At 40.0% G+C, this 121,896-nt stretch overlaps 7 protein-coding genes and 2 long non-coding RNA genes across 13 annotated transcripts; 5 read left to right on the forward strand and 4 right to left on the reverse strand.

Moving 5' to 3' along the window:
* Positions 1 to 14,841: 14,841 nt before the first annotated feature.
* LOC308383409 (protein translocase subunit SecA-like) lies at positions 14,842 to 17,176 on the reverse strand (the record flags this gene model as incomplete). The annotated part of the gene is given in 2 exon segments (XM_080861333.1): positions 14,842 to 14,928; positions 14,930 to 17,176. Coding segments are annotated over 2 exon segments (2,334 nt in total).
* Positions 17,177 to 20,665: 3,489 nt separating this feature from the next.
* LOC308383407 lies at positions 20,666 to 26,304 on the forward strand. Its single transcript, XR_013969134.1, has 3 exons — positions 20,666 to 20,794; positions 25,566 to 25,674; positions 26,122 to 26,304. It is a non-coding gene; the product is annotated as an uncharacterized lncRNA (long non-coding RNA).
* A 2,878-nt stretch (positions 26,305 to 29,182) lies between these two features.
* Positions 29,183 to 35,095, forward strand: LOC308412558 (tumor necrosis factor receptor superfamily member 5-like). The gene is made up of 6 exons (XM_080907011.1): positions 29,183 to 30,723; positions 30,845 to 30,937; positions 32,259 to 32,384; positions 32,466 to 32,624; positions 32,697 to 32,781; positions 34,546 to 35,095. Exons 1-6 carry the CDS (start codon positions 30,681 to 30,683, stop codon positions 34,682 to 34,684), a joined length of 645 nt encoding a protein of 214 aa, XP_080763137.1. The 5' UTR covers positions 29,183 to 30,680; the 3' UTR covers positions 34,685 to 35,095.
* A 1,443-nt stretch (positions 35,096 to 36,538) lies between these two features.
* On the reverse strand, positions 36,539 to 39,434 carry LOC308413097. Of its 4 annotated transcripts, XR_013974665.1 has the most exons (6): positions 39,233 to 39,267; positions 38,980 to 39,111; positions 38,502 to 38,565; positions 37,991 to 38,143; positions 37,532 to 37,617; positions 36,539 to 36,923 (listed from the first exon to the last, which is right to left on the reverse strand). It is a non-coding gene; the product is annotated as an uncharacterized lncRNA (long non-coding RNA). The 4 variants fall into 4 exon arrangements; XR_013974663.1 differs by having other exon boundaries at positions 38,502 to 38,537; positions 38,980 to 39,434; XR_013974664.1 differs by having other exon boundaries at positions 38,980 to 39,433.
* A 2,574-nt stretch (positions 39,435 to 42,008) lies between these two features.
* Positions 42,009 to 46,573, forward strand: LOC308412559 (tumor necrosis factor receptor superfamily member 14-like). Its single transcript, XM_080907012.1, has 6 exons — positions 42,009 to 42,592; positions 42,720 to 42,812; positions 43,251 to 43,376; positions 43,502 to 43,660; positions 43,751 to 43,835; positions 46,023 to 46,573. The coding sequence occupies exons 1-6, from the start codon at positions 42,568 to 42,570 to the stop codon at positions 46,159 to 46,161; spliced, it is 627 nt and encodes a 208-aa protein (XP_080763138.1). The 5' UTR covers positions 42,009 to 42,567; the 3' UTR covers positions 46,162 to 46,573.
* Positions 46,574 to 51,191: 4,618 nt separating this feature from the next.
* On the forward strand, positions 51,192 to 79,615 carry LOC308413013 (uncharacterized protein). The gene is made up of 16 exons (XM_080907794.1): positions 51,192 to 51,383; positions 51,511 to 51,603; positions 55,696 to 55,821; positions 55,938 to 56,096; positions 56,208 to 56,292; positions 57,057 to 57,212; positions 59,468 to 59,474; positions 60,179 to 60,354; positions 61,101 to 61,164; positions 63,487 to 63,535; positions 65,217 to 65,309; positions 67,290 to 67,415; positions 67,535 to 67,693; positions 67,805 to 67,889; positions 68,654 to 68,809; positions 68,895 to 79,615. Exons 1-16 carry the CDS (start codon positions 51,359 to 51,361, stop codon positions 68,917 to 68,919), a joined length of 1,584 nt encoding a protein of 527 aa, XP_080763920.1. The 5' UTR covers positions 51,192 to 51,358; the 3' UTR covers positions 68,920 to 79,615.
* Positions 57,219 to 62,224, reverse strand: LOC308412557 (uncharacterized protein). Its single transcript, XM_080907010.1, has 6 exons — positions 61,472 to 62,224; positions 61,270 to 61,311; positions 60,918 to 61,187; positions 60,578 to 60,817; positions 60,162 to 60,389; positions 57,219 to 60,078 (listed from the first exon to the last, which is right to left on the reverse strand). The coding sequence occupies exons 1-5, from the start codon at positions 61,518 to 61,520 to the stop codon at positions 60,163 to 60,165; spliced, it is 828 nt and encodes a 275-aa protein (XP_080763136.1). The 5' UTR covers positions 61,521 to 62,224; the 3' UTR covers positions 57,219 to 60,078; position 60,162.
* A 143-nt stretch (positions 79,616 to 79,758) lies between the features above and the next one.
* LOC308412556 (uncharacterized protein) lies at positions 79,759 to 84,344 on the reverse strand. Of its 2 annotated transcripts, none has more exons than XM_080907009.1 (6): positions 83,919 to 84,344; positions 81,181 to 81,222; positions 80,829 to 81,098; positions 80,489 to 80,728; positions 80,073 to 80,300; positions 79,759 to 79,989 (listed from the first exon to the last, which is right to left on the reverse strand). In XM_080907009.1, the coding sequence occupies exons 1-5, from the start codon at positions 83,947 to 83,949 to the stop codon at positions 80,074 to 80,076; spliced, it is 810 nt and encodes a 269-aa protein (XP_080763135.1). In that variant the 5' UTR covers positions 83,950 to 84,344; the 3' UTR covers positions 79,759 to 79,989; position 80,073. The 2 variants fall into 2 exon arrangements, with proteins under 2 accessions (XP_080763135.1, XP_080763134.1); XM_080907008.1 differs by lacking the exon at positions 83,919 to 84,344 and adding an exon at positions 81,383 to 81,505.
* A 9,262-nt stretch (positions 84,345 to 93,606) lies between these two features.
* On the forward strand, positions 93,607 to 100,705 carry LOC308383818 (uncharacterized protein). The gene is made up of 5 exons (XM_080861955.1): positions 93,607 to 93,755; positions 95,727 to 96,065; positions 97,052 to 97,177; positions 99,150 to 99,482; positions 100,135 to 100,705. Exons 1-5 carry the CDS (start codon positions 93,719 to 93,721, stop codon positions 100,203 to 100,205), a joined length of 906 nt encoding a protein of 301 aa, XP_080718081.1. The 5' UTR covers positions 93,607 to 93,718; the 3' UTR covers positions 100,206 to 100,705.
* Positions 100,706 to 121,896: the final 21,191 nt, after the last annotated feature.

The raw sequence follows: 121,896 nt of genomic DNA on the forward strand, positions 1-121,896 counted from the left end.
ATATAGCACTTTTCAAGAACCTCAAAGCGCTTTACAATACCACTATTCATTCACTCTCACATTCCCACACTGGTGGAGGGAAGCTACAGTTGTAGCTACAGCTGCCCTGGGGCAGACTGAGAGAAGCGAGGCTGCCATATCGCACCATCTCTGGCCAACACCAGTAGGCGGTAGGTGAAGTGTCTTGCCCAAGGACACAACGACCGAGACTGTCCAAGCCGGGGCTTGAACCGGCAACCATACAATCATATGAGTATGAGTGTGGTCTGGGAGAGAGTCTGTAACTCTCTGTCTGCAAAATACAGTATATAATGACCAATGTTGGGCAATTAATTATATAGTTACTTCTTCAAAAAGTAACTCAGTTTGGCAAACAACAAAGTTTTTTGCAGCTTCTTAACAACAAGATGCCATGTTGCCATATCATTTTTTGATTGGTCGACATGGTACTTTTTTGGACCAATGGGAAAGGTGGGGGGTGGGGTTTGTTTTTGCTCACAGGCTTTCGAGCCTTTTTTCTTATAAAACGCTGTTTTTACCGTTTCTTACAGCAGTAAATATAACAACGACAGTATTCAGGAAGAAAACCAAACATTGCATATTTTTATCACAACTCTGGTTTTACGTGGCCTATCAACACAATTTAAAAACTGGTATAAAGTCAACACTTTTTCCGTCAATTGTTCCGTCTGTCCTGCTCACATCTCCAATGGTTGTACACGTTGAAATTAACGTGGCTTCACTCCACATCAGCCACGCCGCTTTGCTAGCTAAAACACCGGTGTCGGCACATAAGGACGCTGTCATAGCCTGTCAATGACGTTGATTGATTGCGTATACGCATCGGCTGAACTATAAGGTGGCATCGTTCTAATTCCATATGGGAGCAGCCAGTAGGGTTGCCAACCGTCCCTTAAAATACGGAATCGTCCCGTATTTAGAAACAAAAGTACACGTCCCGTATTGAGCTAATAAGGGACGCACTTTGTCCCGTAATACAGTGAGAATCAAAAGTAGTCTATAAATGTTAATGGAATTAACGCTTTGTTTGAAAACATAATTCCCAGCCCCTCTCCTGCTTTGTGACCAATGAGCTGACAGCACACTTACGAGTATGACAATTCAGATTACCACTCATCTCATTGGTCGAGGAAAGGTCGCTTACGGAGAAAATACCGGAAGACAACAAATGACCACAACAAGAAGCATGGCCAACAGGGAAACAAACGCAGACACTGCGGTGCAAGTCTCGGACGACAGTAAACCTAAAGCTGGGCAGACACTGTGCAATTTTTTTCAGTCACGTTATTCAGCTCCTGCTCAAACTGCACGATTGACTCGCAGGGGTTAGAAGTTGGTAGGTCACGATGCAGGGTCTCACACTATACGGCCCGATGCTCTGATGCGACCTGAGTGCTCACACTGTGCCTCCATAACATGAAGGTTATAACAGAAAATCTGTCGCTCTCTCTCTCTCTCTGTCTTTCACTCACACAGACACACCACCACCATCAACTTTGCTAAATTGCTAATGAAAAACATTGATCGGGCAGCTGTGATTGAGCAGCAATGTAAATCCAACTGTTTTCACGGTTGTTGTGGTCATGATAATTTTGTGATGCCACATCGAAAAGGCTCGGATGAGCTTTCCAAAGTTCTCCAAGTTGTGCCTCCGTCGCTTGTGTCCAGATCACACGCTGCACAGCCGTGCTGCTCCGTCTTTTTCACGGCGTTTACGTGTTTGCGCGCGAGCAGTGTGAGCGGCTCACGAGCGATTGATGATCGGGAGCTGGTCGTGAGGTGTTACAGTTTTTTTCAATCGCTAACAAGCGCCTACCCATACTTCAGATACTTTTTCTAAACTCTTAACACAGACTCACACCTACAAAACACAATTGGCCAACTGGATAATTTTCTTCTCAAAAATACATTTTGTTAAATATATACTAACTCTTCATTTCAAAATAGAACACATCTTTCTCTGCACACACTAACTGTACAAAAACACTATAAATCTGACTCAAAATGAAATTAGTCTGTCAAAGAATAACACTTGTTTTCACTTCACAAGGTACATGCAGTCAATCAAAGTACACCAGGTTTCAAAATACTGGCTATTATTGACATTACAAAAACTGCATAGACTTTTATGTTTCAGTTTTACAGGTATTTGCATGCGAAACATGCAATCCACCATTTTGACACCAGAAATGTCTTGGTTAGTAACTGTATGTCCACATGTACAGTAATGTTCACATTCAAAAGCATTCCAGTAAAAAGCAAACAAGTTTTTGTTTCTTTACTGTTTACCACGGGAGGTACAGTAGAAACACAGTATGATAGGACAGAGAAAGTTTTACAGTATTGCTTACAGTGAACAAAATATCCATGAAACACACAAGAGCATTCTGAACAAAAAAACAACAGCAAAAAGCCAAGATCAAAAGGGGGGGAGGGGGGCTAAAAAAAGGCAAAAACTTTGCATCTAATCTCTGCGATCTTCAGGGTTAGGACACATGTTTTCATCAACATCACATCTGATGTTATCCAAGTCGATGCACCTGGGATAGAATCGCCTGGTATGTCGGATCCACCCTTGGCAATCGTCAACTGTGATGTCCCTGGAGCCAGCATCCATGGCTTCGAGGAGGGACATCTGGTCATGTGGCTGATGGTCATAAACCTTCCACCTCCATGCAGAAAAGAACTCCTCTATGGGGTTGAGGAAAGGTGAATAGGGTGGAAGGAAGAGACTTACCAGTCTTGGGTGGACTTCAAACCATGTTGTTATTGCTTGCGAGTGATGGAAAGCCACATTGTCCCAGGTAATTACAAAGGTCCTCATGTTTTCACCCTCCTGACCCTGCTCTGGAACCAGGCGCTGGTGGAGATCATTGAGAAAGGCAAGCAAGCGCTCTGTATTATAGGGTCCAACCTGACATCTGTGAAGGAGTAATCCTGCATTTGCAATTGCTGCACACATGGTAATGTTTGCCCCTCTCTGTCCTGGCACATCAACTGTGGCCCTTTTTCCAATTACATTTCGTCCACGTCGACGCCTTTTGGCCAGATTGAATCCTGCCTCATCGATGTATATGAATTTATGAGGGGCGTGGTTGGCCTCCAATTCCATAACTCTCTGAAACAAAGTTTATGTAAGTCATGTTATTACTGTATACCATACTGTACTGTAACCTAGTATTGTGTAGGTTACCTACTTGCAAAGTGCAAAGCTTATAGAACTGGACATTGGATTGAATATACACTATACCTGGACATATTGTCGTCGTAGCTCCTTGACCCTCTCACTGTTCCTCTCAAAGGGAACAGCGTAGAGCTGCTTCATCCGCACTCTGTGTTTGGACAATGTCCGCGTAATGGTTGTGAGGCTGATTCTATCGATATTGTCAAATATCTCATGGTCCGCCACAATTCTAGTTTGAATTTCACGCAGTTTTATTGCATTATTTGCAGTAACCATTTCTACAATGGCAAGCTCCTGATCATTACTGAGGAGCTTTCCTCTTCCCCCAGAGGGTGGAAGATGTTGCATTCTTTAGAAAGACAAAAAATTCAACATATGCATTACTGTATGACCATATTGACATGTCAAGTGAGAATAGAAACAATCCATGTAAAATGCAATACTTACCTGTTGGTTTGTTGAAAGATGCGTATAATGGAGGCAACTGTTGACCGCCTCAAATTGGGCTGCACTCTTTCACCAGCCTCTCTTAGTGAAAGACCATGGTTGATTACATGGTCAATGATAGTGGCACGAATTTCATCACTGACTACTGTTCTTGCAGCCCTTGGAATGCCACCACCACGCATTCTTACACCTCTACCTTGCCCTCTCCTTGGGCCTGCTCTTCTCCCTGGGCCCCTTGCTCTTACTCTTCCTCGACCAGACATTACAGTGTTTGTCTTTTTTTTGTTTCCAAAAACATCACTCCTCAAGGTCTTGCCTTATAAACCCCACTGAGTCTAAGCCAGAATGGAAGAAGCTGTCGTTGGCCCAATTTACCCAACATAAATCAGCTGTGTGTCAATTATTCAATTGTTTGTTTATTATCAGCTGAGATATATTTTTGATATTGATATTGTTTTTGTACTGATATCATTGCAGAAGCAGAGGTTTTTATACTGTATCTACGGTTTGGAATATTGTTTTTGCTATTGTGGGATGTTGTGTGTTAACATTCGTAAATACTACAAAAACAGTCCATAATTTTGTTGGGAGGTATAGCTTGTCTGTTAAGAAAATGTAAGCATTGTGGAAATGTGTTCACTGACTGCATATTGGGTGAACACGACATGAAATGTAAGAATGGTATGGCCACAACAGACCGATGCTGTGCTAATTGTGTTTAGAGTTTTGCAAATGTGACAACTGTTTGGACAAACGCTTGTTAGCGACTGGAAAAAACTGTAATCGCTTCTCGTTACCCCACGTATACTACACGACGCACGATGAAGGCCAAAATCGGTCCGATCACTCAAAAATCGGCTCAAAATGGGCCTAAAACCGCACAGTGTGAGCCCAGCATTAGAGCAGCAATGTTTGTTCCCCTCAGAGAAAGGGAAGAATGGGAAAAGGAAAACACCTGGCTGGAAAAAGTTAATATGGGCATGTGCAGTGAATATCAGCGCTATGTGGCCAGAAGTGTGATAATATAATTTATTTTGTGTAATAAACAACTGCAAGAATAGATGATTACAACAAATAGATGACTAATACATAAAAGTAATACATAGATGAACAATGATGATGAGTTATGATGCGTAATCATGGGAACAAGCGGGTTTACAAACAGGAGCAGCTGATTAGCATTAGAAAAGCTGAAATAATACCTCAACTGAAGCCAATTGTACTAAATGCACTAAATGTGCACTGTTACAAGAATGTTTTTCTTTCTATTGTTTTCTATTATTTTAAGTTAAGCAGGACAGAGTTCTTTTAAAGAAAGATTTACTTATATTCTCAAAAGTTAAGCATGACAGGCTTCTGTTTAAGAAAGAGACCTGTTTTATTGTGTTAATGTTGTCATTTTGAGCTAAAAATAAATGGCTAAATGATCATTTGTTTCACATGTGTTCATATCACAAAGAATAGAATATGCATCTACTTAAATCAAATTCAAGTCAAATGGTTAAAAAAATAATTTCACACACAAAAAAAGAGCTAGAAAATTCACCACACTGGGAAGGGTGAAGACAATTGGGTCGCCCGGCCCTGGCCACGAGGTGTCCCTTGTTTATTTTTCAGGGAGTTGGCAACCCTAGCAGCCAGTCACTTACTGACTAACACTGCAAAACATGATTGTTGGAAGTATTAATTTTAATTTCAATTCAGGTTACTTTTTTTGTGCGCAACGCAGATTTTCTGTGCGCAGAGACCGTGCCAACAGTGCGCAACTGCGCACGTGCGCAGCTTAGAGGGAACATTGCTCTGGAGAGGCAGATGTCTCTTCACAAAACTGCAACTTTGGACCTAATGGCTGACGGTTCAAACCGTGACCTGGAACGCCTCCCTGAATATCAATTAAGTCATTTCAGCATAGAGGTTGCCCTACCTTTTAGCAATGAGCAAACTTATGACCAATATAGTAATTAAAAGAGAGGAAGGCCCTAACATCAGGCAATGAGAGAGTGGGGGAGGCCAGCTTTAACCTTTTTTTTTTTTTTTTTTTCAGTGACAACGTTTATTTTCTCAGCAAGTGCACACAGTCAGAAAACTGAAACGTGAGTTTAACAAGTACTCGAAGCAACACCTAAACCTAAGGGGTTTATGCAGCCTGAGCTAAGTAAACAATCTGGTCGCTCGTCAGTGAAACTGCTGTTCCAAGGATTGGGCTGAAGGGAGAGTCAAACTGGTTGGCTGGGTCCGGGGAAAGGGTCAGAGTCATTGCTGTGGGTGGTCAGTAGTGGCGTGGAGGGGTGAGTGGTCTGGGTGAGTGGTCCGAAATCTGAAATCCCTGGCGTTGAGGCAGGGAGGCAGGCAGGTGCATGGGGCGAGAAACCCGTGAGACTGTCAGGAGGTCCAGATGGGTGTTCTACAGCGGAGATTCGTGTCTGGCAACTTGGTGCGTGGACTTTGTGAGTCAGGTCTCTCCATCAGCTGCTCAGGTGGGGTCAGTGTACTTGGAACGACAGATGTCCAACAGCAATGTCCACACATCACTGATGTCCTTGGAAGTTTTCTCTCTGCCCCCCTCTCTCAGACATTTTTAAAGTCGCTCATGGTAATGTCCAAGAATCTGATTAAATTTTTGGATGTCCTTCCTCTGTGTCCATGCTAGTTCTGACCCACAATGCAACGGTTCTGCCTTCAGCTAAATTCTGGTCATGTGACCGTTACACTGTACCTCAAACAAACTTTACAGCAAGGTGTATAGCTCATTTACACAGCCTTTAAAAAATTATAATTATATTTATTGTATATAATTATAAAATATTATATAACAATATTTTATAATCACATATTTTAGACAATTTAAAAAAAATCTCATTAAAATAATTTTTAATCAATTTCAGCAAATAAATTAAATACACACAAATCTATGACAGAAACATATAAAATAAACCCCTTTTTAAACTGTCTCTGGCACACTTACAGCTCCCAGTCAACATTTAGCTTGATTCTTACTGGAGTGACAACTGGGGTGTTCAAAGCTTTCATTACCAAACTGTATGAATTCATTTGAATTACAGGTGTAAAGGTATGTAGATGGCATTAGACTGAAGGGGAACAGTGACCTTTCTGGAGGGGCCTGGAACCCAAAGGCCCACAAATATCACTGCGAAGAACACAAAATGCATATAATACACCACCAACAACTTCTTCTGTATTCATGTATTTTTTCCACTGGAGGGAGAAGCTGCACTGCTAAAGATCCACAAGTGCTGTGGAGGCACACAGATGGTTATTGTAGACATGAACTGTAGTTTCTGTGAGTGAAAGATGGGTTAAATTTTTCTCTTGAACGACCTGTGTTTTAGGTCCGTATCCCTACTTCACCATGATCTTTAAGGAGCTGAAGATGGAGGGATTCTTGCAAAGTAGGTGGGAGCACAAGCACCCTGAGACCCTCAAGAGACTGTTAGCGTGGGTGAAAGAGGTTAGTGTGAGCCTTTTCTTTTAAATAAAGATATAAACATGCTTCCCCATGTTTCTGTTGTGATGTATTGTATTTGTGATCTGTGTATTGTGCGTCCACAGGGCAAACTGCAGTGTCGGGAGCGCGTCACAAAAGGCTTTGATAACATGCCGGCTGCTTTTATGGGGATGCTGCAGGGAGAAAACACCGGCAAGGCCGTCGTCGCAGTCTGAAGAGTTCAATGCAAGAGAGCCAGCATTACTAATAACTGCCATTATTACTCAATCTATGAATTAATGAAGCAATAAACATAGAACAAAATAATTTCACATTAACATTTCAGCTCTTTGAGTAGTTTTGTAATCACAGAGTTTTGCCTGTGATTGATAGTTGTGTCTTTTGTCATGTTGACAACTTGACATCTGGCAACATCAGCATCAGTTTGCTTAAGTTGTACGTTTTGGTGACTTACTTAACAACACGACCACCAATGAATAAAAGAAGAGATGATAATTCCAGACTCAGGGTTCTTATCCTGTCATTCCAGCGAGTATCTGTGTGTGCAGTGCAGATCTGTTCTGCTGTATTAATGCCCTGTTCACAGTGACATGATCAAAGTTCTTTGTATGCACAGGGAGCGAATAATAAAACATTTTAATTTCGATTGAATCAACATGGTGTGTGGTGGGCTTCATCTTTGAGACTGCGGTTAGCTGTAAATCTGAGGTGAATGGAATAATTATATGTGCTGCTTTTAAGGGCCTGCCTGGTCGACGGGATTCAAGTTGTGCATCAGATATAATAGCACTAACACTTAACATCTGCTACCAATTTTAGCCTTTTGTCAAGGCTTCGGTGAAGTTTAGCTCCATCTCTTTCATCCATTTAATCTCCAGGAGAGTCTATGTTCCTACACTCTGCTTCTATGAAACTCCCTAATGAGGGTATGAAAATGTGTGTGACCGGCTGAACGAAGCCTGTAGAAAGCGCTTGGAGTGCTCAGCTAAGTAGAAAGCTCTATATACTTTTTTTTTTTTTTTTTTTTTTCGCCTGTCCCGTTTGGCTCTTTTGCCATCAGAATTGTTGTCTAAAGGCAAAGAAAGATGCCCAACGGATTTACTTTACCAAATTGACCATCCCAGCCTTGCCGTAATGGTCCATTTGATTCACCTTTTATTGTTTATTTTATTTTCACTTACTGAATACGGGACAGACTTGACTGGGGGAAAGAAGGGGAGAAAGAAAGAGGGAAAGAGAAACAGCTGAGAAGAGGGACGGGGGAGAAGGGCAAAAGACAAAAACCAACAGAATGAGCAGAAAAAAAAAAGAAAAAAATGCATATATCGATCACCTGGATCACCTGCTGAGAAAGAAAAAAGAAAACAAGCAGAAGAGAACAAGAGTAATAGAATAAACAACATCACAATGATATATGGGAATATGACAGTAAATACTAAATATTAAACATTATTGTGCAGCACATAAGATCAACATAACACAGTGTGCTTTGAGGTAGGAGCCAAAAAGGGTGTAGTTTGTGGGTGTGATCACCCGTGTGTACACCTGTGAGCATGGACGCGCTTGTTTTTTCAAAAGGTTCCTTCATGTAATGATCTGCTAGAGGGTGTGGGGGGGCCGCAGCCCCGTCCTCCAGGGCATGAAGCAGGTATGGAGGAGATCAAAACTCCAGACATCCAGAGGCCCCCAGAACACAAGAGACCAAGGAAGACCAACAGAGGGGCAGCCGCGCCACTGTCCCAGAAAGAGCTGAGGAGAGTCCCAGATGAGGGGTCACTCAGCAGCCGCGGAGCAGAAGCCAGGGGGAGTTGCAGTGACGCGCCCGTGAGCTCCGCCGGCAGCCAGCCATGCCTGAGTGACCGAGCCCCAGGCCGAGAGGCTGGGGGCACCCCACCTCCGAAGTGGCCCGAGCGAGCCCCAGGCTCCAGGCCCCGATAAGCGGCCGCCAAGGAGTGAGCCGGTGTGTACCTGGACACCCATCCCCGGACACAAAGAACCACCAACGCACCGATGTCTGAGGGAGTCCGCCACTGGCAGGGGAAGTGGTGGTAGGGGGAGATAAGTCTCCAAACCTTGGAGGGCCTGAGATGTCCCCAGAGAGGTGGCGCCTGATACCCAACCTGACATATAGACACAGACATACAGGCACACACAGACACAAACATCCATTCCCACCCTCATGCTCTCATATGCACTTACTCCACACTCAACCAACGTGGAGACAGACATAAAGAGACGCTGTACACACGATCACACTCCCCAAGCGTACTCTACAAACCGGGTCTAGGTACCCTTGCCCCTGGAGGGGGGAACTGCACCCAGACCCAGGTGGTGTTACCCTTTTCCCTGCGGTGGGGGGAGGCAGACCGCCCCGACTCCGCAGCAGCAGGGAGGCCCCACACTCCAGACCGCAGTCGGACGGCCAACTCCTCCTCCTAGCCCCCCCGCTCCAGCAGGTCGCAGAGAATGGGGGTGAGAGAAGACTCCAAACCTCCCTCCACCCGCTCATTGTAATGTTGATGCATGTGTGTTCTAAGGTGCATTTAAAACCCAGGAGGGCATGGAGCTACCTGCCAGAGAGCAGCAGGTGAGCGCATGGTCCCTCCTGCTAGCCCTCAATGTCTACGTGTATTTAACATTGAGAGGTGGGCAACGACGCCAGCGGTGGGGTGTACACCCTGATGGTACTTTGGATTCCGTGTATCATGCCCACCCCCAAGATCCTATATGTATGTGTAATGAGAGTGTGAGTAATGTGAATGTCTAAGTTGTGGGATAAAATTGAGGCAGAGGCAGCCAGAAGGGGACAGGGGGGGTGGTAGCCTCCTCTGAGGAGAGGAAAGCTCCTGCGAGATATGACAATCTTCCCCACCAGTTGAAGAGCCCCCCAGGTGGCTCGATGCACCGGCGGCACCCTGCTCCAGGGCTGGGCCCCCATGCACCCACCCGCCCACAACCAACACACCAACCAGGACCCAAGCCCCCGAGGCCCGGCCCGGGCCCCAGCCCAGAGACGGAGCGCCCCCAGAACCTCACGCCCATCCCGGACCCACCCAGGGGCAGCCAGGCTACCAGGTCAGTAACCCACGTCCGTCAGCACAGACCCTCCCCTAGCCCCGCTGCACGCAGCCGCGAGGAAACAGTCACCTGAGAGCCAACAGAGCCCCTAACCGGACATGACCGCTACCCCGGGTTGGGCCAGCTTTAACCTGACGGATGAGAAACAACTATTTGGGAACTGCGACACTGCCTCACTCCACCCCGGCTGAAGCTAGAGATCAGAGAGAGACTGGTACCACTAGCATGCCATGAATTTCAACTACAGGAAGAGGCCCCTTAATCCCACCCACAGCCGCGATCTGGATATTGCACAAATAAATAATGAAATAAAATAGACTGAAAGTTTAACTTAGTAATTAGGAAGTCCTGTGTTTGGGTTCAATTTTCCGTAAACCTGACATTTTGTCTCTGTTTTTTTTTTCTTATAACTGTTGCTTCACACTAACGGTGCCTATTCCATCTAAAAACAGCAGCATGGTTTCCATATGACACAGAGTGATAACTTTGATTGAACCTGGTTGATTGAATCTTGATTAAATTTGTATTGTTGTTCTGACCACTTTGCAAAGACAAATTAAAAACTCACAAAGACAACCAGCTTGTGTGTAATTCAATTTAATCCAGAATTTCATAACAGTGGCCAATTATGTTTATAGGCCATATTTTCACCAATATGTTTTAAATATATTTAAATAAACTTTTAAAATATGTAATATCATATTGGTACATTTCCCTGCAGTTTTATTGTCCAGTATTGTGTAAAAACATTTCCATAGTAGTAAGGGAAATTACTACAGTTTACAGTAATCTGCACCACTGGAAGAAAACAGGAAATCACTGCAATTATTACTACTAACTCACTTTTATTTTGACAGAAATATTTTAGAGATATGGATATATGGTTTTCAGGTGAATACAGATAATATGTATTATAATTTCATTGTTAACCTCCCTCGCCACCACCATCATAGTTACACTGAATTAAACAGATAACGAATGGGATGCTGCTTACAGAGAACTACATGCAGGTTTTTTTCTGTAGCTTCTGTGATTCATTGCAAGCAGTTTCTTTATCTCCAGAGCTTCTTTCACAGTCAGGCTCTTGCAGAATCAGCAGTCACCTTGTGCTCCAACCAACAGAAAAGAAAATCAAGCTGCTAGATCTTAATATAACACATGTGTAGTTTATCTCTTGAACACTGGAGGACCCTCAGGCACTCTGGAGTTAATGATTTAGAAGCCTTTGAGAGTGATTATTAATGTACTTTAAGACACACTTTGTTGCTGCATTTTTGTGTCCTCTTTGTGCACTGGCTAAGGAGTCAGAACATGTGTGACCAATTTCAGCTGTTCATATATTTGAACATTGAGTTAAAAGGTGACAAATGTCAACAGGTCTCAGGTTTTAAAATCTTCCCTTTTTGTTATTGTCAACATTGGTATTGAAAGATTAAAACTATCACATCTAATATCACCACACTAATTTGCTGGACACAGTGTAATTATTGCTTTGCTACAAAGTCTAAGCAAGTTAACAAATTAATTTACAATCTATACTGAGCTAAAAATGGCTAAACAAACAGTTTTTTTCTGTGATAAGCACACTGAATACAAAAATTAAGTTAAAATTAAACCAAGGCACAGAGATATCTGATAATGATGATTAGGCAGGTGGAAGATCTCCAGGTTTTCACTGTACTTCATTTGCTTGTAAGAGTCACATTCTCCTCTCTCGCAAACTGAAAAGAAAACAGAAATCCACTCTGGTCAGATGCTTACCACAATGCATGCTACTCCAGGTACCTCCCATCCCTTTCATTATGAATCACATATAATATGATGTAAAATTTGATGTTACCTTTTCATCAGAGGAGGTTGGCAACTTCTTTCCTGTGTGGATCGTTTTGATCTTTGTAGCCCTGGTTAGCGATCCAATTATTAATAGTAGTTAGATGGTCATCTGTCATAACACCTTTGTTTTTAAGCTGGTCAGACCATTCCTTTACCATCTTTTCACTGTGGTGTGGAAAACTTTTTTCAAAATCTTTAAGTCTGCTTTTGCTTATATTTGTATTCTGGAAGTTTTTGAAGTTCCTGCTACTATCCAACCAGAATCTTGGCATTGAACCAAGGATTGTCAGCTTGAAAGTACCCACAACATCATTACTACTTATGGCTGCAGCCAAGAGGTCTCTGAAGGCTGGTGATTTTGTACTGGGAAATTCACGATGTACTTCTGCAGGCACATAAACTGTTGGAAGTTCACGGCCATGATATTTATGTACATCAGAAATGTTCCCAGTAGATGAGTTTGTTGCCACTTCAAGCATGGCTTCTGCTAATCTGCTATTCTGGTTCAATTTTCTGGCCTTCAATATGCTACTGACTGGTGGCTGGTGATCTGCATTGATGAACTTTCCAATTCCTTTATTTCCTTTTGCATGTGTTTGCCAGTTTTTGTATTTTTCTACTTGGCCAACTAATTTCTGACGTAACTCTTTGCTTTCTTTTATGGCTTGTTTGGGTGCAGTTCCCTCTAACATGTACCAGTCCCCTCCCCTGATTGTTTCAGTTAATTCTTTCCGCTTGATGAAAGGCTCCCATTGGCCTGGGTAACTGAGGAGAGCATCAGCCTCCACAGATCGAAGACGATTTGCTTCCACAGTGATCTCTTCTTCACTGGCTTGTGGTTTCATTCCACGTGCCCAAGCAGAAAACAGACAGCTCTTGCCTTTGTTGTCTATGCTCACTGTCTGGTTATTGATGTGCACATCATAATGGCCATCGGGGTATTGGTCACTCTTTGGTCTGTAGATCAGGGTCACAGTTTGATTGGCATGTTGAGTGTCTGGGCTCAGCTCCTGCATTTTGGTAAGTCTTCCATTGCTGTCCTCTGTTAGGATGACAACTTTAGTGCCAGTGGCTTCTGACAGGACTCTGATATCAAGGATGGTGCCTGCAGTCGTGGAGTTCTTGATCTTTTCAGCATGTGATCGTGAGCGCTGACCTGCCTCTCCTTCAACTTTTAGGTTAGAATTTGGGTGTTTTGGCATGTATGCAATGTATCTGTTTTCCTGTCCTGCTCTGAGCTTTTCCTCTGTTCTTTCACTCTTTAAACCCTTTCTCACATATTTACCAATAACACCATTTGCCTTGTCTTTAACAATAGAAACAATGTGACTGGAGAACTTCTGGTGGAAAACTTCCACCAAAGCATCAGCCAATAACGTACTGATGGTGCTGCCTAAATCCTGCTTGAAATCTTTCAGCAGTTTAATGTCTTCTGCAGACAGATCACTTACATTCACAGTCTCTGATTTTCGTTGCTTTTCTTTAAATATTTTCAGCTGTTCGTGAAAATTTGAAAAAAAGTTGTCTGACAGGCTGAGCACTGCACTGATGGCTTCTCCTGCCAGTGTGACCATGTGGACACCTTGTATAAATGTCAGAATTGTTTTTGCTGTTCCTCCAGTGTGTGATTTAGCTTTTTCAATCACTTTGTAGAGGGATGAATTCAGTTTGTTCTGCCAGCTGAGGTCTTCATGGAATGGCTGTATTGCAGTTTTGCTTAAGTCTGTGAAAACAGACTTTCTTCTCTCGTCATTCAGGAGATCATGAAGTTGTTTTTTGTCCTCAAGGTGTGAAAGAATAATGAGGTCTACTAATGAAGATGACGGCTCTTTTTCTATTTTTAATTTCACTTCGTGATCAGTTCTCTCTTTCACCTTGCTTTTGATTTCTTCTAATATTGTTTTAATTATTTCATCTTCTGCCTTTCCCAGTCCAAAGGTGATGAGTTCTTCTGCAATTTGTTTACCTGTGTGTTTTACTGCATTCTTCATATTTGTCTTTAAAACAACACTGAAGCCATCTTTAGCTTGTCTAGAGAGAAATTTTGGCATTGACTTAAGCTGTTTGCCAAATTTAACTAAGGATTTAAAACATTTGAAGCCCTTTGAAATCAGCTTTCCAACTCCGAACCCAATGAGAGAGACACCAATAGAAATGGCTTTTTCTATAGCCCATGACTTCCAGCTGAATTCTCCTGTCACCATGGCCTCAATGCCAGTGATGCAGTCTGATATTCCCTCAATAATCAGTCCCATTCCAACTTGAGCAAATGTTCCAAATGTAAATGCAATGAGCAGTGCTCCTCCAACAATCTGTAAAACTCCAAGAAAGAACACCAGCAGACCTTCCCATGAGAAACGAGGCCTTTCTTCCACAGAAAATACATATTTCAGACCTCGTCTGTAGAGATTGTAAGCTTCATCTTGGAGATCTTTATCAGCATCTGAAAATAGTGAGAACATTGGGGATTTTGGGGCTATTGCATCCCTCCCTTTCTCTCTTATTTCTCGTAACTTTTGGATGGCCTCAGTAATGTTTTTTTCAAAGTAACTATACATTGTGGACCTGGTTGATAACTGTTTTTCCAGGCTGGTTGTGTTGCTGTTGGCTGAGTCTGCAGAGGACATTTTTACAAACTGAAGACAGACTATTAGTTCCTCATTAAGAAACCTCAAAGATTCCTGTGCCTTTGTTAGATCATCTATGGCCTTAGGGAGATAATCTGATTTCTTTTGTTGTATAGTACAGTATGCATGATTGTAAAATGCTACAGCTGCCCAGCTTTTATCCTGTTTCATGGCTTTTTCAAACATTATGGCTGCAGCATCCCACTTTTTTTCATCCAGTGCAATATTTCCAAACTTGATGTAGTGATAAATGCTGGAACATGGTGAAGTCTGACTTTCAGACTGACTTTTTGCCTTTGACAAATCAGCTTTCAGACTCTCTTGCAGTTCATTTCTCTTCAACTGATCAATTTCTTCTGATTTAGTTTGCAGCCAAATCCCCCAGAACTCATTCATGATGGCAACAACAGCTCTTTCCTCGTCTCCATCAGTGGTGTCATAAATATCTTGAAGTGTTTCACAGTATTCTGAAAACAGGTCCTCCCGCAGTTTCATCTCAGCAACATCGTTCATCATGTAACTTATCTTTTCTGCTGCAAGTCTGTCTCTTGTGCTCTTGGCTTCCTCCAGAGAGGACACTGTGCTGAAAGATGGCTGCAGGTGTTCAGTGGAAATGATTATCTGAGCAGATCCAGGTTTACCTTTGCGTGCAGTTCTTCCAAAAGCCTGGAGTTCCACTCTTGTGTTCTCAGCAAGGAAAGAGAGGATCACAAATAACCCTCCATTATTGTTCACCTCTGTGGACACTTTAATGTCTGTGCCACGGCCGGCAAGGTTTGTGGCAACAATGACATCACCAGGAAGCAGCTCCTTGTCTATTTTACTCAAACTGTCTCTGTCACTGCGGCAGTAGAGAATCAATTTTTTATTTGGGATGCTGCTCTTCAGCTCTTCGTAGATCTCTTTGGCTTTGTTGATAGTTTCACAGATCACCAACGCTGCTCTTCCTTCTCTGTATGAATTTGGGGAAATCTGAGCCGTGACCACATCTTTTATTTCAGATTCCCATTCTTCAGCTGTTTTTTTCAGAGTACCTTTGACCTCAAATAACTTTTTCCTGTTGAATGTTGGTATTTTGCACACAGAGAGATTTGGATACAGGTCCTGCAAAAACTGAATGTCTGCTTTGCTCCCCAGTGTTCCTGTTGTTCCGTATATTTTCCCCTGGTATTTCTCAAAAAAAGAAACGTTGGAAATGTAGTTTGTCACTGTTGAAATTGTGCTCAGTTTGACTTGGTGTTTAATCTCCACAAACTGCTGCAGACCATCACCCCATTTCTTATTCAGTTCAACAATACCAGTGGATCTGAAGTCCACTGGACAGACGTTGTCATTTTCTACGACATATTCTTGTCCTTGTTTCAGTAACATTGCCAGAAAGGCATTCTGAACCCACACTGAGACTTTCTTCTCCACCAGAGTCTTCAAGAATCCAGGAATGCTGATTTTGTCTTTATTGTTTTCACATGGGGTGTACTGAATACTCTCAGAGATCAATTCTGCAATGGGCTTGACAAGAACTTCTTCTGACTTATAGAGAGGACAACACAATCCTTCCTCCAAGACAAGAAATGAAAGCTCTGGGATGTCCAGGTCATTGTATGGACTGCACTTTTGAAGACAGAGCAGTCCCTTGTCATCTAGCGTGTAAACAGTAAAGCCGTAAGGCACATAGTCCTCAATTTCTTTGAAAAAGTCAACCATAGCATCCTGACTCACTGTTTTCAGTTTAATGAGAAGTTCATGGTTTTCACTCTTGTAGATATCTTCTGAAAATCCTTTTGGCACAATGTTGGATTCTTCAGCAATAGTTAAAATGTCCATTGGATCACTAATTTCAGTGTCTTCTGTGTTCATTGAGTCATAGATGGCCTTGAAGAATGAAGCAGGAGGACCTCGTACAAATGTCTGATGTCCTGTAGATAGGAAGCCATACTGACTGACGTGGCTCCAGATCATGGTGAGAATAATGTTCAGGTGCTGCATGGAGACCATGGGGCTGGACAGGTATGTCAGCTGCACTCCCTGATCCAGCAGCAGTGAGTCCACTTCATCGATAATGATGCACTGAAAGTTACGATCAGGCCTCACATCCTTCATCTCAAATATTTGGCGAAGGTGATCAGCAGCAAAGGCTTCAATGGTTCCATAGACCACGTCCTTCTGATAGCATTCTTTCCGATCTTTATCCTCATTTTTATTTGTGTTTGTGTCGACTGTAATGCCAAAGTATTTGTAAAATTCTGCCCATTCTTTAGCATCTCTTTGACATAACACAGAGGAGCTGGACACCACATCCACCTTTTCACCTCTAAGCACACGCAGCACTGCAAACATCGCTATGACACAAGACTTCCCTTCTCCAGTTCCCATCTCCAGGAGCTTCCCAGTGTCAGACAAGGCCAACAGGCACCAGCTTATCATCTGAGTTGCCCTGGGAAACCACTTCCTTTCATCTTTGTGGAGGTGTACAGCATTGCATAAGACTGCAAGAACTTCCTGAAGGTCCTCTGTCTCCATGCTGTGACTCAGAGTCCTAGCTCGCCGTATATCTCTCTGTTTTTTAATTTCACCAGTTTCGATGAGGTTTGTTACATGAGTTACTATGTTGTATGATTTACTCAGTGTTTGTTCGTCAATTTCTTTCATCTGCCGTATTTCATAAAAAAGGTTGTCAATGCTTTCAGTTTTCTCATCTTTAAGGCTCTTTTCTAGATGCTGGATCAGATTCTTAGTTGTGCATGAATCTATGAGCTCAAGGAGAGATTTATTGTTTTCATCTTTCCACTTGGAAGAAACCTGATATGTTTCCACCAAATGTAAAATCTTCATGATGGAAATACAGCTTTTATCATGATGGTGTATAGTTAATGCTTCAAGAACGTTTAAGGCCTCTACTGGTGACCAAAGTCTTTGTTCCCCAAGATTTGAAACCATCTCAAAAACTCCTTTGGTTTTTTTTTTTTTTGAGTCTTGAAATTGTTCCACACAGGCAAATAAAATCTCCAAACACCACTTGCCTGCAGGATCTGTCATGTTTTTAACAGCTTCTGTTTCACTAACAAAACTTTTCATCAGATTCTCCAGAAAGGTCAAAATGAAGATCTCATTAAAAAGCAGTTCCTTTCTGGTGATTTTCTTTGAGATTGTGATGATTTTATTGTCAGTGATTGTGTCTTTGTTTAGGGTACTGTGAAGGACCTGAAAAAGGGCCTTAATAAACATGTGTATCAGTCCCACATCTTCACTGTGAAATTTACTCATGAGGTTCTGCAGGACCTCCGCAGCAAACACCAGGGAGTCATCGTCTTTGAGTCTTGAAAGTTCCAGAGCATGCAGAGCACTGAGACTTTGTTTTTCAATAATAAATCCACGACTAAACGGTGTATGCCCTGTTTCCATTGCCTGTATGCCATGTTGAACATAATCTGACACAAAATCATCCATTGTACCATAAACAATGTCTGCTTCATAGACATCCTGGAATGATAGGTCAGTCTTCTTCACGTTTGTGTTAAGTGAAATGTTAAGGTGCTTGTAGAAGTCAGACCACTCCTTTGTTTGCTCCTCTGAGTGAAGATCAGAGCTCAGCACAATGTCCAATTTGTTTCCCATGCAGACTTGCATGGCTGCAAACATGGCTGTAACACATGGGTCTTCTTCCACACCAACCAGTTGTACCACTCCACTTTTATGAGTCAGCACCAGTCCACACCACCGCACCACCTGCCTCACTGTGGGCCACCGGCCTCTTATGTTGAACACTGCTTTGCAGAGCTGACACAGACATTTCTGTATGTTGTCTGCATTCAAAGATTCACATTTAAATGAATCTTTCATAAAAGTTTCTTCTTTTGGTACATTTTCTGTATATTTCAGGACACCAGTGTTAATGTTTTTTATCATATCAATGACAGAGTCATCCAAATTCCACAACATCTTTACTTCTGCTAGAACTGCAGTTACACTGTTCTCATCGTTTCCTCTTAGAGTCTTTTGTAAATCCTGACAAAATCTCTCAGCAGCAGCAGATTCAAGGAGCTGGATTAGAGAGTGCCCACAGTCATCTATCCAGTCTGGTGGTATGTCATACACTCGTACCAAGGTAAGGATTTGAGTTATGGAATCATCATCTGCATATTTCTGTGACAGTGCTTTAAGCAGAGTGACTGCTTCCATTGGAGTCCATTGGTTTCTTTGTACAAGTTTGAGGAGCATTTCAGTGGATTTTGAGTGGGCTTCTTTTCCATTTAGATCTGTGAGTGTGAATAAGAGAAGCTTTAAACACTGGATTTCCATCTTTAAAGTGAACACAGAGGCTCTTCCAACTGCACTCTGCAGTGATGATGTGAGGGTGCTCAGGAATTCAATTATAAAGAGGTTCTCAGTGGAAATCTCATATTCTGCCCATTGTTTGGCTATGAGGACAGCATCATTATCAGATCTGTCACGGTCATTGAAAACATGCATCAGGTTCAGATACAGGGCTTGAGACAAGAGGAAACTCTCAAAAACACCACATGCTGATTGGCTGATGGATACCAAAAGGGACTGCATATGATTGGAGATGGTTTGTAGGGAAACTCCTTCAGATATTTCCAGAGACAGAGCACAGAGCTCTGTGATGAACACCTGAGTGTGCTGCAGAGTGCTAATGGATGGAGGAGCACGAATCCACTCATCAAACAGAAGTTTGTCCAGGACTGAAAGGATCTCACTGAGCTGATTCAGATTGAGATTTGAAACTGGGAGACTGCATTTCACTGAGAGGATTTCAAGAAGGTCATCACTGTCACTACTTGATTCACAGTAAGCTGCAAATTCATCCAGACACCCTATTAGAACATCTCGCTTGGACTCACATTCATCTAAGATGTAGCTGCTCAATTGTTTCTCAAGCTGCTCTTTAGCTTGTTGGTGAGATTCCTTTAGTCTTTGACTCAGTTTTTCTTTCTGTTGCTCCTCTCCTCTCCTCTTCTCCTCCTCTCTTCTCCTCTCCTCTTCTCCTCTCCTCTCCTCTTCCCTTCTCCACTCCTCCTCTCTTCTCTTCCTTTCCTCTTCCCTTCTCCACTCCTCCTCTCTTCTCTTCCTTTCCTCTTCTCTTCTCCTCTCCTCCTCTCTTCTCCTCTCCTCTTCCCTTCTCCTCTCCTGCTCTCTTCTCTTTCTTTCCTCTTCTTTTTTCCTCTCCTCCTCCTCCCTTCTCCTCTCCTCTTCTCTTCTCCACTCCTCCTCCCTTCTGTTCCTTTCCTCCTCTCTTCTTCTCTCCTCTTCTCTTCTCCTCTCCTCTTCTCTTCTCCTCTCCTCCTCTCTTCTTCTCTCCTCTTCTCTTCTCCACTCTTCCTCTCTTCTCTGTCTTTCCTCTTCTCTTCTCCTTTCCTCCTCTCTTCTTCTCTCCTCTTCTCTTCTCCTTTCCTCCTCTCTTCTTCTCTCCTCTTCTCTTCTCCTCTCCTCCTCTCTTCTCTTCCTCTCCTCTTCTCTTCTCATTTCCTCTTGATCTCTGATTGGCTTATTAAAGCAATAATCACACTCATATGCATCATCGTAACCAACTGGTCTGTAGTATTCACCTCCATTGAACACATATACGTATCGCCCATGAATAGTACTTTTGTAGAAGTCATCAAATGATTTGCATGGAGGCAAGACTTTAAAACATTTGCAGCATCTCAGGGAGCTTCCCATGTTACTCTCCTTTGGTAATTCATTACCCATTTTTGATGTTTTGGTGTCTAGAAGAAAGGTTTCTAGAAGAAAAAAAAAAGAAAGAACAACTTAATGATCACAGACTACCCCAAGGCAGTGCCAGAGCATTTAGGCAAAAAGTATCACTCAAGCGCTGGTTTAGGTCATCTCCCAAGACAGGATCCTGGGATCAATTGGGATAGAAGGCAGAGGCAGTGATACAGGAAACAAAAATGAGCCTGCCAAGCTGGTGAGTGAGAAAGGGTAAAGAAAACACTGCACAAACCTACGCTGCCCAGCCTTTTCCTCACAAACCACGATTATTAACAAAGGGGATGAGCTGAGGCTACAGCTGGAAGATAATAGACTCACTGGGGACTGCTGCAGAGGATTTACCCAGCAAAACCCAATGCACTTGTCAATACAGAAACCAGAACTCAAAGAAACAACAGCAAGGTGGGGGTCTTTCCCTTTATATTAATGAAAAATGAGCAAATAATACTAAGACTGTGGACAATCACTGCTCTCCAGACTTAGAGTTTGTGAGATTTTTCTTCCTCGTGAGATTCAAGCTATTCTGACCACGGCACTAGATATAGCTTCCAATGCTAAATCTAACTCAGCCCTTAGCCTTCTACATAATGCCATTCACACCCACCTGAATAAGAAAGATGAATAAGAAGCAGCACACATTAAAGCTGACGTCTTTAATCATGTGGACTTAAAAGTAGTGTTCCCCAAATTTCACCTGCATGTAAACTGTGCTACATCTGCGAAAAGGATAAAGTCTGCTCCAACATTAAACAGAGCTACTACAAAGCCTCACCATCACCCGCCTGGGCCAGTTGGACCACATATCCCTGTTTATGTTGCCAGCTTACATCCCCCTCGGGAAAGGTTTTATTAGAGACAGAGCTAAGCATTTTGCAATTTGGCATAATTTGTAAAAGTTTCAATTTCTCTGGTATTGAACAGCAGAAATTAGGCTTTCTTGTCAGAGGTCATTTTTGAAAAAGTAAATAAATAAATAATAGTGGGCGACAGTGCTGTAAAGAACAGTAGACTGGTGAAAAAGCTTGCACACAATTGCAGCCAGTGACATATTTACTAAAAGAATCTTTGAAAAAAGTGGGATACAGTAATATTGTTTTCCAATGGAAACTAAAAAACAGGTCACTGCCTATTCAAATACACTCAGCACTGAAGTCATTAGACTTAACCGAGTAATAAAACAGATTTGCTCCTGGGATACACTGCATTGGCCGTTGGAGTCTGGGGCTCAAGCTCATATATGTGTGGAAGTAACAAAATAATTTCAGAGTATTTAATCAAATAAATGTTCAGTTTATTCCAAAATAGAAAAGGCTTTTACTTTGAATTACATCTCTGCTCTCCTTGTAATATATGCATTCAAATAAAATAATTTGAATGCAGCTAAACAGAAACAACATAAAAAGACATTACATTTTCAACTTCGTTTAACCCGATTTAAGCCTAGAAGTCTTTTACCACATGTTGTGGGCATCTGTTGAATTAACAGCAGCCTTTTTCTTCTTTTAAAGAAAGACATAAACTCATCATTTCAAATCCTGTTTGTAAATTGCTTCCATTTTACATTTTAAGCACCCCCAAAACAAAAGCTTCCCTGTCAACTTGTGGCATCACGGCAGCATCTTAGTACCATCTAAGTATGTTTCTCTAAGTAAAAAGGTGAATGGTGATACTGTCATGTTTGGAGTTGGTTCAAGTGTGGACCCAAAAGCAGACAGAGGAGGAGGCAGATTGCAAAGTGAAGCAAAACTAAATATAACATACATGAGACAAGAGTTTCCAAAATAAACCAGGAAATAACTAAAGCATGAGAACACCTTACACAGAGATGGGTGGTATATACTGAAACAGTGACTAAAAGCAAACTATAACCAAGAACTAAGCTAGATAGCAAAACTGTAAATAAGAATAGCCCAAGGATGAAAACAAAGAAACTAACCATGAATATTTGTAATAGAAAACTCCAAAAACTCAAAGCACCATAACACAGGACACCCCAAAATAAACATAAAAGCAAATGACAAGATTTTAACTAGCTGTCTCTCCAGCAATATGTTATATTGTGGACTGTATTGTGGATGCTGTCCCCAAATCTTAAATGAATAAATAAGATGTCATTAACACAGCAGTAGGCTCAGGCTATAACTAAACAATGGACACTCCATGCAGTTATGTCTTACATACTTGGCTTTGAAATGACGACTCTGGTTCAGTTTTGTTGAATTCCTATTTCCCGACTCAAGCAAAGGAGTGCGGAGTCGGGAAATAGGAAAAAAGGCCACACTTCAAATTCTTGCCAACTAATATTTTTACCAGAGGTGTGGACTCGAGTCACATGACTTGGACTCGAGTCAGACTCGAGTCATTAATTTTATGACTTTAGACTTGACTTGAAAAAATGTTCTAAGACTTGTGACTTGACTTGGACTTTTACACCAATGACTTGGGACTTGAATTGGACTTGAACCGGTTTACTTGAAAAGACTTGATATTTTACCCCAAATATAAAATTTAACACGCATATTATATAGAGATTGAAAATGTGACGTCATTCACGGGTAGAACCGCAAAGGATTCTGGGAACTCGTGGCAAGCGGTACTAGCGCACGCAGGCTTTCAATTAAAATCAGTTATACAGCGATAAAAAGAAACACAAAAATGTCAAGAAGCTGTTGTATTATTAACTGCAATAGCCGGTCGCATGACAGCCACGGGAAGCCGACGGGTAAAGAGATCGGTTGTTATCGGATTACGTCGTTGAAGAGAAATTGTTCGAGCCATGTTTCCGAAGTGACAAAGACGCGACTGGATTGCAGCCATTCAAAGATCAAATATAACGTCCCAGAACACTCCAGCTCACAGGTTAGTCTGCTCCAAGCATTTACACGAAGGTCAGAGTTTTGTAGTAGTTAATACGTCATTTTTCTTAACATAATTGGTGATATAGGTTACAAGCAAGTCTGGCGCTGAACAGAAATTGTCGCGCTATGCTTCTTTGTTTATTGTGTTTATTGTGCATAAATAGTAAATTATCCTGACACAATATTGTGTTTCGCTTCTGTTATTATGGTACATTGACAAAAACACATACTTTTATTCACAGGATAAAACAGGTTTTTTGTATCACTAATTGCCCAGTACGATTACAGCATACAGTATTATTGTCACTGCTACATTTCTGTGATGGGTACCAGAAATTATTTCCACTACTAATTAATTACCGTTGAGCTCAAAGGTCCTATTAATAAACGGTTAACGAATGTGTATTTATGATGACGATTTGTGAGACTGGTAAACTTATGATACGTACGATGGTCTTTACTTTCTACACGGTGCATTTCAAGGTCCTGTACCCATCCGTCGGTAAACTGTACCTGGGCTTGTTGCAGTGACCGGAAGTTACTAAACTTCATGAGTGTATGCACTCACTCCAAGAACCGTATAATTATAAATATGCATATAAATATGCTACGATGAGATAGCTGACTTCATCCAACTAGCAAATGTTGTCCAGGCTACGTTGGTGATACAGTTTTTTTTTAATGTGTATGATATTTTTGTCATGCGATTTTAAAGCTGGTCCTACAACCGCATCCAAGAATAACATGCAGCTTATCTCAGAACTGTCCGTGAAAATTATTCTTGGAGCTAGGTTTAATTGAGCTGCATTTTATAGAGGTGCAATTTCACAATTTGTGTATATTTTCTAAGTTCACTATTTTGTCATGTGTTGAGAAAAACACAGATTTTAAAATTACATGGTCTAATATTTACATTTAGCATAACTGCAACATTTTTTTTTTCATTTTTTTTTTTTTAAAGACTCGAAAGGACTTGAAATTCAAAGTTTCAGACTTGTGACTTGACTCGGACTTTTACACCAGTGACTTGAGACTCGACTCTGACTTGCCTGACATTACTTGAGACTTGACTTGAGACTTGAGGATAAAGACTTGAGACTTACTTGAGACTTGCAAAACAATGACTTGGTCCCACCTCTGATTTTTACGTCCAGTAGATGTCCTACTAGAGCAAATGAAGCTTCAAGAAGCTTTGCGCTGGGGTGAACCAATTGGATGAAAAGCTTCAATGCTTCATGAAGCTTCATCTGCCCATCAGTTATCATGTTACTTGTTTTAATATCAATCTAAAACTTAATATTTGACCGAATAAAACTTACCGCAGCAGCAAGAAAAAATGGCGACCGAAGATTCTGAAATGCGAAGCTCCACAGGAAATGAAGGCGTGGTCTAATTTAACACCCACAGTGTTAAAATGCAGTAACGACTAAAGTCCACACTTACACTTTTCAGGAATCAACTCCCGATGTGTTATTTTAACTCGATTAAGTGTTGAACTAACTCGGAACTCTGTTGAAATCTACTAACACTGAAAAATCAACACTGGCATTTTTGCTGTGTATATGTGAGGATGTAGAAACTGTGAAGAGAGAATGGGGGACTGAGAAACAACAAGGGAAAAGCAGAAGTGCAAAATGCTAACCGGTGTCTTATTTTACGAGTAATATCTTTGACAGCCCATGTTGCTCATATGCAGAGGAATTTGGCTGAAAGTCTTTTCTCCTCAGTGCATCTCTCCATCAGTATTTTCTAACTGTATCTTTGGGAAATATAAACATGCAAAACAAGTCCATCTAAACAACACCATGCAGCTCTGTGTGTCTTCATAGCTCCAAATTAGGTTAACTTAGTGTGTGCACAGTAACCTTATTGCCATCTGTCAAACAGATTATTTAATAGCCAAATCTAGAAATGAACACACACACACACAACACACAAAATACAGCACTTACTTTCTTGCTATGTCAAAATAAAAGCAATACAAAAACAACTTCTCATCATTAAGTTTTTTTTATGCTTTATGTGTAATAATGGCCATAACTCCTAGTAGTTAATAGCCCTACTTTATGATAACCTCTTGAAGTTAAGCTAAAAGTCTGCGCATAAATCACATTTTGACTAAAGAAATATGCATTAAAATCAGTCATTTAATCAAATCAAATTTGATTATTGATCACATATAAACAGATATGAAAGAAACTCCTTAGCTCACTCTGGATGTGCATGAAGTGTTCTGAAGTCTGCCACATATAAAATAACACATTTATGCTTTTCACCTGTCTCTTGGTGTGATTTCCTGCTGCCTCGACGTAAAGACAAAGGTACACGTCTTTGCTTCAGAGGATGTCCAACACCATCTGGGTTTACAGCTGTGTCATCCAGAAAACCACAGTTTGTGTCCCCATCGGAGCTTTTATTCTGCCCGTGAGTTTCGTTTTGAGTCGTTGTAACGGGACATGTTATGCTTTGTACGTTTTTTAAACTTTCTGTTTTGGGGTTGTTTCACCAGCTATTTACTTTTGCTTTCAGAGTTAGTCATTTGAGCTGTTTGCAAAGGTCAAGGCATGTAAGGGCTTAGAAACGTGACACTGAAAACAAATGTTGACTTTTCAGATTAAAGATATTTTCACTTGGACTATTCCACCAGGCTCCTCTCACAGTGGTACATCCCATCTTCCCAATATAGAAAAGTCACGTGTTTTCTGAGAAATTTTGTTGAAATGTCCTTAATTTATGGTTGACCATAAAACGACAACGATGCATATTAAGTAGAAAACCTTGAATCAATAAATAAGTGAGTATAAAAGTTTGTTATGGTTTTTTTTCTCATTAGATTTACTCAGTTATTGCTTTTGGTTTTTTCTTTTGTAGATGGAGTGACTGAGCAAATGGGCTGGGTGGGACTCTCCTTTACAGATATGATCCAGACCAGTTGGAGGCAGAATATCATACAATTAAAACAACAACAACAACACCAACAAAACAAACAAAAACAAAAAAAATTCTAAATTTTTAATATTGATTTAATGAAATGAATAAACCTGTGATTTTAATGCAAAGCTGCCTCTTGTTATTTACATGTTAGAATCCTAATGTTTAATGGTAAGGTTAAAAAGGTTAAAAATATTTAAAACAGCATCATCACAACATTCATCCTGCCCATACATAAAGAAGCACAATAGTTTAAAGTGTTATTAGTAATTTGCTGTGTATCAGCAGAAATACCATTGAAGTCTTACTGCACTTTAGCAGTGACCTCGCTGCTGTTTCAGTATTGTGTTAGGGTACAAATATGATCAAGGATCAATGTCAGACTTCAACATATATATTCAGTTAAATTCAGTGATGGGAATAACAGCTTTATAAGTAACGGTGTTACTAATGGTGTTACTTTTTTCAGTAACAAGTAATCTAACTAATTACTATCATTACAATGCCATTACCGTTACTAACAAGAAACTTGATCACTTCAAGATGACAAAGCAACAAGGTGTTATATACCAGTTTTTAAATTGTGTTGATAGGCCACGTAAAACCAGAGTCATGATAAACAGTATATACGCGGCGTTTTTTCCTAAATACTTTCATAACGTTTACTTTCTAAGGACAGCGCTACACTCAGAAAAATTATGGTTCTTAAATGGTTCTTCAGATGTCTTCATGGTTCTTTAAAGACCCATCATACGTCAAAGAACCTTTTTATTTTGTGGATGGTTCTTCAGCTATTACAAATGGTTCTTTAAAGAACAAAAGGTTCTTCATCCTTAGCAATCTAAGTTTGATGGTGTAAATGGCATAAATATTTATGCACTATAACGAGGCTGTGAATTATACTGTGTGTTTTCTTTGTGTGCATGTGTGTGCGAAGGGGGAGGGCGGATTACCTGGCAATTACCCTTTAAGAGAAGATGGTAGGAAACTGAATATTCAAATAAAAGTTAGAAATATTTGCTTAAAAATATACTGGTGGCAGGGGTGGGGGGACCTAAAGACCCTAACCCCCCCCCCCCCCACACACACACACACACACACACACACCCCTAACCCCACAAACCCATTATGAATATGGTGAGTTAACAAACAGTAGACACAATACACACATTCAAATACTGTACTTTAGTTTTAAATTTTAATAAAGCATTACTATTTTCTACTCCAAGGCATTACTTTTGAGATTATTATATATTTTTGAAAATATAGTATAATGATAATACTAGTTATTGTAAACTTTACAAACCACCCAGCAGTATGTAAAGTCAAATTATAAAATACAAGTAAATAACAATTGCAGAACAGAATGTCAGTGTAATGAACACACACTTCGTTTTGACAAAGCACAGCTTAGGTAAATGATCTGAGTAGTTGTTCATCACTGAGCAATTTGTTAATATGTGTTTCGAGCCAAATAAATGACAGGGAGAGAGAGTGACGTCAGAACACGTCATACTATAACCTCCCGGGAGTGGATGGAGGGGGTCAGTCGTTGCGATGCGCATGCGCAGACAGAGTGCGCGAGCGGCGGGCCTTGACCTTTCGGGAAAAAAACCACTTTCTCACGGCCGGTGTTCCAGATCTACTGGCGTTTAGATCAACTGGCGTTGGTCGAACAGATGTGTGTCAGTCTTGCGTTTCAGGAGCTGCTACCGACAAACCAGCAAAAAAACGCCAAATTTGTCATCTGTGACATTTGTGAGGTTGTCTCAAACACACTCCGTCAGTCTTGATGCTGTTGAACAACAAAATGCTTAAAAATGTGGCGAGTTTACCTGGTGATATCCTCATGCGCGACGCGATCGCGAAAACAGCAAACAATTAACACCACGCCGTTGTTGTTCACAGGACACAAAGAGTAAACGATCGGGAGACTCTTGTCGTCGTTATCGTTCCCCTCGCACGGTTTATTTCTCCGAATTCAGCGTTTTTGCTTCACAACTACAGCGTGCTGTTTACTTTGTGCACTAACATGGAGTCGAGTCAACCAGCGCCACCTCTGGCCAAGTGCCACAGCCTACAGCCAGATCAACCTGTGACACACATCTGCACCACGTTTGAATTCGTGTCATGCACATTTGTACCTTTCAATTGTGTCTGTTTGTGCGTCATGCAAATAAACCTTTGGAAAGAATGAAATGATATCATATATTTATTATCAGCCTACATTTGTACAAAATTCCAAATTATATACACAAAGTCATAGAAATCACCACTCCAATTGGTCATCATGATTTTAATATTCTCTTTTTCCATAACAATGAAATACGCCTTGGACAAATATGACACATCAATATTTCATTAGTGTTGTAACATCACATGTCGCTAGCATAGTCTGTCTGTGTCTTTTCCCTGAAAATGAATATTTCAAGCCAATATAGGCAATTCATCAACATGGCTGGAGTTATATACAGTCTGTATAAGTGTGGTTAATCTAATGAAGATTTGTAAGGAGACGGCAGTTACTGTGAATTCACAGCAGTTACACAGTGATTAGTAATAAACAGCCAGTGAGAGTGAGTGGATATGACTGTTCCCACCACTAACACATGACCATAGCCCACTACTAGATTAACTTGTGACACATCTGCACCTGCTGCTATGATCACAGTGAGTAGAGGCTGAGTGGCTGCACTTACCCCTGGTACATCCAAATCTGCCCACAAACATGTTGAAAGATGCAATGCCAGCAATGTGGATTGTCAACACTAAAAACAATCAGTAAGCAAAGACAACAGGGATCACTTTTTTCTGTTTATTTAGCACCCACAACATTTGTAGTCGCCTTCTGCACAAGGGAAGTCCACACACCGTGTGGTACCACTTTCCACAGAAGGTGCAATCTGCAAGATTGAATGAGATTGTCAGAGTCATTGTCTGGCTGTTTATTACTAATCACCTGCTGTACATTCACAGTAACTGCCATCTCCTTACAAATGTTTATTAGATTGACCACACTTATGCAGACTGTATATCACAACCAACTCTAACATGTTTGTTTGCAGAGGGCAGACACAGACAGACTACGCTAACGACATGTGATGTTACAACACTGGTGAAATATTAGTGTGTTCACGACATTTTTCGTATGGGCAAAAGTATTGATATCAGGATGGTGATTCTTATGTGTATGTCATTTGGCATTTTGTACAAATGTAGGCTGATAATAAATATATGATATCATTTCATTCATTTCAAAGGTTTATTTGCATGACGCACAAACAGACACAATTGAAAGGTACAAATGTGCATGACACGAATTCAAACGTGGTGCAGATGTGTGTCACAGGTTGATCTGGCTGTAGGCTGTGGCACTTGGCCAGAGGTGGCGCTGGTTGACTCGACTCCATGTTAGTGCACAAAGTAAACAGCACGCTGTAGTTGTGAAGCAAAAACGCTGAATTCGGAGGAATAAACCGTGCGAGGGGAACGATAACGACGACAAGAGTCTCCCGATCGTTTATTCTTTGTGTCCTGTGAACAACAACGGCGTGGTGTTACTTGTTTGCTGTTTTCGCGATCGCGTCGCGCATGAGGATATCACCAGGTGAACTCGCCACATTTTTAAACATTTTGTTGTTCAACAGCATCAAGACTGACGGAGTGTGTTTGAGACAACCTCACAAGTGTCACGGGTGACACATTTGGCGTTTTTTTGCTGGTTTGTCGGTAGCAGCTCCTGAAACGCAAGACTGACACACATCTGTTCGACCAACGCCAGTTGATCTAAACGCCAGTAGATCTGGAACACCGGTCCAAGCCCGGGTAAAGGAGCAGGGTTGGAATTGTGACATTAAAAAAAACAATAATTGCTAAAAGAAATTTAATTTGTAGTTCTAAATAAACTCTAAATGCATTTAGGACGTTTTTTACTCACTTTAAGTCTCTTCCACGATGTTATTTCGCTCTCCAACAACATAGGTTACAATTAGATTAGCATGACCAATTATGCAAATTAGGCGATGACGTCAGTTAGCGACTTCTAGCGACTTTTAGGACAACCAATAGCGATTTTCCTTACTGAGGAGTTGGCAACACTGCCCCCACCACACTTCCATCCCATCATCGGTTTCTCCGTCTTTCTGGCCCTGTCCCACTACATCCCGGAAATCGGAATACGCCCTAGTTCAATAATTCTGATTTAATCAAAAAACGCACCATGAATTCACGTCGTCGTGCTCCAGATTAAGTTTAAAGTCGGATTCCAGTTTTTCCCTCTCGGAATTTTAATTTGAAATGGTCCCTCCATAGAGATTTGCACCTCGCAAACGTCGGAGCAGCTTCACAATCCCAGAGTTAACCATTCAGAACACTGATAGCTTTTCAGCATGAACGCCCACACTAAACGAAGAGCAACGTTTAAGCTAACTTTCACTACAGAATTTTAAAGGGTTACTGTTATTTAAAAAATAATTGCTTCAGCCGCTATATAAGGCAGCATGTTAGCCTGTGATATCATGGTTTCTGTGTTCCTCGTATTTGGTAAGTCAAACAGCAGCCCCATGTTTGCAACACGTCTTTTATGTAAAGCTAACCTTAGCTTAGCTTGTAGCCTGTGTGGAGGATGCTTATCACTGCGTCCTAATCCTGTGCTTGCCTGCAGCATGTCGCGCTGCCTCCGTGGTTTCTGCGGTGTCTTGTCACACAAAGGAGTATGCAACAAGGGATGGGCAGTGCTGTCCGATGTGCCAAGAAGGTACGATAAGAAAACATTTCTAGAAGTAAACCCGCCCACATTATGTGAGTTCCCACTGTGAGAACAAAGAGTAAATAAAGAGCCGTCTATCTTATTTCATGTTACAGCTGCTTCTTTTATCTCACAATTCTTTAAGTTAATAAACCAGAAAATCTGCTGACTCTTTTTTTTTTTTTAATCATTTTTTCCCCTGAAACTGTCAATTAACCTTCATTAATAGTTAGAATTGACACAGTTCAGATAATAGCTTTCAGGAAACATCACAAGTATTGTAAATAAATTGTAACTGTTTGTCTGAGGGGGCAGCACACAAACAAGTTATTAAGTTGCATATTCAGATGAGATAAACCTTTTTTTCATACCTTCCGTCCACCTCGACTCAGTTCATCTTACACATACTGAAACGTCATTTCATATGATCAGATGTGTTGAGCATGTGCCTCTACAGCACTGCTGGCACAGGGTGAAGTAATGCAAGGCTTTGTGGCACACTATAACCATTTCAAATGTACCAGAGCTGTAGAGGTTTAAAAACAACTTGATCCCCATATTCACAGTTCAATTCACATGTTATTTATATAGCGCCAAATCACAACTACAGTCGCCTCAAGGCAGTTTATACTGTAAGGTAGACCCTACAGTAATACATACAAGAGACACCCAATGACCTCTTTTGGTATTGTCACATCTTGAAACTGCTACTGTGTGAAAAATAATGATGCACACAAGGATTGTACAGTTCTAAACAAGGCAATTTCTTATACCCATCTATTAGTACCTGAAAAAAGTTGATTCTTTTCATCTGCACGTACATTTGAATCAGTGATATAACATTTCTCTATCTATCAACAATTAGTTCTTCATAATGCCCAAAAGATGACTAGGTAAGCTACTAGTCTGTGTTATCTTGTTGTTGTAATAATTATGTGAAATATGCAGATGGTTCACAGAGCAGAGGCTCCTCCACTATCAGAAAAAGTTGTAAGTGGTGCATACTATTATCTGCTCCACAGCACTCATCCACACAGGCTTGTATTTTGCAATAATTGCGCACACCAATTGTTCTTGAAATATAAAAAATTTAGTAATATATAGTAGGAGTACAGAGGAAACTATTATATTCTGGCAGTTATTTTGCCAGTACCAGCTGGTGGTTGCTTAGTAACTTTACACAGTCTATTGTGGTGTTTAAAGTTTTCTAAAATGTGTGTCTAAAAAGATTCACCCCAGATTTAATACACTGTGCATTCACTGTGCGTTTGTGTTCTTGACCTTTAATGTGGCTTTAATGTTCACATAAATGTTGTGCTGTGTTGAACAGGTACAGTTGTTCAGAGAGACTGCACAGCATATTCAGGAACTCGGTGCCGTTCCTGTGACCTGGGGACTTTCATGAACCAACTCAATGGTCTATCTAACTGTTTCCCCTGCACTACCTGTGATACAGGTACAGATGGAAACTTCTTAGTCAAATTTTAATTTAAAAAATAAAAAGGTTTTCAAATTGCACCGATATTTTTTTTTTTAGGTCATGGTCTCTTTGTCAAGCGGAACTGTACAGCAAAAACTGACACAGTGTGTGACGTTTTAAATGGATATTACTGCAAAGGTTTGATTGACAGTAATGGATGTAGTTTGGCAGATAAACATTCACAGTGTGAAGCTGGTCAGAGGATAAAAGAATCTGGTAAGAAAAGTTTTTTTAGATGAGCTGATAAATTGTGATGTTTTTGTGTAACAACGAATGTGTTTCTTTCAGGAACCAGCAGAAGTGACACAGTGTGTGAAGACTGTCAGCCAGGCTTCTTTTCCAAAGACGGTGTGAAGTGCACTGCTTGGAAAACGTAGGTCATAATTTATAACAAAATCACTCTAAGTTTATTTTATTTTCAGTTATTGATCATCAATGTCTTAATGGAATCTCTCATATACTTGGGACTAGGGCTGTGCCACATCATATCATCTGCAATAATATCGGTATTACACTATACACTGTGTGTCGCTATAGCAAGAATATGTGTTTGTATCCTAGTGTTTATGACAAGGAGTCAAAACCATGCATGTCTGAATGTAAGAGCAGTGTGCAACTAAAAATGGAGCTACTTCAGCAGCTTCCAGTGAACACAGGACGAAAACATGCAGGAAAACTGTTTGGAAAAAAGGGAAAACAACAAACTGGTAGAAGAGGGTAAAAACACACCTTTGAGTAGAACGAGACACATGGGACATGAGCAGTCACTCGCTGCACTCGCTAGTTATCCTCTATATAACAGGAGGAGCAAACAGTGGATGGAAATTAGTGATGCAGTTACATGATGGAAAAGCAGGACTTTAAGCATAGACTGACCAAGGCAGAAAATATTTTTTATGTTTATATTTTTTTAATATTAATATATGACAATATTGTGCAGCTCCTAACATTTTACAAGAGTAAGGTCATTTAGTTATTGTCAAACTCAAGTTTTAAAATTTATTTTATACTTTGACTTGAAAATTCCAGGGAAAATACTACCTAGGCTACTTTTGTGCTTACATTTTCTTTCATTAGATTCACATTTCAGTTTAAGTAGTCTGACATTGGTGAGACTAGCTCTCTGGAAAAGAAGGATGCTTCATCTACTTACAGTTATTAATGCTGCTGCCTGTGAGCATTTAAAAAACATACAGTATTTTTTTCTATATCTTCATATCTCAGTTGTCATATATTACTCACCTCCACACAGGACTTTGGGAATTGCCCTCCTTTAGCAACCTGAGGACCAGTGATTCAGCTGATTGAACAGAAAATTAGCCAACTTTTATTTTAAAAATGTTGTAATGGTACAAGAAAAACTTTGAATTTGTTTAAAATAAAGTTTTGAATAGTTTAAACTACAGTCATAGATTATTAGAGATTCATTAATAATAACATGGTGGTGTCTCAGTTACTGTGTATTGAAGATAAACACGAGTACTTCTGGAAACCTCTGCATGTGTCTCGTTCTGTCTGTAAACATGATAGCTTGAAAGGTTTTGAATGAATTCTGATAAAACCTTGTTGGAGTGTAGAACTGACAAAAATCCTCATGACTTAAGAGTGTATAATTCTTACAAACATTGTGTGTACTATCAACACATAGAAAGCACCATATAAAAATGTAAAACAGCATGTCACATTTGACCTCTGACCTCTCCTTCAATAGATCGAGACAGATGACAGCACAGTTGAGGCATCAGTTAGTCCTGATGGCCACATTAGGACACATAAACATGAGCTCTGCTTTATCACAAACATCTTGTTTTTAGAGTGAAAACACAAGATGCTTGTCAGCAGGAATACTAACTGTAGTCCATGTACTTGTACAATGCGCTTTACAGATTTCAGTACACTGTTACATTTGATGTCAGGCTCATAAAATATAATAATTAACTTAGAGCATAAAAGTTAGAACTACTGATGTAATATTCAGACTTGCAAAATTACTTCAGTTTTTCATCAACATTTGACAGGATATCAAAATATTATAACAATTTACATAAAATTATTATCTTGAAGATTCTCTGTGGTCCTGCTCCTTCACGTGGATTAATTTGGATTTTCTTTCTCTTTCACCTCTCCTTTCCAACAGTTGCTCAAACACACAGATAAAGGTCAAAGGAAGCTCGACCAGTGACGTTGTCTGTGGGAGAACATCAAGTCAACATTACTTTGTGTTTTTACCTTTTTTGCTTTGCTCAGTAGCATTTGCTAGCCTTGTGACAGGTTAGTGCATCGTCTGCATTGTGTTGATTTTTCAGTTTAAAGCCTTAACAACACAGTGTTGCCTTTTTGTTATTGCTTAGGGTTTTTTTCCTGCTGTAACACTAATTTTCTTTGTGTACCAATAAAGCAAAGAAGAAGAAGGAAGGGAAAAAATGCCCTTTTAAAAAGAAAATTGAACTCACTAACCATGAGCAGTTTATTTATATCATTAATAGACTTTTAGCTGGGAAGGCCAGAAGACCCAGCATTGACAACTAAATAGGTGCAGTTGGATCATGGTGTTGTTCCGAAAGGCGATTTCTGGTGTTTGTGTATGTATGTGTAATGTCTTTGTTTATATTGGAAGGTAGATTGCAGTCAAAACGGTTTATGAAGGAGTTGTATATAAAATAAAGAAATTACCTGTTTTGCAAATATCTTTATGACTGCATTATTGTACCCAAATTCTAATCAGTCTGGTTGTTGGTCACTTAAAATGTCTAAAAAACTATTATGTTATATTTGTTGCAATTTCTATTAGCCTCTTGACCCAACATCTCTTTAAAAAGACATTTTTAATGTCTATGAGGTTTTGTAACTGGATCCATGAAGCACATATAAAAGTCACTTTGTCAGAAACTGATTGCAGCTTCTACCTTGTGGAAAAAATGTTGTTTATGGTTCAAAATGACTCGATATCATTCATGATGGAAATATTTGACATTTTTTTACACATTATAGGCCAACGGGTCATTAATGACAGTTTAAATGGGGGCAATCACTTTTTTGGAAAATACTGAAAATCACTTTTTTGGCATCACAACTATCCATAGAAAACAGATGTGTCCAAAGTCAGAGGCTGCATTTAGTCACAAAGGACTGAGATGTAGAGTATCACATTAAACAGTGCAGAAATGTAGTTTATCCTCTGTACTGTGTGTGCTGATGGGCTTTGGTCTGAAGGAAAAGAGTTCATGTACAGCAACATCAGATAAAGTCTCAAACTAACAGATTTGATGGCTGTTATGATGTATTTGGTTGATGCTGAAACTGTGGAACATACCTTAATTAATGTTTCATAAACTCTGAATATGGTGTTAATTTGAAGTAAAATGGTAACTAACTAGTGACCTGCTGGTTCACTTTTCATTCACGGCTCTTTAAGTCACAGCTTACAGGCAAACAGCTCAAAGCAAACCTGATGAAAAGAAGCAAAGACTGTGGGAGAAGCAGTTAGAAAAAAGAACTGCAATAAGAGTAAAAGTTACAGTGAAAATAAGCTGGATGAAATAATCTGTTGGTTAAGTTCAGTGTTCTGTCCAATACAGGGAGTGCAGAATTATTAGGCAAATGAGTATTTTGTCCACATCATCCTCTTCATGCATGTTGTCTTACTCCAAGCTGTATAGGCTCGAAAGCCTACTACCAATTAAGCATATTAGGTGATGTGCATCTGGCAAACACCTTCCTATTAACACTACCCATTTTACCCCAATAACTAAAGAAATTAGCACTTGCAGGTCAAAACCTTTATTCAAGAGACGCAAAAATAACATTGATACAGTGACTGTCAAAAAATACAGCACTGATCATACTGTGACATCTTGGTTCAAAACAGCACACTTAGAAATATTCAACGTTCCTTACTTCAACTGAATGAAACTGAAAATACCATTTCACACGACCCATATGGGATATTTAGACTGTATAACTGTTCACGCTACATCTCTTCACTAGTAAAAGAAAGAAAAAATACAAAGAGAAATTTAAAAATGCTGCCAAACAGACAAACAGAACTTGTACAGAGCAAAAGGAAAAACAAACAACAACAAAAAACAGCTCGTCCTCATGGCAGTGGCAGAGTATATAAATATGAACCCTGCGATCCGTTCCTGGAATTGAGCTTCAAAAATGCAGCAGAACAAGTGTGAGATTTAAATGTCCTCTCACCTAGAGCTGGTCACCTCACATGCATAACAGTGAGCTTCGTTGCAGGAGCAGTTTTGTCTTAGTTGTGAGCTTTTCTTGAGAGCTGAGTTGCATCCAACTCCATTACCACCCTTTGAATCACCTCAAAAGTGTAGCAGAGTTGTGATGGGTAACTCATGTTGAAGGAATAAAAAAGGTCCAAACAGCATGGCTACTGCAAAGGTCACGTTATCCAGATCTTGAAGAACAACATCAGAAAAGTCATTGCCTGGCGCATCTCTGGAGACAGATGTTCATTGTGGTTTTCTCAATCTGTGCAGTGGCCTCAGGCAAGTCCTGGTTAAACACAAAACATTTCTTTAAGATTCCTTTTTAAACTCATCTCTTTTGAATCTACCAGTTCTAATGTTAGAGTAATTTAAACCAATGCAAGCAACATAGTAAATAGCTATAGCCAAAGAGTGGCCTGCCATGCTGCCATTCATGGTCTAACAGAGTTTCTAAGAGAGGGTGAAAAACATAATAATTTCAAATGCTTTACATTAGTTTTTGTTAGAAAGACACCGGCCCATCAGAAATCCAGGTTATGTCACTCAGAAGATGTTAGAATTTAGACTTTCAGCCCCACAATTTGGTTAGCTGTTGGTCAGTTGGTCTTTTTTTTTTTTTTTTTTTTCAAACAAAAGCTAATGTAAATACTGGTGGGATTTTCCTTTGTTCATTAGAATGACAAATTTAAAGTTTTTTCCACACTGATGTGACCCCTAATACAGGGGTGGGGGTGGGGCCTCAAGGGCCGGCGGCCGAGTTCACTACCAGGCCTCATGTGAACTTCAAATTATTAAAGAGGACTACTGGTCCTAACCAGTCCAATGAGGATCAAGTGGATAACTAAATGCATTTTTAAATGTTGCAAATCCACAATCTACTCATAAAACACTCACCATGAACTCCTGCACCAAGATGTTGCAATTGTCTTTCACACAGATGCGGAGCACTTTGATGAGGGACTTCAAGCATTAATGTCATCCTTGAGTATTATAACAAAGAAAACAAAGATTTGTGAACTTTTCAGTAGCACAGAAGAAAATGATCCCAGACAAAAACTCTTGACTTTTTAAACCAGTCAACATGCAACACCAGCATCTACAAAGCAATAGCAAAAGTTCCTGTTTGACATCAACTTTATGGATATATAGTTTCCAGAACATTTATTTTTAAAAAAAAAGATAAATTTTTCTCAGTGGGCCAGTAAATGCATGACGAAAATTATGGCATCCTTTCGGTGGAATCAGTACTCACAGGTAATAGTTGACTGTTTCAATGGATGTAGCATAAAAATCTTTTACTGACCTAATGCAATACATATACACTTTGTAGTTAAAGAATTTTAAAGTTCTTACTGTCATAATGGCAGCTACATCCTTTAGCTTTGTGCCCTGTTCCCCCGATCACTTTGCAAACACTTTCAGCAGACTGTCAGAGAGAAACTCAGCTCCGTCAGAAACCTTGACTGTAAAGGCATGGTTGGGATGCACTGGAATGCTGCATTTTATCTGAAATGACATAAAATTATTTTGAAATAACAGCAGGCACTGTGCTTGGTTAATCAGTAATGTTTTGTTGAATAAAAACTGTGTTTCCAGATCTTATGGGATTAAAAAAAATCCAAAGATGTTTGTTTCTGATTTGCAACCCAACAACCCACAAGTTACAACCTCATTTCAGTTCAAGTGTGCATTAATGTGAGTCCAGTAATCACCTTTCTGGCAATACATACAGGTATAAGTTAAACCTATGGCAGATTTTGGATTTCTCAGTTGTATTAATAGGGTGAGTATGCATGCACCTAATAATTATAAAAAACCTATTATAATTAAGTTACAGAAACGAAAATAGAATATACTTTCTTACCATAACACCTTGAACCCACAATCCATCAGCTGACTCCTGGTGAAATGCAGAATAGAGGTCGTCTCTCAATGTGCAGCAAAAAAAACAAAAACAAAAGGACAGCAGGTGAGGGCAGGAGGGGTAGGGATGTAAGCTAGCATAATGCCGCTGATGATATTAGCTAAAGCTGTTCAATGTCCAAAATCTCACTAACACCACGGTGCAGTAAATACACAATGTAACTGAAGAGTCAGTTGGCAAATCTATTCACACAGAAAACCAAATTATGTTATGAGTGCCTCATAATTTGGTTTAATGTGATATTACGGCTCTTGTGCCAAAGACAAATTCAAATGAAAAAGCGCCAATTCTTTGACAACAGATAAAACAGCAAATAAGCTAACGGCTCTTTTTTAGCATGTTACATGGCGACACTCTAGACGTTTAACTACATTTGGCTAAAATATGGTAAATATTAATTCAAAAAATCAAGACATACCAAAAACGTAGAGTTGGCTGCTCGACTTGACTGAGATGGATGCCTTTTTTAAACCACGATCCAAAGCCCGCGAGATGAAATCACGCGTGGTTTCACGAGATTTAACGTTGCTATCTTATTGACTTACTTCACCTGAACATGATATGAACAATTTAATACACCCTTTCTGCATATCATGTAGTTTTTACACTATATAGTTACATTTAACTTTAAAACATGAGGCAATTGTGTTAAATACATGCAAGATGCTTACATAAATCCAAGAGATGGCCAGTCCCTTTTTTTCAGTGTGGTTTTTCTAAGGTTTTATGGACTGATGAAATGAGAGTGAGTCTTGATGGGCCAGATGGATGGGCCCGTGGCTGGATTGGTAAAGGGCAGAGAGCTCCAGTCCAACTCAGACGCCAGCAAGGTGGAGGTGGAGTACTGGTTTGGGCTGGTATCATCAAAGATGAGCTTGTGGGGCCTTTTCGGGTTGAGGATGGAGTCAAGCTCAACTCCCAGTCCTACTGCCAGTTTCTGGAAGACACCTTCTTCAAGCAGTGGTACAGGAAGAAGTCTGCATCCTTCAAGAAAAACATGATTTTCATGCAGGACAATGTTCCATCACACGCGTCCAAGTACTCCACAGCGTGGCTGGCAAGAAGGGGTATAAAAGAAGAAAAACTAATGACATGGCCACCTTGTTCACCTGATCTGAACCCCATTGAGAACCTGTGGTCCATCATCAAATGTGAGATTTACAAGGAGGGAAAACAGTACACCTCTCTGAACAGTGTCTGGGAGGCTGTGGTTGCTGCTGCACGCAATGTTGATGGTGAACAGATCAAAACACTGACAGAATCCATGGATGGCAGGCTTTTGAGTGTCCTTGCAAAGAAAGGTGGCTATATTGGTCACTGATTTGTTTTTGTTTTGTTTTTGAATGTCAGAAATGTATATTTGTGAATGTGGAGATGTTATATTGGTTTCACTGGTAAAAATAAATAATTGAAATGGGTATATATTTGTTTTTTGTTAAGTTGCCTAATAATTATGCACAGTAATAGTCACCTGCACACACAGATATCCCCCTAAAATAGCTAAAACTAAAAACAAACTAAAAACTACTTCCAAAAACATTCAGCTTTGATATTAATGAGTTTTTTGGGTTCATTGAGAACATGGTTGTTGTTCAATAATAAAATTATTCCTCAAAAATACAACTTGCCTAATAATTCTGCACTCCCTGTAGAAGCTGATTCGCCTTCTGTGGTGTGATTTTAACCTGAAGCTGCACTCAGAGTGATTAAATTTGGAATCTAAAAGTAATGTGAGGATGACAAAGAACACTGACATCATGATTTATATTATATTTTCTGTCAATAACTTTTTCTCAGACAAAAATGGAACTCAAAACAACACAGGAAATGACATCTTTTATGTCTTTTTTATTTCTGTGAAGGAAGGAAAAGAAACAGAGCTACTGAATGGGTCAAAGGAGCAGGTAAGACAACAGTGAGGTGTTTGTTGTGGATTATTAAAAAAAAAAGCAGCTAAAAACTCAACTTTTTAAACTTGCTTTTGGGTAAATTTATGTTTTAATATCTTAGTATCTGTCACAGATTATTAGGCAGAGGACTCACTCGCAAGACTTTTAAGTTTAGAGAGAAGGTGAAGGATTTATTTACAATGAGGCACCAAGTGAGGATATATTCATATATACAGTGAGACAAATAACACGGGACTACGGGGGTGGGGGGGGGGGGGGGGGGGGGTGGAGGGGGGTCTGAAGGGGAGGGAAGGTCCAAGGAAGGCGCACACACGCTCCTCTTCTACTGAATCCACAACTCACTCAGATAGTCCGATCCAGAATGCTCATGCTCACTCACACACATCCACAGGAATCCAGACAGCAGGGAATCCAGAAGGCCTGTACACAGAGGGAAACAATGTTAGGAGGAAGCTCTAGGAAATCACAAAGAATGCTCAAAGGGCTAGGCTACACTGATGCTAGGTAGTGTGACAATACAGTGAGGAAGCAGCCTCTCCTGCCGTTTTAAGTAGTTTGCCAGTAATAATACGTGTGATGAGAAGCCAGAGCAGCATCAGTGTAAACAAGCCACAGGTATGTGTTGAAGGCGGGCTCAGAGGCAGGGAAGCAAGGTCCAGCTCTGCCCTGGTGGGAGAAAAGACACACACCACAACCTCTCCAGATGTTGAGAACCATGACAGCATCCTGTAGTGAAGCACTTTGCGATATTTATGAGATGATCAGACCTTTACTGCAGCATTATGGAACACATGAGGGGAGCAGTTTGTAATGTTTTTATCTTTGCTATACACATTTTCTGTGGAATTCGTTGTAGATGTTTGTGTAGATACAAGTTCATATTTATCCTTGTAATGTATTTATGGGGAATATTTCATAAACAGGTTGACTGCACAGAGACAATAAAGAAAACCTTCAACAAACTTGTGTACAGCAGACGTACAGTAGTTCTTCATCAGATTCACGGACACGTTTTCTAAAAAGTTTACATCATTTTAAAAAGTTAACACGTTAGTTGGTATCACAGACAGCTGGTTTTATTTCATTTCTTGCATCCTCACATTTCCAAGATTCAGTGTAAGTGAAGCACTGCCGTGTTGATCATTATGAGGTCACAAATTATTTGAGTCTACATACAAAGAAGATTAATCAAATGGAAGAGGAGACTGTGAGGATGGAGACAGGGAGACATCAGGATGTCCTGAAAGATAACGTAGCTGTTGAAACTGCTGGTTTTCTCCCATCACTGCTTTGTACTGATGCTGCTTAATAATACCAGTGAAGAGGTGACTGTCAATTCTATATAAAGACTCTCACTTGTTTTTTGTTTGTTTGTTTTTACTTGTCTTATCTATTTATACTTGAAGTAATGATAGTACTGAACTGTTTTATACTTCTTGTGCTCTTTTATCCAATCCATCACTGGATTTTCAACTCTTTGCAGTGAATACACCACGACGTCTCATCATCTGGCGATTACGTTTCACCAAACTAATCCCTCTTAAATAATTCCTCTTAAAACCTAAATATTATTAATTAATGGTAACCATCTACGTGGCTATAAATTATTTACTTTTTATTTCACAGTGGAAAATACGAATCCAGGTACAGGTTCAAATAAAAATCTCAGCTTCATTATTCATTAGTAAAATCTTCGGCTATGAATACTTCCGCGATCCTCAGTCTGTCTCGTGTTACTCGTAAATATTCATCGGGTTCAGGAGTAAAACAATCGCTGGAATGTGTACAAATTAAACATTAAATCCTACGATTCCCTTCATCTTCCTTCAAACTCTCTCTGTTTTATTGTCTCTGTCTAAACGAAGATGAGCCTTGTAAAAGATAAGTAAAATATCTTCAGTTTGTCGACAAAAGTCACGAGAATCGTCAGTGTGGGATGGACTTTGGCTCTTTCTTCCCCAAGTTTTCTTCCTGTTACGCCCACATCACAACCGAAAGCTTAACGCATTTTAGCTGTTTCTGTTAGATTTGTATAGTACATTAGTGAAATAAAGCCTACAAATGTATTACAGAGCAGCGTGTTAGGATGTGATATCATGCTGTCTGCGTTTCTTATCTTCGGTAAGTACAGCAACATTTTCGTGTATACGACACAGCCTTTAGCTTAAGCTAACCTTTAGCTTAGGTTGTGAGCTAACTGAGCTATTTGTCTGTCCCAGGATATTAATATTCTTGTGTTTTCCTGTAGGATATGCCGCCGTCTTCATGGTGTCCGTGTTATCGTGTCGAACAAAGGAGTATAAAACAAATGATGGATGGTGCTGCCCGATGTGCAACAAAGGTAGGAAGAAAAGCGATGGCTGCAATGAGATTGAAACTCGAGTCATCTTGCGCCACCTGTGGCCAAGTGCCATAGTGTACAGCCAGATTAACTTTTGACACACACATCTGCACAATGTCTGAATTTGGTTCATGCACAAAACATTTATAACTCTCAATTTAGTCTTTTTTGCATCTTGCAAATAAATCTTTAAACTGAATGAAATTATATTATGTAATTTTTTGGGGCCTACATCATTAGAAAATGCCAAATTATATACTCAAAGTTATAGAAGTCACCACTCATTATTTGAGTGGGCCACATTGAATTTGTAGATCTGTAATGTTGTAGCTGCTTGACTTACTGTATATAACACCCAACACTACAACTGCACAACTGTAGATTCCCTCTGTGTTAAATGCTAAAAGTCTGACATAAATGTTGTGTTCTGTTGAACAGGTACAGTTGTTCAGAGAGACTGCACAGCATATGCAGGAACTCAGTGCTGTTCTTGTGAGATGGGGACCTTCATGAACCAACCCAACAGCCTGTATAACTGTTTCCCCTGCACTGCCTGTGACACAGGTACAGTCAGATGAGAAATCCTTTGTCAAATTTAGATTGAAAAAAATAAAGCTTTCATTTAAAAGTAAATTACAGAAACATGATTTTACACTAATGTTTTTTGTTTTGTTTTTCATTTTTTTAAGGTCATGGTCTCTTTGTCAAGCAGAACTGTACAGCAACAACTGACACAGTGTGTGACATTTTAAATGGATATTACTGCAAAGGTTTGACAGACAGTAACAGATGTAGTTTGACAGAGAAACATTCACAGTGTACAGCTGGTCAGAGGATAAAAGAACCTGGTAAGAAAAATTAAAGTCTAAGACCATTTAGATGAGCTGATAGACCTTTTTTTTCTGTATTCTGTGTAACAACGAATGTGTTTCTTTCAGGAACCAGCAGAAGTGACACAGTGTGTGAAGACTGTCAGCCAGGCTTCTTTTCCAAGGACGGTGTGAGCTGCACTGCTTGGAAAGTGTAGGTCATAATTTATAATAAAATCACTCTAAAAGTGTTTAATATATTCAGTTATTGATCATCAATGTCTTAATGGAATCTCTCATATACTTGGGACTAGGGCTGTGCCACATCATATCATCTGCAATAATACCGGTATTATACTATATACTGTGTTGCTATAGCAACATTATGTGTTTGTTTCCTAGTGTTTATGACAAGGAGTCAAAACCGTGCATGTCTAAATGTAAGAGCAGTGTTTCAATGATGATTTAGTAACTAAAAATGGAGCTACTTCAGCAGCCTCCAGCAAACACAGGAGAAAACATGCAGGAAATCTGTTTGTAAAAAGTGGAAAACACTCCGTTGAGTAAAACGAGGCTATGAAGACACATGAGGAGACATGAGCAGTTACTAGCTGCACTCGCTAGTTAGACTCTTTATAACAGGAGGAGCAAACAATGTGTGGAAATTAGTGATGCAGTAACATGATGGAGGCAGGACTTTAAGTTGGTTAAAATCCTGACATGATAAATATTTTTTGATTTATTAATAACAGTGTTAAAAGTTTTTTATACTTTATTTGAAAATTCCAGGGAAAATACTACCTGGGCTACTTTTGAACTTATGTTTTCTTTTGTTAGATTCACACTTCAGTTTAAGTAGTCTGACACTGATGACGGTAGCACTACAGTTATAAATGCTGCTACCTGCAACCATTTTAAAACTCAATGCTTTTTTTCTATATTTTCATATCTCAGTGATATATTACTCACCTCCACACGGGACTTTGGGATTTGCCCCCCTTTAGTAACCTGAGAACCAGTGATTCAGCTGATTAAACAGAAACTTAGCCAACTTTTGATTTTAATGTTATAATTGTAGAATAAATACTTTGAATTTGTTGAAAATAAAGTTTGATTAATTTAAAATACAGTCATATATTATCAGAGATTCATTAATAGTAACAGCGTGGTGTCTCAGTTACTGTGTATAGAAGATAAACATGATTACCTCTGGAAAGGAGGTCATGTTTTTAATAGAGTGTGTGTGCATGTGTGCCGTTCTGTAAACATGATAGCTTGAAAGGTTTTGAGTGACTTCTGATAAAACCTTGTTGGAGTGTAGAACTGACAAAAATCCTCATGACTTAGAGCAGTGTTTCCCAACCACTGTACCGCAGCACATAAGTGTGCCATGAGAAATGATCAGGTGTGCCGTGGAAGATTATCTGGTTCCACCTGATTAGTACTCGAAGCGTCCGGCATGAGTCACGGGCAGAACAATTACATTCTCTTCCACTAGAGGCCAGTACAACTATCTGCTCTAATTAAATGAGTTGCCAACTGCCAGTAAAACAGAAGAAGACCAAGAAGAAATTACATAATAGTCATGCTGTGAGCGAGACCACGCAGGGCGTAATAGCAATAAATAAATATTTAAAAAGAAAAAGTAGTCAATCTGACTTGGGTCCTGGAGAAAATTCCGACCCAGATGAGTAGTGATCAGAAGAAAGCAAAAAAAGTGTACTGGGGACAAACCGAACCCTTTCCGCTATGCCATGTGCACGGGTAAAAATTATCAATATGCTTTTTGTGACATTTTTCTTTGGTGGTGTGCCGTGTGATTGTTTTTTTTATGTGAAATATGTGCTGTGGCCCCAAAAGATTGTGAAACAGTGACTTAGAGTGTAAAATTCTTACATACATGTTGCATATTATCAACACATAGAAAGCACCATATAAAAATGTAAAACACCATGTCACATTTGACCTGTGACAGATGACAGCACAGATGTGGCATCAGTTAATCCTGATGGCCACATTCAAACACATCTACAGATGTAAACAGGAGCTCTGTTTTATCATAAACTCCTTGTGTTTAGAATGAAAACACAAGATGTTTGTCAGCAGGAACACTAACTGTAGTCCATGTACTTGTACAATGCACTTTACAGATTTCAGTACACTGTTACATTTGATGTCAGGCTCATAAAATAAAATAATAATTAACTTAGAACTTAAAAGTTGGCAGTACTGATGTGATATTTAGACCTGCATAATTCAGTTTTTCATCAACATTTGACAAGATATTAAAATATTATAACAATTTACATAAAATTATTATCTTGATAATTCTCTGTGGTCCTGCTCCTTCACGTGGATTAATTTGGATTTTCTTTCTCTTTCACCTCTTCTTTTACAACAGTTGCTCAAACACACAGATAAAGGTCAAAGGAAGCTCGACCAGTGACGTTGTCTGTGGGAGAACATCAAGTCAACATTACTTTGTGTTTTTACCTTTTTTGCTTTGCTCAGTAGCATTTGCTAGCCTTGTGACAGGTTAGTGCATCGTCTGCATTGTGTTGATTTTTCAGTTTAAAGCCTTAACAACACAGTGTTGCCTTTTTGTTATTGCTTAGGGTTTTTTTCCTGCTGTAACACTAATTTTCTTTGTGTACCAATAAAGCAAAGAAGAAGAAGGAAGGAAAAAGAATGACTTTTTAAAAAGAAAATTGAACTCACTAACCATGAGCAGTTTATTTATATCATTAATAGACTTTTAGCTGGGAAGGCCAGAAGACCCAGCACTGACAACTAAATAGGTGCAGTTGGATCATGGTGTTGTTCCGAAAGGCGATTTCTGATGTTTCTGTATGTATGTGTAATGTCTTTGTTTATATTGGAAGGTAGACTGCAGTCAAAACGGTTTATGAAGGAGTTGTATATAAAATAAAGAAATTACCTGTTTTGCAAATATCTTTATGACTGCATTATTGTACCCAAATTCTAATCAGTCTGGTTGTTGGTCACTTAAAATGTCTAAAAAACTATTATGTTATATTTGCTGCAATTTCTATTAGCCTCTTGACCCAACATCTCTTTAAAAATACATTTTTAATGTCTATGAGGTTTTTTAACTGGATCCATGAAGCACATATAAAAGTCACTTTGTCAGAAACTGATTGCAGCTTCTACCTTGTGGAAAAAATGTTGTTTGTGGTTCAAAATGACTCGATATCATTCATGATGGAAATATTTGACATTTTTTTACACATTATAGGCCAACGGGTCATTTATGACAGTTTAAATGGGGGCAATCACTTTTTTGGAAAATACTGAAAATCACTTTTTTGGCATCACAACTATCCATAGAAAACAGATGTGTCCAAAGTCAGAGGCTGCATTTAGTCACAAAGGACTGAGATGTAGAGTATCACATTAAACAGTGCAGAAATGTAGTTTATCCTCTGTACTGTGTGTGCTGATGGGCTTTGGTCTGAAGGAAAAGAGTTCATGTACAGCAACATCAGATAAAGTCTCAAACTAACAGATTTGATGGCTGTTATGATGTATTTGGTTGATGCTGAAACTGTGGAACATACCTTAATTAATGTTTCATAAACTCTGAATATGGTGTTAATTTGAAGTAAAATGGTAACTAACTAGTGACCTGCTGGTTCACTTTTCATTCACGGCCCTTTAAGTCACAGCTTACAGGCAAACAGCTCAAAGCAAACCTGATGAAAAGAAGCAAAGACTGTGGGAGAAGCAGTTGGAAAAAAGAAGAACTGCAATAAGAGTAAAAGTTACAGTGAAAATAAGCTGGATGAAATAATCTGTTGGTTAAGTTCAGTGTTCTGTCCAATACAGGGAGTGCAGAATTATTAGGCAAATGAGTATTTTGTCCACATCATCCTCTTCATGCATGTTGTCTTACTCCAAGCTGTATAGGCTCGAAAGCCTACTACCAATTAAGCATATTAGGTGATGTGCATCTCTGTAATGAGAAGGGGTGTGGTCTAATGACATCAACACCCTATATCAGGTGTGCATAATTATTAGGCAACTTCCTTTCCTTTGGCAAAATGGGTCAAAAGAAGGATAACAGGCTCAGAAAAGTCAAAAATAGTGAGATATCTTGCAGAGGGATGCAGCAGTCTCAAAATTGCAAAGCTTCTGAAGCGTGATCATCGAACAATCAAGCGTTTCATTCAAAATAGTCAACAGGGTCGCAAGAAGGGTGTGGAAAAACCAAGGTGCCAAATAACTGCCCATGAACTGAGAAAAGTCAAGCGTGCAGCTGCCAAGATGCCACTTGCCACCAGTTTGGCCATATTTCAGAGCTGCAACATGACTGGAGTGCCCAAAAGCACAAGGTGTGCAATACTCAGAGACATGGCCAAGGTAAGAAAGGCTGAAAGACGACCACCACTGAACAAGACACACAAGCTGAAACGTCAAGACTGGGCCAAGAAATATCTCAAGACTGATTTTTCTAAGGTTTTATGGACTGATGAAATGAGAGTGAGTCTTGATGGGCCAGATGGATGGGCCCGTGGCTGGATTGGTAAAGGGCAGAGAGCTCCAGTCCGACTCAGACGCCAGCAAGGTGGAGGTGGAGTACTGGTTTGGGCTGGTATCATCAAAGATGAGCTTGTGGGGCCTTTTCGGGTTGAGGATGGAGTCAAGCTCAACTCCCAGTCCTACTGCCAGTTTCTGGAAGACACCTTCTTCAAGCAGTGGTACAGGAAGAAGTCTGCATCCTTCAAGAAAAACATGATTTTCATGCAGGACAATGCTCCATCACACGCGTCCAAGTACTCCACAGTGTGGCTGGCAAGAAAGGGTATAAAAGAAGAGAAACTAATGACATGGCCTCCTTGTTCACCTGATCTGAACCCCATTGAGAACCTGTGGTCCATCATCAAATGTGAGATTTACAAGGAGGGAAAACAGTACACCTCTCTGAACAGTGTCTGGGAGGCTGTGGTTGCTGCTGCACGCAATGTTGATGGTGAACAGATCAAAACACTGACAGAATCCATGGATGGCAGGCTTTTGAGTGTCCTTGCAAAGAAAGGTGGCTATATTGGTCACTGATTTGTTTTTGTTTTGTTTTTGAATGTCAGAAATGTATATTTGTGAATGTGGAGATGTTATATTGGTTTCACTGGTAAAAATAAATAATTGAAATGGGTATATATTTGTTTTTTGTTAAGTTGCCTAATAATTATGCACAGTAATAGTCACCTGCACACACAGATATCCCCCTAAAATAGCTAAAACTAAAAACAAACTAAAAACTACTTCCAAAAACATTCAGCTTTGATATTAATGAGTTTTTTGGGTTCATTGAGAACATGGTTGTTGTTCAATAATAAAATTATTCCTCAAAAATACAACTTGCCTAATAATTCTGCACTCCCTGTAGAAGCTGATTCGCCTTCTGTGGTGTGATTTTAACCTGAAGCTGCACTCAGAGTGATTAAATTTGGAATCTAAAAGTAATGTGAGGATGACAAAGAACACTGACATCATGATTTATATTATATTTTCTGTCAATAACTTTTTCTCAGACAAAAATGGAACTCAAAACAACACAGGAAATGACATCTTTTATGTCTTTTTTATTTCTGTGAAGGAAGGAAAAGAAACAGAGCTACTGAATGGGTCAAAGGAGCAGGTAAGACAACAGTGAGGTGTTTGTTGTGGATTATTAAAAAAAAAAGCAGCTAAAAACTCAACTTTTTAAACTTGCTTTTGGGTAAATTTATGTTTTAATATCTTAGTATCTGTCACAGATTATTAGGCAGAGGACTCACTCGCAAGACTTTTAAGTTTAGAGAGAAGGTGAAGGATTTATTTACAATGAGGCACCAAGTGAGGATATATTCATATATACAGTGAGACAAATAACACGGGACTACGGGGGTGGGGGGGTGGAGGGGGGTCTGAAGGGGAGGGAAGGTCCAAGGAAGGCGCACACACGCTCCTCTTCTACTGAATCCACAACTCACTCAGATAGTCCGATCCAGAATGCTCATTCTCACTCACACACATCCACAGGAATCCAGACAGCAGGGAATCCAGAAGGCCTGTACACAGAGGGAAACAATGTTAGGAGGAAGCTCTAGGAAATCACAAAGAATGCTCAAAGGGCTAGGCTACACTGATGCTAGGTAGTGTGACAATACAGTGAGGAAGCAGCCTCTCCTGCCGTTTTAAGTAGTTTGCCAGTAATAATACGTGTGATGAGAAGCCAGAGCAGCATCAGTGTAAACAAGCCACAGGTATGTGTTGAAGGCGGGCTCAGAGGCGGGGAAGCAAGGTCCAGCTCTGCCCTGGTGGGAGAAAAGACACACACCACAACCTCTCCAGATGTTGAGAACCATGACAGCACCCTGTAGTGAAGCACTTTGCGATATTTATGAGATGATCAGACCTTTACTGCAGCATTATGGAACAAATGAGAGGAGCAGTTTGTAATGTTTTTATCTTTGCTATACACATTTTCTGTGGAATTCGTTGTAGATGTTTGTGTAGATACAAGTTCATATTTATCCTTGTAATGTATTTATGGGGAATATTTCATAAACAGGTTGACTGCACAGAGACAATAAAGAAAACCTTCAACAAACTTGTGTACAGCAGACGTACAGTAGTTCTTCATCAGATTCACGGACACGTTTTCTAAAAAGTTTACATCATTTTAAAAAGTTAACACGTTAGTTGGTATCACAGACAGCTGGTTTTATTTCATTTCTTGCATCCTCACATTTCCAAGATTCAGTGTAAGTGAAGCACTGCCGTGTTGATCATTATGAGGTCACAAATTATTTGAGTCTACATACAAAGAAGATTAATCAAATGGTAGAGGAGACTGTGAGGATGGAGACAGGGAGACATCAGGATGTCCTGAAAGATAACGTAGCTGTTGAAACTGCTGGTTTTCTCCCATCACTGCTTTGTACTGATGCTGCTTAATAATACCAGTGAAGAGGTGACTGTCAATTCTATATAAAGACACTCACTTGTTTTTTGTTTGTTTGTTTTTACTTGTCTTATCTATTTATACTTGAAGTAATGATAGTACTGAACTGTTTTATACTTCTTGTGCTCTTTTATCCAATCCATCACTGGATTTTCAACTCTTTGCAGTGAATACACCACGACGTCTCATCATCTGGCGATTACGTTTCACCAAACTAATCCCTCTTAAATAATTACTCTTAAAACTTAAATATTATTAATTAATGGTAACCATCTACGTGGCTATAAATTATTTACTTTTTATTTCACAGTGGCAAATACGAATCGGGGTACAGGTTCAAATAAAAATCACAGCTTCATTATTCATTAGTAAAATCTTCGGCTATGAATACTTCCGCGATCCTCAGTCTGTCTCGTGTTACTCGTAAATATTCATCGGGTTCAGGAGTAAAACAATCGCTGGAATGTGTACAAATTAAACATTAAATCCTACGATTTCCTTCAAACTCTCTCTGTTTTATTGTCTCTGTCTAAACGAAGATGAGCCTTGTAAAAGATAAGTAAAATATCTTCAGTTTGTCGACAAAAGTCACGAGAATCGTCAGTGTGGGATGGACTTTGGCTCTTTGTTCCCCAAGTTTCCTTCCTGTTACGCCCACATCACAACCGAAAGCTTAACGCATTTTAGCTGTTTCTGTTAGATTTGTATAGTACATTAGTGAAATAAAGCCTACAAATGTATTACAGAGCAGCGTGTTAGGATGTGATATCATGCTGTCTGCGTTTCTTATCTTCGGTAAGTACTGCAACATTTTCGTGTATACGACACAGCCTTTAGCTTAAGCTAACCTTTAGCTTAGGTTGTGAGCTAACTGAGCTATTTGTCTGTCCCAGGATATTAATATTCTTGTGTTTTCCTGTAGGATATGCCGCCGTCTTCATGGTGCCCGTGTTATCGTGTCAACCAAAGGAGTATAAAACGAATGGTGAACAGTGCTGCCCGATGTGCAACAAAGGTAGGAAGAAAAGCGATGACTGTAAATGTTAGTGATGGGTCGTTCGCAAACGAAATGGCTGTTAGAGCCGACTCTTTGACGTGAAAGACGCGAGCCGTCACGTGGGTTTTTTTTTTCTTTCTTTCACCCTCTCTCTTGCACTTTTTTTCCGCTTCACTCTGCACGCAAGCCTTGTGCTTCGCTGGGCAGAGGGGGGAGGGGCGGTAGTTACACTCAGTAGCACAGGAACAGAGCCAGAGGGAGAGAGAGAGAAAGAGAGCCAGGGACAACAACGTCACATTAGAAAGGTATAGTAATCATCCACAACTATTTTCAGTTGCAGATAGAATTAGAATAGAATAGAATTCAATTTTATTGTCATTGCACATGCACAGGTACAGGGCAACGAAATGCAGTTTGCATCCATCCAGAAGTGCTTTAGTGATATAGATATATTACAATATATATTAGCAACAATATAGATATGTAAGTATATTACAGAAATGGGTCTATTATGGTATGTTATAATGTACACGTATGAAGTATGTTGTGAATATTCTATAACTATAAGTATGTATAGGCTGTAGTGAGTACAAGCTATGTACAGGCTATGAACAGGATATAAATAAGAAATAAAGAAACTATACAGAAATCTGAGATATACAGTTATACAGAAATGTGAACTATGCAAGTTATAAACAGTTGTAGGATTAAAAATTATCGTATGTACAGAATGATTATTTACACAGAGCTATACAGTAGTGCAGTTAAGATAAGTGAGATATGTGGGTAATTTCTACAGAGGCTATATAAAATGCTGGTGGTTGTGAGTGGTGGTTCAGTCCATGTTATTATTGTGTGTGTGTGTAGGTGGTTGTGTGTATGTTCAGTGCGTGTGTTAACGTGGGTCAGATGTCAGGAGGCAGAGTTCAGGAGTCTGACAGCTGTGGGGAAGAAGCTGTTCCGGTACCTGGTGGTCTTAGTCCGGAGGCTCCTGTAGCGCCTCCCAGAGGGCAGGAGGGTGAAGAGTCCATGTGATGGGTGACTGGGGTCTTTGATGATTTTCCCAGCCCTTTTCAGACACCGCTTCCTGTAGATGTCTTTTATGGCAGGAAGTGGTGCTCCGGCGATGTGCTGGGCAGTTTTCACGACCCTCTGCAACGCCTTCCGGTCCGAGGCAGAGCAGTTCCCGTACCAGACTGTTATACAGTTGGTCAGGATGCTCTCGATGGTGCAGCGATAGAAGTTCACCAGGATGTCTGAGGACAGGTGGTTCTTCCTCAGAGTCCTCAAGAAGAAGAGGCGCTGGTGAGCCTTCTTGACCAGCTTGGAGCAGTTGGTCGTCCAGATGAGATCCTCGGAGATGTGGACTCCCAGGAACTTGAAGCTGCTCACACGCTCCACAGCCGTCCCCTTAATGTGGATGGGTGGATGTGGGTCAGCATTCCTCCTGTAGTCCACGATGAGCTCCTTGGTCTTCTCGGTGTTAAGCAGCAGGTTGTTTCTGTTGCACCACTCAGCCAGACGATCCACCTCCTCCCTGCAGGCGGCCTCATCGTTGTCACTGATGAGGCCAATCACTGTGGTGTCATCGGCAAACTTAATGATGGTGTTGGAACCATCAGCCGGTCTGCAGTCATGGGTGAAGAGGGAGTAGAGGAAAGGGCTCATCACACAGCCTTGTGGTACACTGGTGTTCATTGTGATTGTTGATGAGCAGCTGTTATCCAGCCGGACATGTTGGGGGCGGTTGGTCAGGAAGTCCAGTAACCATTTGCAGATGAGGGAACTGATGCCCAGGTCTGTCAGTTTCCTGATGAGTTGTGAGGGGTGGATTGTATTGAATGCTGAACTGAAGTCTATAAACAGCATTCTGGCGTAGGTGTTGTTGTTGTCCAGGTGTGAGAGGACAGAGTGCAGTGCGATAGAGACTGCATCCTCTGTGCTCCTGTTCTGGCGGTATGCGAATTGGTGGGGGTCCAGGGTGGGGGGGAGACAGGATTTGAAGTGTGCTAGGACCAGCTGCTCTAAGCACTTAGTGATGATGGGGGTGAGTGCTACTGGGCGGTAGTCATTGAGAATCAGAATCAGAATCAGAATCAGAATACTTTATTGATCCCTGGGGGAAATTATTTTTTGTTACAGTGCTCCATTTTAAACCAACATTAAGACAAGACAGACAATACGCTAACTAAGAATAGTACAATATATACATATATATACATACATACATACATAAGTCACTTATAAATAAATATTTGGAAAAGAAACGTGTAGTTGTAGCAGCAAACAGTGTGTTAAGTGGATGCGTTGTACAGGGAGATGGCCACAGGCAGGAATGATTTCCTGTGTCGTTCAGTGGTGCTTTTCGGTAATCTCAGTCTCTCACTGAACGAGCTCCTGTGACTGACCAACATGTCATGGAGTGGGTGGGAGGTGTTATCCAACATTGTCTTTATCTTGGACAGCATCCGCCTCTCCGACACCACCTTGAGGGAGTCCAGCTCCATCCCCACAACATTGCTGGCCTTACGGATCAGTTTATTAAGTCTGTTGGCATCTGCGACCCTCAGCCTGCTCCCCCAGCATGCAACAGCATAGAGGATCGCACTGGCCACCACAGACTCATAGAAAATCCTCAGCATTTTCTGGCAGATGTTGAAGGACCTCAGTCGCCTCAAAAAATAGAGACGACTCTGGCCCTTCCTGTAAAGTGCTGTGGTGTTTTTAGCCCAGTCCAGTTTATTGTCAATGTGTACTCCAAGGTATTTATAGTCCTCCACAATGTCAACACTGACCCCCTGGATTGAAACAGGGGTCAAGTGTTTCCTGGTCTTCCTGAAGTCCATGATCAGTTCCTTGGTCTTTGCCAAGGAACTGATCAAGATGGGTTGGAGTTTTTGGGTATCGGGACGATGGAGGTGGATTTGAAGCAGGCCGATACCACAGCGTGGGCCAAGGACAGGTTGAATATGTCTGTGAGCACTCCTGCAAGCTCCCCAGAACACGCTCTGAGAACACGCCCGGGGATGCCATCAGGGCCTGCAGCCTTGTGGACATTGATCCTGCTCAGCACCGCTCCTACATCGGTGGGGGAGAGAGTCAGAGGTTGGTGGTCTGGCGTCACGTCTGCTTTGGTTGTGGTTGTGGGGTTCCCTCGCTCAAAACGAGCATAAAGGTTGTTGAGCTCATTGAGGAAGGAGACATCAGAGGATGCGGGGGAGGGTTTGGTGGTCCTGTAGTCTGTAATGGTCTGGAGTCCTTGCCACATGCGTCGGGGGTTGGAGTTGGAGAAGGTTCTTCTACCTTCTTTTTGATAAAAGATGATAAAGGATTCAGAAAGTTTATTCATGCGGGCCCATATGACAGAGAATATGCATCTTCTTTTTGTTTTCATATTATAATTTATATTTAATTTTGTTGTGGTTTGCAGTGTTTTGTGTTGTTTTCACTTTAAATTTGTAAAAGGAAAAAGCTGAAAATTTAAATAGTTAAAAGTTGAAATGTGAATAGTTGATTTTTGTATTATATGATTTATTTATTACAATTTATGTGGAGTGAATAAATAAAAGTATATTTACGGTGGCCCCTACAGACAAAGCACATACAAACTTCAAATCACATACAAACTCTGAAGCATGTACAAGCAGTAAAATGAAGCACAAGTTGCATCACCAGCAATGGGAGACAATAGATGTAAAGGCAAGAAGTCGGTAGTGACCAAGAAACCTATGAAGTACATTCCATGGTTCTTAAAACAGTTAAGAAAGATTTACATGTAAATGTGTTAATAATGTCTGTTTAAACATGATTATTTTCATGTTACTTGAAATAAAATATCTCCCTCGGCTGTTACTGCAGCTTCTGCATAAGTGTCCATTTCACGCTTTGGAGAGGTCAAGCATGAAAGGGACACAGTGGACCGATGTGTCTGTTACACGTTTTGCTGTGATACTGGATCAGGAAACTGGGCCACATTGAATTTGTAGATCTGTAATGTTGTAGCTGCTTGACTTACTGTATATAACACCCAACACTACAACTGCACAACTGTAGATTCCCTCTGTGTTAAATGCTAAAAGTCTGACATAAATGTTGTGTTCTGTTGAACAGGTACAGTTGTTCAGAGAGACTGCACAGCATATGCAGGAACTCGGTGCCGTTCTTGTGAGATGGGGACCTTTATGAACCAACCCAACGGCCTGTATAACTGTTTCCCCTGCACTGCCTGTGACACAGGTACAGTCAGATGGGAAATCCTCTGTAAATTTTAAATTAAAAAAATAAAGCTTTCATTTAAAAGTAAATTACAGAAACATCATTTTACACTAATGTTCTTTTTTGTTTTTTTTTAGGTCATGGTCTCTTTGTCAAGCAGAACTGTACAGCAACAACTGACACAGTGTGTGACGTTTTAAATGGATATTACTGCAAAGGTTTGACAGACAGTAACGGATGTAGTTTGGCAGAGAAACATTCACAGTGTGAAGCTGGTCAGAGGATAAAAGAACCTGGTAAGAAAGTTTAAAGTCTAAGTCTATTTTTTAGATGAGCTGATAAACTGTGATTTTAAGTTTTTTGTTTTTTTTCTGGATTGTGTGTAACAACGAATGTGTTTCTTTCAGGGACCAGCAGAAGTGACACAGTGTGTGAAGACTGTCAGCCAGGCTTTTTTTCCAAGGACGGTGTGAACTGCACAGGTTGGAAAACGTAGGTCATAATTTATATTCAAATCCCTCTAAAGGTGTATTATATATTCAGCTATTGATCATCAATGTCTTAATGGAATCTCCAATATCCTGGGCTGTGTCACATCACATTGCCTGCAGTAATACCAACATAAATCTCCATGTGATTTAGTGTCATACCAGAATATCATTGCTATAGCAACACCATGTGGCCATGTTCTCTTGTTTGTATATACAGTCATATAATATTATCAATTATTAATTACCAATAATAATGTGGTGTCTCAGTAGCTATGTACTGATGATAATCATGATTTTAATAATATAATATCTATAGTGTGAAAGTCACATAGTGATAAATAATTGTCTAATTATTTGTTTTACACAGTCTTGCTACATTTAGTTTAATTATTTTGCCACAAAGACAAAATAAAGGTTTAAAAAACTTTGACTGTTGAACTGTGTTTCTATAGATATTGCAATAATGATTATTTACATGATCGGTGTGAAAATTGAATTATGACATGCCAATAAAATGTTAGTAAAATGATGAGTACTGGGTAATCGCAGATAGAGTACTGGGTAGTTACAGGTAACTAGATATTAAAGTGGAACCAGCTACATTCCAGGACATGTTTGTCCTGCATATCTGAGCCACAGACAGACGACAGGACAGTTAAACAGTTAATATTGATGGTCACATTGTTACAAAGATCTTTACAGTGCAAACACAAATAAACACTGATAATAATGATTTATTTATATTTTATTTCTTTTTTGCCACAGTTGCTCTGAGAGCCAGATTAAAGTTGAAGAAGGAAGCTCAACCAGTGACGTTGTCTGTGGAAGCGCATCAAGACATCGTTATGTTTTTATTTCATCTGTTGTGCTTTTCCTAATAATAGTAATTTGCCTTGTGACAACAGGATTTGTGAAAGCAAGGTATTTCAGTCTACTGACCTCCTGGTGTTGCCAGAGTATTTTCAGCTGAATTCGGCGACCTTTCATCATTTATCATTACATTGGGGAAGGTTGTAATACTGAGATATTTTAACCTTCATATCGATGGATCCTGTAACTCAGCTGCTGAGTCTTTGAACTTTAAGCACCATGTTTCTGGCTCCACACATATAAAAGGCCACACGCTGGATCTTGGGTCTTTCTCCCTGGGTTTAAAAACAAACGATGTATGTGTGAAAAATGTACATGTGACAGACCACAGCTGTATATTTTTTAGTCTGTCATTTGTTCTGGATCCTTCACTTCATAAATTGATGATTCAAAGGTGGATTATAAATCACAATCCTGCTGAGAGGGTCCCTGCCTTTTTTGATGCCAACATGACTCATAGTGAAGTTCACACATTTATTTTGTCCTTTAACAATGAATGTAGGTCTACTTTTGACCCACTAAAAGAAAGAATTGTCCAATATTCAAGTTTTTGTACTTGGAAAAATGAACATATTTATTATTTTAGGAGGTATTTGTACAAGTTGGAACATTTGTGGAAGGCGTCCAAGCTCCAGCTTCATGAGTTGCGTGTTAAAGAATCAGTTTTATCAAAAATTGCCAGAATAGACTATTTTTCACATCTTATTACTTCAGAAAAGAAAACTCTTAAAGTCTTGTTTGATACAATTAACAATTTTTTCTCTCACAATCTTCCTCACGTACCAGTGTTTTTAAAGTCTGAGTGTAATAAGTTTTTGCACTGTTTTGTAATTAAGCTAATGATAAACAGGCTTAAGGACAAGTTTGGGATTACTGGTGATTTTTTAATATGGCTCATGTCATATCTATCTGGGAGATCTTTTAGTGTTTTTATGAATTCAGTTATCTCTGAAACAACAGTTGTTCCTTCTGGGATACCTCAGGGGTCTGTTTTGGGTCAGATTCCTTGTTTGCTTCATGTTCTCCCTCTGGACCGAAATATTAGAACTCATTCATGCTGTACAGATTCTGCTAACCGTTTAAAAGAGCAGCAGAACACATTTTTGTTCAAAGCTTGGTATTTTGTGTTGTATTATATCTTTATGATATGTTATCCTTTTCTTTCTTGTATAATTGTGAGGCAGTTTATTTGTAAAAAGTTACAAAATGTAAATAAATTTTACTTACTCTCCTCTCTACTACACACGATACTGTGTCCTTGTTTTACAAGAAGAATTGAAGAATTGAACTGTAAAGTACTAACATAAGTAAGGTATTAGTTTTCAGACTCCTTCAAATTTACAGTTCAGATTAAAGAAAACTTGTAATGACTTTGTCTAATCCCAAACTTCTTCCTTGCTTTGCTTACTGTGCATTTAAAAATCAGCCTTTATGATGACTTTAGAGGACGTGGAGGTGTCAGTCCATCTGTTCTGTTTTTTGTTTTTTTTTGTTTGTTTGGTTTTTGCTGTTCTGTTTGTTTTGAAGCCCTGACACAATATACATGATTTCCTGCACATGCCTCACGCTAACTACATGTATTATACTGTGGAGTCCAAGTGTTCAGAGATATTTATGGTGAACTACATCAAGACTTCACCATTAATTTTAGGTCCTTTTTATTCTTCTCGAGAAAGCACCTCATTGGTCCCGTATTCATTTTACAACAAGACAAGCTCAAATATAAACATAAGAGTCACAAACAACTACAACCACAATTCCATACAAGATGTTCAAAATATAAATAAAAACAATGCAATGATACTTACCTGTTGCTATGTAACCTGATGAGATGCTAAATGTTCCTCCAGCTGTTTCTGTTTGTTGCTACTTATTTCTTCAGCCTTCTGTTGCGCTAATCGCAATGTTTTTCAGAGCTCTTGTTGTCATTGAAATTTTTTTTCTTAAAATATATATAAAATATGGGTTTATGAGATACAAAAATAGTGTATTTAACATTCATAGTTCAAAACAGTAGTCATATAATGTATGAGCACTGTTTCTGAACTATAAAAGCTGAATTTATAACCAAATTAACAGTTTATCTGTGTTCTGTTGCTCCTTGTTGGTCATCACTGCCCTGCCTCTCCTGCTCTTGGCTGTGGGAGCTCTGTCTGGTGCCTCCATCTTCCCCCTGCTGGGGTGGAGGCACAGTTGTGATAGCGATGTGTGGCCTTGGGTTTTCAGCACTCATGGGGGACCCCAGATGGCCGGAGTCTCCTGGTTCTTTCTTCTCTGCCTCTGGCTCTCCCTGTTTTCTCTTTCAGGCACTGCGTATAAGTGTGCTTTGCTACAGATGCAGCAAATGGAGACCAGCATGTCTGCTTGTTTCATCCCCCACCCCACTTCTTTTCTCTTTCTTTCTCTCCCTTTTTTTTGTCTGTTCCTCTTTTTCCTTCTATCTTTTGCCAACCTGGCCTTCTCCTCCTGTCTGCTCCAGCATAATATCCACACAGATAATATAAAAATAATGAATAAATACAATAAAAATATTAATAAAAGGAGCCTACAGAGAGTCCATAGTGCTTCTCTTGGAAAAGCGAATGTGTTTTGCACAACAAAGCAATCAGATCATGATTCTACAAACTACAAGTGTTTCATATGGCAGGTGTTTAAAAAAGATAATGTGCTGATCTGAATTTCCTTTAATACAAATACAACCAATAATTATAAATCATATAACAAACATAAATGCACCTATATTAGCCCAGTTTTTTCATATTTCACAAATGTTTGATTTTTTAGTGTAATCATGAACCTTAAAAAACCCCACACGCATCAATGCAACAGATTAAAAAAGAAATCACTGAAACACTGAAAATGTTGCAGCTTCAATCCTCTTCCTCGGTCATCTCCATGGATACATCATGTTTGTTACCTGTGGGCAGAGTTAAGAAATCAGGATGGAGAACTGAAGTGGATGATTGGCGTATGTGTTGAAATCTAGATAAGAGAGTGTACCTCATTTCCTGCTGCAGCAGATCAACAGCAGCAGGATGGTAGAGATGAAGTATGGACAGAAAACCAGCAGGTGGCAGAAGAGTCTTAGTACAGACACAGAGGGTGAACGAGGACGAAGAGAGGAAGAGGCCGAAGGCTCAGTATTACCAGAGGGCGAGGGCGAGGGTGAGTGTGAGGGTGAGGGTGAAGGAGTGTACATTATGGTTGTGTGAGGGGGAGGAGGAGGCTCTGCAAAAGACATGATGAAGATGGTTCAGTTTATTATCAGGTCAGCAGTTTAGTTTATGCTTGTGAATGAATGCTTTTCTTATTTTAAGTTTCTCACTTCCTGGAGTAAAGAGAGAGAGGGATTAGTTTTAGATTTTTTTTGCCCCCGACTCATATCTTTAAAGCAGGAGTGATGTCGCTGCTCTGACCTTTGACCTTCAGCCTGCTTTGAGGAGACTGATGAATAAGAGTAGAACACGAGTAGAGCCCTTCATCAGACTGCTGCACATTATGGAGAATCCATTTTCCTTCAGGTCCTTCTCCAAGTTTGACTTTACCTCTGAAGAAATACGATTTTTTTGCTGAACCGTTTCTGGGTTTGCAGAGCAGAGTGACATTACTTCCTGTGTTCACTGGAAGCGCTGGGATCTCCAGGATCAACTGTTTTTCTGACCAGCAGAGACAAACAGAGTCATTTAGAGACAGAGGTCCACAAAGCAGAGTCATACAGAGACAGCAAGACAGATGGGAACAGATCGCTTTCTGTACCTGAAACAGCGATGGAGACTTCATCGCTCTTCTGTCCAGATGAGTTTTCACACCAGAAACTTCCACCAGATGAGACGGAGAGATCCAGAACACAGAAGGAATTATTAAACCTTCTAAAGTCTGCAGCTGTACTACAGCCCTCAGTGGATACTCCTCTGGTCCTCTTTACTCTCCATCCATCAGCTGTCTGACCATCATCGACACAACTCAGGGAGACATAACGGTCTCCTTTGAAGAACTGCTGATGGTTTGGGCTGACATACAGAGAGACTGGAGGACAGACAGAAACACAGACGGACTAAATGTATTTGTATTGTTGGTCGAGTGAATAATTTCACTTCCATAAACTCACCGGCAGAAACAGTCGGTGCAGACAGCAGCAGCACACACACACCTGCAACATGAAGACAGTCAATAAAGGTCAAAGGTCAGAGAGAGAGGAGTCTAAGTAAATTTTAGTAGTTATTCAAATTGCTGTGGGTAATAATACAGCTGTGGGATGACTATTCAATTCAGTTACATTTTATTTATATAATACCAAAACAGTCACCTACTGACAGAGAAAACCCCAACGATCATGGTGAGGTTTTCTTCTCGAGTCATCTTTTATCCCCTCGCTTATTTATTCATTAGTTATTATTACTCTCTGGCTCCTCCACAGCATGTCTTTGGTCCCGTCTCCTTCCCCACACTTGCTCATAGACGGTCATCTGATGTTTTCTCAGTATAATTGAAGAACCTTCATCTTACAATGTAAAGCACCTTGATTCTTGTGTTTTGGAGCTGTATACATTAGATTTTATTGAACTGTATTGACATTTAGTTATAATTTCACAAGAATACACTTTGCTGGCACAGTTAAGCCCTGATAACCTGATAATCTTTTACTCATCTTCATTTAAGCATGCATCTTCTAGAAGGGAAGACGAGGCCGGTGTGTCCCTCTCCAAATCTTCACTCCTTTGTCTGTGAAACACAGTTTTGTAGGGGCGACCCTATCATAAAACCCCCCACGGTGTGCTGCAAACTCTGTCTGTGTCTATGTGCACGAGCACATGAATGCCTACATGTGCGCGTTCCCTGGTGTCTATGTGAGTGCTTGTGTGTGACTGTGTACGCATACCTGTGTGTATGTGTGAGTGCACATGAGTGAGTGTGCGTGTGGATGTGTGTGCGTGACAGTTAAAACACTGTGGGTGTAGGTGACTCCCTAGGTCATAAAACCCATCTCCCTTCCAGACCACAGTTATCCAGTTACAAATGTTGAGACCCCCACCCAAACATCCTCTGGGGAATTTCCACTCAGCATTAACTCCTCTCTGTTTTACTCTCACAGTTCAAGTGGGGGAGGGGTCTCCTACAATCTACTCCTAAATTCACAACACAATGAGGCCTTTATTATATTGAGGGCAGTGTCAGTGTCTCTACAATAGTTCTATGATAACACATTTCTAAACTCTAAAATAAGCTAAACACTCCTACACTGCACAGAGACAATAAAGAAAACCTTCAACAAACTTGTGTACAGCAGACGTACAGTAGTTCTTCATCAGATTCACGGACACGTTTTCTAAAAAGTTTACATCATTTTAAAAAGTTAACACGTTAGTTGGTATCACAGACAGCTGGTTTTATTTCATTTCTTGCATCCTCACATTTCCAAGATTCAGTGTAAGTGAAGCACTGCCGTGTTGATCATTATGAGGTCACAAATTATTTGAGTCTACATACAAAGAAGATTAATCAAATGGTAGAGGAGACTGTGAGGATGGAGACAGGGAGACATCAGGATGTCCTGAAAGATAACGTAGCTGTTGAAACTGCTGGTTTTCTCCCATCACTGCTTTGTACTGATGCTGCTTAATAATACCAGTGAAGAGGTGACTGTCAATTCTATATAAAGACACTCACTTGTTTTTTGTTTGTTTGTTTGTTTTTACTTGTCTTATCTATTTATACTTGAAGTAATGATAGTACTAAACTGTTTTATACTTCTTGTGCTCTTTTATCCAATCCATCACTGGAAACTAATCCCTCTTAAACAATTACTCTTAAAACTTAAATATTATTAATTAATGGTAACCATCTACGTGGCTATAAATTATTTACTTTTTATTTCACAGTGGAAAATACGAATCCAGGTACAGGTTCAAATAAAAATCCCAGCTTCATTATTCATTAGTAAAATCTTCGGCTACGAATACTTCCGCGATCCTCAGTCTGTCTCGTGTTACTCGTAAATATTCATCGGGTTCAGGAGTAAAACAATCGCTGGAATGTGTACAAATTAAACATTAAATCCTACGATTCCCTTCATCTTCCTTCAAACTCTCTCTGTTTTATTGTCTCTGTCTAAACGAAGATGAGCCTTGTAAAAGATAAGTAAAATATCTTCAGTTTGTCGACAAAAGTCACGAGAATCGTCAGTGTGGGATGGACTTTGGCTCTTTCTTCCCCAAGTTTCCTTCCTGTTACGCCCACATCACAACCGAAAGCTTAACGCATTTTAGCGGTTTCTGTTAGATTTGTATAGTACATTAGTGAAATAAAGCCTACAAATGTATTACAGAGCAGCGTGTTAGGATGTGATATCATGCTGTCTGCGTTACTTATCTTCGGTAAGTACAGCAACATTTTCGTGTATACGACACAGCCTTTAGCTTAAGCTTAGCTAAGCTCGCCTCTGTCAGTGCGCCCCAGGGCAGCTGTGGCTACAATGTAGCTTGCCATCGCCAGTGTGTGAATGTGTGTGTGAATGAGTGAATGACTGAATGTAGTGTGAAGCGCTTTGGGGTCCTTAGGGACTAGAAAAGCGCTATACAAATGCAGGCCATTTACCATTTACCATAACCTTTAGCTTAGGTTGTGAGCTAACTGAGCTATTTGTCTGTCCCAGGTAGTGATGGGCAGATGAAGCTTCATGAAGCACTGAAGCTTTTCATCCAAGTGGTTCACTCCAGTGCAAAGCTTCTTGAAGCTTCATTTGCTCTAGTAGGACACTTACTGGACGTAAAAATAGTAGTTGGCATAAATTTGTAGAGTGTGGCCTTTTGCACACAGCCTGTAAATGTCAACAACAAAAGGAGTGTGTAAAACATCTATATTGTAGTGATGCAGTATACTGTGTATATTTATACTGGCAGTATGGAAAATGATCATTTGGAAATGTTTAAAATGGAAATGATCATTTACCGTGAGGTGAGGTGTGGTTGGGGTGTGGACAGTGGTTGTGCTTTTGTAACGTTGAGGTATGGACAGCTACACACTGAGGCGTCAGTCCTGCCTGTTCACATTTTATTCTGTAAAAACTAAATTTTCACTGCTTTTATGACCTTTTAGTGGGGAGAACATAGCTAGGATTTAATGATTTAACACATCTTTTAAATCCTTTGTCCTCCACAATGCTAAATGGCTGGGAGTCCTCAATCACTATGCTAACCAGGTCTTCATCTGTTTGAGATTGTTCTCCTGAGGAAAGACAATAAAGATAAAGCACAAATATAAATATCACACACATAACTTATTGCATTGTATAATATTGTTATATCATTTAGTAACATTACGGCATGCTATATTATCATGGCATTTGATGGCTCACCTGGTCTTGCTCCACAATCGGTGTTCCCCTTATTCTCATGCATAGCTCTGTAGTGCCTAAGCAAATCAAATCAAATCAAATCACTTTTATTGTCACATCACATGTGCAGGTACATTGGTACAGCACATGTGAGTGAAATTCTTGTGTGCAAGCTTCACAAGCAACAGAGTTGTGCAAATACAATAATGTAAACAAGCAAAATACGAGAATGGCTACATCTGAAACTAATAAATATATGTACAATATATAATAGTATATGCATTTCTGGATGTGTATACTAAATATTTTTCTACGTGTGTGTGTGTGTGTGTGTGTGTGTGTGTGTGTGTGTACACATATTTTACAAATTAAATAGAGTAAACAATAAATAAAATATATAAAATAAATAAAATAAAATATACAGAGTGAGACATGTGCAAAACAGTGGCATTACTGTACAGTATGGAGTGCATAATGTTGAAGTTCCAGTAGTGAAGCTGAGGTGTCTATGAAGTGTTCAGCAGTCTGATGGCCTGATGGAAAAAGCTGTCTCTCAGTCTGCTGGTACGGGACCGGATGCTGCAGAACCTCCTTCCTGATGGAAGTAGTCTGAACAGTTTATGGCTACGCCCCCTCCATTACTCGACACACGCTTCGAAGCCTCGATACAGAACGTCACATCACTAGTCCCAGGATATCAATATTCTTGTGTTTTCCTGTAGGATATGCCGCCGTCTTCATGGTGCCCGTGTTATCGTGTCAATCAAAGGAATATAAAACAAATGATGGACGGTGCTGCCCGATGTGCAACAAAGGTAGGAAGAAAAGCGATGACTGCAAATGTGCACAACCACATATCGATAAGGGGACATTGATATTTGATCCGTTTTTGGTTTCGTCTTTGAAATGACACGATAGACAAAAGTAGACGAAATGCTGTTCACAGGTCAGCAAGAGTAATCGATCTGGAGAATCTTGTCTTCGCTGTCGTTCCCCTCGTATGTTTTATTACTCCGACTTCAGCGTTTTCGCTTCATAACTAAAGTGTGCAGTTTACTTTGCGTATACTCAAATGGAGTCGCGTCAACTAGCGCCACCTGTGGCCAAGTGCCATAGCCTACAGCCAGATTAACTTGTGACACACACATCTGCACCACGTCTGAATTTGTTTCATGCACAAAACATTTGTAACTTTCAATTTTGTCTGTTTTTGCATCTTGCAAATAAACCTTTAAACTGAATGAAATTATATTATGTATTTATTTTCAGCCTACAACAGTAGAAAATGCCAGATTACATACTGAAAGTTATAGAAGTCACCACTCGTGATTTTAATTTTATTTACTATAACAAAGAAATACATCTTGGACAAATATATGACACATTAATATTTCACTAGAGTTGTAACATCACATCCTGTAAGCATAGTCTGCCTGTGTTAGGAGGATAGGACCTATCACACATCTGTTATGTAGAACACAACAGATTTAAATCAGATCATTTTAACTTTTTTCTTCTTCTTTTTTTTTTGTCTTGTTTTAAGCTTGTTTGCTTTGCAAGGAACTGGACTCAGTTTGCAACTGAACAGCTCCACTCTCCTTTCTCCCCAATCCACTCTACAACAACAGTCTCCTGCTTCCCTTTTGAAAAACTCTTACAGATTCATCCATATCCAATTTTTTTGCTACTGACTTTTCATGGACCAAGATGACCTTTTATGTAACATGGTGTGACAACAGGGGGTTAGGACCTATCACACAGCATTAACTTTCCCTTTGCGGGCTGCTGGAAGCTGGGGTGAAAAGTTTAGTTTTACTAAAATCGCTGAGCTTGACTAAAATAGATGTATTTTTTAGTTGTTAATTATCTGACGAGTCGCTGTGATTTTGATGACAGAGATTTGCTGCTTCATTTTGCTCTGCTCTGCCTACTGAGAAACCTATCAATGGGTCATTTATATACTAACAGTGATTGGATGTTTAGCTGGGGGGGGGGGGGGGGGGGGGGTTTCTGCTGAGTTTTGTGTGAGCCTGTGCAAAAAGGGAGCACGAAGGGAAAGAGTGAACAAGAGGTGAAACCATGACATTTGTGCCTTTTCCAGTGCATTTTTCAGATGCTGTAGTAAATCTTGTCCATATTCAGTTTGTGGGTAATCTATTTTTTTTCTTTCTCAGTTTCTGAAAGTTTGATTTAATGGGGCAGGACCTTTGTTTAAGCCCCCTCTATTATTAGATATTTTATGTTGCATTCAGGTAATTAATATTGACTTCCTGCATCTCAGTTAAATTTAAAATAAGAAATATGTGTTTTATTATTTTTATTATTGTTTATCACAAGCAGTAAAATGAAGCACAAGTTGCATCACCAGCAATGTGAGACAATATATGTAAAGGCAAGAAGTCGGTAGTGACCAAGAAACCTATGAAGTACATTCCATGGTTCTTAAAACAATTAAGAAAGATTTACATGTAAATGTGTTAATAATGTCTGTTTAAACATGATTATTTTCATGTTACTTGAAATAAAATATCTCCCTCCGCTGTTACTGCAGCTTCTGCATAAGTGTCCATTTCACACTTTGGAGAGGTCAAGCATGAAAGGGACACAGTGGACCGATGTGTCTGTTACACGTTTTGCCGTGATACTGGATCAGGAAACTGGGCCACATTGAATTTGTAGATCTGTAATGTTGTAGCTGCTTGACTTACTGTATATAACACCCAACACTACAACTGTAGATTCACTCTGTGTTAAATGCTAAAAGTCTGACATAAATGTTGTGTTCTGTTGAACAGGTAGAGTTGTTCAGAGAGACTGCACAGCATTTCCAGGAACTCAGTGCCGTCCTTGTGAGATGGGGACCTTTATGAACCAACCCAACAGCCTGTATAACTGTTTCCCCTGCACTGCCTGTGACACAGGTACAGTCAGATGAGAAATCCTTTGTCAAATTTAGATTGAAAAAAAAAATAAAGCTTTCATATAAAAGTAAATTACAGAAACATCATTTTACACTAATGTTTTTTTTTTGTTTTTTTAGGTCATGGTCTCTTTGTCAAGCAGAACTGTACAGCAACAACTGACACAGTGTGTGACGTTTTAAATGGATATTACTGCAAAGGTTTGACAGACAGTAACAGATGTAGTTTGGCAGAGAAACATTCACAGTGTGAAGCTGGTCAGAGGATAAAAGAACCTGGTAAGAAAGTTTAAAGTCTAAGTCTATTTTTTAGATGAGCTGATAAACTGTGATTTTAAGTTTTTTGTTTTTTTTCTGGATTGTGTGTAACAACGAATGTGTTTCTTTCAGGAACCAGCAGAAGTGACACAGTGTGTGAAGACTGTCAGCCAGGCTTTTTTTCCAAGGACGGTGTGAACTGCACAGGTTGGAAAACGTAGGTCATAATTTATATTCAAATCCCTCTAAAGGTGTATTATATATTCAGCTATTGATCATCAATGTCTTAATGGAATCTCCAATATCCTGGGCTGTGTCACATCACATTGCCTGCAGTAATACCAACATAAATTTCCATGTGATTTAGTGTCATACCAGAATATCATTGCTATAGCAACACCATGTGGCCATGTTCTCTTGTTTGTATATACAGTCATATAATATTATCAATTATTAATTACCAATAATAATGTGGTGTCTCAGTAGCTATGTACTGATGATAATCATGATTTTAATAATATAATATCTATAGTGTGAAAGTCACATAGTGATAAATAATTGTCTAATTATTTGTTTTACACAGTCTTGCTACATTTAGTTTAATTATTTTGCCACAAAGACAAAATAAAGGTTTAAAAAACTTTGACTGTTGAACTGTGTTTCTATAGATATTGCAATAATGATTATTTACGTGATTGGTGTGAAAATTGAATTATGACATGCCAATAAAATGTTAGTAAAATGATGAGTACTGGGTAATCGCAGATAGAGTACTGGGTAGTTACAGGTAACTAGATATTAAAGTGGAACCAGCTACATTCCAGGACATGTTTGTCCTGCATATCTGAGCCACAGACAGACGACAGGACAGTTAAACAGTTAATATTGATGGTCACATTGTTACAAAGATCTTTACAGTGCAAACACAAATAAACACTGATAATAATGATTTATTTATATTTTATTTCTTTTTTGCCACAGTTGCTCTGAGAGCCAGATTAAAGTTGAAGAAGGAAGCTCAACCAGTGACGTTGTCTGTGGAAGCGCATCAAGACATCGTAATTTTTTTATTTTATCTGTTGTGCTTTTCCTAATAATAGTAATTTGCCTTGTGACAACAGGATTTGTGAAAGCAAGGTAAGTGCCATCTAACCAGTGTCAAATCTGCTCCCTCTGCACAGCACCTACAGTCACTAACATGTTAATAACTCTGTTTTTTCAGGAAACCAGATAAGAGCAGAAAATAATTGCTCGGGGACTACTGATGATGCCTGAGAAAGCGGACCTCATGTTCGCCATCTCTCCTCCATTTAGCTAGCAGGATTGATGTCCTGACATCGATGATGGCTTCACCTGGTTCGGGACTCACTGTCCAACGTGGCACTTACACAGATGTGCACAGCTGTTTAATCAAAGTGATGCTGCAGTCATCTGTTGAGGGTGCTGACCAGCCATCACCAATTTCTCTGCTCGATGCTCGCTCCACAAACCACTTATTCTAAACAATCTCCTCATCAAGGAGTCTCCAGACTTCATGCTGCTGACTGAGACATCGCAGCAGGACACGGATCATGTTTATTTTGAGGAGATCTGCACAGCTGGCATTTCCGTCATTGTAACTGGGTGTCTTTGGGGATGTGGCAGAGGACTTTCTGCTGTGTACCAGCACAGACTCACATGCAGGCTGATGAAGTCAGACTCTATTTCTTCATTTAAGTTACAGATGATTAGGGTCGGTTCTTTGAAAACCTTTTATTGTATTTCAGTCTACTGACCTCCTGGTGTTGCCAGAGCATTTTCAGCTGAATTCGGCGACCTTTCATCATTTATCATTACATTGGGGAAGGTTGTAATACTGAGATATTTTAACCTTCATATCGATGGATCCTGTAACTCAGCTGCTGAGTCTTTGAACTTTAAGCACCATGTTTCTGGCTCCACACATATAAAAGGCCACACGCTGGATCTTGCTTTCTCCCTGGGTTTAAAAACAAACGATGTATGTGTGAAAAATGTACATGTGACAGACCACAGCTGTATATTTTTTAGTTTGTCATTTGTTCTGGATCCTTCACTTCATAAATTGATGATTCAAAGGTGGATTATAAATCACAATCCTAACAAAGAAGACATTATTAAGAAGGCCTGGCAGGCTAAGGGCTTCAACTTTATGGATTCTAGGATATATGTGGACAATGACTATGCCCCGGAGATACAAAGAAGAAGAAAGGAATATGCGACAGCGAAGAAGGTGCTTAAAGAGAACAATATTCGCTTCCAGACGCCTTTCCCGGCCAAGCTAAGGGTGTTCTACAGAGAGGGAATTGTGACATACAACACGGCGCACGAAGCGACTACCGATATGGTGAAGAGGGGATTATCGGTAGAAGTTGTGAAAGACAGAGACTCATTCTTGGATCAAATAAAACAGCACACTTGGCAAACAAGTACGAAGAAGAAAGGTGGAAACTCGACTCCAAAGCTGGGTTTCAAGGAACGCCTTCAGATATTTAGGCACCAAGATGACAGTGGATAAACAGCAAGTGTGTGACGGAGCACTATACTAGAGGTAAACTCAAGAATATTGAGACCTAAGATGAACTGAGAATATGAATTTTATTTCGATTTACTTGTTTTGTTATATAATTAGTTAATCTTATAAAGAGGGCATATAAAATTACATTAAAGTCGGGTCATTTATTTGCACAATAAGTTGGACCCTACAGACCAGAGGTGTGGACTCGAGTCACATGACTTGGACTCGAGTCAGACTCGAGTCATTAATTTTATGACTTGTGACTTGACTTGGACTTTTACACCAATGACTTGGGACTTGAATTGGACTTGAACCGGTTTACTTGAAAAGACTTGATATTTTACCCCAAATATAAAATTTAACATGCATATTATATAGAGATTGAAAATGTGACGTCATTCACGGGTAGAACCGCAAAGGATTCTGGGAACTCGTGGCAAGAGGTACTAGCGCACGCAGGCTTTCAATTAAAATCAGTCACACAGCGATAAAAAGAAACACAAAAATGTCAAGAAGCCGTTGTATTATTAACTGCAATAGCCGGTCGCATGACAGCCACGGGAAGCCGACGGGTAAAGAGATCGGTTGTTATCGGATTACGTCGTTGAAGAGAAATTGTTCGAGCCATGTTTCCGAAGTAACAAAGACGCGATGGATGGTCTGGATTGCAGCCATTCAAAGATCAAATATAACGTCCCAGAACACTCCAGCTCACAGGTTAGTCTGCTCCAAGCATTTACACGAAGGTCAGTGTTTTTTAGTACTTAATACATCATTTTCATAACATAATTAGTGATATAGGTTACAAGCAAGTCTGGCGCTGAACAGAAATTGTTGCGCTATGCTCCTTTGTTTATTGTGCATAAATAGTGAATTGTCCTGACACAATATTGCGTTTCGCTTCTGTTATTATGGTACATTGACAAAAACATATACTTTTATTCACAGGATAAAACAGGTTTTTTGTATCACTAATTGCCCAGTACGATTACAGCATACAGTATTTTAGTATTTAGTATTTATTTATTTATTGTCATTGTCAAGAACAATGAAATTGCGTTTGGGGCTTCCATACAACCCAAAAAAAAAAAAAAAAAAAAAAAAAATTAAACTAATTAATTACCGTTGAGCTCAAAGGTCCTATTAATAAACGGTTAAGGAATGTGTATTTATGACAACAATTTGTGAGACTGGTAAACTTATGATACGTACGATGGTCTTTCGTTCTACACGGTGCATTTCAAGGTCCTGCACCCATCCGTCGGTAAACTGTACCTGGGCTTGTTGCAGTGACCTGAAGTTACTAAACTTCATGAGTGTGTGCACTCACTCCAAGAACCGTATGATTATAAATATGCATATAAATATGCTACGATGAGATAGCTGACTTCATCTAACTAGCAAATGTTTTCAAGGCTACGTTGGTGATGCAGTTTTTTTTTTTTTAATGATATTTTTAAAAAAAATATCATTTATTTATGTATGATATTTTTGTCATGCGATTTCAAAGCCGGTCCTACAACCGCATCCAAGAATAACATGCAGCTTATCTCAGAACTGTCGGTGAAAATTATTCTTGGAGCTAGGTTTAATTGAGCTGCATTTTAAAGAGGTGCAATTTCACAATTTGTGTATATTTTCTAAGTTCACTATTTTGTCATGTGTTGAGAAAAACACAGATTAAAAAATTACATGGTCTAATATTTACATTTAGCATAACTGCAACATTATTTTTTCGTTTTTTTTTTAAAGACTCGAAAGGACTTGAAATTCAAAGTTTCAGACTTGTGACTTGACTCGGACTTTTACACCAGTGACTTGAGACTCGACTCTGACTTGCCTGACATTACTTGAGACTTGACTTGAGACTTGAGGATAAAGACTTGAGACTTACTTGAGACTTGCAAAACAATGACTTGGTCCCACCTCTGCTACAGACCACTGGGCTTTCGGCCTGTGTGCCGGAGAGGGCACTCTTCCACAAGTGGACAGAAGAGTTTTTCCCTCACCAAATATAGCTAATATAGCGATTATGTTTTTGGAAGTCAACATGATTATATGTTTTCGTTGTATAATGGTTTTTTTTGGGGTTTTTTTTTTTTTTTTTTTCTTCTTCTTCTTTTCTTTTTTCTCTTTTTTTTCTGTTTTGGGGGAGTACCTTTCGATCTTTGGCTATGTACAGAGATTGGAATTATATAAGGTCGTACATCAATGCCCTGTAAGGTAACTAAAATAGTGTCATTTAATGTACCGTAAATGTCGGGCTATAAGCCGCTACTTTTTGCACAAGCTTTGAACCCTGCGGCTTTTAGTCAGGTGCGGCTTTTCTATGGATTGTCCATGATTTTTGTCATATCGTAAGACGATTTGTTTTGTGTGTTCCGCTGTTGTACGGCACTGGCGGAAGGATCGGGGTTCAAGAGTGGTATGTTAGTCACATGTCCGTCCGCCAGGCAACGTGGTGCCGTACGAAGTAGCGCGAAAAACAAACTTCAAAGTAGCGCTACGCGTTCAGCGGGAGTCGTGGATGATGAGCGGCGATAAACTTGCAAGTTATGCCCAAAAAGCAAGTTATGCCCAACTCCACCGGTGGATTCTGACAGCGTGGAAAAGTGTGAAAACATCCACGATCACCAACGGATTTTGAAGGGCTGGACTGCTGCATGATGGAGAGGAGGACACCGCCACGGCCCTTCTGAGGGTGTTCGACTCTGACACTGACAATGAGGATTTCTTTGGTTTTGAAAGTGACAACGAAGGAGAGAAGAAGAGTGGATGACGAAGCCATCCTGAGCCTGTTTGTATCCGACACTGGTGAAGAGGACTTTGGTGGTTTTAGTGCGTAGGAAGAAGAGAAAGATGGTGGTGAATGACTGACTTTTCTTCTTGTTAAAGCTGTGTCACTGCACCTGAGCCTAAAAGGTAGGCCGAATCTATTGTTCTGGTGTGCTGTAGGTTATTGTTATGTACTACATGTGCAAATATGTACCCATAACTTGTTTTTCAAAATATTAATAAAAGTGATGTCTCCAAACAGCCATCTCTTTCCTGACAATTCCCTTTGTGCATATTCTCTTACATATGATAAGTCAACATTGAAACACCTGCGGCTTTTGGTCAGGTGCGGCTAATGTATGTACAAAACAGGATTTTCCCCTGATTTTAGCTTGTGCGGCTAATATTTAGGTGCGCTTTGTAGTCCGGGAAATACGGTAAATGGTCTGGGGAGCCATATTAAAAGAAGTAAAATTATGTCAAAAATAAAAAGAGAACAAATAGAAGTTGCCTTTATACAGGAATCTCACTTATCGAAGCTCGAACATGATAAATTAAAGAAATGGAAATTTAATCAGTATTCCTCTTCCTGCCCTCAGAGTCCTAAAAGGGGTGTGGTAATTCTAATCTCTAGTAGGTTAAATTTTGAATGCATCCAAGAAATCAGTGATAAGGAGGGGAGGTTTGTGTTAGTCAAAGGGTACCTGGAGGGTATACTGATTACTCTTATAAATGTATATGCTCCCCCAGGATCAGAGATAAAATTTTTCAAAAAGGTTTTTGAATTGATTGTTGGAGAGGCACAAGGTACTCTGATTTTGGGAGGAGATTGGAATGTTCGCCTCAACCCGTCCTTGGACTCATCAAACCCACACGCTCCGGGATTGAATAAAACAACCAAAAACATCAAATTAATCTTAAAGGACGTAGGGCTCATAGATGTATGGAGAGAACTAAACCCCAACAAGAAGGATTATACCTTTTTTTCTCACCCTCATTCATTTTATTCTAGATTGGATTATTTTTTTATGTACCAAAAAGATTTTAGCAGGGTGATCAATTGCAGGATAGGAGTGATGGATTTATCAGACCATGCCCCATTGTACCTGGAAGTAGTGCTTGGATACGAAAGAAGAGTTACATCCTGGAGATTAAATACAAGTATTCTAAGCACGATGAAAGAACAAATTAGTCAAGATATAATAGATTATATAGCGGAAAATAATAATGAAGAAGTTTCCCCAAGTATTCTATGGGACGCCCTAAAAGCAGTGATAAGAGGAAAACTCATAGGTTACAGCGCTAATTTAAAAAAGAAGAGAAATGAGCATTTAAGAAAACTCCAGACACAACTACAATATCTTGAAGATGCCCATAAAATAAGCGCAGTTACAAACTTACAATTAGAAATACAAAAGAAGAAAAACGAAATCGATGAAATTTTTTCAAGTGAAATACAAAAAAATATGGTTTTTTTAAAACAAAGATACTATGAGGTAGGAGGCAAATCTGCTAAATTACTGGCTTATAAATTAAAAAAACAACAATTAGAAAATACAATATATAAAATAAAGGACCCTCAAACAAATAACATTGTGTATAAACTTGAAGATATACAGTCAGCCTTCCTAAAATTCTACAAAGAACTATATACACAACCTAGAGTGGATATTAAAGGTATGATATCTTTTTTAGATTCATTCGACTTACCAAAGTTGAATGAAAAACAGAATATAACCCTAATCAAGGACATATCTGAATTTGAAATTAAAAAAGCTATTACAAAATTGAAACCGAATAAATGCCCAGGCCCAGATGGATTCCCATCAGACTGGTATAAAGAAATGAAAGAGGTACTGATTCCTTTGATGAGAACATCATTCAACTATATTTTAAAGACGGGAGTAATTCCCCCATCTTGGAATGAGGCTTCTATCTCTATAATAGCTAAAGAAGGAAAGGACAGGCTTGACTGTGGAAATTACCGCCCCATTAGTGTTCTTAACCAGGACTTTAAGATATTTACATACATTCTTGCCAAAAGAATTGAAAATATTCTTGTTCAGATAATTAGTTTGGATCAGACTGGTTTTATTAAGCAGAGACAAACGCAAGATAATGTTCGCCGAACACTACACGTTATTGATTATGTTAGGAAAAATAAAATTCAGATGGTCCTTATGAGCTTAGATGCAGAAAAGGCCTTCGATCGGGTTAATTGGGAATTTTTATACAAAGTCATGGATAAATTCGGATTCCATCAATCGTTTATCAGGATTATACAAGCATTATATAAATCACCAAAGGCAAGAATCAAAGTTAACGGGGCGCTTTCAAATGTTTTTAACCTACAGAGAGGGACACGTCAGGGTTGTCCTCTAAGCCCCTCACTCTTTGCTCTCTTCATAGAGGCCCTGAGTCAAAGTGTAATACAAAGCAATACTATTACTGGAGTCAAGATTAGGGGTCGAGAGCATAAGATTTCCTTGTTTGCTGACGATATTTTGATTTATTTGACAAATCCAAACACTACTTTCCCCAAGCTATTGTCACTTCTGGAGATCTTTAGTTCAATATCAGGTTATAAACTAAATATATCGAAGACTCAGATATTAACTTTTAACTATGAGCCCAATTATGAAATTAAGGCTAAAGCCAATTTGAAATGGGAAACGGAGCAGATGAAGTATCTTGGAGTAAATATTACTAAAGATCTATCTAAGATATACAATGCAAACTTTAATCCTTTAAGTTATAAAATAAATGAGGATATTAAAAGATGGAATTTATTACCATTTTTAAATTTTGAATCACGTATAGATACAGTTAAAATGAATATCTTGCCCAGGATGCTCTACCTATTCCAAACACTCCCTGTAGAAATAACTGACAAACAATTTCGGGAATGGGACAAAATAATCTCTAGGTTTATATGGCAGGGGAAAAAACCACGGATTAAGTACCAAACTATTCAGTTGGCTAAAGACAAAGGAGGGTTGGGGTTCCCATGTTTGAAAGACTATTATATTTCTGCTCAATTGAGGACATTAGTGTGTTGGTGTAATGTAGATTATCAAGCGAGATGGAAAGAACTAGAAACAGTGACCTTAAAAGATTCTCCAATTCAGGCAATTCTAGGGGATGTGACACTTATTAAAAAACAAATTCATCAAGGAAACCAATGGATTAACCTACCTTTAAAACTCTGGTTACAATTTCTTAATAAGAATGATTGGATTGAAGAGGTTAGGATTTTAAGATGGTGCGCTTTTGACAGTGATTTTTTACCTAATGAATTAGACGTAAGATATAAAAAATGGTCTGGACAAGGTTTAACGGCATATTGTATGTTTTACGATAAGGGAATTCTTAGGGACTTCCAATCAATAAAAGATCAATACCAGTTAAGTAAAACGGACTTTTTTAGGTTCTTACAAATTAGGCATCATTTATATAATTTTATACCTAAGAGAACAGATCTTTTTTCTTTACCTGTTCTGAGTATATTTGTCAAGGCTTATCAGGCTGACACAGGCCTTAAGGTGATTTCAAGATTGTACAAGGGTATACAAGAGGTTAAGAAGTGGAATACTACCTACATCAAAAAAAAATGGGAAAATGAAACAAATATAGCAATATCAGATAACATTTGGTATGAGCAGTGCGCTTTTCAGTGGAGAATTTCTAGTTCTAATACATGGAGATGTTACGGTTGGAAGAGTATCTGTAGGTTTTTTATTACCCCTGCACAAAGTAAACATTATTTTAATCACTCTAATTGCTGGAGAAATTGTGGGGCCCAAGGAGTAAAACATTTTCATCTGTTCTGGTCTTGCCCAAGGATCAACATTTTTTGGGTATTGATCCACTCTGAGTTGCAGATTATTTTTGGTATGCAGCTTCCCTTTAATTGGGACGAACTTTTGTTTGGATATTTATACTCAGTAAATGTAGATAAAATGTCTAAGCAGTTGTATGGTATCCTGAGTTTGGCTGCCCGTAAAATTATTACCAAGAAATGGCTTAGTGTGAAAATTCCATCACTGGGTGATTGGCATGAGACTGTACATGGGATGTTTAAAATGGAAAGAATTACCTTCATTAAAAGACTCCAGTTTGATATATTTAGTGAAATTTGGGGTAAATGGAAACACTACATCCGGTTAAGGAGACCCGATCTTGTTTGAATCTCTGTAACTATATATGCCACATTTCTGAATCGTTATGTGTTTATATGTATATGTTAGTATGTATGAGACTACAAGTGAACACATATGTAAGTAGGTATGTGTATGTATGCTTAAGAATATGGGTGTGTGAGTGAATATGTGTGTGCGAGTACATACACACTAGAGGGTACACCCGTCTGTTTTTCTTATTTTTATTTTTATTTTTTTTTATTATTTACGTCTGTTCTTGATTATATGTTTATTTTGGATTATTTGTGTTTATATAGGTTGTTTAATAAAAAGAGAATAACAAAAAAAATAAATAAATCACAATCCTGCTGAGAGGGTCCCTGCCTTTTTTGATGCCAACATGACTCATAGTGAAGTTCACACATTTATTTTGTCCTTTAACAATGAATGTAGGTCTACTTTTGACCCACTAAAAGAAAGAATTGTCCAATATTCAAGTTTTTGTACTTGGAAAAATGAACATATTTATTATTTTAGGAGGTATTTGTACAAGTTGGAACATTTGTGGAAGGCGTCCAAGCTCCAGCTTCATGAGTTGCGTGTTAAAGAATCAGTTTTATCAAAAAATGCCAGAATAGACTATTTTTCACATCTTATTACTTCAGAAAAGAAAACTCTTAAAGTCTTGTTTGATACAATTAACAATTTTTTCTCTCACAATCTTCCTCACGTACCAGTGTTTTTAAAGTCTGAGTGTAATAAGTTTTTGCACTGTTTTGTAATTAAGCTAATGATAAACAGGCTTAAGGACAAGTTTGGGATTACTGGTGATGTTTTAAAATGGCTCATGTCATATCTATCTGGGAGATCTTTTAGTGTTTTTATGAATTCAGTTATCTCTGAAACAACAGTTGTTCCTTCTGGGATACCTCAGGGGTCTGTTTTGGGTCAGATTCCTTGTTTGCTTCATGTTCTCCCTCTGGACCGAAATATTAGAACTCATTCATGCTGTACAGATTCTGCTAACCGTTTAAAAGAGCAGCAGAACACATTTTTGTTCAAAGCTTGGTATTTTATGTTGTATTATATCTTTATGATATGTTATCCTTTTCTTTCTTGTATAATTGTGAGGCAGTTTATTTGTAAAAAGTTACAAAATGTAAATAAATTTTACTTACTCTCCTCTCTACTACACACGATACTGTGTCCTTGTTTTACAAGAAGAATTGAAGAATTGAACTGTAAAGTACTAACATAAGTAAGGTATTAGTTTTCAGACTCCTTCAAATTTACAGTTCAGATTAAAGAAAACTTGTAATGACTTTGTCTAATCCCAAACTTCTTCCTTGCTTTGCTTACTGTGCATTTAAAAATCAGCCTTTATGATGACTTTAGAGGACGTGGAGGTGTCAGTCCATCTGTTCTGTTTTTTGTTTTTTTTTGTTTGTTTGTTTTTTGCTGTTCTGTTTGTTTTGAAGCCCTGACACAATATACATGATTTCCTGCACATGCCTCACGCTAACTACATGTATTATACTGTGGAGTCCAAGTGTTCAGAGATATTTATGGTGAACTACATCAAGACTTCACCATTAATTTTAGGTCCTTTTTATTCTTCTCGAGAAAGCACCTCATTGGTCCCGTATTCATTTTACAACAAGACAAGCTCAAATATAAACATAAGAGTCACAAACAACTACAACCACAATTCCATACAAGATGTTCAAAATATAAATAAAAACAATGCAATGATACTTACCTGTTGCTATGTAACCTGATGAGATGCTAAATGTTCCTCCAGCTGTTTCTGTTTGTTGCTACTTATTTCTTCAGCCTTCTGTTGCGCTAATCGCAATGTTTTTCAGAGCTCTTGTTGTCATTGAAATTTTTTTCTTAAAATATATATAAAATATGGGTTTATGAGATACAAAAATAGTGTATTTAACATTCATAGTTCAAAACAGTAGTCATATAATGTATGAGCACTGTTTCTGAACTATAAAAGCTGAATTTATAACCAAATTAACAGTTTATCTGTGTTCTGTTGCTCCTTGTTGGTCATCACTGCCCTGCCTCTCCTGCTCTTGGCTGTGGGAGCTCTGTCTGGTGCCTCCATCTTCCCCCTGCTGGGGTGGAGGCACAGTTGTGATAGCGATGTGTGGCCTTGGGTTTTCAGCACTCATGGGGGACCCCAGATGGCCGGAGTCTCCTGGTTCTTTCTTCTCTGCCTCTGGCTCTCCCTGTTTTCTCTTTCAGGCACTGCGTATAAGTGTGCTTTGCTACAGATGCAGCAAATGGAGACCAGCATGTCTGCTTGTTTCATCCCCCACCCCACTTCTTTTCTCTTTCTTTCTCTCCCTTTTTTTTGTCTGTTCCTCTTTTTCCTTCTATCTTTTGCCAACCTGGCCTTCTCCTCCTGTCTGCTCCAGCATAATATCCACACAGATAATATAAAAATAATGAATAAATACAATAAAAATATTAATAAAAGGAGCCTACAGAGAGTCCATAGTGCTTCTCTTGGAAAAGCGAATGTGTTTTGCACAACAAAGCAATCAGATCATGATTCTACAAACTACAAGTGTTTCATATGGCAGGTGTTTAAAAAAGATAATGTGCTGATCTGAATTTCCTTTAATACAAATACAACCAATAATTATAAATCATATAACAAACATAAATGCACCTATATTAGCCCAGTTTTTTCATATTTCACAAATGTTTGATTTTTTAGTGTAATCATGAACCTTAAAAAACCCCACATGCATCAATGCAACAGATTAAAAAAGAAATCACTGAAACACTGAAAATGTTGCAGCTTCAATCCTCTTCCTCGGTCATCTCCATGGATACATCATGTTTGTTACCTGTGGGCAGAGTTAAGAAATCAGGATGGAGAACTGAAGTGGATGATTGGCGTATGTGTTGAAATCTAGATAAGAGAGTGTACCTCATTTCCTGCTGCAGCAGATCAACAGCAGCAGGATGGTAGAGATGAAGTATGGACAGAAAACCAGCAGGTGGCGGAAGAGTCTTAGTACAGACACAGAGGGTGAACGAGGACGAAGAGAGGAAGAGGCCGAAGGCTCAGTATTATCAGAGGGCGAGGGCGAGGGTGAGTGTGAGGGTGAGGGTGAAGGAGTGTACATTATGGTTGTGTGAGGGGGAGGAGGAGGCTCTGCAAGAGACATGATGAAGATGGTTCAGTTTATTATCAGGTCAGCAGTTTAGTTTATGCTTGTGAATGAATGCTTTTCTTATTTTAAGTTTCTCACTTCCTGGAGTAAAGAGAGAGAGGGATTAGTTTTAGATTTTTTTTGCCCCCGACTCATATCTTTAAAGCAGGAGTGATGTCGCTGCTCTGACCTTTGACCTTCAGCCTGCTTTGAGGAGACTGATGAATAAGAGTAGAACACGAGTAGAGCCCTTCATCAGACTGCTGCACATTATGGAGAATCCATTTTCCTTCAGGTCCATGTCCAAGTTTGACTTTACCTCTGAAGAAATAAGATTTTTTTGCTGAACCATTTCTGGGTTTGCAGAGCAGAGTGACATTACTTCCTGTGTTCACTGGAAGCGCTGGGATCTCCAGGATCAACTGTTTTTCTGACCAGCAGAGACAAACAGAGTCATTTAGAGACAGAGGTCCACAAAGCAGAGTCATACAGAGACAGCAAGACAGATGGGAACAGATCGCTTTCTGTACCTGAAACAGCGATGAAGACTTCATCGCTCTTCTGTCCAGATGAGTTTTCACACCAGAAACTTCCACCAGATGAGACGGAGAGATCCAGAACACAGAAGGAATTATTAAACCTTCTAAAGTCTGCAGCTGTACTACAGCCCTCAGTGGATACTCCTCTGGTCCTCTTTACTCTCCATCCATCAGCTGTCTGACCATCATCGACACAACTCAGGGAGACATAACGGTCTCCTTTGAAGAACTGCTGATGGTTTGGGCTGACATACAGAGAGACTGGAGGACAGACAGAAACACAGACGGACTAAATGTATTTGTATTGTTGGTCGAGTGAATAATTTCACTTCCATAAACTCACCGGCAGAAACAGTCGGTGCAGACAGCAGCAGCACACACACACCTGCAACATGAAGACAGTCAATAAAGGTCAAAGGTCAGAGAGAGAGGAGTCTAAGTAAATTTTAGTAGTTATTCAAATTGCTGTGGGTAATAATACAGCTGTGGGATGACTATTCAATTCAGTTACATTTTATTTATATAATACCAAAACAGTCACCTACTGACAGAGAAAACCCCAACGATCATGGTGAGGTTTTCTTCTCGAGTCATCTTTTATCCCCTCGCTTATTTATTCATTAGTTATTATTACTCTCTGGCTCCTCCACAGCATGTCTTTGGTCCCGTCTCCTTCCCCACTCTTGCTCATAGACGGTCATCTGATGTTTTCTCAGTATAATTGAAGAACCTTCATCTTACAATGTAAAGCACCTTGATTCTTGTGTTTTGGAGCTGTATACATTAGATTTTATTGAACTGTATTGACATTTAGTTATAATTTCACAAGAATACACTTTGCTGGCACAGTTAAGCCCTGATAACCTGACTGTTTATGTTGTACACATTTTACTAGTTTGAACTGGACATGATCAGAGAAGCACAGCAGTTTAACAGTAGAATAACAGTTTAATAATTCAGTTAAAACTTGTAAGGAAACAGAAATTAGGGTCAAGTTTTTGCATTAGATGTGGGAGTGATCAATTAAATGTTAAATGTTAAAGTTAAATGTTTTTTAAATCAGATAAAAAATACTCTGCAGGTTAGTGCAGGATAAACAGGTTGTTTGCTGTACTGTGTGATGGGGCACATTGGCTGTGATGCTCATGGTCTAGTATAAAGTTAGTACGTATGAACAGTATACTTCCAGTGTAGAGGATGGAAACATCTGCTTTCATCTTGATAAATTTAGTTGTGTAAATCCACAAAGAGCATTAAACCTCAGAGCAGCAGCAGGTCAGCTGATCACAGCCTGTACATTTATAAAATCTACCGCAATTCGCAATAGAAATTATTGTAAGTTATGATTCTTTTCTGCACACTAAGACATTTCAACCAATTTTGGGGTTTTCCCACCTGCTGTATCTCACTTTAACCCCTGACCGTACACAATTTCTGTTTAGAGGCAAAGTCACCCTCTACAAAGTAGGAACAGAAAACAGAGCAACTTTTTATTTTCATGTTCACCTTAACTGACTCAAGCTGAGAATATTTATTAGAATTAAAATTTAGACTAAAATAAAGTTTGTATTCCCATCTACTAATATTATTTTATTATTACCTTAACATAGCAAGGTTTGGTTAGCTTTGCAGTGTACTGTGTGTACTTTTTCACTTTTACTTGAGTAAAGAAGTTGAATCAGTACTTCAGCTTTTACTAGAATATTTTTTTAATACCAGTATCTGTACTTCTACTTAAGTACAGAATGTCTCTACTTTTGCCACCTCTGGTCACTTTCATAATCTCAAAAATAGATTCATTTTTACTGACTTTTTTCCTTTTTTAGCAGGGGTGTAATTTCCATGGGGGTTAGGGGGGTTATGACCCCCCCCCCCCAATAATCAGACCCAACCAATATAACACCCCCACAAAAATTATGAATTATCTTGCATAAATAGGCTGTTGATTTTCTTTACTCGTTTCAGGTATTACCAGCAAAATAGTTGTATGTTTAATCATCTAGGAATTTACCCAGATTTATGTTCAGCACAAAGTTGCGCCGATGTTTTTGAGTGTGCACTGTGGTTTCCATTAGCTTCTGTTGTTTGCTAACATCTTTCTTTATTATTTCTTTCAGTTATCTAAAATGTTTCATATCTAGGTTTAATTAACTGTAAAAAGCTTGATGTTAAAAGTCTTCAGAAAGTCCTGACCCTTGTCTTAGATAAGTCAAATCCGAATCACATGTTTTCTGTTTTTTTCCTTAAGGCCAAACTTTCACTTCATTTTTTTCAGACCTTACATCTTTCCTTGTGACTGTAATGACCAAAGTTACAATATTTGTCTTAACAAAAACTGTCTTTCTTCTAACTTCGGTTTAATACTTAACTGAATTCTTACATAATTTTGCTCATACAAATACAACTAAAACAAACACAAACACAACTTTATATATCCCAACAACAAAGTCGTTTCTTTCACCTTCCCATAACATGTGAGTCAGGTAAAGTATGACTTAACACAGCAGCCTAATTGATGACATCACCATGTCACTAGGTGCTGGAAAATTTTATCCATCTATTCATTCTAATCGACTTATCCATTTCAGGGTTGTGGGAGTGCTGGAGCCTATACCAGCCTATACAGGCAATTTAGAATCACCAGTTAACCCCATGCATGCCCTTGGATGGCGTGACAATCTGAAGTACTCGGAGAGAACCCACAAAACATGGAGAACACACAAACTCCACACAGAAAGACCCCGTCAGATGGCTGATTCAAATGCATGACCTTCTTGCTGTGAGGCAACAGTATAACAGTAACAGAAATGTAGAAAATTGAAGATAAAATGTGCCTCTTAAAGTTATAGTGAATGTTAGATGTTTTTCAAAGCAGTATTAACTAAAAACAAACATATTTCTGTCTTTTAGAGACAGAGTGACCCTCAAACTCAAACAGATAGTATGAGAGAGAAGTTCAACTAATCTCAAGGAGACTTTAATCTGTCTCTGAAATTATGTGTTTTCCATTATTCATATGTGCTGGATCTATACTGAATTAATTAATAAATGACTAAGATAGAAGCTCTGTGTTTGACTCACCGAGTAGCAGAGAGACAGATGAAGTTTTCATGGTGTCTTAATGAAGATTTAACTCCACACTGAGCAGATAAACAACTTCAGCTTCCCCACTTCCCTGTTAGCATATCTAGGGATTTACTGGGACTTTTATTTCCTCCTCTCTGTGACCTCAGTATCAGTGCTCCATGTTAAAGGTTCTCTCAGTTCCTTAAATGTCTCAGGAGGACAGCGCTATCCTTTAGAAGTGGGAAGCATCACATTCATCTGTGTTATCATTTCCCCCAGGCTGTCAGATTTATTCTCCTTCCAGTCCAGAGAACAATAGAAGATGATGTGAAACACTGGAGAAATCTTCCACTATCAACCATCAAAATTAAAATCTTTTGTTGGACCATATTAGTCTTGATACAGCCTCTGCTGCCACATTAGATCAATCGCTCTCTTGTTATAGTAGTTGTTGTCAGGCCTATTTACCCCCACCACACTACCTGCCTGTGGCCTGTGCCCCCACCCACCTCGGACTGATTTGGTAGATGGACTGATTCTTACATAGAGTCTGCTCTGAGCACTCAAAGTGCTTTATGCAACCTGCCACATTCACACAAGCATTTTTTCTATGCTTTAAATGCTTTCTAGCTAACATTCACACACATTCATACTCCGACGGATGCATCAGAGAGCAACTTGGGGTTAGTATCTTGTTAGGATATTTGGCATGCAGACTTTAGGAGCCAGCCCGGGGTTTAGTCTGCTAGGGCATAGCCGGCTTCCTGCAGAGCCTGCGGGGTTGTTGCGGGCCCCCTGTAGTTTCTGCACTATTGGTGACCCCCTTCCAGGTCCTCCTGGGGCTCTTGTGCTCTGGGCGACCTATGGAAGTCTGTGGTCTGGGTCTCCTCCGTGCCTGCTTTATGTCCTGGGGAGCAGGGCTGGGGCTTCCCACACCTACCATTGAATACTTGGAGAAACCTTATTAGCACACACTGGTTTGCACATAAGTATTCACACAGCTGTCAAAACAGGTACTTACAAATGCACAGTATCTTGGTCGGCTGCTGCCTGTAAACATGTCATGTGTCATTTATACTGTGTGCTGCTCAGTAACATTTAATATTTATTATTTACTGCTACGTATGCATATGTTGGTTGTCTCTGTGGTTTCCCTGCTGTTTTGGGTTTTTTTTGCTTGTTTTTTTTTCGGTGTTTCTCTCTCTCTCTCTCTCTCTCTCTCTCTCTCTCTCTCTCTCTCTCTCTCTCTCTCTCTCTCTCTCTCTATCCCTCTTCTTCTCTATTTTTCTCTCCCTCTTCTTAATTTTCTCCCCAACTTCTCTTTCTCTCTTCTTTCCTTTGTGATTTTGCCTAAATTGCCTGATTTTGTCTATTCGGGCTGTAATAATTCAAAATAAAAAAATGTTTGTAAAAGTCTAATAAAGTACGCATATCAAGTGGACTAGTATAGCAAAAGCAATAATACTCCACTTGGACATTTTGTTTAACCTTCAGACAACAATTCTGATCGCTACACTGCCGGAGAGGACAGGCAAAAAAGAACAAATAAAAGAAAAAGTAAAAGAAATTAGTCAGCATCAAATGCATTATTATACTTTAACCAGAAAATGTTTTATTCCTTAAAACATAAGCAAATTAATTGTTAAGCTTCAGCAGTTTCCCTTGTATTAAAAATTAGTCAATAATACAACAACTCAAAATTTCAGAGAGTGGATATCCACTGTGGTCGTCTCAGGCACACAAAGCTTCTGCTTACAAGGAGCAACTAACCAGAAAATGAACACGTAATCTTAAAAGAAGAGGAAGTAACATGGCTCATTTCAGACAGAGCTGAGGTCAACACCAATGCCCACCAAAACTGTGAAACAACTGTAGAAGAGATACTTTTCAAGGAAGCATTTAAATCCACTGATTGTTTTTTTTAATTTGGAATAAAATCTTTCTCTTTGAAGCTTTATTTCAGAATATCAATGAGCAGACCAGATAAACACTAACTTATCTTTTACACAAAACCCCTTAGAGAAATAATCACAAATCACACATTCATTTCCAAAATGCAGAGAGAAGACATGTATCCCCTCAATACATATCTGAGCATTATTTGTCAAGCAGTCACTTAATGCAAACATACCAGCCTTGCGTATAGATTGTTGTTCCTAAATGTCAACGAGCTTAAAGTCTTTGGTGGAAATAAAGAGAGGCTCTCTCAGTAAGAGAAAGAAAGTCCAACAGGAGGATAAACAGGAGAGGACTGAAAAGATGTCGAAGAGTGAGCAGCTCGTTTGGGTGCAGGTCAGCCACAAACACAAAGTATTGGTATTGTTGAAGCTTTCGTTCACTTTTAGTCAATGTGCAAAGTTTTTCATTATAATTTATCTAGATGCTCTCACATAAAGCTATTTAATTCATTTTGAAGGTTTGTGCTCACTTTGCACCATGTTTCTCTTTTAAAGATTTTAATTATTTTGGCCTCTAGTGCTTCAGCTTCCGCTAACATGCACATTAACAGATATGAGAATTTTCTTCTTGCATCTATGTAATGTAGATAAAACCATATATCTTATAATGATGATAATCATAAACGAATGTTCTGTATAACCCTGACGTCTGTGTGGGACACACAGCAGAACACAGAACATTATTTAGCGTCAGCCCTCCATGTGTTCATGAAGAAGCCGCTCCTCTGCTACGTGTGTGAATGTGAGCAGGTTGTGTGAGGGTACAGGTATGAAACTCAACCCGTCCACCATATTGTTTCACTTCAGCAATAAACACGAGTAAGTTTAGCTGAAGGCTGAACCGCACTACCTCATATCTAATCAATTATCTTTTTACCTGGAACTAATCACAAGCATATAACTTAATATCATCGAGAACCCATCACATAAAACTTTTTAAGTCCATTTCTGTGTCTGTCCTCGATGAAGCACCAACACGATTCCCTCAGTAAGAGCTCTGCTCACGTTTATTCGCTGAGGCTCTAAAACCACACCCACACTGAAGCTACACCTTTAACCTCAGCCGATAACATCAGTCATGTTCACAAAATAGTTACCAATGAAGAAGATGAAGGTCCTTAGGTTGAGCTCCATGCTTCTGTTTCACTGTCAGAGCTCAGAAACTGTCAGGAAACCCGTTCACATCACCTCTGAGTGCAGTTTAAAGCTTCAAATATCTGCAGCATCAGAAATCAGCACCACTCTAACACAGCTTCCTGTGTGACCTCAGTGTGGGTAAAACAACAGGCTCACTCATCACTGCTTTAATAACCTCTGAGAAAAACAAACTGCATTATGTGTTATTTTTAATATTTATTTCTTTAGCACATAAACACTTTTTTACACTGAAACACAAAAAGATTTTCTGCTGCCATCCGTCAACATCTGTGAGGAGAAGACAACAGACCTTTAAATGCTTTGAGTCCATCACAACTTTTAACTTTACAAGACTTTAAATGCTTTACAAGAAACTGAAGTTCATACTGTATGGTTATTGTATTTATGATCACCTGTGTCAGTATGTAGTATAAAGACATTATATGAATGTAAAGTTTCAATACATGAAAATATATCTCATTAATTCATAAATTCAAACCCTTTAATATTCATAAGGATAGAAAAGAAATAACAGTTCGCTCACTGCAGAACTCCAGTTTCCTTATTTATTGCATCTTCTCAGACATTTCGAGCACACCTACTCTTCATCAGTAATAAGGTTTGTCAAAATCCAGGGGCTGCAGCTGTCATGAAGCATAGGGCAGTACCATCTTAAATCAACTGTGATAGGTCACATGACCAATAGGAATAATATCCAATCACAACAATGTCTTATGCCAGACAAACAGGTGATAAACCATCTATAATTGATACATATTGCCTTTACTTGAGTGAGAAAAGGGCAAATGGGAAGAAAGAACAAGAAAAAAAATAGAAAGATGATTAAAAAAAGAAAAGAAAGAAAATGAAAATCCTCATTCAGATTGACTAGTTTTACCTCAGTGCTCCCCAACTTTCCCACAGCTCAGTCTCTGAGCTCCTCAATCTCACGTTTCTACTGGAAAAGCCAAAAAAGCAGCTGACCTGAGGACGGGCTCCTCATCCTCACTTCTGCTTTTCAGACCGTCATCTGTTTTTACCGCACTCACTCATAGTCATTTCAACACCATCAACACTGAACCTTCAAAAACACACTGCAGCGTTTTTAAACCACAGCAGGATATCATATACTCACTCTGTGATCCCTCTTTAACATTAAAAAGCTGGGTAACTGTCAGACAGCATCAGGTGACCCTGCGCATCTGTATTTGCTCTATACAGAGTATAAAAACACAGGTGGACAGTGAGACTAACAGACTGACACTGGGTCATCCACAGCAAATAAAAGCAAATATTTACACAAATTTTAATTTAAAAAACGAAGAAACAAATGTTTTGGTTCAGGTCATCAGGTTAATTCAGTTTTCCATAAAGATTGCAAAGAACATCACTGAACAGACTAACAACACTGCAGATGGTGAGACTTTTTGATGTCTTTAACTGTCAAAATAAGGAGAGTAAATAGTGGTGGGGACATGTATTGTAGTTGCTGTAAAAATAAAGGATGTTAGCAATGATAACCTGTAATTTTATGGTTTTGGAAGAAATCCATTTTCTTTTAGGTCTCCTAAACGTTTCCCACCAAGTTTCAGAATTAAGGTTCTTATTAAATAATTAATTGAAAATAAAAAGAACAAAAAGAAAAAAAAAGTTACTTAGTCGATCACAAATGAAAAAATATTTTACAGAAGTCGTCCATCTGTTTTAGAAACTTTTGTATTCTTCCAAAACCAGGAACACAAAACAACAGAAAAGTCACAAAATGACATTGTTGTGCAGATAAAATATAACATGTTTCAATGAGTTGTGTTAGAGTTTAGCAGTAATTTAAAGAAATGTCAAGTATTCTTACACCAGTATCATAGTCTTTGGGAGCGAACAGCTTTGAGTAGAGAGTTTGGGACCTCCCAGTCACCTCTCCACAAGGGTGCAGAACCCTCTCATTTTAGGTTTTCTGCAGCACTGGGATTAAAGGTATTACAGAAATACAAGTAAATGTTGTGATTTCCTCCAAAACTGAAGCTTGTGTCCATGTCTCTGCCCTAAATCTGCATTTTGTTCTACTCATGATCATTGACTGAATATTTTCTCTTTGCACTGTTACAACCAGCTCACAGGCCTTAACAGTGGTGTGTGGTTAGCACCATTGCCTCACAGCAAGAAAGTCCTGGGTTTGAAGCCACTGGCCAGCTGAGGTCAGCAAACTTTGCCCATCTACTCACGTGCATGACAATAACCTGTCATGACAATAAGTCAAAAAATGAAAATAAATAGATAAAATGAATAACAAATATAACTTCATAAGGACATACCTAATAGAGACTATCATCCAGCATATTGGAAACAGTTCAGTGCAATTATAACAGTGGATATGAAAAAAGATTAACGTCCCTTAAAAAAGGAGAAAGAATGAGTAGATGAAACGTGCTGCCAATCAGCTGATCAGTTTGGTCAGAAAGGCAAGCTTATACAGTCATATCATTATTGCAGTCCCATGGTTGGCACTCTGCTGCCCTCTACTGTCCACAGTGGTACACATTTACTTGAAACACCAAATTTGGAGGACTTGGTGAAACTCATAACACAAAAGTGTGAAATCTGTTTGTTCGAATGAATTAAATTATAAGGATCTTATTTTCACACTAAATACAACAAATAGCAGGCTAATAGCTTTGGAGGGCGTGAAGACGAGGCCACTGCAGTGCAGCAGCCCCCATGAAGCAGCAGGCCAGAATAATATAAGAGAGTGTGCTCATAAACTCAGATAACATCTCACTCTCCCAGGCTTTGGTGCCAGTGTGCCTTAAGACATGTACAATGATTGCAGCAGTAAAAAGCATGAATGACTATCACCCGTTAGCTCTGAACCTGATAGTCATGGCCCACTTACAGAACAACATCAACACAGGAGAAAGCCACAAACCCGCTCTGCTATTCATGGAAGCAGCAGAGGTGGAACCACAGAACCACAAAATCCCTGGTAACGACTGCTAACACCATTTGTTTTTAAAGCCACTAAAATCAACGTCCTCGCCACTTCTGATTCTCCTTATTGCTCCTTTTTTCAGTGTTTGCTTTCATTTTGCTGTAGTTGATCCAGTGTCAGTCTGTTACTTTCACTGTCTGTCTCTGTCTTAATTGACAGGATCTCTTTTTCTGAACATAACAAACCAAGTCCTTTGGTTCAGGTGGGTTTAAAAAACATCACAATGTGTTCAGTGATGATGTGCACTGAAGTGGCTCAGTGTGATGATGGGTTCCTAAAACAGATGTGAAGATCTGAAAAGCAGAAATGAGGTGCAGAAGTTGTTGCTCGGCTCAGTTTCATATTCAGGGTGTGGTGAAGTTATTCAGTCCACACAAACAGTGTTACTCACACTTTGGATCTTACTTCTGTTGTTTCTGTAACCTGCTGTGTTTACACCCGCATTTGTGTAGCGTTTGCATGGATACGGTTTGTCAGCTGCCATTTTCTTCTTCTTCTTTTCTTTTTTCTTCTTCTCTTCTTTCTCAGAGAGGCCCACAGCCATTCATGCAGTTATCCTTATATACATGTCTTTGGACTGGGGGAGAAAGACTGAGTATCTTGAGGGAACCCACACACACACAGGACCAGGAAGAAGAAGATGGGAAACTCCACAGCGGAAGAACTCAACTGACCATCTTCTTCAAACAAGAAACTGTTGTGTCACTCTCACGGTTTTTTCAGTACTTATCAATTATTTGGGAGAATGAGGAGAACACAATAACACAATAAATAGTAGATATAAAAATTTTTGACTATAAAAACATTCACAGAAACCCAACTATAAACTAGAAGGTCAGTGTTTGCACAGCACAACCTGCAGCTGAATCCAGTGCCACCTAATAACTTTAATTCTACTGTGAACACCCAGCATATATTTTGAAGGTTGCTGCTCAGTAAATGTTAAAAACAAGCCTCTACTGGTTGAATGAGTCATGGTTTCAACAAATGCAGACATTTCAGTATTCAGTATAAAACTGGAAAGAAAAAGTGTTTATGAAGTGTAGTGGGAATAAAGAATGACTCCTAATAACACGTCTGTGTCACTGTGACCCTGTTTTCTGTGTGATCACGGAACTGAAAGAGGCAACTTTTAACCCACCGTTAAACACTCGACTGAAACTATGAAGGAGAAAATAAGGGACTTTTAATGAACTGACTTCATATCAGTATACGTTTATTCATATTTAAATGTTAAATATAGAATAGAATAGAATAGAATAGAATAGAATAGAATAGAATAGAATAGAATAGACCTTTATTGTCATTGTACATGTACAATGAAATTATGGGTGATCCAAGCCAGCTGTGCAGGAATAAATAACAAAGAGGAGAAATACATACGATAAAGATGTATTTCTGTATGTAAGTAAATGTATGGTTAGTGAAGACCCGGAAACTGTGTAAGGAAAGGAATAGCATTCAACACAATCAGAACAGAGTGCTGCACATGCAATAACTAACTGTAACAACTGTGGAGGAAGCCACATGGCAAAAAGAGATAAATGCCCAGCATATGGCAGTAATGTCATAAATGCAAAAAATGGAATCACTTCCAGAAATGCTGCAAGTCATCACAAACAAGGGGATTTAAAAAGAGATCTGTAAACAGTGTTGAGATGCAAGCGCCCAGCAGCGATGAGGAAATGTTCTTTGTGAATGGGGTCAATGTAGACTCTGTGAATCCCTGTTTTCTGTATAGGAATGACATATTCACCGCTGTGCATATTAATAGAAAACCAATAGAGCGGCGCTAAATGTAATGACATTCCAGCCGTTCTTTTTGTACAACTGAAACAAGATGGAAAACTCCTGCCATCACAGAAAACCAAACTGGAGGCATATGGAGGTGAGGAAATCAAACAGCTGGCACAGTTAAACGCTCGTGTCACTCTGGAGACAAGGAATACCCTCTGCAATTCTTTGTAGTGGATCAAGATGTACAACCTCTACTCTAAAATTCAGATGACATTACACTGCATTGATCAAAGAGATTTAAATAAAGCTCTGAAACGCCTGCATCACCCTATGCGTACCATAGAGGCAGTGGGCGCACAAATGCCTAACTTCACAGTCTTTTCTGTCCTGGATGTGAAATGCTCCTCTTGGCAGATAACGCTTGACTTCAAGTCATCCATGCTCACAACTTTCAACTCTCCATTTTCTGCTTTCTCAGAATGCCATATGGAATCAACTCAGCCAGTGAGGTGTTCCAGAGTGCAGTAGAGCAGATCTTTGCTGGATACCCCTGTGCTGTCATCGTCGACGACATAATCACTGGTGGAAGAGATATGAAAGAGCATTAACAGAATCTCAGAATGGTACTCAACCGTGCGAGGGAAGTCAAACTGGGACTTAACCCCCTAAAGTGCAAATCCTACTCAAAGAAGCCTGTTATGTTGGACGTGTTTTCACAGGCAAAGGCTTAAAGCCTGATCCAGCGAAGACCAAAGCAATTAATGAGATGCCCACACATTAGAAAACGTCATACCTCCAAATCTAAACTGATCATCAGCCATAGTCACAATCCTAAACAAGCCCATACAGTCAGCTCCAGCCAGACTGCAGCGTATGATGCTGAGACTGCAAAGGTACAACTTCCAGATGGTGTACAAAAAAGGCTTGTAGATGGCTGAACTCAGTTTTACTCAGTTGTATATAGCATTTGTATTTGTATTATATTTTTATCTTATTGTATATTTATTTTATTTTATTCTACTGTATATAGTATTTTATTTTATTCTATTCTGTACAGTTGTGTACTGTATTTATTCTTATTGTATCCTAATTTTTGCCTCATAACTTTTGCACTGTCCACTTCCTGCTGTGACAAAACAAATGTCCCACGTGTGGGACTAATAAAGGTTATCTTATCTTATCTTATCTTATCTTATCTTAACAGTCCTCTCAGCTGGCTGGCAGTTCTTACATTAGATGATCTGGGAGAATTTGCAAGCCAAAACTCCACGTATGAACACTAAGGCGTAGAAGATGGACTGTTTAAAAAAGCTATTGCTATTCGTGGAAACTACATGTAACTTGATGATGACAAAGTGAAATGCTGATTATGTTCTTACCAGTGAACGAGTTTCAGGTTTGAAGTGAATGATTATTTTCAAGCTAAAATGCTATAAACTAGAATCTATTGTTAATGCATTATGCTGAAGATGTTGTTAGTCATACAGTCCAAAGCTAAAGAAAGAACATCTCACCAGTGTTATTGTAAAACGGGGGTTTCCCATATCTGTTCGAAGCAAATAGTGCACTGCGCATGCACCAGTAAAATGTCTAAGACAGGACTGTGCCGGGTCCCCAGCCCTGAGTCATGCTGTTTGCATGTAATGTCTCCTCAGTTACAGTAAATGCTTACAAAGAATCACGAATCCAGCGTCTTTACTAAAGCTCAAACAGTTAGAATAACAATACTAAGAATCGGTCAAATATAATGATGCGGTGAATTCACTGCCTTTATAAAAGCCCAGAACATTCTTTAGTGAAATTACTTAATTTAAAAACTGTATTGTATTGTGAAAGCATCAGACTTCCGGTTCAATCCGAAAGTAAAGGTGGATTCATTGTGGGAAGGGCGATAAACTAGTGCAAGGTGAAGGAGGTCTGTTCATCTGTTTTCTTCCTCTCGGTCACTTTAATCTGGTTCTTCGGTCAGTCAGATTAAACTGGAGTCCTCCTGGAGGATGAGGATAACCGTGCTGCTTGTCTCCCTTCTGCTCGGTAACATCACCTTTATTCCTCTCTCTGTTTCTGTCAGTTTGATCAGTCAACAGTTGAAATACTCACTTGGCGCACACACGCACCGAGTGTGGCGATTCTTCACGTCCAGTTCACGTTATTTCACCACAGTAACAACTTAAGATTACTCAGATATAACTTGTTAAAATGCCAGTATGAAGTTAAGAACATGAAGTCGTCTGTGTGAGCATCTGTATCAGTTCTTAATCGCTGCTTTCGGCTCCCTCCCGTGTGCGTGTTTTCTTACGTTTTTCATTCTTTCCTCATTACCTCTCTGTCTCTCTGTCATCCCTCTCCCTCACTTACAGTTGGGTAAATATTTAAATTCCACCGCTTTTCACAGAGATATCAACAGAGGTATAACTGATAGCTCAGGTGGAAGCAGGACTGCTCTGCGTTCAAATATGGGTTGATTACTTGCGCAGAGTGCAGAAGAACAAAACATGATCTGCGTCGCACGCATCCGCATTACACAGTAACTGTGTCATTTGGGTAAATACGCACATGCCAATGTACCGGTATTGTGCAGTGTCATACTGGGTATTTATTAAAGTCTGTAGCCTATTAAAATCCTGCCAGTCCACTGCTCGACTGCGTGCCTGCATTTTGTACTGGGTTTCCCCTGCCGCTGTGAAACTGGCGACCCCAGGTCATCAATAAGCATCAATGCTGTTGAAACCTGGCCTACTGAATTGTACTTTGCTTCTCTTACTTGACAGATGATGATGATGTACATGCAGTGACACATTTATTAGGCTACTTGAAAATATATTTCATTAAATTACAATGCATGTGGAACATTATGATATTAGGCAGAAGACTTGGTCCTGAACAGACTGTGTTCTCTATATGTCAGTATAAAGATAGCATTAGTTTATTAATGTTTATTAAATTAATTGTATTTATATTTATAATCAGTAACTAACATTTCTGTTCATCTAAAGGTCACAAAAGAAAATGCATGAACATCAGAGAATCGCTGTATATTGACTAATAGTACTTTCTGTCATGTCACGCTGCGGCTCTGAGGCAGGAAATTTCCTTATTTTACTCGATTTAAAACACCTGTGCTCCTCCTGCATGTTTTTACATGTGCTGACAGAGTTTTCACACAGTGTGTATACCTCTGAGGATTTATACTATAGTTATATTGAATAAGTGACATTGTCATGGTCCTCCATCTTTGAGTTATGGACTTAAGAGTTCTGTTTGTTGTTGACTAATTCCTGCTTGATTCATAGTTAGTTTATTGTTATGTTTTATCAGTTTTGTTTTTAGTAGATATTTTCTAGCTTATTTCTATAGGTTCTGTCTTAGTTTTGTAATCTAGTTTTGCAATTCTGGTTCAGTTCAGCTGTGTCTACTTTTCCACTTGGTAAAAAAATAATTCATTTAAATTCTGTTTATATACCACTAGTTCAGAACAACAGTCACGTCAAGGAGCTTAATATTGTAAAGAACCTACAGTAGTAGAATCAAAACCTCAACAGTCAGATGATCCCCTATGACCAGCACTTGGTGACTGTGTGAAGGAAGAAAAACAACAACAAAAAAGGGAGAGAAAAGACAAGGGTAATGACATCCTGTAGTTGTGTATAAATGCACGGGGAATGAAAATAATGGGAAAGGAGGAAAAATGGGAAGTCTCCAGCAGCCTGACCTCATAACTAAGGAATGAGTCAGTGTCACCTGATCCACCCCTAACTATGACAAAACTCAGATCTGCTTTCAGAAACTGATCTCCAGTCTGTTTTTTAGCCTCAGGAACTCAGGACAGAAGTTCACCCACTACCGTTTTCGTTTTGTAGTTTCTTAAATTTCAGAATAGAAACAGGAAAGCTGGACTTTCTTTTCATGTGTTTGCACAATTGAGCTACAGATAATTCTACACCGGCTCACATTGTTTGTTTAGTATGGAACTCAGACTGATTTAACCTCTTTCTGCGTCCTCAGTTTCCCAGTATGCCTCAGGAGTCGAGGTGTATGAGGGGGAGGAGTCTGTCCTTCTGCTCTGCCAGCTTCCCGTTCCAGCTGAAGAGGGTGTAGTTGTGTGGGGACGCGATGACCTGAATCCTTCAATCATTCATGTTCGCACAGAGGAAGGTGATTATCTTACAGAGCAAAATAAACAATACGTCAACAGAACATCCATTCAAAAGGACGCCCTGAAGACCGGAGACCTCAGCCTCACTCTGAGAAAACCTACATTCTCTGACAGTGGACTCTACACCTGCACCGTACGCAAGGTTGGAGAAAAACAGAACCAGACTGAAGTGCAACTAAAGGTCAAAGGTCAGTGCTGTAGATTCCCCTTAGAGAGTGACCAGAGAGAAAAGTGACCATTCAACATTACAAAGATGAAAGGCTTTCAGGAACAGTCAACATAACCAGAGAAGATCAAAGGCTACGTTCACACTGCAGGTCTTAATGCTCAATTCCAATTTTTTGATCAAATCCGATTTTTTTGTCTGGTTGTTTACACTACAAATAAAATGTGACAGCAAACGCGCTCTAGTGTGAACCATTCACGGCCCTCAAAGCGCAAAAGAAGACGTCACACACAACGCGCTCTGTTTAGACCCAGACCAAACAGTATTGTTTGACTGATGGCCCTTAATATAAAGACTTGTTTCGGACTTTACGTTTCCCAATTTTGCTTTAAGTAATAAAGTTATTTTGTTATTTACATTTGGCCTAATAATTATCCTTATTGCTGTTTTAGAGAGGAGCGGTGCTTCAAAGGATAGTTGCAGATTTCTGTTAGAATCTGCAGATTAAATAGCCAGGCGCTGATAATTGGCGTCTGTCTTGTGTCAGTGATGTAAAAGGCGGATTTAATGCGACATGACCGTTCAAACAGCAGTCGCTTTCGAAAACATCAGATATGTATCGGATTCAGTACCACATACGAAAGTGACCCAGATCAGATTTGAAAATATCTGATTTGTGCCGTTCAAACTGTCATACCATGATCGGATATGGGTCGCATGGGGTCAGAAAAGTCGAATTTGATGCACTTTCGCCTGCAGTGTGAACGTAGCCAAGGTCAGACTTCTGTTTAAAAAGGATAAACCAACATATAACTGTGATTTCATCAGCAGAAATCATTATAAAAACAATCAAAATAAGATTTAAAAATCTTAAATCCATTTGAAGCAGAGGTCATGCTAGAATTCATTTCAATTAGCATTGTTATTAAAAATTAATTTATATTAATTATAAATGAATTCTTTAAAACATTCAGCATCATGTTCAGGTTGTGTTTGTGTTCATTACAGAGCGTCCTCCTCCTCCTCCAATATGGCCCAAAGTTCTCCCAGCGGTCCTGGTTCCGGTGCTTGTCCTGGCTATTGGCATTAGTATTTTCATGTGTCTTGTATATCAAAGGATGAAGAAAACAGCAGGTGGGTGTAGTAGTGTGTGAGTGGGTGGGTGGCCCTTTATAGATCACCATAGTAACAAATGCTGAATACCTGGCCTGCTCCTAAAGGAGCGGTGCTTACAGTTTCAGTTTTACATTTGATGTCACTGAGCAAAGTTTCTACAGAAGCTCCAACTACTACATGTTCTGACTGGATATAAAAAAATAAGATGAAATTTTTTCTATTTTCCCCAGAAATACTTTTGGAAAATTATTATTGATAACTTGACAGAGTAAACCTATAACACACCTGTCTCTGTTGGACAGGTGTGTTATAAAAATGTGTGGTATGAATCTGTATCTGTCCTTCTGGCAGCAGAGCTGAATCAGCCTGAGCAGCGGTGTGTGGTGACACTTATAGGAAGACTGCCAGAAATGCTGCTTTCTGCACTTCTTCTTGGCTGCAGAATTATAAAATGCTATTAACTTTATAGTTGTCATGTAATTATTTATTTAATTTTGATTTATTTAAAACCATTTCTAACAATAAAACACCATGAAAACACCCCAATACACATAAAATTGTATAAAAAGGACATCAATTATCAAAAGTAAATGTACTATGGCTTAAACTCTGTACATCGTGGAAATAAGTGATTCCTAATAGATGTTTTTTCGAAAGCTGGAGCCTGCATCTGTTCAACTTACCAGTTTTATTAAACAGTGTTGCCGAGATGGTAACAGAGAAGTGAAAGAGCCAGGTTGCCTCAAACACTTCTCCTCCATCAGGCTCCCCGCAAAGACCCAAAACATGCGTGTGCAATCAACCAGAAAAAAGCTACTGACCTCTCAGTGTCATTAAATCACATTTCTCTCAATGAAGACCCCAATGCAGGATTTAAACCTCATGTCAAAAGAACAAAAAGAAAGGTATTGTAACCTTTATTAAAGTCAAATTCAAAGAGCATTGAAATCCAAAAAGCCAAAAGAAGTCCAAAAGAACACGAGGGTAAAAAAAACAATGAACAAAACAAGGATTAGAAACCCGAGGAGGACAATACAGAAACTCTGACAAAAGACAAAGGTATGCTGGAGCTATGTATACATACAGATACAATGAGGACTAAATAGGGTAGAGTGGAAACTCCTGAGTGGAGTTTGTATATTCTTGTTGTGCTATCTGAGTTCTCTGTGTGGATATTCCTGGCATCTCAAACCTGCCAAATGAAAAATTAAAGGCAACCCCTTGTGAGTGAGAGAATATCCAGAAGTAGCTTCGTCTCATTTCTAATGTTTTTAAATTAGTGTTGATGTCTTGTGCAGTTTCCTCTTTATATACCTCTGTGAAACCTCTCAATTATCTTTTGTCTGAATAGTGGAACACAAAATAACTTGACTTAATGACAATTATTCCTCAATCAGTCTCCAAAGGTTGATTCTGTTCATCTGGACGTAGCATATTGTGGGGGAAACGTTTCGTCACTCATCCAAGTGACTTCTTCAGTCTCAGCTGACTGCATGTTTCCCCAATCTTATAAACAGTACATTTGCATAATGACTGAAACCAGCCCACTGAAGGAACAATGGGCTGGGAGGTCAGTTCTTTAATCATAACCATGCAAATTCTCATGACTTGCAGCCATTCCCCAACTCTCTGTGAATGGTACTCATGGCCATTGATCAGTGGCTTTTGGTCAGTGGTTGTTGATCAATGGTCATTATGCAAATGTACTGTTTATAAGATTGGGGAAACCTGCAGTCAGCTGAGACTGAAGAAGTCACTTGGATGAGTGACGAAACGTTTCTCCCACAAAACGCTACGTCCAGATGAACAGAATCAACTTTTGGAGATTTACTTTCCTGGATGATTGAAAATGCATCAAGACATTTCTCAATCCGATTTTTAAAAACATTTTGAACACTGATTTTCGTCTCAACTATACTTCAAATGTTTGTTTTTAATGTGATTTACAGTTTCTGTTTGGCGCAGCTCATGTTCTGCTCTGTTCCCTCAGTCTGCCAGCTCAAAGTTGTTGATGTGACAGAGGGAGCAGACTCTGTCCTGCTACCCTTCATATCCAAAAAACTGAGGAATACGGAGACCGCCAAAGTGGAGTGGAAACATATCCAAGAAGACGAAATGAAGGTCGTGTATGAGAAGGATCGGAAAAGTCAAGACGTACCTTACACAGACCGCACAGAGATGAGGAAAGATCCATGGAACACAGGAAACGCCAGCCTAACTTTGTTAGGTCCTCGCTCTGAAGATGGAGGTGTTTACATATGCACCATGTATGACACGCATGGAAAGGCCCTGAAACAGAAAGTAGTGGCACTCTGGGTCAAAGGTCAGTATTAGAGGATGTGAGCTTGAAAGATCCTGATGATGTCTTAGTGTGTTAACTTGCTTTGTTTCAAAGAAACATCTACAGTCACATTTAAGCATATTACTAAGTTGTCTGTGAAGGTCTGTCTTCACATAAAAAAAACTGAAGAACTGATGAGCTATACAGTAAATGAAAAGCAGTGTGAGAGACAGAAGAATGCAGGCTATCACGAATCTTAGAACCTGTGTAGTAAACTACAAAAGTGCAAAGTGACAGCAGTTGTGAGCTGTGTTGATGCAACAGGCAGTTACATTTGTAGGGAAGAGCACATCAGGTTACAAAATGGGTTACCTCATAGCATTTCAGAATGGTTTGCAGTTGCAATTGTGCAGATTTCCCACTGAAGCATTAATCTCCAGTAACAGTCATGAAGTGGGAAGAGTTTATTTTTTTGTAGATGAAATCATAGAGAATAAAACTACAGTCCTAAGTAATAACTATATTTAGTACAAAGTAATTGTTTTCAGCAAAGACGTTTTCAGGAAACAGGAAAAACAGCTCTGAATGTGAGTGTTTATTATCCTCTGTCCTTCATACTAACTACACACAGTCACGTGATCTTGGTCTTGGTCAGGACTCTGATCTGACCTGATGCTGTGTTTCTTCTTTACAGAGGGCTGGCTGAAAACCATCAGAAGCTTCTTCCCGTGTGCCAGACAGAACAGACAGAATTATGTCATCTGAATGAAAAGGCAAAGGTGAATCTGTTCACTGTTCAGTCAATGTGATTCATCTCTTGATGAAGCTTTTCCAAATGAAACTCACAGTAATAAGGTCATTACCAAATGAAAAGTCACATTGACAAATATGTAAAACTACTGTGTGTTTGTGAGCTCTCAAATGTCTGTTTCAGTCAGTTTGAACACTTGACACATGCACTGAGCACAACCTGAACTAATATTCAGATCGTCTGTGCACACTTTAAACTAAAGTTCTGCATAGAGAGGTGAGAGCAGTAAAGTGTTTTTTAGTACATTTTTAAATAAAATTTAAGATTTATTTCATTTATTTGGGAATAAAATAGAAAAATTCTAAAAATGTTAGCTATCTAACATTTACAAAGGTAAACAGTTACTTTGATGACAGATGTATGTACTAATTCATACTGTAGTATTTAACTATTTTAACTTTGATTTCAATTTACTGAAGGTTACCTGTGGGGTTCAACAGGGTTCAGGCTGGACCCCAAACAGTTTATACTGGACATGCATGAATCGTATCTAAATTACTACAACTTTATTTGCTGTAATGTATCATCAGTTATAGTCATTTACTTTTCTCTGGGAAAAGTTTAGAACAGTGCCTGAATGCAGTGGAAAAAAAAAATGTTGCGACAGATACATCATCACTAAATGACAGCAAAATAAAATGTATAATAATTAGTAACTAGTCAAAAGTAGCTGTTATAAATTATTAAGAGTGTGTACCACTATGTAAGTTTTAAAAACATGGTGCTAAAAAATATGAAAGTGAATCAAAACTTTCATTGTTTATAAAAAAAAGAATATTTTTGTGTGTTTATTTCTGTATGTTTATTGTTATTTATTCTTTCAAAATTATTTTACTTTTTTTTTACTATGTTTCCTTTGGCCTTAGTTTCGTTTATTTAGAATATACTGCATGTGAAAAGTGTAGTTGGAACATGCTATAGCTTCAGCTTTCAGCTCTAAGACTCCAGTTCAGTTCATTTTTTGTCATTTATTTATTGTTATAGCATCTCTTGGTTGTTTTTGTTATTTTTTGACTTTGGTTTTGTTTTCTTAGAAAAAAAGATGTATTTTAGGGTTAGTTAGGGTACTCTGCGTATAACAGATGTTTGAAGCTGTTCTGGAGTTTCAGAGCTGTTGTAGATCATACATAAAATATGCTTGTGTGTGTTCAGACTGTTTGTCAATGGGGAGACTCTCAGGGAAACATGCAAATTGGACTCTGCTTTCTATAGAGAGTCCAATTTGTATGTCCAATTTGTGCAACTCCTGAAACTCAGGACTGTTGCGCTGTTGCACTGTGCTGTTGTGGATCTAGAGAAAACATGTGCTAACTGAGGAACTAATGAATGAGGAAGTAAGGAGTGGCAGAAAAGTATGTGCCTGTCTGAGCCTGCAAAACACTGAATTTGAAACCAGGGTTGTACCTTTATCTGTTGTCAGGAACAATGCAGTGCTCTCTGCCGATGCTCGCACGCATTAGGTCTTGGTGTGGATTTTATTGTCATTCCTTGAAAAGAGAACTGGTAGAGTTCCTTCTTTCATTTGTCAGCAGTCACAACAAAGTAACTAAAAGTGCCTATTACAAGTATTTTTTGTAGAGCTGAAGTTGTCCCTGTTGATTCTGATTATTTGTGCCATAACAGTGGTATAAACAGGAAATTATTGAAACCAACTCTGTGAATTCAATGAGAGGAACTGTTACAGAAAAAAAACAATAACAATGTAATGTTGACTCTATCTCACCTTTCTTTAATCCTAAATCTGCTCATCCTCACTTACTAGCTATCTTTTTACGTTAACATCAGCTGTGGCATGATACTTAAACTGAAACAGTAACGTGTATCCCAGACATTGACAGATCCCATGTTGTGCACAGTGTATTCCATTTTTAATGGAATATCTTTTGAGGACAACCAAACTGTATTACCAGAGTCATAGGTACAGGCCATGATCGTAAGGTGATGTTTGCTTTGGTCTGCAGTCCTGAGTAGAGCTATTCAAGTATCAACACTACCATAGACCAGTGTCTATGGTAGTGTTGAAGATGATGCTGCACTTGGGAATCCCATTTACTAGTTACACTCTGATTAGTTTAGACAGTGATTGAAAAAAGGCACAAGAATATGGAATTTTACAAAAAACTGTGAAAACCGCACTCCTGTCCCTGCATCAGATGCATCTAGTTCTTCATTAAATTCACATGGGCTCTTGTTGACCTTTAAGTAAAAATATGTAACACAACACTGCAAAAGTGCTTGCGGTAATGGCGTCGGAACCGGGACCAGGACCTTGATTTTTCATGCAACGTGCATGGTGTGTATTGTGCTCTTATTGGTTTTCAGCTAATAGCTCCTTGAGAATAACATTTTAGGTGCAAAAAATATTTTATGTCAGTCCAGTTGTATTGTTAGTTTTTGTAATATAGATTCAGAAATGGGAACAAATTGTGTACTTTTGCAACATGCTGCCATTGTAGTAAAGTGCCTAAAGATACAGATTTGCTAAGTTGATTCATAGGTCAGTGTTAAGTGGCTTAGCAAACAAATGAAAAACATAATTCTGAAAGCAGTCAGGTACAATAACTGGATTGAAAGTGCACGAAAATGCCAATATAAGGCCATGCATTCATTTCCAAGGCAATGAAAGAGCTTCACAGAGCCTAGAGAACTATTGCTCCAAACTACTTTATAAAACTATACGACAGTCTTTCTCGTGGGTAGCAAAATATGAAGAAATAAGTGTGATTTAAGACTCTTGCATAATGTTTATTTACAACAATCTCTATATACTCTTTTAATACAGAATATCCTCAACTGTACAAGTTATCTTTTGTACGAAATGTTCTGATTGTACTCTGTGACCATAGTGGGTAGATCATTTCTGTTTGTACTTCTTCTTGGTCAAAAGCCTTTCTGACTCTGTATTACTCTGTATTGATTGACCCCTTTGCAAAGGAAAATAAAACCTCACAAAGACAACTTATTTGTGCGCATTTCAATTTGTTATTTCCTTATTTTGCTCTTTGAATAGCAATTATATTATTATATATAACTATTACATACCTATTACTACATAACTAATATAACTATTACCTCAACTCATGACTGCCAATTGAATTCATATGAGTTCCCATTGATATGAATTCCCATTGTTTAAACATCAGCACAAAAACTCAAGCCTTGACCTGAGTCTCTTTCCAAAATTCAGCAACAGTGCCACACGTCGCCAACAGCTCCACGTTTTCACCCTCTGTACCTGTATAGTTCCATCCTGCAGCACCAAAAGAAAGAAAGCAACGTCTGCCTTGCCCTAGCAGCACCTATACCTATTCTTCTCTTTGGGTCCACTTATCATAAACTCATCATCATATTCTTATCGTATCTTTGGTAAATTCTGTTTTTTAGGGTGCTGAATCCAAAAATTATCCCAATTTACCTCCATCACTTACAATTTTCATTTGGAAAACATGAGGAGTTAAACGCTTAATTAAACTAAAAAGTCTCAACCTTACTTTTAAAAATTTGTTTAAATTTTTTTTTTTTTAAGTTTTGAAAGGTTTCAATGAGTAAAAAACTATAAGAAACTCAATCAAAAAAAAAAATCCTACACAGTTCTTTGGTTGCAAACCTGTGTTATCAGCCATTATTATCAACTGAGTGAGTGAGCACACGTGAGCCGTTATGCATTTATACAGCAGTATTTCACATACCATTGACAGACGGAAGAAGTAGTAATTCCTACCAACTTTTTAGACACTCCCAACTTTTTAAAACATCAACATTTTAATATGAGAATCAATTCTAGAACATAAATATCTGGTATAGGAGGAAGTGATATTTCAGTATTAATCCGCACACCACTGCCAATCAGAGAGATGGGTTAGCTAGTGTAGGAGCTAATCCGGTAGTTAATCTAAAAGCCAGTTCATTTGCCAATTCAAAAAAAAAAAGATTTTAGAAAATCTGTTATTTAATTGGTAATTTGAAAATGTTATTGTATGAAATTAGGTTTCTATTCAGGGTATTTAATTTACTTTTTAGTAATAATAGGTACAGATATTTCATTTTGAAATACTTATTTGTTTGTTGTTTATAGTTTTAATTAAATGATTGTACAACACATTTATTTAGTAATGTTTAAATAAATAACATAACTAAAATAGAAATTCTTAAATGAATTCAAAAGTCATTATTGGGATACAAAATTTTTATTTTGATGCATGGGTAGGTATTAGTGGTGCAACGGATCACGGTTGATCTGAAATCCGAACCGATCCCACTCCACGGTTCCGTATGCACGTGATCCGAAGATTCGAATAAGAAAAAAAAAGTATGTGTATGGTGCGCGTGGTGGGTCTGTCAAGCGATAGTTATGGTCAGCACTAGCGGTCCAAGTGGTGGAGCAGAGGAATTTGCGGCATTTAAGCAGCCTTTTGCTGCCCAATCCGACCGGGCTAAAGCTATTCCAAACCTATTGGGGTGTTTAGCTGCAGACGGGAGGCCGTATTCCGTTGTGCAAAACAAGGGGTTTAAACTGTGATGAACGTGCTTGAGCCACGCTATGATATCTCGTTGCGCGTCCACTTCAGTGTGACAAGATCGTTCCGAGCATGTATGAGCAGGAAAAGTTTAAAGTTATGGCTGAACTGTCCCAGGTATCTTCTGTTGCTCTAACTACAAATGGGTGGATCTCCAGGTCAACGGAAAGCCACGTGACCGTGACTGCTCGTTGTATCACAGCGGAGTGGTAGATACAAAGCCCTGCACTGCATTACATTAGCTTAGATGAAACTTTATTTATCTCTCGGGTGGGTTCCTCCGGGAAATTCAGTTTCCAGTAGCACAGCACCGACAGAAGTTGCAGAATGTGAGCAGAATTATACCATATATACACATATATAAATACAGAGTATACAAAAGGGATAAATAGAATAAATAGGAATAAAAATACAAGGGAATAGCACATTTCAAGTGAGTCTATTACACCGTTGGATATTAACAAAAACTATTGCACAGTGAAAAGGCACTACAGCTTACTTGTTCCCCCCTCCTTTGTCCCCGTTTCCCCTCCCTCTCCCCTCCAGCGAGGAGTTAAAAAGTTTGATGGCGTGTGGGACAAAGGACTTTTTAAGTCTGCTGGTCCTTGACTTTGGGAGAAGCAACCTGTCACTGAACAGACTCCTCTGGTTGTTTATGGCCGTGTGCAGAGGATGCCCAGCATGGTCCATAATGTCCATATGCACCTTAATTTGTTTTTATATCAGTGCGTGGAATGAGTCTTCAGTTGAATGTTTTTAATAAGCAAAAAATACTTAAATAAGTAAATGGCGAGTCGAATTTTTGTCTTTTTTTTTCTATTTTTGCTGATCCAAAAATTGATCCGATCCGTGACTTAAAACCGTGATCCAATCTGAACCGTGAGATTTTTGATCCATTTCACCACTAGTAGGTATGCACAGGTACAAGGATTAGAATGAAAAAGGTGTCCAAAGAAAAACTTTAAAAGACCTATTGTTCAAGGCCAGTTTATGAAATTACAAGAAAATTTGAAGCAAAATATAAAGAAAGAGAGTTGGATTCAAGATTTTTGGACAGTATCTATTTACAATAATAAATTAGTTTTACTGATGTACTTTTAATGACCCTAGCTCACATAAATCTTGCAGCTGGTAAAACTGGGTCCATCTTGCATTTTGAATGAACAACATTTAGGCTAATTTAAAACAACAGAATATGTGTTATTTTTTAAATTGTCTAAGAATGTGTAATAAGTTACAAATAGTTTTCCTTATTAATTAACTCTAAAATATCAGTAAAAACCTAAATAATATGTCAGAAGAATTTGTTTTCCTTCACTGTCATTATTTTGTTTGTTTATTTTGTTATTAAAAGTAGTTACTCAGACACTTTTTTCCAGTGAAAGTGTGATTCAGTATTTTGATACCGGTTTTGTAATTTTGCTGGGAAAATGCCTACTGGGTTTATTTACCAGATAGTTTTTCACATTCTGAAAATGAATACAGGAAATGTGTGTTTTGCCTCGATGAAAGCACTAAAGAGGACACTCAGATAGTCTATTGACAGTTCATGAATTCAAATTGCTCTGAGAGTAATCAGTCATGTAGTCTGAGAAAAAATGTTATTACAGCATTCTGTTAGTCGTTGTGTTCTCTTTGTGCTTTGGCTTTAAAAAAAAGGGTAAATTAGAAATATCAATTTATCTGATTTTGCAAAACATGAGGATTTTTGCCAGAACAGACAGAACATTTTTTGTTGCTATTTTTAACAGCATTTCTAACTATTCTGTTATGTTATACAATGTACTATATTCAGATATTGCAAAACTCACTAAGTAACTAGTCACAAAGTCACTGATATAAAAACAAATAAGCAAAAATGTTACACCCCTGAAAACAGGGGGAAAAGAATCACGAGAGTGATTATGACTTGCGTCTCTCATGCAGTAGTTTATTGCAGTGACGTTTCACATTCCGTACTGCTAAATGTCACATGGTGGAAGAAAAACACCAAACAATAAACCGAAACACCAAAGTGCTTATCATACATATACTTGAGCAGGCCTCCTGATAAAATGGCTGACAACCGCGGCGTTCTTAGCTCCTGCCGTTATCACAATGGCCATTACACAGTACAAAACACAGCTCAAAACCGCCACGTATATGTGCACAAAACTGCAATGTAATGCTTCTAACGCTTACAAAACAATGAAGGGTTACCTCTTAAATATCTTAACAGTGTACACATTGGAAATATATCAACTTTTAAACACTTTTACCTGAAAACAGGGGGAAAAGAATCACGAGAGTGATTATGACTTGCGTCTCTCATGCAGTAGTTTATTGCAGTGAGGAGAACGCGCGAAAGCCCCCTAGTGGAGAATAGAGACACTACTAATCGAGCCCAGAAAAGGCTTACTAGCCGATCACTGATGTATAGATTGTAGTTCTCTTAAGTAACATGAAAGCCATTAATATAACATGAAAAATAATAAACTCTTAACCACTTTCTTACCATATTTACATTATTTTCATCCTTATATCAACAGATATGAATTAGTATTAACTGAACAGTTTTATATGCAGTAGTCCTTCAACCTGTCACACTCTCCCCCACTCAAAAAATGTCGTCCCGACATTATACCGACAAGATGCTTTTCAGTCTATATTCTCTTGTAGTCAGGACATCAACAGTAGAGTGAACCAATGTCCTCAATTCTGTAGGTTTAACACCTGTTTCACCACAGTCCATCACTGGTGACTGAAGACAAAGTCTATAACCAGTCCATATGTGAGTCTTCACAAAGTCTATTGTCTATGGTTATAATCCACAGATGGGGAAAAGTTCATGTCTTTTTCTTGATGACAGTCTGTAAGTACAGTTCTCAAGTCATCAGTGAAAAAGTGTCAACTTACATTTGCTGGAGTCCATACAAACCAATGGGCTGGGTGCAGTATGACTGCACAGCTGGAAACCATGGAACCAGGCCCGGGTACACAGGAAGCAGTTGCGGTGCTGGCTGAACACTGTAGCAAGATGGGGTGCCCAGTTGGTCATACGTCATCCGTCTTGGCGGGTGTCTCTCTCGCTGTGGCCGCTGAGGTGTCTCCTCCTCAAGTACAACAGGTGGAGGAGGGGCAGGTATGTCACCTGCAGTGGGCTCTGCCTCCTCACAAGTTGTCTCCACGGCAGCTGGGTCAGGCGCCTCCAGATGGTCTCCAGCAAGAGGCTCTGGTGTTGGTGCAAGAGCAGGGACTGAAGCTGCGGGCTGAGAAGTTGCTGTGAGAAGTTCTTGTTCTGATGGCTGGGACACAGGTTGAGGTGGTGCGTAATGACAGCGGTATTCATCAACACTGCCCTCATCATCAGAGTCTGGCACAACAGCGACGGGTTTATCAGTCTTTTTCTGTTCATGTCTTGTACGATTATCCTTTTCAGGCACTTTTTCAAAAGGTAAGTGGTCACATGACATAAGCAAGTTTCTGTGAAGCACTCTAGAGCGCCCTCTGCCTCTCTCCGGTCTTACCTCATAGATAGGGAGGTCAGGCCCCATTTGTCTGACTACTGTGTGAACAGTGTCCTCCCAATAGTCTCTCAGTTTCCCTGGGCCTCCTCTAGGTGTCAGGTTTTTGACCAGAACTCTCTCGCCAGGTTGTAACACAGAACTCCTTACTTTTGTGTCGTAGTGTCTTTTGCCCTTTTCAGCAGCTTTCTTTGCATTCTCATTTGCTATAGAGTAGGCTTGTTCCATGCTCTTTCTCCATTTTTCAACATAGTCTCTGTGGTCACTAAAATCTGTTTCTGAGTACAGTCCAAAGAGCATATCTACTGGTAGCCTGGGTGACCGTCCAAACAGTAGGTAAAATGGGGAGTAGCCAGTGACTTCACAACGTGTGCAATTATATGCATACATTAGCTTATTGATAGATTCCTTCCAGTTTGACTTTTGTGTTTCAGTTAGCGTTCTAAGCATTTGCAACAATGTCCTGTTCATACGTTCAACTTGACCGTTCCCCATTGGGTGATAGGGTGTTGTCCTAGAACCGGCCATGGCACACAGTTTCTTGAGCTGACTGAATAGCTGATTTTCAAATTCACCTCCTTGGTCATGGTGAATGCGACAGGGGAAGCCAAACTTTAGGGCATAGTCATTGAATATCAGGTTTGCAGCAGTTTTGCCTGACTTGGAGGTGGTGGCATAGGCTTGGGCAAAACGTGTGAAGTGGTCAGTTATCACTAGTATATATTCATAACCGCCTTTGCATTTTTCAAGATGGAGAAAGTCTATACACACCAGCTCAAAGGGCTGCGTAGTTACAATGTTTGTTAAAGGAGCTCTTGTTTCATGGCTGGGCTTTTTCTGCTTTACACAGGAACAAACGTTGGTCACATAATGCTCGATGTCTGCCTGCATGTGTGGCCAAAAGAAGCGTTCACGTATCAAAGACACTGTGCGATCAACACCTTGATGGCCCATATTATTGTGCAGCTCTTCAAGTACAGTCTTTTTGAACTGATCTGGCAGGACTAGCTGTTTCCGGGCAGAAGTGAGTCTGTACAAGATGCCATTGTTATCTAGTCTTAACTTGCCCCACTCTCTGAACAAACATTTTGTCTTAGGGTCAAATGTTCTTAGCTCTTTGGGCAGTGGTTTTGAATCTGTCTGTTTACACTGTAATACAGGGCTTATAACAGGATCAGACTTTTGCGCTTCATTAAGCTGTTCTTTTGGTATGGGTGTGAATATTGCTTCTGCTGGCTCACCTTCTGCTGTGACTGACATTGCTGCAGCTGAGAGTGTCCATGCGGCAGGTGTGTCTTTCTGTACCTCAATGGCCTGGATAGCAGCTGCGATAGTGTCCGGTGGCACTTCCTCAGAGCAGTCTCTCATTAAGGTTTCTACATCAAGTGGCATTCTTGATAAAGCATCTGCATCACTGTTTTCCTTCCCTGGTTTGTACTTAATGGTGAAGTGAAAATCAGCGAGCTCAGCAACCCATCTTGATGTGGTGGCATTCAGTTTGGCTGTTGACAGAATGTACGTTAGCGGGTTGTTATCGCTGTAGACAGTAAATGTTGGGGCATAGTACAAATAGTCTCTGAATTTGTCAGTGATAGCCCACTTCAATGCTAAAAATTCTAGTTTTCCTGCATGGAAGTGGTAGTTTTTTTCAGCCGCTGTTAGAGTACGGGAGCCATAAGCAATAACTCGCAGCTTACCATCTTGTCTCTGGTACAACACTGCGCCTAGCCCTTTGTGTGAGGCGTCTGTGTGTACGATGAACGGCTGTGTGAAATCTGGGAACCCCAGCACTGGTGGGTGGAGCAAACAGTCTATTAGTTCTTCAAGCGCACCTTGATGCTGGCCAGTCCACACGATTTGTTTTGAGGAGGGCACAACTTGACTGGCTCTCTTTGGTCTTGCCCTTGGCCCTTTTGTGGTGTCTGAGTTCTCTGTGATTTTGTCAGCTTTTAACAGTTCATACAAACAACCTGCTTTTCTGGAGAAGTCTTTTATGTATTGTCTGTAGTAGGAGAGAAGGCCTAACATTTTTCTGAGCTGACCAACATTTTGTGGTTTTATACCTTTGAGTGCTTTGACTGCTTCAAAGTCTGCAGGATCCACTTTACTGCCTTCTGCAGACACTATTCTGCCCAAATAGCGCACCTCAGACTTAAACATGTCGCACTTACTTGGCTTAAGCTTTATACCAAAGCCTCTCAATCTCTGGAGCACTTTTCTCACGTCCTCCAAGTGACCTTTGAACGTTTTGCTGTAAACTAATGTGTCATCCAGATAGGGGATGCAGATGTTGTCGCGCAGCCCGTCCAGGCACTCTTCCATACAGCGCTGAAATGCTGCAGGGGCATTCATAAGTCCAAAGGGGATGCGAATCCACTCATATAATCCCCAGGGGGTCACAAAAGCAGTGAGTGGACGACTTTCTTCTGACATGAACCCCTGGTGGTACGCTTTCCCCTGATCTAAAAGCGAAAACCAGGAGTTTCCACCCAAACTGTCCATAATGTCCTGGACGCGTGGGATGGGCTGGCGATCAGGATGGGTTTTCCGATTCAGGTCTCTGTAGTCTATGCACAGTCTTAAAGTACCATCTTTTTTTCTAACACAAACAACTGGTGAGGAGTATGACGAGTCGGACTTTCTGACCCAGCCTTGTGCTATTAAATCATGCAGGTAACTTTTCATCTCTTGGTAGAGCGGCCGTGGCACAGACAGGTATGTGCGTTTGACTGGTTCGCTGTCTTTGAGCGATATGGTCATTTTCAGTTTTTCAATACAGCCTATATCATTGTCTGTTTTAGAGAAAGACTGGCATTCCTCTCTGAGCATCTGTTTCGCTAATACTCTCTGCTCTTCACCCAGGTGGCTAAGATCTACAGGTGGGTCCCACTCTTCACTAGCGCTACACTGGGCTTGTGTATTTGTCTGGTTAACAGTAGCTACAGATGTGGCTTTTTCAAACACCTGGGCAGGTAAAACAGCTGTAATAGTCTGAACCGTGCCAACTAATGTACGGCCTGGTATGACAATTTCATGGTCAGTTGGGTTAGACACACCTAGTGTTATGACGGGTAAAGTACCCTTCTTAACTTTAACCAAAGTGTCAAAAAACTCAAGATCATCTGGCCACTGGGGGTTTAAGTCTGGCTCAAATATCATGACCATGTCTTGTTTAAATGGCCCTGCTGCTATACGACCCTCAACATGCATGTGGCTTTTTTTAGGTACAGTAATACAGTCTTTCTTTGTCATCACTTTGTACTCGTCAACTGCATCTGCACTAACAGCCTGTATAAAAGCTTTCACCTTGTGTCTTTTGAGGCTGGGAAATGCTTTTCTCACTGTGCTGTACAGTTTGGCTTGGTCAGTCTTATTCACAATGTATTCAATTACATTGTAGCCTATAATAGGGCATGTGAGCTGAAAACCTTTCATTACCAACATGGGGATGGTCAATTTCTCAGTTTGTTCAGTTCCGGAAACAAGTTGGAAGGTTGTCTCAACCCACCCAAGATATGGCATGTTGGTCCCATTTGCTGCGGTCAGGGTGAGTTCAGATGTGTCCATAATATCTGCTACATCTCTCAGCTCTGTGTGTGGCAGATAGTCCTTTTTCCACTTCTCATCGATGATTGATACCTGTGAGCCTGAGTCCCATAGAGCTTGAAGCCTGTGGCCGTCCAGGAAACACTCAACCAGACATTGCCTGCCCACCAGAGATGTGACTTTGTGAGGGGAATTTACATGAGCTGGCGACAGTGGTACCTGGACAGTCTCATTTTCTTTCTTAGTCTTTAAGCCAGTGCATTGTCTCTTATGTTGTCTCCAGTGTTGTTTCTGGCATGTTCTTGAACAATAAAGTGCGTTTTTACATGCTGAACACTGTCTCATGCCTGACTTTTCTTGTTTACAGTTGGAGCAATGTTGGGACTTGTGGATGATGGGCATGGTTAACACTCGTCCCTCGGTGGTAACCATTGCTGGTTTAAATGTTTCTCTTTATATGGTCTCATACCTCTGCTTCTACATCCAGCCTGAAAGTGTTCTCTACTCCCACAGAGGTAGCAGTGGGTGCAGCGCTCGTTGACTCCATTCTGCTGGCAGATGTGGCACCTCCTCTCACGGCGGGCTGGACTACCTGTGTAGTGCTGTACAGGATACTGAGGGGGTGGTGGTCTTTGACGGGGGCCCTGGAAGCTATAATACTGCTGGTCCCTATCATACTGCATAACTGGTGGTGGGGCATATGACTGAGGACCAGGCACCGGCTGCTGTAGAGTTTCTTTAATCTGAGCTATCTCTGCACTGAGACCTTTCAGGGAGGCTACACCTGTCTTAAGCTCCACTAACTCAGTTAAAAGCTCGGGTGGTATCTTAGCTTTAGCTTCTTTCACAGGGTTCTTTTTTTTTTTTTTTTTTTTTTTTTAAATAAATAGGACAGGGGGAATGAATGAGAGAAAGAGGGGGAGAGAAAGAAAGAAAACCAAAGGGGAGAAGAGACGGTGAGAAGGGGGGGGAAGAGAGAGAAAAAAAAAAAAAACTCCTGGGTCACCTGTATGGAGAGAAAAAAAACAAACAAACAAACAAACAAAAACAAACAGAGGAGACAGCAAACAACAAAGAGCAACATAATAATAGAGAAAACAAAGCACCATCACAATAAACTAGCTAGTCATAGATATCAGTATTTACTAAGTAATAAACGATATTGTGCAGCACGCAAGATAGACAGCGCACAGTGTGCTTTGAGGCAGCAGCCAAGAAAGCTTTAGTCCGCGTCTGTGAATACCCATGTGTGCATACCTGTGTGGATCAGCATGCTTGCATTCCAAAGGTTTCTCCATGTAATGATCTGCTAGGGAGTGTGGGGGGGCCACAGCCCCGTCCTCCAGGGTGTGAAGCGGGTATGGAGGAGATCAAAACTCCAGACATCCAGAGGCCCCCAGAACACAAGAGACCATGGAAGACCAACAGAGGGGCAGCCGCGCCACTGTCCCAGTAAGAGCTGAGGAGAGTCCCAGATGAGGGCTCGCCCAGCAGCCGCGGAGCAGAAGTCAGGGGGAGTTGCAGTGACGCGCCCGTGAGCTCCGCCGGCCCCCAGCTGCGCCTGAGTGACCGAGCCCTAGGCCGAGAGGCCGGGGGCACCCCACCTCCAAAGGGGCCCGAGCGAGCCCCAGGCCCCAGGCCCCGACAAGCGGCCGCCAAGGAGTGAGCCGGTGTGCACCCGGACGCCCACCCCCAGACACAAAGAACCACCAACACACCGACACCTGAGGGAGTCCGCCACCGGCAGGGGAAGTGGTGGTGGGTGGAAATAGGCCTCCAAACCTTGGGTTCTTAGCTGGTGACACATCATCTGACTGCACTGCACTCACACTTGTAGCAGTCTGTGATGCTAAGCATCTCTTCTTGTTTTTCCTTTCTGCCTCATTGGCACAAGCCATATTTAACCTCTCTAACAGGAGTTCATCAGGTGTCTTAGAGTCTAACAGGAGTGGCTGCATATCTATCCTGACACTGTCACTCTGGAAGCCTGTGAGTATGGTGTGCAAACACATACGCTGGACTAAAGCTGGGTCGTATTTGAGTCCTGACTCTGATTCTTGGGAAGCAAATAAGACTTTCTGCTTTAGATCTAAAACTCTCATCAGGAAGCTTTGAGCAGTCTCTTTTGGGGTCTGCACCTCAGAGGCAAGTTGTTTATACAGTTCAGTGGCGCTCTTCTCCTGGAAATGGGAGCGCAGTATGCGGCGTAGAGTCGGAAGGGTGAGTTGAGCTTTTCCCTCCAAATAGCTGCGTAGTTGCAGACCTGGCAAGATAGCTCTGATGACAGCATCTACAATGTCAAGCTCTGAGTAGCCTCTGCTCAGTCCATTTTCAATCTGGTGAGCAAGATTGAAAATATCAGGCCAATCTGGCCTGATATTTTGAAATCTTTCTGCCAGTAAGGGCTTGGTCGTTGGGGGGTACTTGACACAGATGAGTTAGGGACAAAGCGATTACCTTGGGAGTGAGAAATAACCGCTGTGTTAACTGCATTAGCTGTCTCTGTTACCAGTGTGGTTGCTGTGTTTGGTTGCTCTCTGTGTCCTGAATCACCCTCTTCATTTGCATTTGGTTCAGTCTCAACAATTGTCTCTTTCATTATTTCAGCAATCTTATCATTAAGCAACAACAGTTCTGACATTCCTTCATCCTCAAGTACTGTCATACCTTCTCTCTCAATGTGTATTTGGATGTGTGTTAGCAGTGACAGTCGTGTTTTTCTGCTAACATCTATTTTCTCTGCAATGCCAAGGAACTCGCAGATTGACACTAGTTGATCTTTGGACAGAGTGTGCATTTCACGCACAACCTCCTCTCGCAGCTCTTCCACCGAAGACATTGTGGCAGTAGGCAGGAAGAATTTTGCATGTACAGGTGACGCTGAGCTGAGTCGTTTTTGCAGCCCCTGATGATCTCTGGCTGGCCTCAGGAAACATGCGCTAAAACACAGCTACCAGTTCGCCTCGACAGCAACACTTTCCTCACTGCAGTCTGCCTGGGTTGTAGTGGGGGGATTTAGCTGGCTTGGACTACGATGTGCAGATTGTGGACACCGGACATCTAAGCAGCTATCCCAGCGATGCCTCCAAATGTTACACCCCTGAAAACAGGGGGAAAAGAATCACGAGAGTGATTATGACTTGCGTCTCTCATGCAGTAGTTTATTGCAGTGACGTTTCACATTCCGTACTGCTAAATGTCACATGGTGGAAGAAAAACACCAAACAATAAACCGAAACACCAAAGTGCTTATCATACATATACTTGAGCAGGCCTCCTGATAAAATGGCTGACAACCGCGGCGTTCTTAGCTCCTGCCGTTATCACAATGGCCATTACACAGTACAAAACACAGCTCAAAACCGCCACGTATATGTGCACAAAACTGCAATGTAATGCTTCTAACGCTTACAAAACAATGAAGGGTTACCTCTTAAATATCTTAACAGTGTACACATTGGAAATATATCAACTTTTAAACACTTTTACCTGAAAACAGGGGGAAAAGAATCACGAGAGTGATTATGACTTGCGTCTCTCATGCAGTAGTTTATTGCAGTGAGGAGAACGCGCGAAAGCCCCCTAGTGGAGAATAGAGACACTACTAATCGAGCCCAGAAAAGGCTTACTAGCCGATCACTGATGTATAGATTGTAGTTCTCTTAAGTAACATGAAAGCCATTAATATAACATGAAAAATAATAAACTCTTAACCACTTTCTTACCATATTTACATTATTTTCATCCTTATATCAACAGATATGAATTAGTATTAACTGAACAGTTTTATATGCAGTAGTCCTTCAACCTGTCACAAAAACAGCAAAAAGCCTGTCTTAAATTTACAGTTAACATTGAGCCAAAATGGCAAAGCAAACAGTTAGAATTTAACTTTTTCTGTAATGTACAGTCTGGAAAAACAAAACAAAACAAACAAAACCCTTTTGCTTATTGCTTATTAGAGCAACAGTCAAACTCACACGCGTCATCATAACCAACTGGTCGGTAATATTGCCCTCAATTATACACATATACGTGTCGGCCATGAATAACACATTTATATAAGTCATCAAACGATTTGCATGAAGGCAGGATTTAAGGACATTTGCAGCATCTGAGGCAGGAGCCCATGTTACTCTCCTTTGGTGCTTGGTTCCCCATTCTTGATTGTGGATTTAGCAGTAATATGTTTGTTTCTGAAAAATGAAATAGATTAGAAAGATGTTTAACATCACAGCAACTGTTTAAAACTTTATCAAACGCTGCACTGAGATCAATGGGGCCAGAACATGATGAATACACTAGTGCCAAATCACAAAAACAGTTGCCCCACAACAATCAGATGATCCCCATGAGCAAGCACTTGGCAACCATGGAAAGGAAAAGCTTCCTTTTAACAGGAAGAACCTTCCAGCAGAACCAGGCTCAGGGAGGGAGCGTCATCTGTTGCGAGTAGTTGGGAGTAAAAGGAGGAAGACAGGACAAAAGATGTGCTGTGGAAGAGAGTGCAACATTAATAATAACAAAGGATCAAATGCAAAGTGGTCTGTAAACACAGTCACACAGTGAGTGAAAGCTGAATAAGAAGAACTACACAGTGCATCATGGGAAGCCCTCAAAAGCCGAGGCTTGTTGCAGTGTGACTAAGGGAAGATTCAGGGTTACTCGATCCAGGCCTAACTATCTGCTTTTTCATAGAGGAAAGTTTTAAACCTAATTGTGAAGGTAGAGAAGGTGTCTGAATCAAAACTGGGAACTGGTTCCACAGAAGAGAGGCCTGCAAGCTGAAGGCTCTGCTTCCCATTCTACATTTAAATATCTTAAGAACCACACGTATATCAGTCTGAGAGCAAAGTGCTCAATTAGGGTAATACGGTACTGTGAGGTCTTTAAGATAAGACTGAGCCTGATTGTTCAAGATCTTGCATGTGATGAGAAGCACTTTAAATTCATTTCTGGAAGAAGAGACAGCATCGTGGAAGGGCAGACCACTGGACAGCAGGTACCACCAGCAAATAGAAGAAGTGCAACTTAAATGGTGCCAACCAATCAGTGTTTTAAAAAATATCAAATTTCAGTTCATTAAGATTTTAAAGTCACTATCAAGCTTGATTTAAAAGTGGAATGTCCGTTTCTGACACATGGTCAAAAGACCACACGGTGTGAGAAGAAGGTAAAAATATTTGTCCTACTAATCATATTTAAAATGGCATCAATGTTTAAATAAAAATTACTTGTGTGTGTGAAGCTGTAGAAACTAGTGATAGGATTTCCAGTTCTTTTTAGAGAACTGGCTCTTTCGGCTCGGCTCACTAAAAAGAACCGGCTCTTTCGGCTCCGAACCGGCTCTTCAGGTTGTTTTGTTGCTGTAATTAATTAATTATCAACAACAATATAAAATTATGCACAAAAGAAATTAGTATTGTAAAAAAACGTGGTTTTCTTTATGTGTGTTTATATATAAATAGTTATAGGTGCCCCTAGAGACAAAACACGTACAAACTCCAAAACACATTTCTAGCGTTAACTGAACTTCCAAAACAGAGCTACCTAGATCACTTAAATTACACAATCAAATTCATATGTCTATTGTTTTTGTATTAATACACAAACACTCATATATATATATATATATATATATATATATGAGTAGCTAGGCGAGTGGCTCCAACAGATCCCGGGAATAACATCGGAGATCTCTGTCCAGAAGAGCGCAGTCCTGGGAACAGCTAAGATACTGCGCAGGACCCTCAAGCTCCCAGGCCTCTGGTAGAGGACCCGAGCTTGAAGGATAAACCGCCCGCAGGGGCGCGCTGGGTGTTTATATACACTCAACAAAAATATAAACGCAACACCTTTGTTACTGCTCCCATTCCCCATGGGATGGACGTAGAGACCTAAAATTCATTCCAGATACACAATATAACCATCCCTCCCAAACAGTGGTCACAAATCAGTCCAAATGTGTGGTAGTGGGCACATCTGCCATATTGAGATAATCCATCCCACCTCACAGGTGTGCCACATCAGGATGCTGATCTGACATCATGAGTAGTGCACAGGTGTACCTCAGACTGCCCACAACAAAAGGCCACCCTGGAATGTGCAGTTTTGTCTCACAGCAAAATGCCACAGATGCCACAAGCAATGAGGGAGCGTGCAATTGGCATGCTGACAGCAGGAATGTCAACCAGATCTGTCGCCCGTGCATTGAATGTTCATTTCTCAACCATAAGCCGTCTCCACAGGCGTTTCAGAGAATATGGCAGCACATCCAACCGGCCTCACAACCGCAGACCTCGTGTAACCACACCAGCCCAGGACCTCCACATCCAGCAGGTTCACCTCCAAGATCGTCTGAGACCAGCCACCCAGACAGCTGCTGGAACAATTGGTTTGCACAACCAAACAATTTCTGCACAAACTGTCAGAAACCGTCTCAGGGACGCTCAACTGCATGCCCGTCGTCCTCATCGGGGTCTTGACCTGACTCCAGCTCGTCGCCGTAACAGACTTGTGTGGGCAAATGCTCACATTCGATGGCGTCTGGCACGTTGGAGAGGTGTGCGCTTCACGGATGAATCATGGTTCACATTGTTCAGGGCAGATGGCAGCTGAGAATGTCCCAGTTCTTGCATGGCCAGCATACTCATCGGACATGTCACCCATTGAGCATGTTCGGGATGTGCTTGACCGGCGTATACGACAGCGTGTACCAGTTCCCACGAATATCCAACAACCTCGCACAGCCATTGAAGTGGAGTGGACCAACATTCCACAGGCCACAATTGACAATCTGATAGACTCCATGCGACGATGTGTTGCACTGCATGAGGCAAATGGTGGTCACACCAGATACTGACCGGTTCTGGGTCCCGAGACCCCCAATAGCGCAAAAAACTGCACATTCCAGGGTGGCCTTTTGTTGTGGGCAGTCTGAGGTACACCTGTGCACTACTCATGATGTCAGATCAGCATCCTGATGTGGCACACCTGTGAGGTGGGATGGATTATCTGAATATAGCAGATGTGCCCACTACCACACATTTGGACTGATTTGTGACCACTGTTTGGGAGGGATGGTTATATTGTGTATCTGGAATGAATTTTAGGTCTCTACGTCCATCCCATGGGGAATGGGAGCAGTAACAAAGGTGTTGCGTTTATATTTTTGTTGAGTGTATATATATATATATATATATATATAAAAACACCACCCAGCACGCCCCTGCGGGCGGTTTATCCTTCAAGCTCGGGTCCTCTACCAGAGGCCTGGGAGCTTGAGGGTCCTGCGCAGTATCTTAGCTGTTCCCAGGACTGCGCTCTTCTGGACAGAGATCTCCGATGTTATTCCCGGGATCTGCTGGAGCCACTCGCCTAGCTTTGGAGTTACCGCACCCAGTGCTCCGATTACCACGGGGACCACCGTTACCTTCACCCTCCACATCCTCTCGAGCTCTTCTCTGAGCCCTTGGTATTTCTCCAGCTTCTCGTATTCCTTCTTCCTGATATTGCTGTCATTCGGAACCGCTACGTCGATCACTACGGCCGTCTTCTTCTGTTTGTCTACCACCACTATGTCCGGTTGGTTAGCCACCACCATTTTGTCCGTCTGTATCTGGAAGTCCCACAGGATCTTAGCTCGGTCATTCTCCACCACCCTTGGGGGCATCTCCCATTTTGACCTCGGGACTTCCAGGTTATACTCGGCACAGATGTTCCTGTACACTATGCTGGCCACCTGGTTATGGCGTTCCATGTATGCCTTGCCTGCTAGCATCTTGCACCCTGCTGTTATGTTCTGGATTGTCTCTGGGGCATCTTTACACAGCCTGCACCTGGGGTCTTGCCTGGTGTGATAGACCCCAGCCTCTATGGATCTTGTGCTCAGAGCTTGTTCTTGTGCTGCCATGATTAGTGCCTCTGTGCTGTCTTTCAGTCCAGCTTTGTCCAGCCACTGGTAGGATTTCTGGATATCAGCCACCCCCTCTATCTGCCGGTGGTACATACCGTGCAGGGGCCTGTCCTTCCATGATGGTTCCTCGCCTTCCTCCACTTTCTTGGGTTTCTGCTGCCTGAGGTATTCACTGAGCACTCGGTCAGTTGGGGCCATCTTCCCAATGTATTCTTGGATGTTCGTTGTCTCATCCTGGACTGTGGTGCTGACACTCACCAGTCCCCGGCCCCCTTCCTTCCGCTTAGCGTACAGCCTCAGGGTGCTGGACTTGGGGTGAAACCCTCCATGCATGGTAAGGAGCTTTCTTGTCTTTATGTCAGTGGCTTCTATCTCCTCCTTTGGCCAGCCTATTACCCCAGCAGGGTACCTGATCACGGGCAGGGCATAGGTGTTGATGGCCCGGATCTTGTTCTTACCATTCAGCTGACTCCTCAGGACTTGCCTGACCCTCTGCAGGTACTTGGTGGTTGCAGCTTTTCTAGCGGCCTCTTCATGGTTCCCATTCGCCTGCGGGATCCCCAGGTACTTGTAACTGTCCTCTATGTCTGCAATGTTGCCTTCTGGTAGTTCAATCCCCTCAGTTCTGACTACCTTCCCTCTCTTTGTTACCATCCGACTACACTTCTCCAGTCCGAACGACATTCCAATGTCATTGCTGTATAGCCTGGTAGTGTGGATCAGTGAATCGATGTCTCGTTCACTCTTGGCATACAGCTTGATGTCATCCATGTACAGGAGGTGGCTGACAACTGCTCCGTTCCGTAGTCGGTATCCGTAGCCAGTCTTGTTAATGATCTCACTGAGGGGGTTCAGGCCTATGCAGAACAGCAGTGGGGACAGAGCATCTCCTTGGTAGATCCCGCACTTGATGGTGACTTGTGCTATGGGCTTGGAGTTGGCCTCTAGTGTTGTACGCCACATCCCCATTGAGTTCCTGATGAAGGCTCTTAGGGTCCCATTGATCTTGTACAATTCTAGGCATTCCAGTATCCAGCTGTGGGGCATTGAGTCATAGGCCTTCTTGTAATCAATCCAGGCAGTGCACAGGTTGGTCAGTCTGGTCTTGCAGTCTCGGCTGATTGTTCTGTCTACCAGTAGCTGGTGTTTTGCGCCTCTGGTATTCTTGCCAATTCCTTTCTGTGTCCCGCTCATGTATTGACCCATGTGCCTGTTCATCTTAGCCGATATGATGCCTGACAGGAGCTTCCATGTAGTACTGAGGCAGGTTATTGGTCGGTAGTTGGAGGGGACCGGTCCCTTCTTGGGGTCCTTGGGGATCAGGACCGTCCGACCTTCGGTTAGCCATTCCGGGTGTCTCTCATTAACTAGCAGCTGGTTCATTTGTGCTGCTAGACGCTCGTGGAGTGCAGTCAGCTTCTTTAGCCAGTAGGCGTGAACCATGTCGGGCCCTGGTGCTGTCCAACTCTTCATACTGGAGACCCTTTCTTGGATATCTGCCACTGTGATGGTTACTGGACCCTGTTCGGGGAGGTTGCTGTGGTCTGCCCTCAGATCCACTAGCCACTGAGCATTGCCGTTATGGGTTGCGTCCTTCTCCCATATGCTCTTCCAGTATTGCTCGGTCTCCAGCCTTGGTGGTGCTGTTCTCTTATTGTTCCCTTGCCACTGAGAGTACACCTTTGCTGGTTCTGTGGAGAACAGCTGGTTTATTCTCCTGCCTTCTATCTCTCTGGTGTACCTTCTCAAGCGGCTGGCCAAGGCTGTGAGTCTTTGCTTGGCAGTTTCTAAGGCCTCAGGTATGGACAGCTTGCTGTATTTCTTATGCACCTTCTTTGTCGCACCTTTCTGCAACTCCGTTAGTTGGCTAACCTCCCTCCGTGCTACTTTGATCTTGCCCTCTAGCCTCCTTCTCCATGGAGGGTACTGCCCCTTGTGGCTGTTCAACTTGTAGCCAAGCATCTCACTGATCACTGCTGCCGTATTGTAGATCAGCTTGTTAGTGTCGGTAATCGTGGTTGTAGGTATCGTCCGTAGTGCTGCATTAACATCATCTAGCAGACCTTCTGAGGGTACTTCACGTAATCTTGGTAACCGGCTACGGGGGATCCAGGTTTCAAGCTTGGCCATGATCCTATCTTTCAGGTCAGTTCCTCTCGCACTT

This window comes from Rhamphochromis sp. 'chilingali', assembly GCF_963969265.1.
Source record: "Rhamphochromis sp. 'chilingali' genome assembly, chromosome: 16".
Classification (NCBI taxonomy): Eukaryota; Metazoa; Chordata; class Actinopteri; order Cichliformes; family Cichlidae; genus Rhamphochromis; species Rhamphochromis sp. 'chilingali'.

Bases quoted from the DNA above. Each gene is read 5' to 3' on its own strand.
- LOC308413013 (XM_080907794.1), top strand. From the start codon at position 51,359: ATGCTGTCTGCGTTTCTTATCTTCG. The intron at 61,165-63,486 runs GTTTGGGCTGAC...AATGTATTACAG, and splicing joins CCTTTGAAGAACTGCTGATG to AGCAGCGTGTTAGGATGTGA. The intron at 67,694-67,804 runs GTAAGAAAGTTT...TGTTTCTTTCAG, and splicing joins TCAGAGGATAAAAGAACCTG to GAACCAGCAGAAGTGACACA.
- LOC308412556 (XM_080907008.1), bottom strand. From the start codon at position 81,431: ATGACTCGAGAAGAAAACCTCACCATGATCGTTGGGGTTTTCTCTGTC. The intron at 81,099-81,180 runs GTGAGTTTATGG...TCTGTCCTCCAG, and splicing joins TGCACCGACTGTTTCTGCCG to TCTCTCTGTATGTCAGCCCA. The intron at 80,729-80,828 runs GTACAGAAAGCG...TCTGCTGGTCAG, and splicing joins AGTCTTCATCGCTGTTTCAG to AAAAACAGTTGATCCTGGAG.
- LOC308412558 (XM_080907011.1), top strand. From the start codon at position 30,681: ATGTTAGCCTGTGATATCATGGTTTCTGTGTTCCTCGTATTTG. The intron at 32,385-32,465 runs GTACAGATGGAA...TTTTTTTTTTAG, and splicing joins CTGCACTACCTGTGATACAG to GTCATGGTCTCTTTGTCAAG. The intron at 32,625-32,696 runs GTAAGAAAAGTT...TGTTTCTTTCAG, and splicing joins TCAGAGGATAAAAGAATCTG to GAACCAGCAGAAGTGACACA.
- LOC308383818 (XM_080861955.1), top strand. From the start codon at position 93,719: ATGAGGATAACCGTGCTGCTTGTCTCCCTTCTGCTCG. The intron at 96,066-97,051 runs GTCAGTGCTGTA...TGTTCATTACAG, and splicing joins AGTGCAACTAAAGGTCAAAG to AGCGTCCTCCTCCTCCTCCA. The intron at 97,178-99,149 runs GTGGGTGTAGTA...CTGTTCCCTCAG, and splicing joins AAGGATGAAGAAAACAGCAG to TCTGCCAGCTCAAAGTTGTT.
- LOC308412557 (XM_080907010.1), bottom strand. From the start codon at position 61,520: ATGACTCGAGAAGAAAACCTCACCATGATCGTTGGGGTTTTCTCTGTC. The intron at 61,312-61,471 runs GTAGGTGACTGT...TTCATGTTGCAG, and splicing joins CGTTGGGGTTTTCTCTGTCA to GTGTGTGTGTGCTGCTGCTG. The intron at 60,390-60,577 runs GTCAGAGCAGCG...TGTCTTTTGCAG, and splicing joins AAGCAGGCTGAAGGTCAAAG to AGCCTCCTCCTCCCCCTCAC.
- LOC308412559 (XM_080907012.1), top strand. From the start codon at position 42,568: ATGCTGTCTGCGTTTCTTATCTTCG. The intron at 42,593-42,719 runs GTAAGTACAGCA...GTTTTCCTGTAG, and splicing joins GTCTGCGTTTCTTATCTTCG to GATATGCCGCCGTCTTCATG. The intron at 43,377-43,501 runs GTACAGTCAGAT...CATTTTTTTAAG, and splicing joins CTGCACTGCCTGTGACACAG to GTCATGGTCTCTTTGTCAAG.